Genomic DNA, 129,700 nt, shown 5'->3' on the forward strand with positions numbered 1-129,700 from the left:
TTGTAAATGTCTCAAATTTGAAAGCACTATATTTCTAAAACGATGAAACATTTCAAAGATTCCTTTTCAGGCAAACATGTCCACCGTAAGATGAACCTAAATAGGTTTGAATGGGGTTTCTAGGTGTAAGTATGTAGGACTAGTAGCATGCCAAAGTTTGTGCTATTGCCATTGGGAATGCATTGGGCGTTTAACTTAAATAACTCAGAAACTACAAAACATTTCAAAGTAAAAAGTTCCAGCATGTGTCTCCACAGTAAGCTGAATTATAAAAAGTGTGAATGGAGTTTCTAGGTGAAAGTGCTTTTTTGACGTGCCAATATCTGCCATTGAGCCCCATTGTAAATGTCTCAAATTTGAAAGCACTATATTTCTAAAACGATGAAACATTTCAAAGATTCCTTTTCAGGCAAACATGTCCACCGTAAGATGAACCTAAATAGGTTTGAATGGGGTTTCTAGGTGTAAGTATGTAGGACTAGTAGCATGCCAAAGTTTGTGCTATTGCCATTGGGAATGCATTGGGCGTTTAACTTAAATAACTCAGAAACTACAAAACATTTCAAAGTAAAAAGTTCCAGCATGTGTCTCCACAGTAAGCTGAATTATAAAAAGTGTGAATGGAGTTTCTAGGTGAAAGTGCTTTTTTGACGTGCCAATATCTGCCATTGAGCCCCATTGTAAATGTCTCAAATTTGAAAGCACTATATTTCTAAAACGATGAAACATTTCAAAGATTCCTTTTCAGGCAAACATGTCCACCGTAAGATGAACCTAAATAGGTTTGAATGGGGTTTCTAGGTGTAAGTATGTAGGACTAGTAGCATGCCAAAGTTTGTGCTATTGCCATTGGGAATGCATTGGGCATTTAACTTAAATAACTCAGAAACTACAAAACATTTCAAAGTAAAAAGTTCCAGCATGTGTCTCCACAGTAAGCTGAATTTTAAAAAGTGTGAATTGAGTTTCTAGGTGAAAGTGCTTTTTTGACGTGCCAATATCTGCCATTGAGCCCCATTGTAAATGTCTCAAATTTGAAAGCACTATATTTCTAAAACGATGAAACATTTCAAAGATTCCTTTTCAGGCAAACATGTCCACCGTAAGATGAACCTAAATAGGTTTGAATGGGATTTCTAGGTGTAAGTATGCAGGACTAGTAGCATGCCAAAGTTTGTGCTATTGCCATTGGTAATGCATTGGGCGTTTAACTTAAATAACTCAGAAACTACAAAACATTTCAAAGTAAAAAGTTCCAGCATGTGTCTCCACAGTAAGCTGAATTATAAAAAGTGTGAATTGAGTTTCTAGGTGAAAGTGCTTTTTTGACGTGCCAATATCTGCCATTGAGCCCCATTGTAAATGTCTCAAATTTGAAAGCACTATATTTCTAAAACGATGAAACATTTCAAAGATTCCTTTTCAGGCAAACATGTCCACCGTAAGATGAACCTAAATAGGTTTGAATGGGATTTCTAGGTGTAAGTATGCAGGACTAGTAGCATGCCAAAGTTTGTGCTATTGCCATTGGGAATGCATTGGGCGTTTAACTTAAATAACTCAGAAACTACAAAACATTTCAAAGTAAAAAGTTCCAGCATGTGTCTCCACAGTAAGCTGAATTATAAAAAGTGTGAATGGAGTTTCTAGGTGAAAGTGCTTTTTTGACGTGCCAATATCTGCCATTGAGCCCCATTGTAAATGTCTCAAATTTGAAAGCACTATATTTCTAAAACGATGAAACATTTCAAAGATTCCTTTTCAGGCAAACATGTCCACCGTAAGATGAACCTAAATAGGTTTGAATGGGGTTTCTAGGTGTAAGTATGTAGGACTAGTAGTATGCCAAAGTTTGTGCTATTGCCATTTGGAATGCATTGGGCGTTTAACTTAAATAACTCAGAAACTACAAAACATTTCAAAGTAAAAAGTTCAAGCATGTGTCTCCACAGAAAGCTGAATTATAAAAAGTGTGAATGGAGTTTCTAGGTGAAAGTGCTTTTTTGACGTGCCAATATCTGCCATTGAGCCCCATTGTAAATGTCTCAAATTTGAAAGCACTATATTTCTAAAACGATGAAACATTTCAAAGATTCCTTTTCAGGCAAACATGTCCACCGTAAGATGAACCTAAATAGGTTTGAATGGGGTTTCTAGGTGTAAGTATGTAGGACTAGTAGCATGCCAAAGTTTGTGCTATTGCCATTGGGAATGCATTGGGCGTTTAACTTAAATAACTCAGAAACTACAAAACATTTCAAAGTAAAACGTTCCAGCATGTGTCTCCACAGTAAGCTGAATTATAAAAAGTGTGAATGGAGTTTCTAGGTGAAAGTGCTTTTTTGACGTGCCAATATCTGCCATTGAGCCCCATTGTAAATGTCTCAAATTTGAAAGCACTATATTTCTAAAACGATGAAACATTTCAAAGATTCCTTTTCAGGCAAACATGTCCACCGTAAGATGAACCTAAATAGGTTTGAATGGGATTTCTAGGTGTAAGTATGCAGGACTAGTAGCATGCCAAAGTTTGTGCTATTGCCATTGGTAATGCATTGGGCGTTTAACTTAAATAACTCAGAAACTACAAAACATTTCAAAGTAAAAAGTTCCAGCATGTGTCTCCACAGTAAGCTGAATTATAAAAAGTGTGAATTGAGTTTCTAGGTGAAAGTGCTTTTTTGACGTGCCAATATCTGCCATTGAGCCCCATTGTAAATGTCTCAAATTTGAAAGCACTATATTTCTAAAACGATGAAACATTTCAAAGATTCCTTTTCAGGCAAACATGTCCACCGTAAGATGAACCTAAATAGGTTTGAATGGGATTTCTAGGTGTAAGTATGCAGGACTAGTAGCATGCCAAAGTTTGTGCTATTGCCATTGGGAATGCATTGGGCGTTTAACTTAAATAACTCAGAAACTACAAAACATTTCAAAGTAAAAAGTTCCAGCATGTGTCTCCACAGTAAGCTGAATTATAAAAAGTGTGAATGGAGTTTCTAGGTGAAAGTGCTTTTTTGACGTGCCAATATCTGCCATTGAGCCCCATTGTAAATGTCTCAAATTTGAAAGCACTATATTTCTAAAACGATGAAACATTTCAAAGATTCCTTTTCAGGCAAACATGTCCACCGTAAGATGAACCTAAATAGGTTTGAATGGGGTTTCTAGGTGTAAGTATGTAGGACTAGTAGCATGCCAAAGTTTGTGCTATTGCCATTGGGAATGCATTGGGCGTTTAACTTAAATAACTCAGAAACTACAAAACATTTCAAAGTAAAAAGTTCCAGCATGTGTCTCCACAGTAAGCTGAATTATAAAAAGTGTGAATGGAGTTTCTAGGTGAAAGTGCTTTTTTGACGTGCCAATATCTGCCATTGAGCCCCATTGTAAATGTCTCAAATTTGAAAGCACTATATTTCTAAAACGATGAAACATTTCAAAGATTCCTTTTCAGGCAAACATGTCCACCGTAAGATGAACCTAAATAGGTTTGAATGGGGTTTCTAGGTGTAAGTATGTAGGACTAGTAGCATGCCAAAGTTTGTGCTATTGCCATTGGGAATGCATTGGGCGTTTAACTTAAATAACTCAGAAACTACAAAACATTTCAAAGTAAAAAGTTCCAGCATGTGTCTCCACAGTAAGCTGAATTATAAAAAGTGTGAATGGAGTTTCTAGGTGAAAGTGCTTTTTTGACGTGCCAATATCTGCCATTGAGCCCCATTGTAAATGTCTCAAATTTGAAAGCACTATATTTCTAAAACGATGAAACATTTCAAAGATTCCTTTTCAGGCAAACATGTCCACCGTAAGATGAACCTAAATAGGTTTGAATGGGGTTTCTAGGTGTAAGTATGTAGGACTAGTAGCATGCCAAAGTTTGTGCCATTGCCATTGGGAATGCATTGGGCATTTAACTTAAATAACTCAGAAACTACAAAACATTTCAAAGTAAACAGTTCCAGCATGTGTCTCCACAGTAAGCTGAATTATAAAAAGTGTGAATGGAGTTTCTAGGTGAAAGTGCTTTTTTGACGTGCCAATATCTGCCATTGAGCCCCATTGTAAATGTCTCAAATTTGAAAGCACTATATTTCTAAAACGATGAAACATTTCAAAGATTCCTTTTCAGGCAAACATGTCCACCGTAAGATGAACCTAAATAGGTTTGAATGGGGTTTCTAGGTGTAAGTATGTAGGACTAGTAGCATGCCAAAGTTTGTGCTATTGCCATTGGGAATGCATTGGGCGTTTAACTTAAATAACTCAGAAACTACAAAACATTTCAAAGTAAAAAGTTCCAGCATGTGTCTCCACAGTAAGCTGAATTATAAAAAGTGTGAATGGAGTTTCTAGGTGAAAGTGCTTTTTTGACGTGCCAATATCTGCCATTGAGCCCCATTGTAAATGTCTCAAATTTGAAAGCACTATATTTCTAAAACGATGAAACATTTCAAAGATTCCTTTTCAGGCAAACATGTCCACCGTAAGATGAACCTAAATAGGTTTGAATGGGGTTTCTAGGTGTAAGTATGTAGGACTAGTAGTATGCCAAAGTTTGTGCTATTGCCATTTGGAATGCATTGGGCGTTTAACTTAAATAACTCAGAAACTACAAAACATTTCAAAGTAAAAAGTTCAAGCATGTGTCTCCACAGAAAGCTGAATTATAAAAAGTGTGAATGGAGTTTCTAGGTGAAAGTGCTTTTTTGACGTGCCAATATCTGCCATTGAGCCCCATTGTAAATGTCTCAAATTTGAAAGCACTATATTTCTAAAACGATGAAACATTTCAAAGATTCCTTTTCAGGCAAACATGTCCACCGTAAGATGAACCTAAATAGGTTTGAATGGGGTTTCTAGGTGTAAGTATGTAGGACTAGTAGCATGCCAAAGTTTGTGCTATTGCCATTGGGAATGCATTGGGCGTTTAACTTAAATAACTCAGAAACTACAAAACATTTCAAAGTAAAACGTTCCAGCATGTGTCTCCACAGTAAGCTGAATTATAAAAAGTGTGAATGGAGTTTCTAGGTGAAAGTGCTTTTTTGACGTGCCAATATCTGCCATTGAGCCCCATTGTAAATGTCTCAAATTTGAAAGCACTATATTTCTAAAACGATGAAACATTTCAAAGATTCCTTTTCAGGCAAACATGTCCACCGTAAGATGAACCTAAATAGGTTTGAATGGGGTTTCTAGGTGTAAGTATGTAGGACTAGTAGCATGCCAAAGTTTGTGCCATTGCCATTGGGAATGCATTGGGCATTTAACTTAAATAACTCAGAAACTACAAAACATTTCAAAGTAAACAGTTCCAGCATGTGTCTCCACAGTAAGCTGAATTATAAAAAGTGTGAATGGAGTTTCTAGGTGAAAGTGCTTTTTTGACGTGCCAATATCTGCCATTGAGCCCCATTGTAAATGTCTCAAATTTGAAAGCACTATATTTCTAAAACGATGAAACATTTCAAAGATTCCTTTTCAGGCAAACATGTCCACCGTAAGATGAACCTAAATAGGTTTGAATGGGGTTTCTAGGTGTAAGTATGTAGGACTAGTAGCATGCCAAAGTTTGTGCTATTGCCATTGGGAATGCATTGGGCGTTTAACTTAAATAACTCAGAAACTACAAAACATTTCAAAGTAAAAAGTTCCAGCATGTGTCTCCACAGTAAGCTGAATTATAAAAAGTGTGAATGGAGTTTCTAGGTGAAAGTGCTTTTTTGACGTGCCAATATCTGCCATTGAGCCCCATTGTAAATGTCTCAAATTTGAAAGCACTATATTTCTAAAACGATGAAACATTTCAAAGATTCCTTTTCAGGCAAACATGTCCACCGTAAGATGAACCTAAATAGGTTTGAATGGGGTTTCTAGGTGTAAGTATGTAGGACTAGTAGTATGCCAAAGTTTGTGCTATTGCCATTTGGAATGCATTGGGCGTTTAACTTAAATAACTCAGAAACTACAAAACATTTCAAAGTAAACAGTTCCAGCATGTGTCTCCACAGTAAGCTGAATTATAAAAAGTGTGAATGGAGTTTCTAGGTGAAAGTGCTTTTTCTACGTGCCAATATCTGCCATTGAGCCCCATTGTAAATGTCTCAAATTTGAAAGCACTATATTTCTAAAACGATGAAACATTTCAAAGATTCCTTTTCAGGCAAACATGTCCACCGTAAGATGAACCTAAATAGGTTTGAATGGGGTTTCTAGGTGTAAGTATGTAGGACTAGTAGCATGCCAAAGTTTGTGCTATTGCCATTGGGAATGCATTGGGCGTTTAACTTAAATAACTCAGAAACTACAAAACATTTCAAAGTAAAAAGTTCCAGCATGTGTCTCCACAGTAAGCTGAATTATAAAAAGTGTGAATGGAGTTTCTAGGTGAAAGTGCTTTTTTGACGTGCCAATATCTGCCATTGAGCCCCATTGTAAATGTCTCAAATTTGAAAGCACTATATTTCTAAAACGATGAAACATTTCAAAGATTCCTTTTCAGGCAAACATGTCCACCGTAAGATGAACCTAAATAGGTTTGAATGGGGTTTCTAGGTGTAAGTATGTAGGACTAGTAGTATGCCAAAGTTTGTGCTATTGCCATTTGGAATGCATTGGGCGTTTAACTTAAATAACTCAGAAACTACAAAACATTTCAAAGTAAAAAGTTCAAGCATGTGTCTCCACAGAAAGCTGAATTATAAAAAGTGTGAATGGAGTTTCTAGGTGAAAGTGCTTTTTTGACGTGCCAATATCTGCCATTGAGCCCCATTGTAAATGTCTCAAATTTGAAAGCACTATATTTCTAAAACGATGAAACATTTCAAAGATTCCTTTTCAGGCAAACATGTCCACCGTAAGATGAACCTAAATAGGTTTGAATGGGGTTTCTAGGTGTAAGTATGTAGGACTAGTAGCATGCCAAAGTTTGTGCTATTGCCATTGGGAATGCATTGGGCGTTTAACTTAAATAACTCAGAAACTACAAAACATTTCAAAGTAAAACGTTCCAGCATGTGTCTCCACAGTAAGCTGAATTATAAAAAGTGTGAATGGAGTTTCTAGGTGAAAGTGCTTTTTTGACGTGCCAATATCTGCCATTGAGCCCCATTGTAAATGTCTCAAATTTGAAAGCACTATATTTCTAAAACGATGAAACATTTCAAAGATTCCTTTTCAGGCAAACATGTCCACCGTAAGATGAACCTAAATAGGTTTGAATGGGGTTTCTAGGTGTAAGTATGTAGGACTAGTAGTATGCCAAAGTTTGTGCTATTGCCATTTGGAATACATTGGGCGTTTAACTTAAATAACTCAGAAACTACAAAACATTTCAAAGTAAAAAGTTCAAGCATGTGTCTCCACAGAAAGCTGAATTATAAAAAGTGTGAATGGAGTTTCTAGGTGAAAGTGCTTTTTTGACGTGCCAATATCTGCCATTGAGCCCCATTGTAAATGTCTCAAATTTGAAAGCACTATATTTCTAAAACAATGAAACATTTCAAAGATTCCTTTTCAGGCAAACATGTCCACCGTAAGATGAACCTAAATAGGTTTGAATGGGGTTTCTAGGTGTAAGTATGTAGGACTAGTAGCATGCCAAAGTTTGTGCTATTGCCATTGGGAATGCATTGGGCGTTTAACTTAAATAACTCAGAAACTACAAAACATTTCAAAGTAAAAAGTTCCAGCATGTGTCTCCACAGTAAGCTGAATTATAAAAAGTGTGAATGGAGTTTCTAGGTGAAAGTGCTTTTTTGACGTGCCAATATCTGCCATTGAGCCCCATTGTAAATGTCTCAAATTTGAAAGCACTATATTTCTAAAACGATGAAACATTTCAAAGATTCCTTTTCAGGCAAACATGTCCACCGTAAGATGAACCTAAATAGGTTTGAATGGGGTTTCTAGGTGTAAGTATGTAGGACTAGTAGTATGCCAAAGTTTGTGCTATTGCCATTTGGAATGCATTGGGCGTTTAACTTAAATAACTCATAAACTACAAAACATTTCAAAGTAAACAGTTCCAGCATGTGTCTCCACAGTAAGCTGAATTATAAAAAGTGTGAATGGAGTTTCTAGGTGAAAGTGCTTTTTCTACGTGCCAATATCTGCCATTGAGCCCCATTGTAAATGTCTCAAATTTGAAAGCACTATATTTCTAAAACGATGAAACATTTCAAAGATTCCTTTTCAGGCAAACATGTCCACCGTAAGATGAACCTAAATAGGTTTGAATGGGGTTTCTAGGTGTAAGTATGTAGGACTAGTAGCATGCCAAAGTTTGTGCTATTGCCATTGGGAATGCATTGGGCGTTTAACTTAAATAACTCAGAAACTACAAAACATTTCAAAGTAAAAAGTTCCAGCATGTGTCTCCACAGTAAGCTGAATTATAAAAAGTGTGAATGGAGTTTCTAGGTGAAAGTGCTTTTTTGACGTGCCAATATCTGCCATTGAGCCCCATTGTAAATGTCTCAAATTTGAAAGCACTATATTTCTAAAACGATGAAACATTTCAAAGATTCCTTTTCAGGCAAACATGTCCACCGTAAGATGAACCTAAATAGGTTTGAATGGGGTTTCTAGGTGTAAGTATGTAGGACTAGTAGTATGCCAAAGTTTGTGCTATTGCCATTTGGAATGCATTGGGCGTTTAACTTAAATAACTCAGAAACTACAAAACATTTCAAAGTAAAAAGTTCAAGCATGTGTCTCCACAGAAAGCTGAATTATAAAAAGTGTGAATGGAGTTTCTAGGTGAAAGTGCTTTTTTGACGTGCCAATATCTGCCATTGAGCCCCATTGTAAATGTCTCAAATTTGAAAGCACTATATTTCTAAAACGATGAAACATTTCAAAGATTCCTTTTCAGGCAAACATGTCCACCGTAAGATGAACCTAAATAGGTTTGAATGGGGTTTCTAGGTGTAAGTATGTAGGACTAGTAGCATGCCAAAGTTTGTGCTATTGCCATTGGGAATGCATTGGGCGTTTAACTTAAATAACTCAGAAACTACAAAACATTTCAAAGTAAAACGTTCCAGCATGTGTCTCCACAGTAAGCTGAATTATAAAAAGTGTGAATGGAGTTTCTAGGTGAAAGTGCTTTTTTGACGTGCCAATATCTGCCATTGAGCCCCATTGTAAATGTCTCAAATTTGAAAGCACTATATTTCTAAAACGATGAAACATTTCAAAGATTCCTTTTCAGGCAAACATGTCCACCGTAAGATGAACCTAAATAGGTTTGAATGGGGTTTCTAGGTGTAAGTATGTAGGACTAGTAGTATGCCAAAGTTTGTGCTATTGCCATTTGGAATACATTGGGCGTTTAACTTAAATAACTCAGAAACTACAAAACATTTCAAAGTAAAAAGTTCAAGCATGTGTCTCCACAGAAAGCTGAATTATAAAAAGTGTGAATGGAGTTTCTAGGTGAAAGTGCTTTTTTGACGTGCCAATATCTGCCATTGAGCCCCATTGTAAATGTCTCAAATTTGAAAGCACTATATTTCTAAAACAATGAAACATTTCAAAGATTCCTTTTCAGGCAAACATGTCCACCGTAAGATGAACCTAAATAGGTTTGAATGGGGTTTCTAGGTGTAAGTATGTAGGACTAGTAGCATGCCAAAGTTTGTGCTATTGCCATTGGGAATGCATTGGGCGTTTAACTTAAATAACTCAGAAACTACAAAACATTTCAAAGTAAAAAGTTCCAGCATGTGTCTCCACAGTAAGCTGAATTATAAAAAGTGTGAATGGAGTTTCTAGGTGAAAGTGCTTTTTTGACGTGCCAATATCTGCCATTGAGCCCCATTGTAAATGTCTCAAATTTGAAAGCACTATATTTCGAAAACGATGAAACATTTCAAAGATTCCTTTTCAGGCAAACATGTCCACCGTAAGATGAACCTAAATAGGTTTGAATGGGATTTCTAGGTGTAAGTATGCAGGACTAGTAGCATGCCAAAGTTTGTGCTATTGCCATTGGTAATGCATTGGGCGTTTAACTTAAATAACTCAGAAACTACAAAACATTTCAAAGTAAAAAGTTCCAGCATGTGTCTCCACAGTAAGCTGAATTATAAAAAGTGTGAATTGAGTTTCTAGGTGAAAGTGCTTTTTTGACGTGCCAATATCTGCCATTGAGCCCCATTGTAAATGTCTCAAATTTGAAAGCACTATATTTCTAAAACGATGAAACATTTCAAAGATTCCTTTTCAGGCAAACATGTCCACCGTAAGATGAACCTAAATAGGTTTGAATGGGATTTCTAGGTGTAAGTATGCAGGACTAGTAGCATGCCAAAGTTTGTGCTATTGCCATTGGGAATGCATTGGGCGTTTAACTTAAATAACTCAGAAACTACAAAACATTTCAAAGTAAAAAGTTCCAGCATGGGTCTCCACAGTAAGCTGAATTATAAAAAGTGTGAATGGAGTTTCTAGGTGAAAGTGCTTTTTTGACGTGCCAATATCTGCCATTGAGCCCCATTGTAAATGTCTCAAATTTGAAAGCACTATATTTCTAAAACGATGAAACATTTCAAAGATTCCTTTTCAGGCAAACATGTCCACCGTAAGATGAACCTAAATAGGTTTGAATGGGGTTTCTAGGTGTAAGTATGTAGGACTAGTAGTATGCCAAAGTTTGTGCTATTGCCATTTTGAATGCATTGGGCGTTTAACTTAAATATCTCAGAAACTACAAAACATTTCAAAGTAAAAAGTTCAAGCATGTGTCTCCACAGAAAGCTGAATTATAAAAAGTGTGAATGGAGTTTCTAGGTGAAAGTGCTTTTTTGACGTGCCAATATCTGCCATTGAGCCCCATTGTAAATGTCTCAAATTTGAAAGCACTATATTTCTAAAACGATGAAACATTTCAAAGATTCCTTTTCAGGCAAACATGTCCACCGTAAGATGAACCTAAATAGGTTTGAATGGGGTTTCTAGGTGTAAGTATGTAGGACTAGTAGCATGCCAAAGTTTGTGCTATTGCCATTGGGAATGCATTGGGCGTTTAACTTAAATAACTCAGAAACTACAAAACATTTCAAAGTAAAAAGTTCCAGCATGTGTCTCCACAGTAAGCTGAATTATAAAAAGTGTGAATGGAGTTTCTAGGTGAAAGTGCTTTTTTGACGTGCCAATATCTGCCATTGAGCCCCATTGTAAATGTCTCAAATTTGAAAGCACTATATTTCTAAAACGATGAAACATTTCAAAGATTCCTTTTCAGGCAAACATGTCCACCGTAAGATGAACCTAAATAGGTTTGAATGGGGTTTCTAGGTGTAAGTATGTAGGACTAGTAGCATGCCAAAGTTTGTGCTATTGCCATTGGGAATGCATTGGGCGTTTAACTTAAATAACTCAGAAACTACAAAACATTTCAAAGTAAAAAGTTCCAGCATGTGTCTCCACAGTAAGCTGAATTATAAAAAGTGTGAATGGAGTTTCTAGGTGAAAGTGCTTTTTTGACGTGCCAATATCTGCCATTGAGCCCCATTGTAAATGTCTCAAATTTGAAAGCACTATATTTCTAAAACGATGAAACATTTCAAAGATTCCTTTTCAGGCAAACATGTCCACCGTAAGATGAACCTAAATAGGTTTGAATGGGGTTTCTAGGTGTAAGTATGTAGGACTAGTAGCATGCCAAAGTTTGTGCCATTGCCATTGGGAATGCATTGGGCATTTAACTTAAATAACTCAGAAACGACAAAACATTTCAAAGTAAACAGTTCCAGCATGTGTCTCCACAGTAAGCTGAATTATAAAAAGTGTGAATGGAGTTTCTAGGTGAAAGTGCTTTTTTGACGTGCCAATATCTGCCATTGAGCCCCATTGTAAATGTCTCAAATTTGAAAGCACTATATTTCTAAAACGATGAAACATTTCAAAGATTCCTTTTCAGGCAAACATGTCCACCGTAAGATGAACCTAAATAGGTTTGAATGGGGTTTCTAGGTGTAAGTATGTAGGACTAGTAGCATGCCAAAGTTTGTGCTATTGCCATTGGGAATGCATTGGGCGTTTAACTTAAATAACTCAGAAACTACAAAACATTTCAAAGTAAAAAGTTCCAGCATGTGTCTCCACAGTAAGCTGAATTATAAAAAGTGTGAATGGAGTTTCTAGGTGAAAGTGCTTTTTTGACGTGCCAATATCTGCCATTGAGCCCCATTGTAAATGTCTCAAATTTGAAAGCACTATATTTCTAAAACGATGAAACATTTCAAAGATTCCTTTTCAGGCAAACATGTCCACCGTAAGATGAACCTAAATAGGTTTGAATGGGGTTTCTAGGTGTAAGTATGTAGGACTAGTAGTATGCCAAAGTTTGTGCTATTGCCATTTGGAATGCATTGGGCGTTTAACTTAAATAACTCAGAAACTACAAAACATTTCAAAGTAAAAAGTTCAAGCATGTGTCTCCACAGAAAGCTGAATTATAAAAAGTGTGAATGGAGTTTCTAGGTGAAAGTGCTTTTTTGACGTGCCAATATCTGCCATTGAGCCCCATTGTAAATGTCTCAAATTTGAAAGCACTATATTTCTAAAACGATGAAACATTTCAAAGATTCCTTTTCAGGCAAACATGTCCACCGTAAGATGAACCTAAATAGGTTTGAATGGGGTTTCTAGGTGTAAGTATGTAGGACTAGTAGCATGCCAAAGTTTGTGCTATTGCCATTGGGAATGCATTGGGCGTTTAACTTAAATAACTCAGAAACTACAAAACATTTCAAAGTAAAAAGTTCCAGCATGTGTCTCCACAGTAAGCTGAATTATAAAAAGTGTGAATGGAGTTTCTAGGTGAAAGTGCTTTTTTGACGTGCCAATATCTGCCATTGAGCCCCATTGTAAATGTCTCAAATTTGAAAGCACTATATTTCTAAAACGATGAAACATTTCAAAGATTCCTTTTCAGGCAAACATGTCCACCGTAAGATGAACCTAAATAGGTTTGAATGGGGTTTCTAGGTGTAAGTATGTAGGACTAGTAGCATGCCAAAGTTTGTGCTATTGCCATTGGGAATGCATTGGGCGTTTAACTTAAATAACTCAGAAACTACAAAACATTTCAAAGTAAAAAGTTCCAGCATGTGTCTCCACAGTAAGCTGAATTATAAAAAGTGTGAATGGAGTTTCTAGGTGAAAGTGCTTTTTTGACGTGCCAATATCTGCCATTGAGCCCCATTGTAAATGTCTCAAATTTGAAAGCACTATATTTCTAAAACGATGAAACATTTCAAAGATTCCTTTTCAGGCAAACATGTCCACCGTAAGATGAACCTAAATAGGTTTGAATGGGGTTTCTAGGTGTAAGTATGTAGGACTAGTAGTATGCCAAAGTTTGTGCTATTGCCATTTGGAATGCATTGGGCGTTTAACTTAAATAACTCAGAAACTACAAAACATTTCAAAGTAAAAAGTTCAAGCATGTGTCTCCACAGAAAGCTGAATTATAAAAAGTGTGAATGGAGTTTCTAGGTGAAAGTGCTTTTTTGACGTGCCAATATCTGCCATTGAGCCCCATTGTAAATGTCTCAAATTTGAAAGCACTATATTTCTAAAACGATGAAACATTTCAAAGATTCCTTTTCAGGCAAACATGTCCACCGTAAGATGAACCTAAATAGGTTTGAATGGGGTTTCTAGGTGTAAGTATGTAGGACTAGTAGCATGCCAAAGTTTGTGCTATTGCCATTGGGAATGCATTGGGCGTTTAACTTAAATAACTCAGAAACTACAAAACATTTCAAAGTAAAACGTTCCAGCATGTGTCTCCACAGTAAGCTGAATTATAAAAAGTGTGAATGGAGTTTCTAGGTGAAAGTGCTTTTTTGACGTGCCAATATCTGCCATTGAGCCCCATTGTAAATGTCTCAAATTTGAAAGCACTATATTTCTAAAACGATGAAACATTTCAAAGATTCCTTTTCAGGCAAACATGTCCACCGTAAGATGAACCTAAATAGGTTTGAATGGGATTTCTAGGTGTAAGTATGTAGGACTAGTAGCATGCCAAAGTTTGTGTTATTGCCATTGGGAATGCATTGGGCATTTAACTTAAATAACTCAGAAACTACAAAACATTTCAAAGTAAAAAGTTCCAGTATGTGTCTCCACAGTAAGCTGAATTTTAAAAAGTGTGAATTGAGTTTCTAGGTGAAAGTGCTTTTTTGACGTGCCAATATCTGCCATTGAGCCCCATTGTAAATGTCTCAAATTTGAAAGCACTATATTTCTAAAACGATGAAACATTTCAAAGATTCCTTTTCAGGCAAACATGTCCACCGTAAGATGAACCTAAATAGGTTTGAATGGGATTTCTAGGTGTAAGTATGCAGGACTAGTAGCATGCCAAAGTTTGTGCTATTGCCATTGGTAATGCATTGGGCGTTTAACTTAAATAACTCAGAAACTACAAAACATTTCAAAGTAAAAAGTTCCAGCATGTGTCTCCACAGTAAGCTGAATTATAAAAAGTGTGAATTGAGTTTCTAGGTGAAAGTGCTTTTTTGACGTGCCAATATCTGCCATTGAGCCCCATTGTAAATGTCTCAAATTTGAAAGCACTATATTTCTAAAACGATGAAACATTTCAAAGATTCCTTTTCAGGCAAACATGTCCACCGTAAAATGAACCTAAATAGGTTTGAATGGGATTTCTAGGTGTAAGTATGCAGGACTAGTAGCATGCCAAAGTTTGTGCTATTGCCATTGGGAATGCATTGGGCGTTTAACTTAAATAACTCAGAAACTACAAAACATTTCAAAGTAAAAAGTTCCAGCATGTGTCTCCACAGTAAGCTGAATTATAAAAAGTGTGAATGGAGTTTCTAGGTGAAAGTGCTTTTTTGACGTGCCAATATCTGCCATTGAGCCCCATTGTAAATGTCTCAAATTTGAAAGCACTATATTTCTAAAACGATGAAACATTTCAAAGATTCCTTTTCAGGCAAACATGTCCACCGTAAGATGAACCTAAATAGGTTTGAATGGGGTTTCTAGGTGTAAGTATGTAGGACTAGTAGTATGCCAAAGTTTGTGCTATTGCCATTTGGAATGCATTGGGCGTTTAACTTAAATATCTCAGAAAGTACAAAACATTTCAAAGTAAAAAGTTCAAGCATGTGTCTCCACAGAAAGCTGAATTATAAAAAGTGTGAATGGAGTTTCTAGGTGAAAGTGCTTTTTTGACGTGCCAATATCTGCCATTGAGCCCCATTGTAAATGTCTCAAATTTGAAAGCACTATATTTCTAAAACGATGAAACATTTCAAAGATTCCTTTTCAGGCAAACATGTCCACCGTAAGATGAACCTAAATAGGTTTGAATGGGGTTTCTAGGTGTAAGTATGTAGGACTAGTAGCATGCCAAAGTTTGTGCTATTGCCATTGGGAATGCATTGGGCGTTTAACTTAAATAACTCAGAAACTACAAAACATTTCAAAGTAAAAAGTTCCAGCATGTGTCTCCACAGTAAGCTGAATTATAAAAAGTGTGAATGGAGTTTCTAGGTGAAAGTGCTTTTTTGACGTGCCAATATCTGCCATTGAGCCCCATTGTAAATGTCTCAAATTTGAAAGCACTATATTTCTAAAACGATGAAACATTTCAAAGATTCCTTTTCAGGCAAACATGTCCACCGTAAGATGAACCTAAATAGGTTTGAATGGGGTTTCTAGGTGTAAGTATGTAGGACTAGTAGCATGCCAAAGTTTGTGCCATTGCCATTGGGAATGCATTGGGCATTTAACTTAAATAACTCAGAAACTACAAAACATTTCAAAGTAAACAGTTCCAGCATGTGTCTCCACAGTAAGCTGAATTATAAAAAGTGTGAATGGAGTTTCTAGGTGAAAGTGCTTTTTTGACGTGCCAATATCTGCCATTGAGCCCCATTGTAAATGTCTCAAATTTGAAAGCACTATATTTCTAAAACGATGAAACATTTCAAAGATTCCTTTTCAGGCAAACATGTCCACCGTAAGATGAACCTAAATAAGTTTGAATGGGGTTTCTAGGTGTAAGTATGTAGGACTAGTAGCATGCCAAAGTTTGTGCTATTGCCATTGGGAATGCATTGGGCGTTTAACTTAAATAACTCAGAAACTACAAAACATTTCAAAGTAAAAAGTTCCAGCATGTGTCTCCACAGTAAGCTGAATTATAAAAAGTGTGAATGGAGTTTCTAGGTGAAAGTGCTTTTTTGACGTGCCAATATCTGCCATTGAGCCCCATTGTAAATGTCTCAAATTTGAAAGCACTATATTTCTAAAACGATGAAACATTTCAAAGATTCCTTTTCAGGCAAACATGTCCACCGTAAGATGAACCTAAATAGGTTTGAATGGGGTTTCTAGGTGTAAGTATGTAGGACTAGTAGCATGCCAAAGTTTGTGCTATTGCCATTGGGAATGCATTGGGCGTTTAACTTAAATAACTCAGAAACTACAAAACATTTCAAAGTAAAAAGTTCCAGCATGTGTCTCCACAGTAAGCTGAATTATAAAAAGTGTGAATGGAGTTTCTAGGTGAAAGTGCTTTTTTGACGTGCCAATATCTGCCATTGAGCCCCATTGTAAATGTCTCAAATTTGAAAGCACTATATTTCTAAAACGATGAAACATTTCAAAGATTCCTTTTCAGGCAAACATGTCCACCGTAAGATGAACCTAAATAGGTTTGAATGGGGTTTCTAGGTGTAAGTATGTAGGACTAGTAGTATGCCAAAGTTTGTGCTATTGCCATTTGGAATGCATTGGGCGTTTAACTTAAATAACTCAGAAACTACAAAACATTTCAAAGTAAAAAGTTCAAGCATGTGTCTCCACAGAAAGCTGAATTATAAAAAGTGTGAATGGAGTTTCTAGGTGAAAGTGCTTTTTTGACGTGCCAATATCTGCCATTGAGCCCCATTGTAAATGTCTCAAATTTGAAAGCACTATATTTCTAAAACGATGAAACATTTCAAAGATTCCTTTTCAGGCAAACATGTCCACCGTAAGATGAACCTAAATAGGTTTGAATGGGGTTTCTAGGTGTAAGTATGTAGGACTAGTAGCATGCCAAAGTTTGTGCTATTGCCATTGGGAATGCATTGGGCATTTAACTTAAATAACTCAGAAACTACAAAACATTTCAAAGTAAAAAGTTCCAGCATGTGTCTCCACAGTAAGCTGAATTTTAAAAAGTGTGAATTGAGTTTCTAGGTGAAAGTGCTTTTTTGATGTGCCAATATCTGCCATTGAGCCCCATTGTAAATGTCTCAAATTTGAAAGCACTATATTTCTAAAACGATGAAACATTTCAAAGATTCCTTTTCAGGCAAACATGTCCACCGTAAGATGAACCTAAATAGGTTTGAATGGGATTTCTAGGTGTAAGTATGTAGGACTAGTAGCATGCCAAAGTTTGTGCTATTGCCATTGGGAATGCATTGGGCATTTAACTTAAATAACTCAGAAACTACAAAACATTTCAAAGTAAAAAGTTCCAGTATGTGTCTCCACAGTAAGCTGAATTTTAAAAAGTGTGAATTGAGTTTCTAGGTGAAAGTGCTTTTTTGACGTGCCAATATCTGCCATTGAGCCCCATTGTAAATGTCTCAAATTTGAAAGCACTATATTTCTAAAACGATGAAACATTTCAAAGATTCCTTTTCAGGCAAACATGTCCACCGTAAGATGAACCTAAATAGGTTTGAATGGGATTTCTAGGTGTAAGTATGCAGGACTAGTAGCATGCCAAAGTTTGTGCTATTGCCATTGGTAATGCATTGGGCGTTTAACTTAAATAACTCAGAAACTACAAAACATTTCAAAGTAAAAAGTTCCAGCATGTGTCTCCACAGTAAGCTGAATTATAAAAAGTGTGAATTGAGTTTCTAGGTGAAAGTGCTTTTTTGACGTGCCAATATCTGCCATTGAGCCCCATTGTAAATGTCTCAAATTTGAAAGCACTATATTTCTAAAACGATGAAACATTTCAAAGATTCCTTTTCAGGCAAACATGTCCACCGTAAAATGAACCTAAATAGGTTTGAATGGGATTTCTAGGTGTAAGTATGCAGGACTAGTAGCATGCCAAAGTTTGTGCTATTGCCATTGGGAATGCATTGGGCGTTTAACTTAAATAACTCAGAAACTACAAAACATTTCAAAGTAAAAAGTTCCAGCATGTGTCTCCACAGTAAGCTGAATTATAAAAAGTGTGAATGGAGTTTCTAGGTGAAAGTGCTTTTTTGACGTGCCAATATCTGCCATTGAGCCCCATTGTAAATGTCTCAAATTTGAAAGCACTATATTTCTAAAACGATGAAACATTTCAAAGATTCCTTTTCAGGCAAACATGTCCACCGTAAGATGAACCTAAATAGGTTTGAATGGGGTTTCTAGGTGTAAGTATGTAGGACTAGTAGTATGCCAAAGTTTGTGCTATTGCCATTTGGAATGCATTGGGCGTTTAACTTAAATATCTCAGAAACTACAAAACATTTCAAAGTAAAAAGTTCAAGCATGTGTCTCCACAGAAAGCTGAATTATAAAAAGTGTGAATGGAGTTTCTAGGTGAAAGTGCTTTTTTGACGTGCCAATATCTGCCATTGAGCCCCATTGTAAATGTCTCAAATTTGAAAGCACTATATTTCTAAAACGATGAAACATTTCAAAGATTCCTTTTCAGGCAAACATGTCCACCGTAAGATGAACCTAAATAGGTTTGAATGGGGTTTCTAGGTGTAAGTATGTAGGACTAGTAGCATGCCAAAGTTTGTGCTATTGCCATTGGGAATGCATTGGGCGTTTAACTTAAATAACTCAGAAACTACAAAACATTTCAAAGTAAAAAGTTCCAGCATGTGTCTCCACAGTAAGCTGAATTATAAAAAGTGTGAATGGAGTTTCTAGGTGAAAGTGCTTTTTTGACGTGCCAATATCTGCCATTGAGCCCCATTGTAAATGTCTCAAATTTGAAAGCACTATATTTCTAAAACGATGAAACATTTCAAAGATTCCTTTTCAGGCAAACATGTCCACCGTAAGATGAACCTAAATAGGTTTGAATGGGGTTTCTAGGTGTAAGTATGTAGGACTAGTAGCATGCCAAAGTTTGTGCCATTGCCATTGGGAATGCATTGGGCATTTAACTTAAATAACTCAGAAACTACAAAACATTTCAAAGTAAACAGTTCCAGCATGTGTCTCCACAGTAAGCTGAATTATAAAAAGTGTGAATGGAGTTTCTAGGTGAAAGTGCTTTTTTGACGTGCCAATATCTGCCATTGAGCCCCATTGTAAATGTCTCAAATTTGAAAGCACTATATTTCTAAAACGATGAAACATTTCAAAGATTCCTTTTCAGGCAAACATGTCCACCGTAAGATGAACCTAAATAGGTTTGAATGGGGTTTCTAGGTGTAAGTATGTAGGACTAGTAGCATGCCAAAGTTTGTGCTATTGCCATTGGGAATGCATTGGGCGTTTAACTTAAATAACTCAGAAACTACAAAACATTTCAAAGTAAAAAGTTCCAGCATGTGTCTCCACAGTAAGCTGAATTATAAAAAGTGTGAATGGAGTTTCTAGGTGAAAGTGCTTTTTTGACGTGCCAATATCTGCCATTGAGCCCCATTGTAAATGTCTCAAATTTGAAAGCACTATATTTCTAAAACGATGAAACATTTCAAAGATTCCTTTTCAGGCAAACATGTCCACCGTAAGATGAACCTAAATAGGTTTGAATGGGGTTTCTAGGTGTAAGTATGTAGGACTAGTAGCATGCCAAAGTTTGTGCTATTGCCATTGGGAATGCATTGGGCGTTTAACTTAAATAACTCAGAAACTACAAAACATTTCAAAGTAAAAAGTTCCAGCATGTGTCTCCACAGTAAGCTGAATTATAAAAAGTGTGAATGGAGTTTCTAGGTGAAAGTGCTTTTTTGACGTGCCAATATCTGCCATTGAGCCCCATTGTAAATGTCTCAAATTTGAAAGCACTATATTTCTAAAACGATGAAACATTTCAAAGATTCCTTTTCAGGCAAACATGTCCACCGTAAGATGAACCTAAATAGGTTTGAATGGGGTTTCTAGGTGTAAGTATGTAGGACTAGTAGTATGCCAAAGTTTGTGCTATTGCCATTTGGAATGCATTGGGCGTTTAACTTAAATAACTCAGAAACTACAAAACATTTCAAAGTAAAAAGTTCAAGCATGTGTCTCCACAGAAAGCTGAATTATAAAAAGTGTGAATGGAGTTTCTAGGTGAAAGTGCTTTTTTGACGTGCCAATATCTGCCATTGAGCCCCATTGTAAATGTCTCAAATTTGAAAGCACTATATTTCTAAAACGATGAAACATTTCAAAGATTCCTTTTCAGGCAAACATGTCCACCGTAAGATGAACCTAAATAGGTTTGAATGGGGTTTCTAGGTGTAAGTATGTAGGACTAGTAGCATGCCAAAGTTTGTGCTATTGCCATTGGGAATGCATTGGGCGTTTAACTTAAATAACTCAGAAACTATAAAACATTTCAAAGTAAAACGTTCCAGCATGTGTCTCCACAGTAAGCTGAATTATAAAAAGTGTGAATGGAGTTTCTAGATGAAAGTGCTTTTTTGACGTGCCAATATCTGCCATTGAGCCCCATTGTAAATGTCTCAAATTTGAAAGCACTATATTTCTAAAACGATGAAACATTTCAAAGATTCCTTTTCAGGCAAACATGTCCACCGTAAGATGAACCTAAATAGGTTTGAATGGGGTTTCTAGGTGTAAGTATGTAGGACTAGTAGTATGCCAAAGTTTGTGCTATTGCCATTTGGAATACATTGGGCGTTTAACTTAAATAACTCAGAAAGTACAAAACATTTCAAAGTAAAAAGTTCAAGCATGTGTCTCCACAGAAAGCTGAATTATAAAAAGTGTGAATGGAGTTTCTAGGTGAAAGTGCTTTTTTGACGTGCCAATATCTGCCATTGAGCCCCATTGTAAATGTCTCAAATTTGAAAGCACTATATTTCTAAAACGATGAAACATTTCAAAGATTCCTTTTCAGGCAAACATGTCCACCGTAAGATGAACCTAAATAGGTTTGAATGGGGTTTCTAGGTGTAAGTATGTAGGACTAGTAGCATGCCAAAGTTTGTGCTATTGCCATTGGGAATGCATTGGGCGTTTAACTTAAATAACTCAGAAACTACAAAACATTTCAAAGTAAAAAGTTCCAGCATGTGTCTCCACAGTAAGCTGAATTATAAAAAGTGTGAATGGAGTTTCTAGGTGAAAGTGCTTTTTTGACGTGCCAATATCTGCCATTGAGCCCCATTGTAAATGTCTCAAATTTGAAAGCACTATATTTCTAAAACGATGAAACATTTCAAAGATTCCTTTTCAGGCAAACATGTCCACCGTAAGATTAACCTAAATAGGTTTGAATGGGGTTTCTAGGTGTAAGTATGTAGGACTAGTAGCATGCCAAAGTTTGTGCTATTGCCATTGGGAATGCATTGGGCGTTTAACTTAAATAACTCAGAAACTACAAAACATTTCAAAGTAAAAAGTTCCAGCATGTGTCTCCACAGAAAGCTGAATTATAAAAAGTGTGAATGGAGTTTCTAGGTGAAAGTGCTTTTTTGACGTGCCAATATCTGCCATTGAGCCCCATTGTAAATGTCTCAAATTTGAAAGCACTATATTTCTAAAACGATGAAACATTTCAAAGATTCCTTTTCAGGCAAACATGTCCACCGTAAGATGAACCTAAATAGGTTTGAATGGGGTTTCTAGGTGTAAGTATGTAGGACTAGTAGCATGCCAAAGTTTGTGCTATTGCCATTGGGAATGCATTGGGCGTTTAACTTAAATAACTCAGAAACTACAAAACATTTCAAAGTAAAAAGTTCCAGCATGTGTCTCCACAGTAAGCTGAATTATAAAAAGTGTGAATGGAGTTTCTAGGTGAAAGTGCTTTTTTGACGTGCCAATATCTGCCATTGAGCCCCATTGTAAATGTCTCAAATTTGAAAGCACTATATTTCTAAAACGATGAAACATTTCAAAGATTCCTTTTCAGGCAAACATGTCCACCGTAAGATGAACCTAAATAGGTTTGAATGGGGTTTCTAGGTGTAAGTATGTAGGACTAGTAGTATGCCAAAGTTTGTGCTATTGCCATTTGGAATGCATTGGGCGTTTCACTTAAATAACTCAGAAACTACAAAACATTTCAAAGTAAAAAGTTCCAGCATGTGTCTCCACAGTAAGCTGAATTATAAAAAGTGTGAATGGAGTTTCTAGGTGAAAGTGATTTTGACGTGCCACTATCTGCCATTATAAATTTCTTACATTTAAAGCACTATATTTCTAAAACTATGAAACATTTCAAAGATTCCTTTTCAGGCAAACATGTCCACCGTAAGATGAACCTAAATAGGTTTGAATGGGGATTCTAGGTGTAAGTATGTAGGACTAATAGCATGCCAAAGTTATAATTCTTTTCGGACGGCATACTATAGCATGTCGTTTTTCATGATTTTGGAGGATTTGAAAAAAAGATGAAAATCATGAAAAAACTACATACTATAGTCCATGGTTTATCATATTTTCGGGACACTATGTCAGAGGCAGGACTTGAACCTGCAGCCTCCTGATTCCCAGGCAGGCTCTGTACCCAGTGATCCACTGTGCATGCGGTTCTTAAAAGGCCGAATAGATAATGACAGAAGAGCCAGAGACTTGTTTCCATTGTGGTTCATAAACATTCAAACGTCTAGAGATAAACAACAGCAAAAGAAACAATAGACAAATCTCCTGTTATTTTATTTTTTTATTTTATTTTTGTATCAATGTTGTACTCAAAGGGAACAGCAGACTGTTGTGGCAGGTAGCAAGTAGATCAGTGACTTAGCACACTGGCTGCATGACCTGGAGATTGTGGGTTCAAACCCCACTCAAATCTTTACTTGCCAAAATCTGCCATTGACCCCCATTCTGAAGTAGCATGCCAAAGTTTGTGCTATTGCCATTGGGAATGCATTGGGCGTTTAACTTAAATAACTCAGAAACTACAAAACATTTCAAAGTAAAAAGTTCCAGCATGTGTCTCCACAGAAAGCTGAATTATAAAAAGTGTGAATGGAGTTTCTAGGTGAAAGTGCTTTTTTGACGTGCCAATATCTGCCATTGAGCCCCATTGTAAATGTCTCAAATTTGAAAGCACTATATTTCTAAAACGATGAAACATTTCAAAGATTCCTTTTCAGGCAAACATGTCGACCGTAAGACGAAATGGGGTTTCTAGGTGTAAGTATGTAGGACTAGTAGCATTCCAAAGTTTGTGCTATTGCCATTGAGAAAGCATTGGGCGTTTAAGTTAAATAACTCATAAACTACAAAACATTTCAAAGTAAAAAGTTCCAGCATGTGTCTCCACAGTAAGCTGAATTATAAAAAGTGTGAATGGAGTCTGTAAGTGATTTTTTGACGTGCCAAAATCTGCTATTGACACCCATTATAAATTTCTCAAATTTGAAAGCACTATATTTCTAAAACTATGAAACATTTCAAAGGTCGATGACGATGTCGATGTTGGTCGATCAATGTCGATGTCGATCGATTTTTTTCAAAACCCGACTCTGGCTTTAATTAAAAAATATATATAAAAATAAATTCACATATCATTCATAAATTCATTGGATATAGTACTGACTATAATAACCCAGCCATTGCATCAGACCCAGTGCAGGTTGTACCACAAGCCGTCCTTACTGCTGTTAGGTACTGGAATGAAAGAAAGTGATGAGTGATTATGAGCACTGTCCACTGTGCCCCTGGGGTTCCTCTTGGTGTAGCCAGGTCAATCCCCTGGCCTCATGTAGGCAGAGTGTGGATGTCATGATTAAACATGATTAAACATTTGGGTGTAATATTTATCCAATTGCTACAAAACCTGTATATATCCAATCATTTTGGCACGCTACATTATAGAGCTGAAGTGGCTGGTTCCAATACTGTCTGCAAGAGTACAACAAACAGCTGCAAGTGTGTTTTTGAGGTACCAAAATCTTCCATTGACTTCCTTTAGTATATTTCTAAAACTAAAACATTTCAAAGGTTCATGTTCAAGCACATAATGTCCACAGTAAGCTGGATATTTAAAAGTTTGAATTGAGGTTTCTAGGTAAGTATGTGCCAAAGTGGTGCGCAATGAGCTTGTGCATCTGCTATTTTGAATCATGAATCATTGTATTAAAATGATTGTGATGCTACATTAACTAAAATGAAACGGATGCTTTCCCAGTTTTAATCTGAAAATGTAAATGAATGTCTAGACAAAGACATTGGATTGTATAGAAACTTTATTCTTGTTTGTTTCAAAAGCACTGTCTTTTACATTACATGGGTATGGGTTTCAACTTGAGCAAATTTGGTACATTTACAGTAATTCCTAATTTCATATATATATTTTTTAAGTTGATTGCTTCACGAGACAAAATGTAACAAATAAAAACAAAATAGCTTATGTACTGTACAATCAAATCCCTGTCTGTTGTTCAACATTAAGGTGACAGCTGGAAGTTTAACTTGAGAGTTAGCTGTTGATCTTGTATAGTTTTCAGGGGAAAAGAAGAGCTTATAACCATTGTAGAGCATATGGGTAACATATGTCTTTCCAGCAGGATACAAGTACAGGAATTTCATCAAACATCTCAATAATTGGTATAAAGCTTGCGGAGAAGGGGGGGGGGGGGATGACATGCTTTTCACAACGCAACAGGAATGTTGTTTGAATTGTAAGAACCAATAGGTTATGGGGCAAAAATGGACAATATTGGCAGGAAAACACAACAAATAAAAAAAAGGAGAAAAAAGAGCTCTAGCTAAAAATAAATACCACAGATAGGAAAAAAACACTTGCTTAAACTCAGGTGTAATTACAAACATAAATACTTGATTATTTTATCTAGTGACTACAGAGGCACTACAGTGAGTAACAAAAGGCGCTATGGTGTCTACTGCTGACTAGGAGATTAGAAATATACCGAAGAATGACAGAAGTCTGGAGGACACTACTTATTAGCACGCACGCACGCACGCACGCACGCACGCACGCACGCACGCACGCACGCACGCACGCACACACACACACACACACACACACACACACACACACACACACACACACACACACACACACACACACACACACACACACACACACACACACACACACACACACACACACACACACACACACACACACACACACACACACACAAATCATATGGGGTTCTGACCCACAGGCTGAGAACCATTGAGCTAGCTCACTCACTCACACACAGCCCAGACCCCACCATCTATTCTAATAAGACCACCTAGCCCCAGAGCTTCTCTTCTCTCCACTCACTCTTTCATATTCACAAATAATGTACAATTGGGACACGCGGAGGGTGCTGCAGTCCAGGGGTGTTTCTGTGGAAGACATGTGTTGAAGGAGATATGTTACAAACAGTGTAGAGATGCTGTTAACACATATTTTTGGTTGAACATACAGTCCTTATTGCCGAGTGAAAAGTTTGTGTGACTTATGTTCTATCGATTACACTCCCCATGACGCCTTGAATACATGGGAATTTTGTGGGTTTTTGTCGCATTCCTAAGCCAATAATTTGATGACCGGGAGTGTAATTGATAGAACATAAGTCATCTTATGGGTGAACTACTCCAACCCATTTAGACCTGAAACCAAATTCTACAAATGTCTTAATTTGTAGAATTCATAAATCATGACAGTTATCTGAAAGAAGAAGTGGTTCTCAAACTATTTCATGTGAAGGACCACAAAAATTATCTGTATTTGGCTGCCGACCCCCATCTGAAAATATGTTGTTCCCCCCCAGAAGCAAAGATTTGAGTTAAAATGTTCGCTCTGAAATAATATATATTCAAAGATTTGCGACACATTTTCAAGATCTTTTAAAAATAGCAGATCTACAAGCTCGTAGCACGGCACCGAGTGCCACGTTATGAGCTTGTAGATCTGCTATTTTTCAATAGCTAAAGTATAACATAATGCTTAAAACACCAATAGGGGTTCCTGTTCAGAATGTGTTAAGGCTGCAATCTAAGAATTTCCAGAATGGTACATTTTATAATATTACTAGGGATTTAAATCACTATAACCCTACAATAAAGTTGAATACTTTGTTTTCGGTTAAAAGCATGGTTGTCACATGCCGGTAATATAAACAGGTCCTGCAGTAAATCTCATCGAATGTTATGGACCATACCATCGCTCGGGGGTGTTTTTTGTGTCCAGTGTGGGTAGCTCTGCATTTGCTGGCACTGCCACTTTGAGCTCTTCCCCGTCATCCTCTACTGGAAGCTCAAAATGGTCCTCTCCCTCGGCGTCAGCAAGGAAAGGCTCAGAGTCTTGGTCATACTCGTAGGAGTAGTAGGACACCTCCGCCATGGAGCCCTGTTCCTCGTCACCTACGCAGAGAGGGACAGAGGTGTGAGGTGCGGAAATAGAAGGAAAATCGAATCATCTGAAAGGCAGGCAAAACCAGATCTGATGGCAGTTCCAGGATAGTAAGTCCAATTCATAATATGGCTGGCCTTAAAAGCCACTTTGGATGCTGTGCAAATTAATTTGTCACTTAACGTTAAATTGAAATCATATGAACTATACTGTGAGGTATTCCGAGGAAATGCTTCAAATCTTTGTATCCACATTTTCTATCATTGTGTGCACCTGCACTTTCCCAGGCTGAACTGTAAACAACCTTCAATTAGGTGAACTAGAATAATTATGCCTATCAGTGGCCAGTAGGGGTCACTCAACGCTTACATTAAAATCTCCCTCTGCCACATGAAGCATGTTCTTTCACCCTCAGTTGTTTCAGCTATTCCAGACATTCCTTAATTCTCCTTGTGCATGAACAAGTATTAAACCTCTTTCTTATAACTCTCTCACATAAAACCTGCTTTCCCTCTTACTAGTTGGATCAAGAACATATAACACATCAGTGATTCACACACACACACACACACACACACACACACACACACACACACACACACACACACACACACACACACACACACACACACACACACACACACACACACGTCAAACATTTTTGATTGAGACTGATTGGACACCAATTGACTGATGTGACAGACATGCCTGCACAGTGCAGCTAATCCCACAGCCCCAGCATGTACTGTATACTCTACTGCTGCAGCAAACAGTCAGTTCTTTGGCACGCAGTACACACACTCACCTATTACACTCCCAAATGCACTTGGCGGGCACATTGTAATGGTTTACAATGACAGTGTTTTTACAGTACTTATTCCATGTAATCACCCCGGGGTTATCATATTTAATGTAGGGGTGTGTGTGTGCGCATGTTCATGTGTGTGTGTGTGTGTGTGTGTGTGTGTTTGTGCGCTCTCGCGCGCACGCACATGCGCTGCAGCACCACTTTAATAGCATTCCTGTGGCAAGTGTGAAGCCTCAGCCTTTGTTCTGAGGAGACCTTTGACTGAGAACAGCTCTGTATGCTGAAGTTATCGGTTGCTGCAGGCTGGGAACAAGTTAGCACATGCCACCCCACATCTCACGCACGCGCACGCACGCACGCGTGAGCGCAGATGTTTGAACACAACATCTGTAGGCACATATTCATTCAGAGATGCTATGACACCTGAATTGACAACACATACATACAGTAGGCAAACGAGCAGTGTTAATTTTGACAGCAAATTCTGATTTAGTCTTAGTCTTGTGAATACCACACCATTTAGTTTTATTCCTATTCTAGTCATGTGAAATTGTTTAGTCTTAGGTGACATTCACACCAGAAAGCTTTGCTGCGATTAAAACGAATCCTGCTGCGCATTGTCAGAAAGTGCACTTCGTTTGGCAGGTGTGAAGGCTCATTCGAATCCTAATGCGTATCAAAGAACCGCATTCTACTCCGAGCAAAAACGGGGGTTTCACTTCGCTTCCAATCGCACTAGATTACGATTCGGTGCAGGTGTGAATGCAATCCGCAGTAAATAAAGGAAATGAAGCAAACAATGTGGCGGGTGAGGAGCTGAACACAGTTGGAGACGGAGAAGGCATATTTTACGCAGCGCAAATATGTCCCGTTACCGTGGTGGATAGACGTGGTGGAATGAGTCTGAAGCCCTGATCGAAATTAGGACGAGTACATTAATCAATTGCTTAAGGAAACACATAAAAACACTGCAGTGTATTATAGCCTACAGAATATTCTGTCTGTATGTCTGTCTGTGCGTGCCGTAAACATGGAGTGCTGTCACTGTGTGGGGACTGGGGAGTAGGGACTTTTATCTCGATAAACTTGTAAACATTTTGCGCTGCTGTCTGTTATATCAGTGCGCTCAGCGCTGTGCCTCCATGCCCAAAAGAACAGTGCGTGGCTGCGTGCGTATAGTGTGAGAGAGAGAGAGAGAGAGAGAGAGGGGGGGGGGGGGCGGGGGGGTCCAGTCCCAGACGGCACGACACATGCACGTTATGAGTATAATTGTATCACCATAGATTTCACTGTGTAGGCTATAGTTTATGAATGGAACACATTGATAAAGGTCCCCCTGCTGCGTTTCCAATAGCTGCGGATGACAGTGTGAAGGCAACCCGCAGCAAATTAAATATGCAAGAAGTCCCAATTCTCCTCCCATTCGCATCGAGTCTACCGAAGTATTAGGTGGGAATGTGACCTTAGTCGACTAAATATTAAAATCTTAGTCTTTTAGTCTTATCCATCCATCTTCAACCGCTTATCCGTAGTCGGGTCGCGGGGGCAACAGCTCCACCAGAGAGCTCCAGACTTACCTCTCCAGAGCAACATTAGTGACTTCCTCCCGGGGGATCCCGAGGCGATCCAAGGCCAGTGAGTCGATGTGTTTCCTCCAACTGCACCTTGGTCTGCCCCGGGGTCTCCTCCCAGTGGGTCGTGCATTGAGGAGCTCCCTATGGAGACGCTCAAGAGACATCCTAACCACCTAAGCTGGCTCCTTTCCAGGCGAAGAAGCAGCGACTTTATTCCGAGTCTCTCTGGTGTGACTGAACTTCTCACCCTATCTCTAAGGGAGATGCCAGCCACCCGTCTGAGAAAACCCATTTTGGCCACTTGTATCCGCGACCTTATTCTTTCGGTCATGACCCACACTTCATGACCATAGGTGAGAGTAGGAACGAAGATTGCTCGGTAGACGGAGAGCTTTGCCTGCTGGCTCTTTTAGTCTTTAATAGTCAACTAAAGTAACTAGTAGCTAATAGCTGCACACAGCCAAACAAATGTAACAGAGCAACATGCTACCTGCTGCACACAGACACACATCCTACCCACTGCACACATCCTAACATCCTGGCTGGAATTATTGGGCCGTGGTATCTGCACATACCATCTGATCAGAGCTCAGTCCAGAGCAGTGTAACAGAAATAGTCTGTAAAGTAAAGTCAAAGTTCAAACAAGTATTGATGATAAATGTCTTGTTTGAAAACAAACTGCTATAAGCAATAATATGTCAACATTTTAATGACCTTTTTTTGGGTATTCAGACAGCCAGCAATGTGTAAAACGCTCCCAAAAAAATGAGCCTGTGAGCTGTGACACATCTAGGGGCCACAATCTGCATTCAAAGATTTTCCTAGATGCTTTGCCATTGGTCGATTTGCCTGTCTACTTCCTGATTGGTTAGTCATTTCGACCGGGGTTTTTTCGACCAATGACAAAGCTTCTAGGAACATCTTTGAATGCAGATTGTGGCCCCTATAGATGTGTCACAGAGACTACATTTTTTGGGAGCGTTTTACTCATTGCTGGCAGTCTGAACAAATGTCATATGTCATTGTAATTTTGACATATTATTGCTTATAGATTTAAGGTTACAGTTTTAGAGACCGGGACACCTAGTCACCGACCGTACCGACCATAAGACTTATTGCAAACAAGGATCACATGTCCAAAACTGTTACTTTTCAAGCTCAAAACGCGGGGAGCTTTTGATGCTTTTGTGTAACATAAAAATCACACCCGTGTGAACTGAGTGGTGCAACTCCCCTCTCCCCCTCTCTCTCATTAGCAGGCAACAGTGCAGCACTATCTCTCGCTCTCTGTTTCTGGCACAACAGCGCCACTTTTGCCCCTACTGGTACTCATAGTCACATACATAGTCACATAGGTTAACACAGACATTGCTGTTCCTTGGAGTGGTTGCACCACTCAAAAAAAAGAAAACACACACTAGAGTTTGAATATGAAGATAGGAGGTTTCTGCCCGACAGAGACAATATAACATACTGTACAACGTTCTTCTTATACAGGCTATAACTACTGCCATGTCATTTCCTGTGCAAATTGCCGGCGATTACGGCCTGCCTGTTCCTCTCACCTTTATCTTATCGCACGCACGCGCACGCGCACGCACACGCACACGCACACACACACACACACACACACACACACACACACACACACACACTCTCTCTCTCTCTCTCTCTCTCTCAGGAGCATGTCCCAACAGCACAGGCAGTGTGATGATAGTGATGAGAGGAGAGTGAGGGGGCGGAGAGGACACTTTTCCATACGACCCCCCCGCGCGCTTACATTTATTGCCTCCTCAACATGCAAACAGTTCATTTAATGATAGTATCAGAATTGACCCCTATGGTCCAAAAGCGCTTGACCATCAGCGCATGTTTATCATTTACAGCTCTTTGCATTCGATTTACAACAAAACTACAGTCAACAATAGTGATGGAATCCTGGTATGCTCCGCTGCCCATTTTCACGCATCAATAGTCAGCTACAGTATAGCCTTAGTCGTATTAACATAATAACATCCACATTTACATGTAAAGGTATATACTGTATATAATGTACTTTATATCCATAGTAAGGTAAATCGAAGCCACAGCACCCAAACAATACATGCTCTGTTGCAACGTGCTAGGTCAATCAATTCGGGTAAAGAAATAATGGTATGTAAAGAAAAGTCCTAAGATGGGAGCTGGAGAATGGGTACTGTGTGTAGAGAACATGGGGCTGTGTGAGGAGGAGTGAGATGAATGGGGAGACAAGGGAGGACAAGGTTTAGTGGCCTAAAATGGGTCTGAGAGATGAAGGAGTCTTATGGAAGTCTGGAGATATACAGTACCTGTGTGTACGGGCTCCAGTGACTGGTCAACTATCTGGACAGCGGTTGGCTCCCTGTACCCTACCGTGGGCTCCACTAGGACACACACACACACACACACACACACACACACACACACACACACACACACACACACACACACACACACACACACACACAGACACACACACACAATTAGTGACACTTATTGACGGTGTGTTAACTATTATATCTCTGCTGTCAGGAAGAAACCACCTAAGTCCAAAATGTTAATTTTTCAGGAAATTAAAAAACAAAATATATATATTGTCAGTTGCTTGCATGTGTTACCATTACCATTATCACCACTTTACCCAAATCCAGCTCAAGTGGAGATAGTACGTTCTCTCTGTCATTTTTCATCATTGATAAGAACAGGTGACAATGGATCTCCAAGCTCACAATGCAGCACAACGCGTGTAAGAATGCCCCGATGCTTCATGACGCGGCTTACAATAATAAGCAGGAAATATTACAATGACTTCTACAGTTTTGGAGACGGGGTGGAGTTAGTGGCTGCAGCCATGCTGCCCTGCCTGCGCCAGGGGAGAGGGGGTGGAGTTAGTGGCTGCAGCCATGCTGCCCTACCTGTGCCAGGGGAGAGGGGGTGGAGTTAGTGGCTGCAGCCATGCTGCCCTGCCTGCGCCAGGGGAGAGGGGGTGGAGTTAGTGGCTGCAGCCATGCTGCCCTGCCTACGTCAGGGGAGAGGGGGTGGAGTTAGTGGCTGCAGCCATGCAGCCCTGCCTGCGCCAGGGGAGAGGGGGTGGAGTTAGTGGCTGCAGCCATGCTGCCCTGCCTGCGCCAGGGGAGAGGGGGTGGAGTTAGTGGCTACAGCCATGCTGCCCTGCCTGCGCCAGGGGAGAGGGGGTGGAGTTAGTGGCTGCAGCCATGCTGCCCTGCCTGCGCCAGGAGAGAGGGGGTGGAGTTAGTGGCTGCAGCCATGCTGCCCTGCCTGCGCCAGGGGAGAGGGGGTGGAGTTAGTGGCTGCAGCCATGCTGCTCTGCCTGCGCCAGGGGAGAGGGGGTGGAGTTAGTTGCTCTTACAGACAGTTACATTTTCATTTCGTTCACATATTTTTTTAATGGCTAGCGATTCAGGGCTGGATCCAGGCTAGACAGTTTTAGGCTCCAATAGAGTTCAGAGGTTTCTTCAGAAGCGCACTAATACGTTTTCATTGGTTCAATGTTATTATTTTTTTTTTTAAATTTGAGCAGTTTGAAAAATGCTTATACCTGATTTTCTGCCCTGATTTTTGAGCAACTTGCGTGAAACGTTCTCCACAAAATCTATGGACCATTAACTGAAATCCCGGTTGAAGAGAAGTTTGTACGTGAAAACATGATCGAACACACTGTAGAAATGGATAATGACATGCCCAAAATGAGGACACACATATTTGTTACCAAAACACTGAATTGTTTTGCTGTTTACAATGCAGTCACTGATTGTCTCCGTGTAGCTCAGTCAGTAGAGCTCTCGCCTTTGGTCCACAAGGTTGTGTTCAAATCCGGGTACTGACAACTCAGCTCGTTAGTCTTATTTGTGCATGTTGTTCTTATTGCGTATTGTCTTCTTTCTTGGTCCTGCCTTATCGCTGCTTGCAGCTATATTTATTATTATTTTTGCCTATTGATAGATTAGATAAGATATACAGTAGCCTGACAGGAAATGGGGAGAGAGATGGGGGGGAAGACACAGCATTTTCTCTGTGATTTTGGTTACGGTTTAAATGTGTCAATATACATTTTTACTTTATTCTTTTTCCTTTGTTTTCCCAATAATTGTTTTTTACTTTTCACTTGGTGCTGGTCACTTCGGGTGTTTTGTTATTTTCATATAATTAGTTTTTTGATTTATTGAACATCCTATGATGTGTAATCAACATGAAATTTATATAACGAAATAATGTAACTAAAATTAAATAATTTATATGCCAATGAAATAATAATGATGTAATGGCATTATTGGATCACACCCACCACCTGGCTGTATTTAAGGGTGACAAAATGGCAGATAGACCCTGACGAAGACCTTTTGGTCGAAACGCATAGGTCCTGTTATTTATTTGCCTTGCTCATCAAATAAACTATTACATTTTTCACCAAAGAGTGCCTTGGATTCCCTTCTTTTCTTTTCAAGTCTGCAACTTACAACTTGACAAGCAGTACAACTTGGGAGGAAGGATACCTTTTGTCTACACAGCAAAGGTTGTTGGTATCGGGACTCGAACCCACAACACGTCAAGCTGGATTACCAGTTTACGGTAGGTGCCCAGACGGCTGCGCAAGCTACCCAGATGGCTGCACCAGACGCCCGGGGGTTCAATATTTTCTTAACAACACACAGACATAAAGGGTGTTCAATAGAGTCGATATATATATTTTTTTGAATTCAAAAGGTTAAGTGGTATCCTCCATTGACGATTTATACAGTTCTCAACCCATTTCATTTCAGGGACCCCCATTTGATAAGAACTTTTTTTGTCTGTGAGAACATTTCTTTCATTAGACATGATCATCCGATATGGTCTGTCATTTTAGTCCAGAATTCCTTTACGGTCTAATAATGCATTATAGGTATAGAGATGACATGACAGTGAAACTCAGGTCAGAATAGTCATTCTTTGACATTCTCCAGTTGAATTTACTGTAATAATGCTGATGATTAACTATCAATTTAGTGCAAGGAAACCCCGTGGAAATCTCCTTAACTCATTCACTGCATTCACAGGGACTAGTTTTGACACCTTTTTTTCAATGGCCCACACTGCCAAGCATGAGTTTGGACAGTTTTTTGTGTTTTTAGGTTTTACACTAGATGGTGCTGTTGGCTAACCTATGATTCACTGTTTGAGTCCCTGTGAGATCAGGAACAAGGACATCAGTTGGTCGCAAAGAAAAGTTTCTGTATTGCTATGAGGCTTTTTGAACAACCTTTTCATACCAATAGTAAGCAACATCCCAGGGCTTACATAACAATGGTTATTATGTAAATCTGCATAGTGACCATTCAAAGTACAGCAAGGTGCCACAACCCGGACAGAAGCTGTGTGGACACAGTGTATTTCTTTTGTTTCTGTTTTTTGAAATGGGCACACAAACAACGTGCAGGGAGGTGTGAGTACATAGATATTCATTTTGATACACGAGTTTGATACGTCCATGAACCCACTTGGCACAAACCGGGGCCTTTTCCCACCAAAGTTTTGTCTGTGCCTTTTACCCCAATCTGCTTTGCAACATGAAGGCTCCTTTTGTTGTTGGGCTATGCGTCGGAAAGGAATGTAACAGGGTTTTCAAAGGGCTGGACAAAAGCACTCTGTCATTTGGAGTGCCCTGTAATATAGCAGAGTGGAGCAGGGGAAAGGGAGTGAGAAAGAGAGAGCTAGAGAGTGTGTGTGTGTGTGTGTGTGTGTGTGTGTGTGTGTGTGTGTGTGTGTGTGTGTGTGTGTGTGTGTGTGTGTGTGTGTGTGTGTGTGTGTGTGTGTGTGTGTGTGTGTGTGTGTGTGTGTGTGTGAAGGGTGGGTGTATATATTCTACCAAAACTCATCCAGTAATCAGCACAACACCTGGACAGCTGTTTTCACATCTCACATCCATGCGCAGATGCACACACACACACACACACACACACACACACACACACACACACACACACACACATACACATACACATACACATACACACACACACATACACACACACACACACACACACACACACACACACACACACACACACACACACTTACTCTGAGGACACTGGGACAGGGGGACCTGCTCGATGCGTGTCCCATTTCGACAGGCAAACACCTCCATCTGACACTGGTTCTGGTACAGCTGTCTGTCCGACCCGCAAACCGGCTCCCCGTCATAGCCACAGTCCCTGTAGCAGGTGCAGCGCTCAAACTGTTCCTCCTCCAGGCAGCCAAACACATTGTTACAATGGTTCCCCTGCACAAAACCTGGAGAAGATGTGAGAATGATAAAAAAAGATGAATGTGCGTGTAGGTTGCGTGCAGTGGTGAAAGTAGTAGCATGTTATGAGCTTGTAGATTGGCTCATTTTTAGATTCAAGTTGGAAAAGATACTCTGTAACCGGTGCAAGAGAGAAGTTCGATACAACATGGGCTCCATTCATAAGATATGTAGAGAACTGGGCTGTCATATAGTAACAATATAATCTAAACTGCCATCATGCTGATTCTCTTCTCTCTCCTTCCCTGTCCACTTATATTAGGGCGGCAGTCGGCACTGTGCTAAGGCCGCAATCATACACCGATTGCGGCGGAAGCCATGCGAGGTACCAACCAGCACATCGGAAGCAAGAATTTGGGGTTCAGTGTCTTGCCCAAGGACACTTCGACATGTAGACGGGAGGAGCCGGGATTCGAACCTCGATCCTGAGCCACAGTATTTAAAATAGTTTTTCCTAGATGTTGTGATCATGTTGTACTCAGGGGAGGCGTCCTTGAAAAAGAGAGCTTGGTCTTTCCTGAATAAAAAAGGTCAATAGAGCACCGAAGTCTGACCTAATTTACGCATCCTACCTGGGTTGTGGGTTTTTTCCCCCATTCTGAATTCCCATAAACAAATGATCCCAGCGGTTTGACTCATATGGATATGAAGAATCAACTGACGGCGAGAAAACGCTAATGTTACTGCCGCCGGATTAGTAACATTTTTGGCAGAAACAGACTGCATCAAATATGAGTGCCATCTTTGCCGCGTGTCTTCCCCCCCATCTCTCTCCCCATTTCCTGTCAAATTACTTTCAACCAATCAAAAAAGGCAGAAAAAGCCGAAAGAAAATCTGTAGAAAAAACAAGCGAGGTGTACAGTGAAGCTCACCTATCCACTGGTTGGTGGAGCTCTCCACCTCGTTGCAGGTGGGCCCGTCACACAGCTCCCTGGCCAGCGGACTGCTCTCACTGACGTTGTAGAAGCGGGTGGCCTCGAACGCTGCATCACACAGATTAGATTACAACATTATTTTCTCATTCAGTAAACGACCTGCAGTATAAATGTATTTAGGGTATCTGGCATCTGCACATTTCTAAAGTTACAATTGAATGACTTTTCAAGACCTTTTTAATACCAAATTGTCAAATATTACATGAGAAACTGGCAAATAGCCGATTGTGAGCTTGTAGATCGGCTATTTTCACTAGTTCGGGTCCCGGGGATCACATTTCTCTTTTGGGTCTCGAGCTTAACATTTTTGGAAACCATTGGATTAGTGCATGCACAAAACACGCAAGCAAAGACTCAAGCACGCACGCACACGCGCACACACACACACACACACACACACACGCGCGCGCGCGCACAATAACCGAAAAGACTTGAAAATTCCAATTTCCTCAGAAAGGGGCCAAGTTCATAAATCAGAGTGAGTTACAGGGTTTTCCTACTCTGTGACTCGTTAAAGAGCGGTGCTAAAAATATTCATCAGAGGCACACCTGGTTCATAGTAGTCATAGACCTTGACCGGAACAGGCGCTGTCTTGCCCACTATGTATTCCCTCACTGCCTGGAAGGCCACACACGTCATGCACAGGCTGGGGATCTGAGGACACACACACATGAACACACAAGCAGGAATCAATGAGCAATTCATGTGAAGATGGAACAAAAGAAAAATCAAAATTTAAGATTTCTTTATTTGTCAATTGTTTTCCCATCCGCAAGCAACACAAAAATGTTTCTCCTAGATAAAAGACAATATAGATTCCTAAACGAATAAAATAGGTACTGCAGAAAAATATTTGTAAAACTAAATGAATCTTTCTATCATATGATCAAAATGGTGAAAATATCCGATCTACAAGCTCAGAACGCATTACATTGCGACACATTGTGGGCTTGTAGATCTGCTGTTTCTACTACTGACACTCTTGAATGATGAAGAAGTGCAATAATTGACCAAATTGTCCCCAGACAGTGACGGTAACACAAATAAACTAGAAAAAGTGCACAGGTCTCCACCAGGCGAGGTTCAGGTTATTGTGGCCTCCTGGTGGCGCTATAATAGGCCAATGTGAATAGAGTGCCATTTCTTCTTTGTGTTTTGCAAAAATCCACCTGGAGGTTGATGGCGCTATAACAGGCCAGTGTGCCAGCCTAGTAAGAAAGTGCGTGAAAGATTTCACGTAAATTGCACGCTGCGTTTGAGGCTTTTTGTTAAAAACAAGCCAATCCTGCAAACTTTGGAAGCCAACGGTGACTATAGATTATAGAACGATTTGTGGGATTTTTGGACGGAATCTGGAGGAGTAATATCAAAAAATGTGTTTTACAAAAGTCGGCCTCTTGGTGGCGCTATAAAAGGCAGATGTGAAAAATGCAGGGCAAAGGTTTTTCCTTGGCCTAGTCTAGGGAGTGTGCAACTGTGCATTCAACGTTTCACGCAGATCAGTGCAGTTATAGGTAAAAATGTGAACATCTGCCTCATGGTGGTGCTATAACAGGCCGTTCTGGAAAATGTGGGGCAGAGGTTTGTTGGCATCCAGGGAGTGTGTGTGCAAAGTTTGGCAACGACCGGGTTAACCGTATCACTGCCACATGGTGGATGCAAGAGCCAACGCTTGACTGCCGACCCGGATGTACTTGCTTTTAGTGTGATGCACGTCCGTTTGTGGTGTCCATTTTAGATGCAAAATATTTAGCGTCAATGCTAGCGAGCTAAAATGAGGCCAATGTTCCAATCGGGATAACTGGATAATCAGAAAAGACCTCCGAACATTGCGCGTTTTGTCAAAACCATGGAGAGCTCCGTAGTTTTAGAGTTATTCAGCTTTTTAGTCAGCCTGTATACAACCGTTACAAGAAGTGAACGGCTGTGCGCATGCGTGAAACCGGACTAGGATCGCTGAAGAAGGAAAGGCCAAGCAAAAAAAACAAAAGAAAAAGAAATCAGCGATCCCGTTTGATATTAATAATAAAGCTTATATGACGGAGCGTTCCGCCAGGAGCAGTTGCCAGTTGGATTCTAATTGGTGGGACGTTTCGTCACGAGCAGTTTTTGTGTTAAACAGATGCCCGACTTTTAGTTGCCCAATATGGGAGATGCAGGGCAAATGTTATAAATGCTGATGACATGATGGTGGATTGCATAGTTGATTTCCAATACTTTTACTTAACCTCCACTACATCTCAAAATTGTACTTTTACTCGACTACATTTACTCTCTACTTTTGGTACTTTAAGTGCATTCTGAAGCCAATACTTATGTAATTTTACTCAAGTAAAGTTTACTACTTCTACAGTATGCAGTATTGATACTTACTATACGATACTTTTTCCACCACTGATATGGGGGTTAAACTGACCTCATCAAAGTAGAACACGACTTTCCTCCCGTCCAGCTCGTATCTCTTCAGACCCACTCTCTTGTCCATCAGCAGCTGTTGGAGGATACAGAGGACACAGAGGTCAGCAGGGTCCAGCACACATCAAAAACAAGACCCACAGGAACGCACCCAGGGTGCCGCCCCACGTCCGAAACGGTAGAGAAATGACAGAGTTACCGTGTGGGGGTCCCCGGGGAGTCCCTGAGGGGTCCCTGGAACATCCAGACCCCCAGGAACGCGCCCAGGGGGCCGGGCCGGTTCCGGCAAGCCGCCCCGCGTCCGAAACGGTTGAGAAATGACAGAGTTACCGTGTGGGGGTCCCTCTACTGTACCCTCTACTGTACTATACTGTACTGTCACTGTACTGTACTGGCACACCCGAAATCATCATATATACAGTTCATATGTTTGTGTGTGTTTGTGTGTGTGTTAGGTTGCGCACAGGTGGTGAAAAACAACCATGCTGTTTTCGTGCTCAGACCCACCCAGCCACCCACACACATAGCTCCGTAAGGGAGTGGTTGCACCACTCAAAAATGAGTTGAAATATGTTAGGTGGCATTTTGCATTTTGTTTTTGGAAAATAATGAGGAGGCAGCTGACTCTGCTGCGAGACAGAGGAGACTAAATAATAAACAAATATATATTAAAAATAAATGAAAACAGTAAATGAAAAAACACTTTCAAAAGTGTCACGGCAATCGGACGCTGAGTTCGTGATTTGAGGCATTTCTTACATGGAGTCACGGAAGGACGGACGAACATGCAAGCTCGGACTGACAGGGGCGAATTCATAGTCTCGGCCACTCCTTTCCGCCTGGCGGAGAAAATAATTAGGAACTACTAGCATGCTCACACTGCTACCCTCTCAAAGAGCCATGATTGAATTCCACCTTTAAAAGTCTACTGTAGATAGTGGTTCAACCTAACCCTAACCGCAAGCACGGGAGCAGCGCATGTTCGAGCGGTAGTCCGACCGTTGTTCCCGCATGTCGGACTAATGCTCCGTCGGAATTACGTTCGGATCCCGACACATAATTGTATGTGACTGTGTCTGTGGTTGTTTCCGTGTTATTTATCCTAGTATTATACGTGTGTGTTTGTGTGTGTGTGTGTGCGCGCGCGCGCCCGTTTATATATGGAGGGTGAGAAGTGTTAATTCTCCCCACAGGGGGAATTCTCATTTTGTAGAAGGTGGCCTTTGGACAACAGGGGTTTATGAGCTGCGCAGTTTGAGCTGGCGCCACCAAGACACACACACACACACACACACACACACACACACACACACACACACACACACACACACACATGCAAAACATATGTGCGTTATACAATTTCGTTACAAAAAGCCTAATTTGCATACGCAGCAACTGAAACATTGACAGTCAGCAACCACTTTCAACCTAGGTGTCCCAATTTCTTTGCATGTCATTATGGGCAAAACATTTCAATTAAAAAGATATAAAGATATATATATGTTGAAAGTATATTGTTATATATTGTTGAAAGTCTTTGAATAGGCCTTGACCACTTGAACCCCAGCAGTTCAAGTGCAGTTGTAACTTAAAGGGGCATTCCACTCATTTTCAACATTTTACTATGTCATTAATATACCTTAGAGCTGTTGTGTGGAAATAATAAAAAAAGTCCCCCCATTCTGTTTCCTAGAACTAGAGGTCTGATTTTTTTATTTTATTATAATTACAGTTCTAGGAAGCACAGAATGGGGGGACCTTTTTATTATTTCCACACAACAGCTCTAAGGTATATTAATGACATAGTAAAATGTTGAAAATGGGTGGTTTTCCCCTTTAAGTCATTTTCACTGGGGATTTTAAGTCAGTGGTGTCCAAAGTCCGGCCCGCGGGCAGCATTTTCATCCAACAAATAACAAATACAGTCAGCTCGGAAATCTCACGGTATCAATACCGTTGTCCCACGGTAATACCATAATACGGTATACCGTTACATGCTTAGTCCATACACAGACAAATGGCTCCATGGCAAAGATCTTGGCCTCGTCCGTGGCAAAGTTTAGATTTTATGTTTTACACACCATTATAATGTTCTTATTTTGATCATAAGGCCCAATTACAGAATGTCAAGTCTCCAGGTTTTCTTCAGGACATTGGAGAGACACTATGGCACATTATGAGTCCCCTAGTAGGGTAACAGGAGAGACACTATGGAGAGACATGGAGAGAGAGATATGGAGAGACACTATGGCACATTATGAGTCCCCTAGTAGGTAACAGTGGTTCCTATGTTTTATTTGCAAGGATCCCCATAACTCTGAGAGTTACAGACCTGTTCATTAAGGGCTATCGCTTCATGTGTTTCTGGTAATATTATTGTCTGCTCATTTTGTATGTCTGTAGCAAAACAAATATTTTGACAAAAATGTCCACCACAAGCCAACATGGCGATGACCCCTGGCCTGGCAGCATCCACGAGAACAACTAGACCCGATGACTGTGGAAGTCAGGCTTGCCGCCATAAATTGAGGAATGCGAGTGGCAGTGAGGCAGGCAACAGTAAAACAGGCAGGGAGGCTAGCAGGGGTGGCACACACACACACACACACACACACACACACACACACACACACACACACACACACACACACACACACACACACACACACACACACACACACACACACACACACACACACACACACACACAGTCAGTATATGCATTTGATTGTACCAATGTGTATGTCAAACAGTGACAATTATCATATAGAGCAGGGGTTCTCAACGTTTTTGGCTGGGGACCCCCGAAATGCTTTGGCCATGTCTGGTGACCCCTGATATAGAGAGGCAGATGGTGGTGTGGTGTTTAGACTAAAGTCCTATAACTGCAGTAATGAGCTTCTGATGACAACCCCCACTGACTGTTGGTCCATGCAGAGCCATAGAGGAAGACCGAGTTACGACAACTCTGTTCACTTCATGGGGCCAGTCCAATGGTGGCTCTTCTTACATAGACTTCTATTGGCGAATAGGGACGCCGGGAGTTTACGGAATTCATTGGAGTAAAAAAACAGCACCCTCTGCTGTTTCCATTTGAATTTTCCTCTGGTTGGCCTGTATGTTCATATGTTGGCCCTCAGCCCTCCTCTTACGGTGGGAAGTCTATGTTATCATTCCCACTAACAACAATGTATACATACACGTTCTGACTTCTGAATCCCCTTTGAGAAGCACTCCCTCACAGGGTGGAAATGGGACTTGTTGTGGGTCCCAGTCGTCTGTGACCCCCTCCAGGGTTCAGACCTGGTGCTAGTGTTATAGGAGCAGGGAGGCCCCATGGCCCCTGACCCAGAGACATCATAACCCCTCAGGGCCAGAGATGGGGCTGTGTGGCCCCCCTTCTACTAAACTTGAAGGTGCCCATAAAAATGACAACCCCCTCACATAATGAGCATCCACATGACTCTGACAGCACAAGTGCAGGTAGACATGCACACACACACACACACACACACACACACACACACACACACACACACACACACACACACACACACACACACACACACACACACACACACACACACACACACAGCAACTCTGGTGATGTGGTGCAGAACATTCAACACTGCATGCACTTATTAAAAACACATTTTAAAAGTTCATGAACACTGCATGCATGTACGTGCACGCACAAGGCCACACACGCACTCGCACACAAACGCTCGCACACACAGTCTGACTCTGACCCCATTTGAAGGGAAGTAATGCACTCAGCAGAGAGGAAATGTTTTGGACATTCAGTCCCCCAAACAATGAAGAGAATTTCAGGTAAACACTTCAATCCTTCCTGCTTGGGACAAATATTTACAGCTCAACACCTCTCTGTTGCACGCGGGGTGGGGGGGGGGGGGGGGGGGGAGTGGGGGGGGGGGGGTGGCTTGTGGGGGGGCTGAGCTGCGTGCATGTGCATATGGCAGTGGTTCCCAAAGCTTTCATCTCCAATCCAGACCCAAAAGATTTGATGGAACCCAAACTAACAAAAATACACAACGAATTAACCACTCTAGCACCTATTTTAGAAACTAGACCAGTGCCCGGCTGTAGAGCACCGAGTCAGTAACGATGGAAGTTGGAGAACCATGCCCCACCCGGCTATGCAATACCCGTTGTACCCGTGTCAGAGTACCCATTCCCTGATGAAGGCTTAACCGCCGAAACGTTGGATTCATTTTTGTCTTACCTGCTGTCCTAATAAAATATTGGCACTCTGGTTATTGGCGTGTGCGGCCACCTTCTTGTTTTTTCAAGATTTCCTCTAGAGTACCCATTCCACCCATCTGTCTGTGTCCCTTTTATGCCCATTCATGGAGATTTCTGGAACTGTCTCCCTGTGTCCCTTTATTCCTATATATGGAGTTCTGTGTCAGGCATGCCCAATTATGGAGTGTTGTGATGTCAGAACAGGCCAGCTCCATAGATGGACACACTCAAGACACTTCCCAAGCTGCCACCCTTACATCTCCATATATGGAGCTGACCTGTTCTGACATTACATTATGTTGATCTGACCTCATCAAACCCTGTACGCTCAAGACATCTATATATGGCCAGTACAGAATGAATTCCATATGATCTGATCCCCCCATGCCAAAGCGCCAGCGCTCGCCCAGTAGTCTGCTGTCACCCAGGCGTCTTACTGGTAGATAGATAGTCAAAATAGCCGGTCACAAAGTGACGCAATGGATTTTTCCCCCTTTTGAAATAATTATTTAAAGAGGAAACATAAAAAATGCATAGTTACTTGCGACCCATAAAAATGGGTCTGTGACCCAAAAATGGGTCCTGAGCCATTGCTTAGGAAACACTGCCTCCTGTGTGAGCGTGTGCACATGGAAGCAGGAGGGCTCTGATGAATTCCATGTCACACTGTCTCTCTTCAAATGCTCTCCAGATGTGGGCCCCATCTGTCTGTTTGACTACCATCAGCTCAGCCAGACTGTCATTCAGATTTTGAACTTGTGCATATACCACAGGAACTCCTAGCCTCCATGTCCTGGGCATAATAGGCAAACAATATGCGAAAGCAGGCGAACATTTGGCAAAAATAGCCCATCTACAAGCTTGTAGTGAGCTTGTATATCGTCTATTCACGGCAAAGAGATTCCCCACGGACTCGAGGGGAAAAAATAAGTTGGAAAAGTATACACCTGGGGGTCAATATAGTGTATAGGGTTTAAGTGGACATGAAAACTAGTGTCCCTTTTCTGGGGCAAAAAATCGGCAAAAATAGCTGTCCTAAAAGCACAGTGTGAGCTTTTAGAACAGCTATTTTAGCCTACCCAGCCAGCCTCATCCTTCTCTCTCTGACTTTGTCTGTGACCTGAAATAGGTCCCCGTAGACTCGTAGAGGTTCACGTTTCTGATAAGGTCAGTCCCTATGACAAAAGGAGAATAGACCCCTGTGGCATGCCGTTCAACTAAGTAAATAGGGTTTCAGTGGTTCATGGTTATGACGATAAGGCCTTGTGTCTATGGGATTTTGTGCTACACAGAGAGAGAGAGAGAGAGAGAGAGAGAGAGAGAGAGAGAGATCGTTTTGAGTTGATTTCGGTAACACCTTACCCTCTCTAGGCTTTCGATGTCGGCTCGGAAACCAGACAACATGGGGACCTCCATGACTGCCATGTTGGACGAACCCGAGTGCAGCCACCTAGAGAAAGACAAGGCGGACAGACACGTGTGGTTGTTGTGATGAGTAGAGGGAGGGGAGGGTGAGAGGGGGTGTTGTGTTTGTGTTTCTTTTTACAAAACTCTATGTAAAAGAAATACAGTAAACGTGTTTTGTTTTGAGGCCAACCAGGAGTAGACGTAGCTCTGGCCCAGAGCTTTGGCGAGTTCGCTCTAATGCCTGCCAAGAACAGCGTTCTATTCCCATAGACAGAAATGTCAAGTAACGTGCAAGGTCTAAATTGTAGTAAAAAATAAAGAGTATATGGTCAATATAGAAAATATCATTGACCTAGCATCTGTAGGTGGCGCTTGAGTAAATAAAATAATTCCCGTCTGGCAGACGGGTCCGCTAGTCCGATGTGCAGGTTGGTGCCATGCATGGTTTCCTTTGTTTGTGGGAATGGGTGAATGTAATGCACAATCTATGTAAAGTGCCATAAAGGCACAATATAAATGCATCATTTACCATTTACATGTTTTATTTTCTGGACAAAAAGTGGATTTTCCACAAAAGGTGGGGTCCTGAGACATTTCCCACCGTGGAGAATAGTCTTTCAGCATTATAAAACTATAATAGCATTATAAAGGGGAAGAGGAAACAGGGTAGGCCGAGAAACACCTGGAGACGTTCCACTCTCCAGGACCTAAAGAACATTGGAATGAGCTGGCAGGAAGCAGAAGCCCAGGCCCAGAAGAGAGTGAGATGGAGAGCTCTGGTGGACGCCCTATGCCCCTCGACGGGTAAAGAGGAGGATTAAGTCAAGTAAGTCATTATAAAACTGCCTTTGTTTCAGTGAGTAGCGAAATCATTTTCTTTATTTTTACTACAGTTTAGACCTTGCACGTTACTGGACATTTTCATCTATGGGAATAATACTGCTCCTAGCAGAGTATTACACGATAACACTGGACCAGAGAACTTTGATCCTTTTCACACTAAAGCCTAATTTATACTTACTTTATGCATACCCAGAGAAAATATAGATTTTGTCGCATTCTTAGCGAGCATCACACAAATTCACTTTTTTCTTTATTTTCTACATGCTCAACCACGTACAAAAGTGCTCAAAGTGCATAAGTGATAAGTGTTTTTTGAGACCACCGCACCACAATCTTATACTAAGAACAAAGAAAGGCACAATAGTCTACCCTAGACTTTAATACTGTAATAATTCAGGGTCTAATTGTCCACACAGCATTTCACCATGCCAGGGTGTTTGTTCCCTATCCTACCTGGCACAGGCCTCTAGTGAGATGTTCTCTATCCTACCTGGCACAGGCCTCTAGTGAGATGTTCCCTATCCTACCTGGCACAGGCCTCTAGTGAGATGTTCCCTATCCTACCTGGCACAGGCCTCTAGTGAGATGTTCCCTATCCTACCTGGCACAGGCCTCTAGTGAGATGTTCCCTATCCTACCTGGCACAGGCCTCTAGTGAGATGTTCCCTATCCTACCTGGCACAGGCCTCTAGTGAGATGTTCCCTATCCTACCTGGCACAGGCCTCTAGTGAGATGCGGTAGTCCATGCTGTCCTGGTGGGCTGCCGGGTCCTCGTCATCCGTGGGCGCCCGCCGCTTGCGGTTCAGCTCGGAGCGGTTGTCGGCGCGGCTCCGGGGCCGGGAGGCCGGGTGTCGGGCTGGGGATAGGGGAGGTTGGGGGTGTCTCTCCTGAGCAGGCTCCTTCAGGTCCACCTTCAGCTGGAAGGCCGGCTTGACCACCGGATCTGGGACATTGTAGGATACGTCGATCTGTAAAAAGGAGAGACACAACTATTTGAACCACATGAACCATAGTGTCCCTATTCCGGTGGGAAAGACATTTTCCCTGGAATAGGAGGGGGAAAAGGTGCGGGGCATAGAATAGACATGTTTAATCTACACGTTGTTATACTTTTCAAGCCAGTAGCATACCACTTTCTTTCTTTTTGTTATAAAGATGTAACATTTTCCAGAAAACAGAAATTAGGATTGAGAAGGCGTTTTCGGAATCAGCTGTTCGGATATAGCACAGTGAGCGCACTGTGCAATACAAACTAATACGCTAGTGCGTTCCCGGTGTGCATAACCGAACGCACCCAATGTGTTCAGTACATTTTATAGGGCCAGATTAGGGTTAGGTGCCATGAGTGGTTTGGGGGTATATTCACCCCCAACGTGTGTTGACGTTTCTGTCTTTATTTAGATTCCATGTATCGTTGTCCCCTTTGGAATGTAACCACAAATAAATGGAGAAATTAAAAACAATATGTGATTGGCCAGCAACTGTTCATAAAAGTGGGACTTAAAATACCTTCACACATTGGAAACTAAATTCTTAATATTATTTTCTGCAGTCACAATGGAGGGGGGGGGGGGGGGGGGGCAGCAGGGAAAGATAAGAGATGTTTTAACTGACACCAGGACCAGATTGGTTTTAATTGACACCAGAACCAGAGATGTTGTAACTGGCACCAGAAGCAAAGATCCAGAGAGATCAGACAGTAATGAGCTATGAATCATATTCACTGGACACAAGACATACATTTAGATGAATTATTTCAGTCTTGGGGCAACAGTCATAGGGCTGTCACGATTACATTTTAGTTGATGATTAACTGTCGTACAAATTATTTCAAATTTTCTCGTCATTGAATGTTGGAACATAATGAATATGTTTGCCTTTTAGGCATCGTCAGAAATCACAACCCATTACAAAGCCTATCACTGAAGTATACACATACAGTAATTGACAGTACCAATAAGCTAAATCATGTATTTTGGAGACATATTTCACCCATTTTCAACCTATCTTCATAATGGGTCTCACTCTTCCTCATTATGGTACAATTTTTGTCTACTTGGTCTACTGTCTGTGTCTCAGAGGAGCGCTGTGGACAGTTCAGAAACTCGCCTACCAGTGACATCATCAGTAGGCAGGTTTAGTCACTTTTCACAATTAATGCAAGAACAATGGCTTCTATTATGTAACATGCATGTTTAACCATGCATGCTACTGTACATTCCAGGAATAGAAAGACTGCAGTTTCTATTAGCTTGGATTGCCCATCGATGCTGTCACTGGTAGGCGGGTTTCTGAACTGTCCATAGCCCTCCCCGATGGTACGATATTATAATAAGCATTAGTGAGGACTAATTATATGAAGATACAGTAGGTTTAAAATGGGTGAAGTCGTCCTTTAATAATTGTATACTAGTAGCCAATCTACAAACTGTGGGCTTCTAGAGCTGGCCCAACATAGGGTCGCCAGGGTCAAAGTGGTTAAAAGAACACAGAAAATGGCAGAGAAATAATTATGGAAATATGACATTCTGTTCAATTCATCCAGTTGTTTTATACAGATGAATGGAAATTATTCCATTGATTAGGCAATTAAATAATTGCAATTCACTCAAATAATATAATAGGAATCCTGACCGGCAGCCTGTGATGAAACTCACCTCATACATACAACCTCAAACACACACACACACACACACACACACACACACACACACACACACACACACACACACACACACACACACACACACACACACACACACACACACACACACACACACACACACACACACACACACACACACATGCATACTCAACCACAAACATGCACACACACACACACACACACACACACACACACACACACACACACACACACACACACACACACACACACACACACACATGCATACTCAACCACAAACATGCACATTCAGAGACTACTTACAGATACACATGCACACTCGCACACACGTTTCTTTGATGGTGCCGCTCTTGTATTTCATTAGAAGCCAGGTGCTGCAAGCCTGAGGGGCTGTCAGCGCAGAGAGGGGTGTGGACGGAGAGAGGGAAAGTAGAGAGAGGAGTCTGAAGTAGAAGAGATCTATATGAGAGTGAGTGAGCTTATCCTGTTTGAAGAAGTCACGTTATAAATCCAGCCATCTACAGTATCAATGTCTCGGGGTGGCTGTGTCCTTCAGACACTGGTTCTGTTCAGATAATTATCACACAGATGGATTCCTAGACATCACATTCCCTTTTCCGATTTCCATATTTCGATATTTATAATGTCTTTCAAGAGTCACTGTGCATGCAAGACAGACAACTGCTCGAAACTACGGTTAAACTCTGAAAAGAGATGAGAGAAGAAATTACACTTTTACATTCTTGCGAAGAGAAGAGAAGTTCTTGCAGTTGTCTATGAAAGGGTATTTTGTTTATTAGTGAAGTAGGAAGGAAGTAAACAGCATGCTATCCAGGGGAACCTACAGGAATGATCATCCCCTTCCGTAACAATTGGCTAAGCTCTACCAGATCATTCCAATTTACAGGCAGGAATTTGGGCATTAGGTGCTGGAGCATGGGAACGATAACTGGCTCCCCCCTGCCGGCAGATTCGCAGTGTGAGCCAATGACGCAAGCGCAGCATTACAACTCCCCATGTTACAGTACTCTATTAGGCATGGAATGTATGTATGTACCGGTATGTGTGTGTGTGTGTGTGTGTGTGTGTGTGTGTGTGTGTGTGTGCGTGCGTGCGTGCGTGCGTGCGTGCGTGCGTGCGTGCGTGCGTGCGTGCGTGCGTGCGTGTGTGCGTATGAACACTGCTACTATACCTGCATGAGACAGCAGCCTTCTCCTTTAGCGCTGACAAAAAGGCCTGTGGGGATAGTGGGTATCTAGAGAGAAGAAAGTGAGAGGAGAGAAAAGGAGATTATAAAAGAGTAATAAAACAGAGAACAGAGACGGGTGGAGGAGGGGTGGAGAGGTGAACAAGTCATTTATCAAGTGAGTGAATGTTGTGGTCCGCTGCACTACCACCAGTGGCTCCCTGGCTACTAACCAGCAGGCCTTAATTGCCCCCAATTAAGCTGACACCACTAATCACAGTGGAGGAACAGGCCTGCCAGAGGGGGAACAGCTTATTATTACACTCTCACCTGAAGCATTGCGGACTGACTCCACACAGCATGCTTAATCTGCAGCAACATTACACTGGCCAAGGTAATTTGTGTTCACCCTGTCAAGTTTATAATGAATGGGCAAACAGACCAGCACAGTTATTAAGTCAACAGTTCTTTATTGAGTCAATGGTCCTTTTGGGAAGTCCAGCCCAGTTCAGTTTGGTTTGGGTTGGCAATGCGAACACGTCCTGGCTGTTACACGCACCGCCGGTTTCGGAGACAGAGCGATTAATGTCCAATGCCAGGACGGTGCTCTGGCGTACAGGCTTGCGAATAAGTGTTTCAGTCAAACGCAATCAAGAGGGCATGGTCTGGTGCCCAGAAAATGGTGGCGTGGTTAAGACCCCTTCCTCTGGGCCTGCGAGTAACCCTGCTGGCCTGGGATCAAAGCTTACTGGCTAGAACATTTACTCATGTGTCTCACCTACTCTGTTTACTTTCTCAGCCTTCACACGGCCTTTAATCTTGCAATGACGTTAAGGGGCAGGACAGTTCACTGTCCTCGTCAGAAAAACAGTTCATGTCACACAATGGAGAGGATTTCTCTCAAGTGAAATGTCACCTTAAGTGTCGGCAATCCTGGCATTTGTTGACATATTTGTTCTATTTTAAAGGCACTGCTATATCTATACAGTTGAAACCGTGTTGCCTCATTTGTGCAGAAAAATACAACACAAGGGTTGTCCTAGTTTAATAAGACTCATAAACGCCTTAAAAGATTATGTGAAGGAAAAAGAAAAACACTAAATAATTACTACATTTACTTGCAACCATTGTGGGAACCACTGCTGTATTCTAGCACACTGGCCTGTACCGTGGCGCTCTAGCACAGAGGTTCCCAACCGCAGAGGTGCCGGTCCGCGGGAATTGTATCACCGGTCCGATAGAAGGCAGCCAGGAATTCCAAGCAGAAGTGCGGAAGGCACGCTGCCATTAAAAGTGACTACTGGCCAATCAGAGCACGTCTTTTCCGGGACGTTTACATTCCCTGAAATGGCGCTGGAGATACAGACGCCCCAGAGCTGGAGGAGGCGTCTACCTTTCTGGGGCGATTCACACTATGGTCCCGGGTGCGCACTCGGGACCACTTGGCAGATGTTGTGGTAATGTGAATAATGCGTACCGTTCCCGGGAGCGGACCCGCCCCGGATACGGATCATTCCAATGTGAATGCATGCGTACCTAATGAAGGAAGTGGACTTTTTTTTAGAACGTGACATAATCTCTAGTCGACGACCCAAGCGTCAACAAAAAAAAACACACACAGACGCTGCACGACGCGTAACACTAGCGCATTTCTCAACGCCGCCCGTCTCCTGTTGAATCTGCGTATACGCGCAGTACGCACTGATCTTATTTTGTGGACTACATGTGGCTCTTGGGCTTTGCTTGGCATAGTCTCCAAAGTAAAACAAAATAATAGTAATGCTAAAGTAGAATCTATAGCAAACTAATCAAACACGACACTGGAGCACAGAACTGACTGACACAGTGAATAGCAGGCAGGCTGACAGTGAAGTAGTATAATGGCAAAGAGCCAAAGAGGCAATGCAATGCAGTGTGTCTGGATTTATTGGAGACAATGGCGCAGAGTTGATGGTCAGTGTCCGTGTGCGCCAGCCATCAAGCACACCGCCACCTGGAGGATCAAAGTGTGTTATGCAAGTGTACCCGGGTGTGCTGTTGAATCTCGGGCAATGTGAATAATGGCCAGCGGGGTCCAGGCAACCGTATTCGGAAACGGTTCCAATGAAACGGACTCAGTCCATCTCAGTGTGAATCCCCTATCTACAGTATGTCTATAGGCAGGCATACCACATCCATGCTCCTTCAGTGTCCCATAACAATGACATCACTGTTGAATCCTGGGTATCTTACAACAAGCTATATTTTGTCACGCTCGCCGCGGCCTCGCACTAATGAAACAGTAAACCGGATTATTATTTCATGTCAAGTACAACTATCAGAAGATGTAACCTAACCCAGGTAAAATAAAGTGTCACTCTGCAAGTTTACCGTGGTGCTCTAGATAGCCTGTACCTTGGTGCTCTAGATCAGGGGTTCTCAACGTTTTTGGCTGGGGACCCCTGGAAATGCTTTGGCTCTATAGCACACTGGCCTGTACCTTGGAGCTCTAGATAACACTGGCCTGTACCTTGGAGCTCTAGATAGCACACTGGCCTGTACCTTGGAGCTCTAGATAACACTGGCCTGTACCTTGGAGCTCTATAACACACTGGCCTGTACCTTGGAGCTCTATAACACACTGGCCTGTACCTTGGAGCTCTAGATAGCACACTGGCCTGTACCTTCGAGCTCTATAGAACAGTAGAACACTGGCCTGTACCTTGGAGCTCTATAACACACTGGCCTGTACCTTGGAGCTCTAGATAGCACACTGGCCTGTACCTTGGAGCTCTATAACACACTGGCCTGTACCTTGGAGCTCTATAACACACTGGCCTGTACCTTGGAGCTCTAGATAACACTGGCCTGTACCTTGGAGCTCTAGATAGCACACTGGCCTGTACCTTGGAGCTCTATAACACACTGGCCTGTACCTTGGAGCTCTAGATAACACTGGCCTGTACCTTGGAGCTCTAGATAGCACACTGGCCTGTACCTTGGAGCTCTATAACACACTGGCCTGTACCTTGGCGCTCTGCAGGATCTTCTGGTTGTCCTTGTTCAGGTCAAACGTCTCCTGGAAGTCCAGGTTGGTGGAGGCCAGGGAGATGGTGAGGTTCACTCCTCCCACGTAGGATAGGATGGCGTACTCTGACAGAGACTGAAGAGCCACGCACGTGTCCTGGAATGGGAGCAGGTAAAGAGTGTCTCAAGCAAAACACTCAAATCCTATATAGGGCTATATTTCAGTCTAGGGACCCCCACATGTTGTTTAAAATTGTGTTGCAAATTCAACCATTTCAGAAATTTCATAGATAGCTATATACTGTAGACTGTTTATACTGTATTCGCCCCCCCCCCCCCTTGTTTTGTTTATACCTGTGAAAGTGTTTCAGATGTTCAGACACAGAGTTCTGGGGGAGGGGGAGGGGGGGTTACCTGTGTGGAGGAGAAGCCTCCCAGGGCGTTCCTCTGCTGGGACAGCCATTTGACCACCGGTAGAGCCGAGGCCACATCTCCCAGCAGGGTGTATGTCAACAGGCCGTAGGCCGTCATCTCCACTTCGGCTGACACCACTGGAGGAGACCAGTGGGAGAAGAAGGATTCCCATTTTTAACTTAAGTAAAATACTCTGTTACAAGTAAATGTCCTCCACAATATACAGTAGGAATACTCTGTTACAAGTAAAAATCCTGTGTTCAGACAGTGGCCTTGTGGTTAGAGTGTCTGCCCTGAAACTGGGAGGTCGGGGTTCGATCCCATGGCCACGTCATACCAAAGACTGTAAAAATGGGACCCAATGCCTCCCTGCTTGGCACTCAGCATCAAAAGGGTTGGACAAATCTACTAATCATCAAATGATTCCCGAGCGCGGCACGGCTGCAGCTCACCGCTCATTGGCTGTGGCTCATCGCTCCAAGAGATGGGTCAAATGCGGAGAACAAATTTCACTGCAGTAATGTATGTGACAAATCGTACGACTTTGACTTTGTTCAACAATTTTCTTAACGAAAAAGTACAAAATGTATTGGCATGAAAATATAAATGACTCATTATGTAGAATAGTGTATTCAAATTTGTACTTGGAGGAAGGAAATGCGACGAAAACAAAATAAATCTCCATGAATTCAAGGCTTCATGGGTTTTGTAATTTTTTGGGTGAACTACGCCTAAGCACAAATGTGGAATGTACTTGGTTACTTTCCATCACTGCTGGTGACCAGATGGATGTGATTGTCCTCATCATGAGTGGCATTATGTGTTGTGTATGTGTGTGTATATAGTATACCTGACTGGGAGAGACCATCACTGAAGCCCATAAATGTGTCCTCATCCGTCACAGTGCTGCCCGTCAAACTCCAGTGGGTGAAGCCATCTATTGAGAGAAAAGGAAAGATAGAGAGAGATTGAATAGACATGAGATCATACAATTTTAGCCCGCCAATTATTTATAAAAGAATGTCAAAATTTGTCTAAAATTAAATTACCTAAGCTTTCAATTAAAATGAGAAGGAAGGAAGGAAGTTAGATGAATCCTTTTCAGTGTTTTTCTATCTACCTTAACCACATTAGTCTCACCTAGCCAGACAATTGGAGACCTCTGCCTACCAAGTAGTTGCTGGAACAAATCTACAACCAGCTGCTTTGGAAAGCAACAATGTGGCCTAAAGATGTTTCTTTGTGTCCCTCTAATTGTTTCTGGAGTCCAATACACAGTATTTATTTTTGGCTTTCTCGGCCTTTATTGATAGTGTACAGTATAGGCCATTAGGCCTACAGAGGAAATGGGGAGAGAGCGACTGGGAGTGACAAGCAGCAAAGGTCGTCGGGATCGGGACTTTAACCCACAAGTCAGGCTGCAATGGTGCCTAAGTGCCCGGAAGTTTGACCTCTGGAGGTACGTACAGTAGAACCTTACCTTGTGTTATTGCCATGTGGTTGAGACGTCTCAGCGCCAGCGGGGCGTACGGGCTCCGCAGCAGGGCCAGGGCGTAGGCGGACAGCGCCGTGGTGTACGGGTCATCAGCGGAGTAGGTGTTGCTCTCCAGAAAGTCTTTGGCTTTGGCTACTGCCACCTTCTCTTCCTGGAGGAGAGCGAGCGCACACGTGCACAGTGCATGCAGATGAACATGGGTGCAAATATCTGGGAAAGACACCCTATACATTCATTCACTTGCTGCACACGTTCAGCCGCGGAAATGTAGACACCGTTGTTGATAAGTCGAGAAGTGGAAGCCTGCCTGAAGCCCTTAAGTCCAATATTTCCCCTGTCTAAGCGTGGGAGAGATATATGAAACTGGATTGCATCGCCAATGTTAGATACGGTATGCCACCCTTGACAGCCATGCTACACACATTGACACATGCCTCTGCAATCTCAATGTTGGTTATCCACACGCATGCATGCACGCGTGCCCGCACGCATGTCGCACACACACACAGAGCACTTTCTCAACGCCTGGTCTCCCCCTCAGATGTGCTTATCAAATAAACACTGGGCTGTGCCATTAAAAAAGGTAGACGTGGTAGACTTTCAACTCTTCCAGATGTGACCTTCATCCCTCCTCCCTCAGATGATAGGCTTCAACAGCCACTCGCTGTAATTGCCACAGTCATCTTTTAATTAGGTGAAATAGGAGGTGGCGGTGATGCGCGCGTGTGTGTGTGTGTGTGTGTGTGTGTGTGTGTAGGGGGAGGTTCCACTTTGATGTCAAGGATCGTTTTTTCAGGGGTTTTTTATCAGCTGTAAGACGACACATTGTCAGACGAGCCCTTTGGGGGTAGACAGTAGGAGGAAGTTTGGTACAAACATACGAGAGGAAGGACAGGGGCCATGAGGGCAGAGTCAACAACACTACACTGTGAAATCCTCTGTGTTCATTTAACCATTTAAAGCGGTGGTTCCCAAACGTTTTAGCTTGAGACCCAGAAGACAAATTAGATGTCTCCCGGGAGCCGAGACCCAAACTTGAGAGAAAATGGCAGATCTACTATTTTCACTGCTTCTTAAAAGTTGTATTTATCATTAATTATTATTAATTTATTTATGGAATTCCTTTGAATATTTACAATTTAATAGTAATAGTCGCTTTGAAAAAAGTTTGAATTAGATTTTATTTCCTCGCGACCCATAACAATGTGTCCCCGACCCAGTGTTCGGGAAACAGATTTAAAGGTTTGATTTATACAATCTCAGAGTTACAAGTGGATAAATGAACATTGAGGATTGTAAGGTGCATGCACCGTGTCGTTGCCAACTCCTGTGTCACGTGTCTCCTGTGAGGTCAAGGCTGCTTCTTGTCACCTGACAGTGAGCAGGACGTAACGCATGCAGAGGAACACGCTATTCTTCCTAGTTCTCCACCCCGACTCAACAGGCGCCCAGATTCCATACCCTAGTTTCCATGGTGGTGGTCAGGTAATGTACCCCTAAGCCACATGAATGCCTATTTTTTCTCTTTGGAGGGGGGCTTTTATGCCTTTAAATGGAGCTCATAGCTGAAGTTCAGGAGCAGGACCACACCTCCAACCCAGCTACCTCCGAGGTGGAGGTAGCTGGGTTGGAGGTGTGGCCTCCGCCCATATATAAAAAGCCTATCTAACCTTGGTTCTCCCTCTGTTCTCATTTCTCGTCACCCCTCCCCCCACCCTATTTCTCATCCTACTCCCCCTCTCACCCTCCCTCTCCAGGTTCGTCGTGCTCCCGGAAGCATGCCGGATTCCCGAAGCCTCCCCACCTCGGCTCAAATCTCCTTCGTCATCGATAGCCCGCCGTGATCATCATCATCGTGGTTTATGTTCATGATTGAACATGACAAATTTTGTTTCTTTCGTCAATAAATCTGTTAAACGTCCTCATTTGGTGGTATGGTCCTTGATGGTGAATTGACAGTAAAAGTGACCGGAAATAGGGAGAAAGATGGGGAGTGACACACAGCAAACAGAGCAACAGAGAGCAGCAGAGAGCAAAGAACGAGCAGAATACAAGGTGGAATGTAACCGAGGTGTAGCTTTCACAGGGCATCATCTTCTGTGCTTGTCGTCCTCGTAAATCTTTGGATGTCAACGAAAGAGTTATTAAATATTAGATTAGCAGCGCTGGGGTATAACAAATATGAACGGGCTCGCTGCCAGCACATCCATCTTTGCAACTATCAGGACAGGAACGCAGTGATCCTGTTCACACATGACCCAATGCAGCCCATCTGAATTACAGTGGGCTGGACTGGTAGTCTCTGGCTACCTAGCATACCGCATACCTGCCTATCTGCGTGCGTCACGGTGCGTGCATGCGTGCGTATGTATGTCAATTCTGAAGCGCAAACCGAGAGCTGGTCGCAGCTTTATCACAGTTTTGTTACATTTGCGTAGAGGACTGTTAGAAAGCTACTGTAGCAATTACATTGCTCCTTATAACTGAAAGTCAAGTTATATTGGTGATGTGTAGAAGTCTAAGGCCATCTGTTATGTGATCCTGTTGTTAGATTGTGAATATTACTGGGATTCCGGGTCCACCCCCCCCCCCCGGGGCGATCAGGTTATATTGGTGTGTAGTGTAGAAGTCTGTAGTGATGGAGAGTGACGGGTGTTTCCAGGTTTGGGTGGACTGCTTGCTTACCTCTGTGGTTATCCCCGTCTCCAACAGGGCTGCTACTACATAGGCTGTCAGAGAAATCTTGCCATGGATCCCTCCCTGTAGCGAAAGGAGTAAGAATTGGCTTATGAAGCACCAAAGTATGACGTAATTTACCATAGACCTTTTTTTTTATCGCGGCAAATAAGAACTTTGTTCCAAAAATAAACAAATGATCCTGGTGGTTTGACTCATATGGATATGAAGCCTCAACTGAGGCCAGAAACAGACTGTATCAAATATGAGTGACTATCGGAAACTATACAGAGCCACCTCCCTGACAATATCGCCGGGACAGTTTGTTTGTTTTTGGACCACAAATGCTTATATGAGATGATTCTAAGATGACCCAATGTTATTCTCCAATAGAAAAATGTCTGCGACCCAGGGGATGAACGAGTGACGTCAGGACTTCAGTACTCATACACAATCTACATGTCGAGTTGTTTCCAGGACTCCGCCCTATGTCATCATCTTAATCCACACTTTCTGAAGTACTGTGCATAGACAGTCAACGAGAGTCTCAACTGGTCTGTCTATTTCATGGAAAGAACAGGTCTTTTTTCCCTTAAAAAAGAAGAAAAAGTATGAGCTGTCAGGCTCAGGGATTCAAACCTGCGACTTTTGAACTTGTGAAATGGAACATTCTGCACAATGAGTACTTTATGATGCGAAGCCTGCGTAGCTAGTTCAGGCAGACAACTTGTGAACGCGCCTACCTGGCCAGGTGACTAGTCTCATGCACTTTACCTGATCAGGGCAGATGTCGCGGGTTGTTTAATCAACAAAAAGCCAAAAGCAATTCAATTTCCATCGATAGGGGGCACTGCAAATGCGAAGAATGCAACAATTTTTTGCAAAAACAATTTTGGGGAGATAAATCCCCTCCCAATTACTTACACATGATCACAGGTGTGATTTGACATTGTAATTGTCTGGCAAAATTACTGGGAGGGCTTTTTTTCATCCATAGGGGGCGCCGCAAATGCGAAAAAGTTAACCATTTGTAGCCAAAACATGATTTTGGGGGGATAAATCCCCTCCGAAATACTTACGCATGATCACAGGGGTAACTTGACATTGTAATTGGCTAGCACCACACTGCAATTTTTCAAAATTGCGACCATCCATATCTTTGCTCAATAAATATATGCTAAATTAATTATAAGAGTTGTCTGACTGAACTACTTTTTTGAGGGGCACTAGCCCCTCCTATGCACAGCTTTGTGTGTTTGTACCACGGAATGTGATTTGATTGACTGAGCAGGGAATGTGATGATGTATGACGATAAGAGCGCCCAGCAATATTGATACTTTTACTTAAGTAAAAACATTTGAGTACTTTTTGCACCACTGGTACACACTACACACACATCCTAACCTGCAGGTCTTTGTTGAGGATGCGGCCCATGGCAGGGAAGGAGCCCTCGTCACGCTGGTGTCTGATGAGCCACGATTTGGCTGCTCGCAGTTCTTCAGGGTCGATGTAGATAAAGCCCCGAGACTGGGCAAAGGACTTCAGCACAAACGCTGTTAACCTGGAGAGGAGGCAAAGAGGGGAGGGAAGGAGAGGAGAGGAGGAGTGAAAAGAGCGAAGAGGGAAGGGAAAGAGGAGAGGAGAAGAGAGGAGAGTAGAGAGTGATGGAGGAAGAGTGAAACAGAAGGGGAAGGAGGAACGTGGAGAACAACAGACAGGGGAGCAGGGAGAGGTGAGATATCAAGGTTCGCTCATACGTGTGCTGACAAATCCTTGTAAAATACTTACAGCCATCAAACCTCACAAATGAGTTCACAACCTGTCATGTTGGCAGTGATGTGAAAGATTTCCCAACCGGTCGCATTCCTTCAACGTGTCAGAAGTCTGTGTGTGTGTGTGTGTGTGTGTGTGTGTGTTGCCTTTGTTGAATGACAAGGAGTGTAAGATGGATTCATAGTAGCGACTAAGTATGGAGGGATGTTCGGTAAGGGAGAGCAATATGACGGGTCTGGTGGAGCAATATGACGGGTCTGGTGGAATGGCCAAAAGTAGCAATGGAAATGTGGAGTGGAGAGGAGAAGTGTTGAGTGGGAGTTAGAGACACACTATGGAGTGGAGCAGAGAGGAAGGGTTCGTCAAAGGATGCAAGCCCCTGTGGTCTACGCGCTACACAAAGTGTAGCGCCAAAATCAAGCCGGTCTCTCTCTGACGTGGCCTGGGGGTGGGGCGGGGGTCTCAGCAGCAGGGGTGTGATCGGTCCCTCGAAAGCATTTCCGGAGCAACTCGCACAACAAACGCTCGTCCCCGAAGAGGTGGATGCCGTTACTCTGCCTAAGCTCAGGAGTGTCACTGAGTTTTTTGTGTTTTTTTCGGGTTATCCGGTGGTTCACACTGGAGAAATAATAGCGGCAAAAGGGCTAAAAGAGAAGGGCAGCCCTGGGGGGGGGGGGGGCTATAGGTTGAGCTAATAAGCCCACGCTCATCAATAAACACAGGCCTCGAGGGGGGCTGTAGCCTTTGGCCAAAGGGCTCCACAATGACAGCAAGACATTCCATTACACTCGACCTCTTGCAAACCGTAGCCAGAGGATGAGGCAAGCTGCCTACCATAAAAAACAAAGAAAAACAAGTCAAAGATGAATAAATAAACAATAAAGAGGGGTTGCGCCCCGGTTTTCTTGAGCGTGGCTCGTAAGTGGCTCGTAACAGGCCAAGGGAGAGCACACAGTAAAATCCTCCATGTTATTCAACTCAAAAGAGGTGTGCAAATGCAACCAAATGGACCCTTCACAGGTCCATTTCGTTACATTTGCACATTTCTCCGACTTACAAATGGATATATTAATACCAAGGATTTTAATGTGTATACAGAGGGAAATGAGAGAAAGAGAAAAAAGCAGCCCTCTACTCTCATAAAGTGAGGTATTAAATCTTCCTTCGCTGGGGCCTGGATATTACTCCTCCCCGGAGACAGCACTCGGGGACGGGGTCCCGAGCTTGCAGGAATTTTTATAATGTTAAGTAATATTGTGTCACTGGCTTTAACTGCCGTGCCCTTGGGAGAGGTCCTGGGAAGTGTAAAGATGATTTAGTGGGGTGAGGAGACAGGCTTCCATCCACCAGTCTCCCTCACCTCAACTCACCGCACCGAGGGGTACTTCCCTCTCCCCTGTCGCCCTGCGTGTATCCCACTCCAACTCCACACGCCAAGAGGTACAGCAAGAGAGACAAGAAGAACTCAAGGGCCACATCAGATGAATGACGGTTGAACAGGCTCCAGCCCAGCTTGATTTGAGGGTTTTCCCCCCACTGTTCCAGATTTGTTCGACGTGCTGCTGTTTTGCAGAGCGCCCAGAGTTCATTTTAGCATAACTAATGCTAAAAGTGGACCGGGTCGCCTCGGGGCGACTGGATCTCAAAATGGATGAGAGGTTGTGGTACTGCTGTTCTACATAGCAAAATCCTTCAGTGTTAAGAAGTCATTGCAGATTTTAAACCTGAATCCCATTGTTTTGATGTGAGATAAATAAACACAGTGGGAGGAAATATACCCTTATGTCTTCTGTGTAATGCAAATGATGAAATGTTTTGAGATCCCTGTTTCGTGTCCATTTTGTGTAGAAATGCATTTTTTTTCCCACACACTGACTCTCCACACACACACTGACCCCACGCATAGTTTTGATGTGAAGAGATCATATGATCTCTTCACATCAAAACTATGCGATTTTGCTTTAAACAGTTTCTGTTCATTTTAACTCTCAAGAGTATAAAAAGTTACCCGTATAAGTGTAATGTTGTAACCAGGTTGTGAATTGAACACAATTACAGGTAGCAAACCTCAATTGTTTTTGTTTTGTTCAATCAGCTAGATTTGGCAGATAAAAGGTTAAACAGCATGGTTAAGTTTGGACATGGTCCATTACTGTGGTTATGTTAATAAAACAATGTTTACCTGTTAAAACATTGCGACCAAATTATACAAATGTATCCATATTGTTTGCATGCATTGCTGATCCAGACAGAAGAAAAAGGAGGAGGGAAGAAGGCTAAAGTGCAAGATTCCTGCTGGGGTTCAAACTCGGGCCAGAAGGGGCAAGTGTGAACAACCTAACCGCTATACACAGTCTAATCATCTGTGTTAATTGAACTCTGACAGTGTAAAATGGACCATAATAGGTCAATTTTGGTTCACAACCCTTCACACTTCAAAAGTAAAATGGTTAGTGAATGTGTGTGAAAGGTATTTTTGGCATTTTATGCTTTATTTCTGATAGGTCATATCAGTGTAGAGCAGAAGTGCTCAAATGTTTTCTTAAAGTATCAATACTGCAATATAGAAATACTCTGTTACAAGTAAAAGTCACTTGAGTAAAACTACAGTCGGTATCAAAAAATGTACTTAAAGTATACCAAAAGTACTTTGGTCAGTACTCATTATGCAGAATGTCTCATTTCAAGTTTTCAAATGTATACAAATCTTTTGAAAAGCTCACATCTACAAGCTCACAATGCGTCGCATCGTGAGCGGCTATTTTCAACTGGCCGAAATGTATAGGGCTGAAATGGGTAATCTATATATGCTTTTATAATACTAATCAAAACGTAACTAGTAACTAAAGTTTCCATAAATGTAGTGGAATAAAAAGTACAATAATTGGATCCGAGATGTAGAAGTGAAGTAAAAGTATTGGAAATTGGAAATTCCTCAAAATGGTACTCACTCAAAATGGTACCTCAAAAGGTATAGTACTTTTAAAAGCAAATGTACTTGATTACTTTCCACCACTGGTGTAGAGAGAGATAAAGCTAACGTCTCCTCTATGGATGTATAACTATCTCTGACAGAAAATGCTTTTTTTTTTTTAAAGATTTGTTTTTTGGCATTTATTGATAGGGAACAGTAGTCAGACAGAAAAGGGGGATAGAGATCAGGAGTGACACACGGCAAAGGCCCGTCGGCTCGGGAGTCGAGCCTGTGGCATGCCGTCTGGCTGGCTTGGCAGCCTAGGTGCCCAGACGGTTGAGCAAACCGTCCGGGCCATGCACAATCTTTTTATAGTCTCACAAGATAGTATTACTCAAAGTGTTAATGTAACACAGATCTGTTTAAACGTTTATTTAATTGTTTTGTTCCACTTTTGCTTTGGCACTGTAAACGTATGTTTTCTCATGGCAATAAAGCTTTGAATTGAATTGAATTGAATTGAGATAGGAGAGAGGAACAGAGAGGGGAGACATGCATGACAAGACGGAGTTGGATTTAAACCCAGGCCCTCCACACTCACTATCAGTATGTGTGCACTAACTGGCTGAGCCACCACCAGGCACCCCTAGAGATCTGTGTGTTAACCCATTAAAATCTGAGGCAGATTCTACAAATGCCTTCTAAATCCTGACAGTTTTCTGAAAAACCTACGCTTCCATGTCAGTGGTTCTCAAACCCTTTCAAGTCAAGGACCCCCAAAAAGACATGTATTTGGCCGCCGAACCTCCGCATCTCAATATATTTAGATCCATTGACACCCAGGAGCAGAGATTTGAGTTTAAAACGTTCACACGCTCACAAAAACATTATATATATATATTCAAAGAAGTTCACAGATTTTCACGCTTTATCGAAAATAGCAGATACAAGCTCATAGCGCGACACAAAGTGAGGCGCTATGAGCTTGTATATCTGCTATTTTTATATCTGCTAAATTTTTATATTTTTATATCTGCTAGCCAAAGTATAAAATAAAATAAATTATATTGTGTGGTTGAAATTATTGTGACACAGATGTGTTCCCGGATTGAATGGGTTAATGTTTAGGAGTGTATCAGAGCACCTTCTACAAATAATAACCTTGCTAATGATATCACAGGCCCCGTGTCCAAGGTCTAAGAAAAACACTGAATTCCTGCTAGAATCCGACAGCGTGCCAGCTTGGCAGAGGACTGGGGGAATGGATAGTTTTATACAGCGGCACGTATCAGCTCTCTCCATCTCTGGTATTCAAACTGCCCCCCTCCTCCCACCCCCTATCCCTACTAACACTGTCAGATCAATCTCTGGCAGAGAGAAATGCCATGCCAGCCTCAACATGTCCAGCCAACAAGACTAGGAGAAGAAAATGCAGAGTTCAGTCCCACTTGCCGAAAAGAGAGAAGAAAAAAAAGCTAGTGTTCGGTTTTGTCTAGAAAACCTCAGATTTTTCTGCCGTTGCTCAGGGTGCTAAGGTAACACGAGACTAAAGCTCAGGGTGCTAAGGTAACACGAGACAACTGAAGCCTTACTTTATGGGAGTTTTGTGCTCGTCTAACTAGCCTGGTCAAGCGAGTGTAGCCCCTAGTCAGGCTGCACTAATACCCATCCCAGGCCAGTGAATTAGGAAGCATGCTGTACAAATTGGAGGTTGGGGGGGATAGATGAGATAGTTGAAAGAAGTGTGTGTGTGTGTGTGTGTGTGTGTGTGTGTGTGTGTGTGTGTGTGTGTGTGTGTGTGTGTGTGTGTGTGTGTGTGTGTGTGTGTGTGTGTGTGTGTGTGTTCCGCAGTGTACAGCAGCATATGGCTCTCATTGTATCCAGACGGAATCAAAGAGCTTTAATAATAGCGGCAGGTATGCATGCATGCCATGTCAGAACAAGGGCTCCGAGGCCCGGTGAAGATCAGTCCAAGTGCTGATGACAAACCTCTTCCTACAAACGCATCCTGTTCACAGCTCAGGGGCCGGTGGTAGAGGGCAAATGTAGCTCTGCGTGCGTGCGTGTACATGTGCTTAAAAGGGAGCCGTTTGTTGTTGAGGACACAGACCATGCTACAATCCTGTTTTTACCAGACTGACTGGGGGATGTTTATGTACACTGCTGGGAATTAACGTCAACAAATTCTCAGACTCCGTCACTGGTTTTATCAGCACGAGCATAGACGACATAGTTCCAAAAAAGACAGTTCGGATCTATCCAAATCATAAACCAGCGGAGTATGTGCACAACTGCACGAACGGGACACCGGTTTCAGTTCCGGCAACATGGCAAAGTGCAGCGCAATGCGAGCGGCCCTAAACGCCGTCATCAGGAAGGCAAAAAAGGGCCTACTCAAAATAGATGGAAGACCAATTCAACCGTGGCAACATCAGGAGCATGTGGCAGGCGGTACGTACACACCATAACAGACGGTAAAACAAAAAACAGAAGTGAAGTAAACCCGCCTGCCTCTCTCCCCAATGAGCTGAACACCTACTACGGTCGGTTGGAGACCATCTCCACACGCAGCAGCCAAGCAGGCCCATCAGCAGCAGCACCAGCAGAGCAGACCAGCCCCTTCATCATCTCAAGGGACGACGTATGCAAAACATTCACACGGGTCAACATCCAGAAGGCAGCAGGACCCGAAGGGATACCAGACTGGGTCCTCAAAGCAAACAGATCCACCGCTGACGCACATCCTCTCGCACATGGACAACAAGCAGCATAAAGACAAATATGTAAGTATGCTGTTTGTGGACTATAGCTCAGCATTCAACACCATTGTCCCAGGAAAACTTGGCACAAAGCTCAGAGACCTAGAGCTACACCCAAGCATGTGCGAATTGATAGACGTCCTGTCACCCTAGGGATGCGTGCTGATCCCTCTCCTTTACTCACTGTACACGTATGACTGTAGAGCCACACATGGCGCCAACACCATCATAAAGTACGCAGACGACACAACAGTGATCGTTGACGACGAGTCCGACTACAGAGACGAGATAACACACTGGTACTCTGGTGTCGGGAGAACAACCACTCCCTCAATGTCGACAAGATCAAGGAGCTCATCGTAGACTTCATTCAGCAGGCAGAGCAGAGATCATTTGCCCATCCTCATCGACGGTGCTGCAGTGGAAAGGGTCAGCGAGTTCAAGTTCCTCAGAGATCCAAGAGGATCTCAAATGGGACTCACACACCACACACGGGGACTGTACAACAAGCGTGCGTAGCCAAAGCCCAGCGCATCATCAAGGACAAGCACTATCCAATTCACAAACTGTTCAACCCCTCACAACGCCCGCGGAAGGGCAAGGGGGCCTACCGGAGTATCAAGAGCAGCACCACCACCAGACTAAGGAACAGTTTCCACCCGACAGCCGTCAGATTGCCGAAGCATGGCATGAGTCTGGCAACAGGATGCTGAGAAAGGCATGATTCTTGCTCAGCGGCCTGATGATGGGCAATGCCGATGACAGGCGATGTCGTTAGGCTGGCCTTAGACCTTTTTTTGCTCTTCCTGAACCTACTGTGGATTATACCAGGGACTAGTTAACTTGGATTTTAGCTCTTCTTGACCCACCTGCGGACTACAGTATACACAGTACGCACCTTGAAAAATGTTGCACCTTATGTGTTTGTGTGCGTGTGTGTGTGTATATATATATGATCTCAGGTACTATGCTTAAGTTTCTTGTGGAAAAAGAAACCCTTTGGTTGTACAGCTGTAGCCTGAAAATAAACTAAGAAAGACCCAACAAGTGTGCTGTTTCTGAAACAAGCTTCTAAATATCTGTGGTAAAAGCGCTCAAACTTTCTTCTTTCCTTCTTTTTTCTTGGAAAAATAACACAATGGGAACTATGCACAAAAACTAATTTCACACACGTTTTTACTTGTAAAACTGTGATGTGACAATAAAGATTTTGATTTTGCAGTGTTTGTCTCATAATCTTGCCCTTAACCACTTTCAATCCAGCAACCCGATTTTGGGCATATCATAAATTGTCAAAAATGGTCAGATTAACAACAGCTATTTTTTTGCCATTGTACAATTAAGTATATGGTTACATATAACTAGGAAGGAAGTGCATATTATTAAGGAGCTTAAGTGCAAGTCCCAGAACAGAGTAACACCATTGGTCCATCCTCATCTGTGTATCACTAATTGAGTTGCTGACGGGAACAGCAGTGGTGCGGTGTTAGAGGAATCCAGCTACTGTGGACCAAAACATTACTGCCTGTTAAGCTCAATCTTTTCATTAGACAATTTCCGCTCAGATACATTTTTACAAGCTGGGATACATCAACACTGCATTAAGAGTACTTTTAAGCTGGCAATAAATGTGCTGCTCCCGCAGTGAACTCTGGAACCCGAAAACAAAAGCCGCGAGCTGGGTGTAATCATAAAGTGTTTGTCCCGGGTTTACCGAAGGTTCAGACATCTGTGTTGTTGTGTTGAGTTGTGCCCACAAACTCCAAACCTGTTGCCTCAGGCTTACAGGGAAAACCCAACCTCACATCCTCATATCCTCTCATAACCATCTGTGTGTTAGAGCTCTAGACTAACGTTCCCAGTTACTCCCGGACAGGCAGTCTATTTAGATGAGATACATCCCACTTCTGCTTTCTGGGGCCATGTCGAAATAGGTAACGGGAGTTGTTTCGCTAAGGAAGTGGCTCCAGACTCTTAAAACGCAGTCTACCCTGGTAGCAGTAAGTCCCGGTTCATGGGGCCAAAGCAGCATGGGGTCCATTCAGCACCGTGACTATGAACCCCCTTTAACTGCAAATAAATCGGCGGAGCCTAGCCTACCTCGGGGATCCAATTATGCCGTTTCTTTATGATTCTCTGCGGTTTATGTAACCTGCTGTTTCACAGTATCAGCTCTATTAAATATCATAATACCCACCTCGGCTAATAAATCAACCAGAGGTATGCATGCTGCGATGGAACACTGGGGCCCCTCATTGAGAGTCTCATTTCACTTTTCTAAACATTATGAGATAGTTATGGCTGCCTGCCGGCCCCAGGGATAGTAAACATAAAATAAACACTCACAGAGGAAAAACTACCTGATTTTAAACTCAGCAACAGGAATGTATTAATTTGAGCACAACGCACAGTGATGCTGATAAAAATGTTATTGTATCGGCTAGCAATGCTTCCAAACTGAAGACTCCACTCCACCGATCACAGTGACAATGTACTCTGCTGATAAGTATTTGCCCTCGTAAGTACTGCACATTGATCAGGTACAGTGCCGCACAGGCAGAGAAAAAATCAGAGACATGTAGAGCTTGTACATCTAACATTTTAGACAAATCTTGAAAGAACTACTGCAGGTTTAAAAGGCATTTGTAGAATCGGATCTTGACCCATTGAGACCTGGAACGCATCTGTGTCACCTTAGCTTTTAACCACTTTAACCATTATTTTAAACGTAACTGTTGAAAAATAGCAAGCTTGTAGATCTGCTATTTTTGAAAAATCTTGAAAATGTGTACTGAATATATACTCTTTCACAGTGAACGTTTTTAACTCAAATATTTGCTTCTGGGGGTTCCCTGGAACAACACATTTTGAGATGGGGGTCAGTGGCCAAATATATATAACTGTGGGGCTCCACATGAAAAGGTTTGAGAACCACTGACATAGAAACATGTTTTTCAGAAAACTGTTTTTTTGGTCTTAATGGAGACATACATACTTTACCACACTTACCACATACTGCCCGAGGAATCCCTCTCTCCAAAGGCACTGTAGGACCCGTCCTGCCTTTTGTAGGTCAGCTGTCTCTGATATCCTGAGAGAAAGATTGGGAAAGAGACCAGAAAAGTAAGGTCAGGCTTCAAAACGTTTCCCCACTTCAGAATGTTGAATTTAAATTAGTTAGAAGAACCTCTTGTGACATTTTAACTGACTAAATTCTTAGCTTTTGGTTGGTAACTATTCACATTTTATTATTGTTCCACAGTTTCCTTGCCTTCCAAGACCAGTGAAGAAATCCTAACAGAATGAGTGAATACAATGAGATCCTGCTACATATATAGATTTATTCATTAGTGGAAACCTCTAGCTGCTATGACACCAGGCATCAGAGTTAAAGAAACACCAACAGTTCTGCCTGTATCCCTAAAAACTTCTGAACCTCACCAGGTTTTAACCACAAAGACAACATATCTCACCTCCAACTACAGCTGTCCTTGTGTCACAAACAACTCTCCAAGCCCGGGATCGAACTGGGAACCTTGTGGTTGTAGATTGTAGATTGCTTTAACCTTTCTTTTATGGTTTGTGAAGGCTCAGATTGCCCACTTCCTTTACTAAATTATAAGTGTGAAGCCAGACCTTGCATCAAAGAACATCCAACAGACTTTAATGTTATAGCTACCTACACTTTATATGTCAATTGACTCCCTCTCCCGACGGAGTTCAAACAGTCCCGGAGTGGAGCTTTAAAGCCACTTTATACAGGGAAAGGCTACTGAAGATTTCCAGTGAGTGTAGCTGCATGGTTGTTCAAGAAGACATGCTTGACCTGGGCATGGGAAAACCCAGGCGAAGGGGTGGGACCCAGGCTGGGTAAGTCAGAGCACAGAGAGGAGTGAGACTGGGTTGGGCGGGGATCCCAGTAGCAGTGTCCAGGGATGTGTTCCAAGTCGTGATTCAAAAAAACAGTCAAACCCAGCCAAGCCACAGGGTCCTCTGTCAAGAAATCTACAATTCTACAAACAAAATCCAAGGTAAACTTGAATCCATCATTTTCCAGTAAAGGTGTATCACTTGCCAGCAATTAGGGAATGTTCTCACTGCCCGAAATGAAAGTAAGTACGGTACCACATCCTGGATGCGGATGGTAGTTTTGAACTTTTGAAAGTCCTGACACATAACGAGTCTCCTCGTTACTTCTGCTATGCTGTAAGTTTCTCACTGATATTTGGAACAGGAAATGCTGCATATATGTTAACAGTGAGTGTAAGCAAGACCATTCGCTGAAGGTGCAGTGACACAATCTAATGATCAATCAATCCATTGTGTTCCGGCTTGGATCAGTGGAACGAACATAGCACACTTCAAGTTCCTACAATGAAAACTAATTTTTCAAGGCTTTAGAGACAAAATAGCATGATATTTTCTTTTACATATTAATGTTACATTATGATTACAATGTTTCATGTTTTTCCAATTGTTTGGGGGTCCACTTGCAATATTCTCACGGCCTACCAGTGGGGCCCCCGACCCACAGGTTGGGAATCACTGATCTAGCTGACCTGTAGACCAAAGGCTCAATTCCTGGGCGTTGCAACCACTTTAAAGCCAGTGTCACATGGAGAACATGCCCACTACAGAAAGTGTTAAAATTATGTTTTGTTATGCAAAAGCGTAATCAGAGCTCTGATCGGTGAACCAATATTTCTTCAGCGCTTGCTCCATGCGCGCCCGTCCCTCTAGACCAGAAAGCACGCTGGCTAGGCCAGGCTGGGTAAGGGGGAGGCGGGCAGAACACAGCCATCAAACAAGGTTGTCTTGAAGATTTTTTTTCCAGGTACCCCCACATCCTTGCAACACCGATAAGTATATTTGCAACCTTACATTTAGATGCCATTGGAACTATTTGTATTAAAACTTTTCAATGAAAGTCACAACACATTTTCACAACATGTATTTAAGATGCTATCTTAGAATAGATGTAGACCTATTTGACAGTGCAGAAACATAATTGCCTTCCTTGATGCATCAATTAAGCGCTAATGACCATCAGCTGGTCACATTCACAGACACTCAGCCTCTGCAGCACTCTAGCTGAAAGTGACTGCATGGAGTCTGTTTCATTTCTATCCAAAGGCCCTTTAATGATGGAATATGATTAAGGATTACTGTGCTTATGGTAAGCTCACATATCACACAGACCATAATTCACTGGCAAAAAAAATAATAATAATAAAAATCAAAATAAAATTGCGGACCCCCTGGCTATGTGTCACTTTGGGAACCACTGTGCTACACAGAGGAGACACGCGACACAGAGAAGACACGTGTCTCTTATGTGTGACTGCAGCCCAACGATGCTCCTGATTACACACCAAAGATACCTGGTTTTCACCACCCACCTGAATTTATTTCCATAGACACATACAAAACAGACAAAGTACAAAACTACGGTAAGCTTATATCATGGCAGGGCTCTAGCTACCTTGCAGCAGGTAGTCTGTGGCCTCGGTCTCCACCTCTGGGCTCAGCTGTCTGGTCTTCTGCAGGTACTTCAGGACAAAGACGTTCGGAGCAAAGTGGATCATGTTCTGCTCCCCACAGCCGAACGGCAGTCTGAGCAGCTTGTCTAGGTTGTTGAGGGTTGGCCCCATTACATCACCTGTTGTAATGTAATCGCACGCCACACACGCACACCACACACGTACACAAACACACGCACGCACAGGGACACAGGAACACAGTTAAAAACACATTTAAGACAAAAAGAAAAGAAAAAAAAGAAAAACACTGCAACTCTACAAAGGTAATATAAAGGATTGGGAGGATAGCATAACTATGACCTCTTCTGTACACTCATTCACAAACACTATTGTACCGATCATGGATGCCGTGGCCCTCTCTGATCCTGGTACCACGTTGTGAGGGACCCCCAGGGTGAATGCCTCGTTGTGGTTTTCATCAGAGTCCTCCTTCCTCCAGATCTTAAACTCCCCGACTGAACCCCAGCCAGTCGAGAAGCCTATGTGGCGAACCTGTACAAAATGAAAGAGTGATAGCATTATTGATGGATGGGTCTTCAAGGGCAAATGAAGGTCATCAGTGAACAAATAGAACAAAGAGTCCAACCTGGCCAGGAAGGGGGCCTGCCCACTGGAGAATCAGGGACTCGTTGGATGGTTGCACACCATGGCCAACCTGTAGCAAAAATAAACACATATGGTTAAACACTTTTGAAAACAGAAATTAATTTAATAAGGGGGGAAGAAGACTTCTGTGACATAATTCAGTCATTTTATGGTGCATTGTAGTATTTACTTTCTCTGCAGACACAAACATAAATTGATATGACTCTGAGGAAGATAAAACATTATTATTTATACTAGCACCTGGATAAAAAGGCTTAAACTGTCTGAGCTGCTTCAGTGTCTATTTCTGCAACTATTGTGCCTGTTCCTGTGATGCACCGGACTAGCCGTTTCAGGCTCGAGGCGCGTTGGTAGATTCCCTTTGATCATACATTTATGTCTCTTCATGCAAAGAAGAGGAATACCAAAACAAGGCAGATCCGGTGCAACCACAGACAAAAACGGGACATTACAGCAGCGAAGAAGGAGAGGACACTGGAGCGGCTTGGACATTTAAGCCTTTTTTATTTGACCCAGCTGCTCCAGTGTCCTCTCCTTGTTTGATGTCTCTTCATGCTTCAGGAGAAATGACCTGTGACTGTGAAAGTCAACAATAAAATATAAAGCACTGGGCCTGCTTAACCACTTAAAACCTCTATACGTAGTAAATGAATGCTCTATACTTGGTCTGCCCTTTTTTTCACTTCTACAACAAATCCCTTTGCTGAAAATAGCCGATCTATAACCTCATGCACAGGCAGGCTAACTAAACTAACTAACTAAGTTCATGTGGTTAAAGAGCAACTGGTGCCGTTTTTGGACTGCCCCATACTGCATGGGGCACTAATAATGTCCATCTGCCAAGTGTTGGCGATGCTACTCTGATTCACTCACACACACACGCACAGTATAGTACACAGGCCCATTCAGAGCGCATTTCCTCTCGTGTATTTAGGGTTTCATTCGGTAATCACGTTAAACCAAAGACCATGCACGACCCAGCCCTGTCCAGCCCCCGAAAAAAAGAAACAACGCAATCAGTCCCCTAAGAAAATAAATGAATCCTATTGGGCCGTAATATACGGTGCTCAAGAGCGGGCTTTTAATTAGTCCCTTTGGTGAATGGTGCGAGGCTAATGCTGGGGCCAGAGTGGCCGCCAGCGAGCGCCATGCGAACACCAGGCCACGGATCAGTAAGTGTCCTCGCTGACATCAGCCCCGTTAAGCGTGACCTCACAGGCAGGCACGCCAGTAAAAGTGGCGCCAGTCCTCTTAACACACAGACCCTGTGGCCTGCCCAGTCTCTCTCACTTTCCCCTCCTAAAGAGTGAATGAACATCCAGCCGCTAAGCCAAACACCCTCCCTAATGCCGGACCTTCCCTCCATCCATATGCTGTGCGTTCGTTTTCGACCGCATGGCGCCGCACTTCCCTTATCCACCGTGACTCCAGGTGTGGATCCCGACAGTGTCCGTTTGTGCACTCTCTGACCCGAGGCCCATTCTACAAATACCTTCTAAAATCTGGAGTTCTCAAACGTTTTCGTCATTCAAAAATGTTCAACATTTTCAAGATTTCAAGATAAAAAAAATTGAAGAGCAGATTACCAGGTACGTACCAGGGAGCTTGTAGATCTGCAACTTTTTTTAATAGCCAACGCTAAAATCTAAAATGACACAGATGCTTCCCCGTTTTAATGGGTATAATCCACTGTGTGTGTGCGTGCGTGTGTGTGTGTGTGTGTGTGTGTGTGTGTGTGTGTGTGTGTGTGTGTGTGTGTGTGTGTGTGTGTGTGTGTGTGTGTTGACTTTACACAGTAAAGTCAAGTGTTGATTGAACCCTAAAGGTGTAAAGATTTGACCTGTAACGACTAACTAACACTGAGTGGACCATGTGGACTGTGTAACTAACTAACACTGAGTGGACCATGTGGACTGTGTAACTAACTCACACTGAGTGGACCATGTGGACTGTAACTAACTAACACTGAGTGGACCATGTGGACTGTGTAACTAACTAACACTGAGTGGACTGTGTAACTAACTAACACTGAGTGGACCATGTGGACTGTGTAACTAACTAACACTGAGTGGACCATGTGGACTGTGTAACTAACTAACACTGAGTGGACCATGTGGACTGTGTAACTAACTCACACTGAGTGGACTGTGTAACTAACTAACACTGAGTGGACCATGTGGACTGTGTAACTAACTAACACTGAGTGGACCATGTGGACTGTGAAACTAACTAACACTGAGCGGACCATGTGGACTGTGTAACTAACTAACACTGAGTGGACCATGTGGACTGTGTAACTAACTAACACTGAGTGGACCATGTGGACTGTGTAACTAACTAACACTGAGTGGACCATGTGGACTGTGTAACTAACTAACACTGAGTGGACCGTGTAACTAACTAACACTGATTGGACCATGTGGACTGTGTAACTAACTAACACTGAGTGGACCGTGTAACTAACTAACACTGATTGGACCATGTGGACTGTGTAACTAACTAACACTGAGTGGACTGTGTAACTAACTAACACTGAGTGGACCATGTGGACTGTGTAACTAACTAACACTGAGTGGACCATGTGGACTGTGTAACTAACTAACACTGAGTGGACCATGTGGACTGTGTAACTAACTCACACTGAGTGGACTGTGTAACTAACTAACACTGAGTGGACCATGTGGACTGTGTAACTAACTAACACTGAGTGGACCATGTGGACTGTGAAACTAACTAACACTGAGCGGACCATGTGGACTGTGTAACTAACTAACACTGAGTGGACCATGTGGACTGTGTAACTAACTAACACTGAGTGGACCATGTGGACTGTGTAACTAACTAACACTGAGTGGACCATGTGGACTGTGTAACTAACTAACACTGAGTGGACCATGTGGACTGTGTAACTAACTAACACTGAGTGGACCGTGTAACTAACTAACACTGATTGGACCATGTGGACTGTGTAACTAACTAACACTGAGCGGACCATGTGGACTGTGTAACTAACTAACACTGAGTGGACCATGTGGACTGTGTAACTAACTAACACTGAGTGGACCATGTGGACTGTGTAACTAACTAACACTGAGTGGACCATGTGGACTGTGTAACTAACTAACACTGAGTGGACCGTGTAACTAACTAACACTGATTGGACCATGTGGACTGTGTAACTAACTAACACTGAGTGGACCATGTGGACTGTGTAACTAACTAACACTGAGTGGACCGTGTAACTAACTAACACTGATTGGACCATGTGGACTGTGTAACTAACTAACACTGAGTGGACCGTGTAACTAACTAACACTGAGTGGACCATGTGGACTGTGTAACTAACTAACACTGAGTGGACCGTGTAACTAACTAACACTGATTGGACCATGTGGACTGTGTAACTAACTAACACTGAGTGGACTGTGTAACTAACTAACACTGAGTGGACTGTGTAACTAACTAACACTGAGTGGACCATGTGGACTGTGTAACTAACTAACACTGAGTGGACCATGTGGACTGTGTAACTAACTAACACTGAGTGGACCATGTGGACTGTGTAACTAACTCACACTGAGTGGACTGTGTAACTAACTAACACTGAGTGGACCATGTGGACTGTGTAACTAACTAACACTGAGTGGACCATGTGGACTGTGAAACTAACTAACACTGAGCGGACCATGTGGACTGTGTAACTAACTAACACTGAGTGGACCATGTGGACTGTGTAACTAACTAACACTGAGTGGACCATGTGGACTGTGTAACTAACTAACACTGAGTGGACCATGTGGACTGTGTAACTAACTAACACTGAGTGGACCGTGTAACTAACTAACACTGATTGGACCATGTGGACTGTGTAACTAACTAACACTGAGTGGACCATGTGGACTGTGTAACTAACTAACACTGAGTGGACCATGTGGACTGTGTAACTAACTAACACTGATTGGACCATGTGGACCGTGTAACTAACTAACACTGATTGGACCATGTGGACTGTGTAACTAACTAACACTGAGTGGACCATGTGGACTGTGTAACTAACTAACACTGAGTGGACCGTGTAACTAACTAACACTGATTGGACCATGTGGACTGTGTAACTAACTCACACTGAGTGGACTGTGTAACTAACTCACACTGAGTGGACCATGTGGACTGTAACTAACTAACACTGAGTGGACCATGTGGACTGTGTAACTAACTAACACTGAGTGGACTGTGTAACTAACTAACACTGAGTGGACCATGTGGACTGTGTAACTAACTAACACTGAGTGGACCATGTGGACTGTGAAACTAACTAACACTGAGCGGACCATGTGGACTGTGTAACTAACTAACACTGAGTGGACCATGTGGACTGTGTAACTAACTAACACTGAGTGGACCATGTGGACCGTGTAACTAACTAACACTGAGTGGACCATGTGGACCGTGTAACTAACTAACACTGAGTGGACCATGTGGACCGTGTAACTAACTAACACTGAGTGGACCATGTGGACTGTGTAACTAACTAACACTGAGTGGACCGTGTAACTAACTAACACTGATTGGACCATGTGAACTGTGTAACTAACTAACACTGAGTGGACCATGTGGACTGTGTAACTAACTAACACTGAGTGGGCCATGTGGACCGTGTGACTAACTAACACTGAGTGGACCATGTGGACTGTGTAACTAACTAACACTGAGTGGACCATGTGGACCGTGTAACTAACTAACACTGAGTGGACCATGTGGACCATGTAACTAACTAACACTGAGTGGACCATGTGGACCGTGTAACTAACTAACACTGAGTGGACCATGTAACTAACTAACACTGAGTGGACCATGTGGACTGTGTAACTAACTAACACTGAGTGGACCATGTGGACCGTGTAACTAACTAACACTGAGTGGACCATGTAACTAACTAACACTGAGTGGACCATGTGGACTGTGTAACTAAGCCATCTCACCAGTTGAAAACATACCACGGGGTTGTCTATAGAGCATCGGATCATGACATTATCCTATTCAACCACCTTGTTTCGTCAGGCGGAATGACAGTTGATGAATTCAACTGTAAGGTTGAAATGTGAATTTGTTTGGGAACTATGGTTCAGTGTGCAGATATTTCACCTCTCGTTGATTTCTGCCTCTTTATCCAGCACCTGTCCTACACAGAGTGTATAAGACAGGGGTCACCAACATGTCCGTACACAGAGTGTATAAGACAGGGGTCACCAACATGTCCTACACAGAGTGTATAAGACAGGGGTCACCAACATGTCCTACACAGAGTGTATAAGACAGGGGTCACCAACATGTCCCTAGTACACAGAGTGTATAAGACAGGGGTCACCAACATGTCCTACACAGAGTGTATAAGACAGGGGTCACCAACATGTCCTACACAGAGTGTATAAGACAGGGGTCACCAACATGTCCGTACACAGAGTGTATAAGACAGGGGTCACCAACATGTCCTACACAGAGTGTATAAGACAGGGGTCACCAACATGTCCTACACAGAGTGTATAAGACAGGGGTCACCAACATGTCCTACACAGAGTGTATAAGACAGGGGTCACCAACATGGCCTACACAGAGTGTATAAGACAGGGGTCACCAACATGTCCTACACAGAGTGTATAAGACAGGGGTCACCAACATGTCCTACACAGAGTGTATAAGACAGGGGTCACCAACATGTCCGTACACAGAGTGTATAAGACAGGGGTCACCAACATGTCCTACACAGAGTGTATAAGACAGGGGTCACCAACATGTCCTACACAGAGTGTATAAGACAGGGGTCACCAACATGTCCTACACAGAGTGTATAAGACAGGGGTCACCAACATGTCCTACACAGAGTGTATAAGACAGGGGTCACCAACCTGTCCTACACAGAGTGTATAAGACAGGGTTCACCAACATGTCCCTACACAGAGTGTATAAGACAGGGGTCACCAACATGTCCCTACACAGAGTGTATAAGACAGGGGTCACCAACATGTCCCTACACAAAGTGTATAAGACAGGGTTCACCAACATGTCCCTACACAGAGTGTATAAGACAGGGGTCACCAACATGTCCTACACAGAGTGTATAAGACAGGGGTCACCAACATGTCCTACACAGAGTGTATAAGACAGGGGTCACCAACATGTCCCTACACAGAGTGTATAAGACAGGGGTCACCAACATGTCCCTACACAGAGTGTATAAGACAGGGGTCACCAACATGTCCGTACACAGACTAATGTGTCCGTGGCAAAGACTTGGTCTTGTCCGTGGCAAATTTTAGATTTTCTGTTTCACACACCATTATGATGTTCTCATTTTGATCATAACACCCACTTACTGACTGTCAAGTCTCCAGGTTTTCTCCAGAATAAGTATGGCAATTATTTATTATGACACTCTGGCACATTAGGAGTCCACTAGTAGTCTAGTACAGGGGTTCTCAACCCGTGGGTCGCGACCCCTCGGGGGGGTCGCCAAATTATTTTAGGGGGTCCCCAAATTATTTTAAAAAATAGCAGATCTACAAGCTCATAGCGCGCCACCGAGTGGCGCGCTACGAGCTTGTAGGTCTGCTAGGTCTGCTATTTTTCAATAGCTAAATTATAACAATGCTTAAAACACCAAAAGGGGTTCCCGCCCAAAATGGTTTAAGGTTATTGTAGCAGTCAATTTATATTGGGGGTCGGGAGGGGGCGGGGTGGGGGTCCCGAGACATTGCCAAAGCATTTCCGGGGGTCCCCGGACAAAAACGTTGAGAACCCCTGGTCTAGTACTAGTGGTTCTCAAATGTTATATTTGCAAGGACCCCTGTAACTCTGAGAGTGTTCAAATGGAACCAAATGGACCTGTAAGGGCCAAACTATGTCCACCACAAGCCAACATGACGATGACCCCCTGGTATAAGATAACAACACAATCTCCTCATTGAGCTTGGTTTTTACCTGCACCACGCCCCCCTTCCAGCTGATCCAGAAGCTGCGGAACTCGTCCCAGGACAGGATGCCCGGCGTCGGGGTGGTCACCAGGGGCTCGCCCATCTTCCCCACGGAGATCCAGGAGCGGCTGTTCTGCCTGCCGCCCAGCACGATCTCCAGCAGCTCAGCGCTGTCATGGGGACTGGCAGAGAGAGAGGCAGGGTTATTCATTCATGAAAAATAACAAAATAGCAAAGTTAGTTAACTGAAATAATAATAAAAAAATCACACCCGGTGTGAAGTGAGCAGTGCCTTGGATTACGTAATCGTTACGTGACTGAAATAGACTACCAGACACAGTGTGCTGAAATAGACTGCCAGACACAGTGTGCTGAAATAGACACCCAAACACACTCGGTCAAATGTTGGAGCGGCTGGCGCTGCTCAAAAACAAGGCTTACAAAAATAGCAAAAGATAGCAAAAAATAAGAGCTATAACTAAAACTAAGCCTTTTCACAGAATAAAATCCAAAATAAATGAACATACAAGCTTGCAAAAACGAATCAAAAGTAAACAAATAAGAAAGAAAAAAAAATGAAAATGTCCGAACCTTGCAGAGAGGGCGAAGTGGGCATCGTTGTGGGTCTTCACTGCCACCTGGAAGTGACTCATCCTGCCAGGCTTCTTTACATACTGGTATTCATACTTGTTGGGAGTAGAGATGTGGATCCGCTCTGACAATGCAAAATGAAGTGGTTCTCAAACTTTTATCAGGGACCCCCACATTTATTTGGTCGAGGACCCCCATCCAAACATATGTTGTGCCAGGGACCCCCCTAGTCTCTCGAGACAGTGTTAAATATTTCGCTAAATATTCAGAATTCTACACTGATTCTGATATTAACCCATTTGGCTGGGGACCCCCTAACCCACTAAATCGTTACTTTGGCATAGCTAGAGTTCTAGCAATAGTGCTGGATCTGAATTGTAATATACATTGTACAACAAAAGATCAAGGTGATAGCAGTACAATTATATTTAAGAGTGTGCTCAGCAATCCTAAATATGCAGGAAAAAGAAATCAAGGGAAACTGTGATTTAAGTGATACGATACGTTGTTACTGTAAGTGTCCAAATAACCCACTAATAATAAAATAATAAATTATGACATAGTCATATTTGTCAGGTGAAACAAGCGCGGTGTCGTCGTCGTCCCCCCCCCTGTGTATGTGTGTACCTGTACGTGGGGCCACGTACGGGTGAGCATGGTTGCTATGGTTAGTGTGTGACGTCGCACCACTCAGTTCACACGGGTGTGATTTTTTATGTAACGTGTATGTTCCTGTGTCACAACCTCGTGGCCGTTGTTTGCGTTCGTTTTCCGACGTTCTGTTTGTGGTTCAATCACAGCGTTTTGTTGTGGCTTTCTTGCTGTCCATGTAGTTAGCTCATAACATTAGCAGCTGTTGTCGCTTCGAGCTGCGGTCTTAGAGTGGCTGCGGTGCAGTGTTGCCAGACTTCCGCGGTGCAGGGGCAGGGCTTATGAGGCAGCCAATCATGACACGGGTCATTGGCTACACGAGTGGTGCAGACTCCCATTGACTTAGGCAGTGTTTATGACTATACCATTGGCTTATGGGGCAGTCAATCACGATTGGTCGCTAATAAAAACGGGCCTGTTGTATGTCAGGTTTCACCTGACAAAAAACAATGCTGAATAACAATAATAAGAATGAAAAGCGACTATACTGACCATTAGGACAGAAGAAGACACTATAGGTGTATTCCCTGGGTAGGCCTTCTGGCTGCAGCCATAGAGAAAGAGAGAGGAAGAGAGACAAAGTGAGAGAGAGAGAGAGAGAGAGAGAGAGAGAGAGAGAGAGAGAGAGAGAGAGCGTGTGAGAAAGTGAGAGAGAGAGAGAGAGAGCGTGTGAGAAAGTTACAGACAGACCAAAACATATAGCGACAAAGAGAGAGGATAAGAAAGAAAGAAATTGATAGATTAAAATCAACCAAAATCCATTAGAGTTGTTATGTTAATAAGTAAGATTGTTAGAAGTGAGTGTTATCTGAATGCATTCTCTTGCTTTGTTTTCTTTCTTGAATAACTATGTAGACTGCGTTTCCATGTCCTAAAGCACATGGTGTAATAATCCTTCAATGGAATATAACTTCAATAAAAACCTAAGTGAGCGTTCTCCATTCTGTGGCCTCCAGACTTTCCTCACCTCCACCAGCACACTCCTGCGGACATAGTCCAGACCGGTGGGGGTCCTTCTGTCGTCCACGTCGTTGCCTGTTTTGCCAGTCTGGAACCCGTCAGAACAGCAGCTTGGTTCACTGTAGGCAATGGCACGGGCTGTTGACGCAAACGAAGATAAAACGGATAAAATGGCTTTTCTTTTCATGTTTACCTAACACTACTCCTGCTGCTTTTCTGAACCACACAGGCACACAACCATCCAAGGGACATGGTTTGTTACTTCTTTTGTTGGGGAATTGCTGTTTTGGCCCTTTGTCTAGAATAGATTGTGCTTGTAATGCTGGCCACACAGTATGTTCCTTATTGCGTCAAAAGAAATGTTGGGACATTATGACAGCTATAAAGAATGGAGGTATTTCAAGACAACATTGTGACTGCTTGCAAAGCTGAAGCAATCATAACCACACAGCATGATTATGACGGGCACTGCGCTCTGTACATCTGTCAGCAACGTACACATTACACAACACAAACATGCTCTTAAGAGGACTCCACGTTCCCTTGCACTTTGGAGAGCGTGGCGCTGTGCCAGTGGCGTCTCTTTGTGTGTGTGTAGTGAGAGGGAAAGACCAGGGGCCAGGGGACCGCAGGGGGCCCATTGACCGCCAGTGACCCGCAAACTCATCAACATGCCACTGAGTGTCACAGCAAGGCTCTGAATGCTCCCCCACTGCTGGCCCTGTTTTGTTCTCAAACGCACTGTGGAAGGGACTGTGTGCAACTCAGACCTTAGGGTGGGAGAGCAGATCACACACAGCTCGGCTCCTTGGCCAGAGCAGCCCTCCTGAGCCAAAGGCTTGCCCTTTTCAGAAAGGCATTACACAGAGTGGACGGCACACCTGCTGAAAGGCTTCCACTGTTTAGAAACGGGACGTGCCACTTAAGAATTCAAATAATGTTGCGTTATTCTCCTGGCCCACACTTGAGAACTTTAGTGGTAAGAATTAGGCTAAAAGTATGCCAATAATATGCTAAAAGATGGAACACTGTGATCAAATTCATTAAGTAAAATCATTGACTGAACTCAATGGCCTACAACACCCATAGACAGTATAATCACTTCACACAACTAGTGTGATCTGAAAGTTCATCTTTCATTTTGGAACAAAACTAAAACAAAAAAAAGGTGTCTCGGCCTCTGTAGGTTTGCCCTGCTGGTACCTGTGATGTTGGCGGGGCCCAGTTCTGTGAAGGACAGCACTATGGATGTGGGCGTGGCTTCTCCAGGAGCCACACACTTCTTCCTGGTCAGATGGTGCTTCCCAGGGTGGCCAACAAACTTGATCCCCTTGGGAACAGTGACTTTAACATGGACCTAGAGGAGAGGAGAGGAGAGGAGAGGAGAGGAGAGGAGAGGAGAGGAGAGGAGAGGAGAGGAGAGGAGAGGAGAGGAGAGGAGAGGAGAGGAGAGGAGAGGAGAGGAGAGGAGAGGAGAGGAGACAAGTGGGCAAGAGAGGAGAGAAACTCGATCACCGCCAGCAGAAAGGATATTCTCTGACAGGCCCTGGTGCCGTCATAACTGCCCAGGCACTCCTCTGCCTCATATAGCGTGACCTCGTCAAAGATCTTACAAGCATTTGGGGGTAATTTCTAAATCACATTGTGAATTTTCCATGCCGACTGACTCATGTTTCTTGAGCTCCCTGAAGGATTAGGTTCCGCTCATCATCCCGTGTTCACAGAGCGGCTCAGTAAACGCAGTCGGATCTCTCTCCGCTGTTCTTTATACACGCGCCAAAAGTCGTAAATAACTTAGCGGAAAATATAGGAATCACATGTTGCTGGGATGGACATCAAAGGGCAGGCTACGCTGGCTCGCATAATCACCTAACATGACATTTCGGGCAGTGCACGCACAGCCCATTTAACAGCCGAGGGCTCATCTGTGAACCCCATGATGTCATGGCTGTGAAGCGTAGGACAGACCCACTTAGGGCCAGAGCACAACTTAAAGGTCTTCTTGAACTAAGCAGAGAAGCACGCTTTCTCGATGGTGCTTATCTCATGGTTTCCCCGTTCGAAAGTACGATGCACTTATACCTCCGTGCCATGTCAGTCTCCATGAGCTGTGTTTAATGTGGACTTGTGAACCTTCACAATGCATATAAGGTATTTCTTTACCTTCGTCAGGGTGGGGTGTTCCCAGTTAAATAGGATTATTTTGGGGGGCCACGGCCTGAAAAGGTTGAGAACAACTGTACTAAATCATCAACAGGGGCAACTAGCTAAGATAGCAACTAGCTAGTCCTTAGATAGAACTCAGTACCCAAGTTGTCATGCAATATATTGTTCCAAATTCATACGAAGGTAAATAAAAAAACTACTCATTATGCGGAATGTCCCATTTCACAAGTTTTCAATTGTATGAAAATCAGTTGAAAATAGCTGATCTACAAGCTCACAATGTGTCGCGATGCAGCTTGTAGATTGGTTATTTTCCAAAGAAATATATAAAAATGATATAGTACTTTTGGTACTTTAAGTATATTTTGATACCAATACTTTTGTACTTTTACTCAAGTTCATTTTGAATACTGTACTTTTACTTGTAATGGAGTGTTTCTACATTGCAGTATTGACACTTCTACTTAAGTAATAATAATAATAATAACATACAATTTATATAGCGCTTTTCAAGGTACCCAAAGTCGCTTTACAGAACAAAATAAAAACAGTTTTATTAGAGAAATAAACAAGTTAAAAAGTTAAAAGGTTAAAAACTAGAAACTACGGTAGGCAAACAATTGAGTACTTTTTTTTCCACCACTGGTTATATACAGTTAGTAATGTATAGTATAATAGGTATAATAGGCCCTGTGTCCTCACCTCAGCACAGGTGCTCATGTAGTTGTAGACGGTGAGAGGGACCTTGGTCTGCTCCCCTCGGATCACGCTGTACGGCAACGTGAAGTCCACGAAGAACGCCTTGAAGGTGCGAAGCTCCACCCTCCTGGCCAAGCCCAGCCCCGCCTCCTCCGACATAGCCACGGCCTCCGTCACCCAGGTGGTGATGGAGTCCGGCACGTCCAGTCGCAGCTCTGCTTCGCCCGTTTCAGAGCTGCCAGAGATTTACAGTGTTCATTTGGTCGACTGAAACTATATGACGAAAAATGTTCCACCGTCTACCTTGTTTCACTGAAGAAAGCTAAATTAAGCTATGATGACTAAAACAAAGACTAAATATATTGATAATTTAATCAACAGATAAAAACTAGACTAAAATGTTAGGGAGGGACTAGTGGAGAAGAGATCCAGTAGAACTAAAAGACAAGTCATTTTACGTTTGGTTGCTCTAGGGCGTTGCGCTCTGAAAATAGCAAAGCTACAAGCTCACATAGCTTGTAGATCGTTTATTTTCATCACACGACCAAGTGTAAAATCAGGCATTACGACGGCATCAAGGGCAGGCCTGCCGAAATAATTTTATGTCGACAAAATCAACCATAGATTTAGTTGACTAAAACCTTATGATATTTAATCGACTAAAACTAGACTAAAACGAAAACCTTTCAATGACTAAAATATGACTAAAACGGACAAGACAAGACAAGAAGAAAACTAAATCAAAATGTGCTGTCAAAATCAACACGCAGAGACGGAGAGACGCAAGACTCCATGCTTCTATTGCGGCACTAGTAATGGCAAGGAAGAGGCCATAGACAACTTAGAGAGCGGATTGACAAAACAGTTCCAGTTGAGTTTTTTATATAGGAAACACCTGTGTCAACACCAACACCTGTGCCAATATAACCATTATAAACACTTTATAATGGATAGGTGCGAAGAACAGGCAGGTGTTGACCCAATCTGTCTCCGTGAATGAAGCCAGGCTGAGATCATCATTGGCAACATATATGTCATGTGGGTCTTGGCAGACTTTCACAGGGCATAATAAAACGTGAAAAGTTGCATGCACACCCTCGCCTTTTTGATCAACCCCCCCCCCCCCCCCCCCCCCCCCAAAACCCACACTCAATAAGTGAAATCAAAGCTTTTCGGAAATTAGGCAGTGCAAAAGTGTTGTCCAAAGGTATCAAGCATTATGGAAATCTATGGGTATTTCATTTATATTGGCTGAAAATGAATGGAGGGAGCTGTTGGAGAAAGTGAGGCTCTTCCAAGATAGGCCAGTTTAAATGAGGCACATTCACACCCACGGGGAGGGAATGCTGGACGCCGCTGGAGCGGAATATGCCACTTTACACATAACGCTCACTCACACCTCCGTGCTTCCTGCTGTACCTCTCCTCCCAAACGCTGCTCCGCACTTTCCTTCCCACCGCTCCTCCTTTCATCTCTGTGTCTTTTACACCTCGGTCCAGCTTTGAATCTCTCCTCTTCTCTCTCTTTCTCTCCTCTCCCTTCCTTCCCCTCTCTTCTCTCTCTTTCTCTCCTCTCCCTTCCTTCCCCTCTCTTCTCTCTCTTTCTCTCCTCTCCCTTCCTTCCCCTCTCTTCTCTCTCTCTCTCTCCTCTCCCTTCCTTCCCCTCTCTTCTCTCTCCTTCTCTCCTCTCCCTTCCTTCCCCTCTCTTCTCTCTCTTTCTCTCCTCTCCCTTCCTTCCCCTCTCTTCTCTCTCTTTCTCTCCTCTCCCTTCCTTCCCCTCGCTTCTCTCTCTTTCTCTCCTCTCCCTTCCTTCCCCTCTCTTCTCTCTCTCTCTCTCCTCTCCCTTCCTTCCCCTCGCTTCTCTCTCTTTCTCTCCTCTCCCTTCCTTCCCCTCTCTTCTCTCTCTTTCTCTCCTCTCCCTTCCTTCCCCTCTCTTCTCTCTCTCTCTCTCCTCTCCCTTCCTTCCCCTCTCTTCTCTCTCTTTCTCTCCTCTCCCTTCCTTCCCCTCTCTTCTCTCTCTTTCTCTCCTCTCCCTTCCTTCCCCTCTCTTCTCTCTCTTTCTCTCCTCTCCCTTCCTTCCCCTCTCTTCTCTCTCTTTCTCTCCTCTCCCTTCCTTCCCCTCTCTTCTCTCTCTTTCTCTCCTCTCCCTTCCTTCCCCTCTCTTCTCTCTCTTTCTCTCCTCTCTCTTCCTTCCCCTCTCTTCTCTCTCTTTCTCTCCTCTCCCTTCCTTCCCCTCTCTTCTCTCTCTTTCTCTCCTCTCTCTTCCTTCCCCTCTCTTCTCTCTCTTTCTCTCCTCTCCCTTCCTTCCCCTCTCTTCTCTCTCTTTCTCTCCTCTCCCTTCCTTCCCCTCTCTTCTCTCTCTTTCTCTCCTCTCCCTTCCTTCCCCTCTCCTCTCCCTTCCTTCCCCTCTCTTCTCTCTCTTTCTCTCCTCTCCCTTCCTTCCCCTCTCTTCTCTCTTTCTCTCCTCTCCCTTCCTTCCCCTCTCCTCTCTCTCTTTCTCTCCTCTCCCTTCCTTCCCCTCTCTTCTCTCTCTTTCTCTCCTCTCCCTTCCTTCCCCTCTCTTCTCTCTCTTTCTCTCCTCTCCCTTCCTTCCCCTCTCTTCTCTCTCTTTCTCTCCTCTCCCTTCCTTCCCCTCTCTTCTCTCTCTTTCTCTCCTCTCCCTTCCTTCCCCTCTCTTCTCTCTCTTTCTCTCCTCTCTCTTCCTTCCCCTCTCTTCTCTCTCTTTCTCTCCTCTCCATTCCTTCCCCTCTCCTCCAAACTTTCCCCACCACCTCTCATATTATGGCAAGCTGTTTTAACTTTTAATCGAACCACCCTCCTATCTATAATTTGTTTAACCCATTCAGGCCTGACCTCAGAATTTAAAAAAAATATTCTAAATCCTATCCTATTTTCAAAAATAGCAGACCTACAAGCTCATAGCGCGCCACTCGGTGGCGCGCTATGAGCTTGTAGATCTGCTATTTTTCAATAGCTAAATTATAACATAATGTTTAAAACACCAAAAGGGGTTCCCGCCCAAAATGGGCTAAGACATCCAAAACCACGTTTCTCCTAGTCAAAACCGCATTCTCACTAGTCATAATTGTAATTAAAGATATTCATAGTAACATTCTTACTAGTAGAAATTGTATTTCAAGATATCTAGAATTCAGATCTTCCTAGTAAACATTAACGTTTCAGATATCTAATGGTATTCCTCCTATCAACAACATCATCATAACCTCATTCTTCCTAGGAGGAATTGCCATTCATGTGTATGGGGCATTTAATTTCAGATATCCGTAACTGCATTCTGGAAATCTAAAATCAACATTCTGGATATCCATAATTTAATAAAATACCATTTCAGATATCTACAATGCAATTCTTACTAGGACAAACTGCCATTTCAGATATCCAAAACTACATTTGTACTAGTCATAATATGAAATGTGTCCATCCATGTTAGATTTCTACTAGTCACAATGTATTTTTGTACAAAATATAATTATGGATGTCTGGAATGTTTTTTTTTAAATTTTGGATATATGAAATGGTAGTTTCTCCTAGTAAGAATGTGAATTTTAAATATCCAGAATGCAGTTATGGATATCTGAAACTAAAAGCTCAATACACATGAATGGCAAAAGTGATGTAATTTCTCCTAGGAAGACTGACGTTATGGAATGGATAGGACAAATGTGTGGATATCTTAAATGACAGTTGTGGATAAGAGGAATGTCATTGTGGATATCTGAAACATTAGTTATGACTAGGAACAACAGAATTACAGATATCTGGAATATATATCCAGTCTCGCTATTAAAACGGCTTGTCTTTTTCAGCTCTAACGAAACCCTCTCTCCTCTCCTCTCCTCTCCTGTCCTCTCCTCTCCAGGTTTCTCTAATGAAAGAGATTTGACACATTCCAGATCCAATAATTTGATGGCGGGTCATCAGTCAGTAGGAGACTCCGTAGGTCATCAAATTATTGGCTTAGGAATGCAACAAAAACAAGAAAATCTCGATGAATTCAAGGGATGGGATGTATAATTGATAGAAAATTAGTCATTTTTTGGGGGTGAACTATCCTTTAACCACTTGAAACCTAGCGTCCCAGTTCGATCCCGGGCTCCCCCAGAGTTAGTGTCGAAGTGTCCTTGAACAAGACACTGAACACCTAGTTGCCATTTTCGGTTACATGATTTGGTATTAAGGGATAAAAGGAGCGGACCTGGGATAGGGCCCTGGGGGACCCCGGTCAGCTAATATAGAGTTTAATTGGTTAAACCAGGACCATTTTAGTATCTGAAAGCCTCTGTAGCTCACATACCGTCTACCCCTTATGTGAAAGACATAAGAAAGCACACACATATGTACGACGTAGACACGAGAATGCACTGCAAGTAGAGGCGTGCGCGCATTCATGCATTTCAGAAATTCACACGCAAATACAACAAGAACGCGTGTGTGTGTGTGTGCGCACATGCACAAAGGAAACTCACATACCTGACGTTGACGCAGTGCCATATCCACGTCTCAGGGAAGAAAGTCCGCCTGCGCTTCTCTGCCCTGCAACCGAAGAAACACAAGCTGACATCAATAAAAGGCCATCAGCTGCAAACTCGGCTCACAATAAAGAGAACGCCATAATTGGAAAATGTATTATTCCGTAATCCACACCGACATCCTCTAAGTCGCACCATGTGTTTAATGTTCATCCCTAGAATGAAAGCTATTTGTGGCATGAAGGAACAAAGGGCCAAACTACTAGCAACCCCACAGCCCTAATTCTTTGTGTCTTGTTTTCCCTCTGCCTTTTTCCACTTCGTGGTTCCAGACCTGATTTAACCTCTGCAAAACAAATATTGATCAGGGTGATTTCATCATGCATATTTATTATTTGTAACTTCTTTTTTTTATTTGCTTAATTTAGGTGCTGTCGACACGCCCCCAACTTAAACTTTTGTGAAGCATAGCAAGTTTCACGGTACAGATGCAAGTTTCAAAAGGTTTGACTTGACATATGAATAACAGAGGATACAACATTTGGTAAACCAAGCTTATCAAATCTCAACATTCCATCCGGACATATCGTCACTGTCAGGCAGAAACCTTGCAGTCTCCATATTTCAACTTTTTGTGTTTTTCCATAAATTAATACTAGTAGAGGTGAACCTGGGAACAGGACAAGAGTGCATGTCAAAACACTGTACCTGGGCACAGGACAGGGGCTCTATGTAAAACACTGTACCTGGGCACAGGACGAGGGTTCTATGTAAAAACCCACGGTACCTGGTCACAGGGCGAGGGTTCTATGTAAAAACACACGGTACCTGGTCACAGGGCGAGGGTTCTATGTAAAAACACACGGTACCTGGTCACAGGGCGAGGGTTCTATGTAAAAACACACGGTACCTGGTCACAGGGCGAGGGTTCTATGTAAAAACACACGGTACCTGGTCACAGGACAGGGGCTCTATGTAAAAACACACAGTACCTGGTCACAGGACAGGGGCTCTATGTAAAAACACACAGTACCTGGTCACAGGACAGGGGCTCTATGTAAAAACACACGGTACCTGGTCACAGGGCGAGGGTTCTATGTAAAAACACATGGTACTACCTGGTCACAGGGCGAGGGTTCTATGTAAAAACACACGGTACCTGGTCACAGGGCGAGGGTTCTATGTAAAACACATGGTACTACCTGGGCGCAGGGCGAGGGAGCATGGCAGCCACCAAGGTGGAGGTGTGTGGCTGGAAGGCAGGGACGGCCTCGTCTGTGTACATTCCACCACTCTGCCGGTGGTTCAGACTCACCATGTCTGTCATCACCACCAGGCCTGTTTCCTATAGCACGCGCGCACACACCCACGCACGCACGCACGCACGCACACACGCACGCACGCACGCACGCACGCACACACACACACACACACACACACACACACACACACACACACACACACACACACACACACACACACACACACACACACACACACACACACACACACACACGTTTACTTTGTACTTACTACGACATCAACATTTAGGCAATTTCATGAATGCTATTTTATTGAAGAGAAGACACACTCGACGTACTTAACAGCAGATGTGTAGGCGATAAAGCAGTAAACGTGTAGGAGAAGGAGGGAGACCCGCACACTGCCACTTGCTGGTTCAAGAGCTTTTTATTTAATGTCAAAGTGCAACGTTTCGGTCTTTCGACAAGCCTAAGGAAGGTCGAAAGCCCTAAAGGGCGAGGTCGCGTGCATGCATCTGCCTGGGTGACAGCAGACTACTGGGCGATCGCTGGTGCTTTGGCATGGGGGGTAAGATCTTAATTTTCGGGCCTGTTGAGAACTTGAGGTTTGAGGTCAGATGTAGAGTTTCTGGCCAATATTGATGACATCAGGGATCTCCATATATGGGCTTAATATTGATGACATAAGGGATGTCCATCCCTGATGATGTCACGTGATGTCACGTGCTCGACCAACCATCCAACCAACCAACACACACACACACTGACGGAAATGCACGATTCAATAGTTAACTGCGACCTTCGGTCGCAACTAATGACATCAACTGCTCCTATATTGGAATACGTTTGGCCCCACCGCTCACTTCACAATGGGTGTGACTATTATACATTCAAACAACCATTTCTTGAGTCTCATGAGGACCAGGAACATTGTCCTCACAATGTCTATTTCTACTATACTTGTAGGGACATTTGGTCTTCACAAGCATATAGTAATACCAGAACAAGTGTTTTTGATATATTGCTGACTATCTGACACGGCCTTCAGACGTTCAGAGGACGTTTGTCTCTCACCGTGAATGCAAAGCGTGCGTCTTTAGTGATGTCCCAGTGCCAGGGGAACACGGAAGACCGCTTCCGTCGCTTGGACGACAGCCCAGGCCACCAGAAGTGTCCATCGTCTTTGGGAACGCCAAACGCGTCTGACACGTCAAAGTCTGCAAGCTCTTTGAACACCTACTCAATGACGGAAACACGCACACGCACACGCACACACACACACACACACACACACACACACACACACACACACACACACACACATTTGTATTCATAATATCCTTCGAAATCCAGACCTCTCCCTCATGGGGACCTGAAAATGTCCTCACTAGGCAATTTTAATATAGCCTAATTGCGATAATTGTGAAAAGCCTAATTGCTGGACATCTCCAGAGCTCATGGCCCAGTTTAAGAAGTATTGCAGTTAAAACTGAATTCAGCAATATCTGTTTTGTTAGTAAAAGAACCAACCTTGTCTGGACTAAGCTGGAAGTCAGGTTTTAGGAGGTAGAGACTCTTGTCCACTGTCGCCACACATACACAAGAACCCTTCGCTGCTCGGAGGCGAAGGGTCACTGGGTCTCCTGGCATGGACTCATTGGCAGACACAGTCACAGAAACCTGGGAACCAACCAATACAGTATATACACAATACATTCATTATCATAAGCTGTACTACTGTATATCGTTGCTGCCGGGCGGAAAATGTCCATATTTAAACTTTTTATGTTTTTTCGTATATGAATTCTACTTCACCATACCAGTGTATGCATACGCAAGTAGCAAAAAAGTTTTTGCTATTTCGGAATTTGAATCCTGACAAGAACCAGTTTTGGACATGTGAGGTTTCCACCCAACAGCGATGTTGATATACTAAAAGGGGAAAAACAGATGCATACTGTGACAAAGATTACTGATAAACATGTCGTCTATCTATGACATATAAAAACAGATGCATACTGTGACAAAGATTACTGATAAACATGTCGTCTATCTATATGACATAAAGACATATGACTCCAAATGTGATCACAACACCTTTGACTTCGATCCATTATATTGACGAAAGAATTGTGGAGGTACTTCTGGGCCTACTGTGCATAAAAAGGTTCAGCACGGATTGGTCCAGTTTGAGAGATGAACTCCGGAGATATGGACGGACGGACGGACGGACGGACAGACAGACAGACAGACAGACAGACAGACAGACAGACAGACAGACAGACATGGCACGCACGCGCACACGCACACAGTCACAGACAGCTCGCCTTTTGCAAAGGCACACTGCAGAAACAGCCAAGGTGTATAAAGATGCAGCTTGATGATCAATCCATTCAAATCATGCACTACATGGCCGTGTGAGGCCAACAGAAAACAGGGTAGAAAACTACAGGTCTTTGAAAGAGAACCTAGAGAGAAGGAAGAGGGTGGGTGAGAGTCGGCCATAAACTTTCTCACTTCAAAAACAGTTTTCAACAGCGTGCAGGGCCACAAATTAGCCCCATTATTGGGTTCCGCTGGCCTCCTTTCACCACTACTGTCATGACCCCGCTTATCTCCCCGCACGACCTCTGCCTCATCATGTCTTCACTCAAGGGTCCACTTGGTTACATTTGTACACTCAGTGAGTTACAAGTGGATAAAATAACTCACTCTTTACGATGCATTGTGCGTGCGCGCAATGCACCGTACACACACACACACACACACACACACACACACACACACACACACACACACACACACACACACACACACACACACACACACTGTCATAATAGCATACTAGGGAGCCGTAAATACTTCAGGGAGTTAACTCTGCCTAATGCAGACAGGAACTGGGAAGCTCTCCCAGGCCAACACAGCTGTTTGTTTACAGTTACTACAGCAAGCTCTATGGATGGACATGTGTCTCCAAAATGAATGCATTGTAAGGCATATGTTATATTGATTTCCTGTATGCTGCTGGGGGTTGTTCATGATATCCCTTACACATTCCTGTAAAGTTAAAGAGTATTAGAGTGGAACCGTTTCCGCACTGATTCCGTGAATCAGATTCTGAAGAATGTCCAAAATACTACTTTATGTGGTTCTGAAACAGGCTTAGCCGTCTGTAAGAGGGTCTGTCTGTCCATCTGTGTGTTCTCGCACACCGCTGGAAAGAAACGTTACCACATTTCTTGTACACACTGTCACCAGGCTCACATAGAATCCCACAAATTGGTGTTACACATAATGTTCTCTACACGTTTTCAAATATTGAGGCCTTAGATACACATGAAGCTATGGCGTCAATTAGACCCAGTCTTCTTGCCAGTGTTTTACCATTGCATACCTTGTTCTCGAAGCTGGGTTGGACGGGGAGCTGCAGACTGTCCGTGACGCCCTCACCGCTCTCCCTCACGTAGTAGACGAGCAGGCGGCTGAGGGGCGCCATGACGTGACGGACAGGGAAGCGGAGGTACGACACACAGGTGTCCATCTCAGCTTGAGGGGAGGAGCCTCCGGCACCTAGCGGACAGAAGGTGAAGGCGATATGGTGTGACATTGGTTCTCAATGTGGGGTCTGAGGAGCCTTTTGACTTTTCTCACTGTACCTAAGGAGCAATGCACCAACAAGGAGCCAGACCACACCTCATATGAAGACCAACACTCCAGTGGGCCCACGCATAGATTAGTCCAAGTACATTTGGAAATGACACAATGTGGGCATTGGGCGTGAAAATTACAAGTGTGTCGGTTGGAAACTAGCAGTTGCGGTACGCTTTGCTCCATTTTGTACTGGGTGTAAGATACGTAGGTGACCCTAAGTGTAACTGAATGGATCCCTAAAGAGTCTACGAACTAGGCTGAGCTCAGTCTTCTGAGGCCAGGGCACTGTCATGCTATGATCATCTTTATTCTACTCTCATAAAGACCATACGGGAACCGCTAAGACACTGAGCCTTGAACCTTCTTATACTGACCCGAGGCAGGAGGGGGCTGGGTCGTGGTGTGGACGTTCTTGTCAAAGGTGACCGCTGCCCTCTTTCCTCGCTGTGAAGCTGCGGAGACGTTGGCGTGTTGCTGGCCCGACAGGACGATGTTTCCCCTGGACGCCACCTCGTAGTGCAGGGTGAAGTTGCAGGGGCAGGTGGACTTCAGGGCAACCTCTGCTTCCTGGCCCACCTAACACATCATTTGTAACACACGTGGACAAATGGCAAATCAAAGTCATTAAAGTCGTCAAATTAAGATGATTGGTTCCTTTACTGCGATGATGTGTATTATGTAGCATGATAAATCAAGACCCCCTTTTTGATTTGTTGTATTTGTGCGGTGTCTTTAGATGATGTGTCTGAGAGGTCACATTTGAAGCAGAAGCATCATAATCCTAATAAACACTGAGTAAAACTAGCGTTATTACCGATCATGGCATTTTAGTTGATGATTGTTGTAAAAATAATTGGGATTTTAACGATTAAATTGCATTTTTGCCATAAAAATGTGCATGTACATGAATCAAAATGACCTTTAGTTTCTGTTTGCCTTTTATGCTTTTGAAACACAAATTGCAGATGGCAGATGTAACAAATACCTTAAACATACATATACATAAATTTGTTTCTGTAACAAATAATTGCAAATGATACATACCACATGGTACCACAGAAGAAGAAGGGGGTGGTGGAGCTTACCTTGAGCGGTGAGCTGAGGCTCTGGATCTGGATGTGACATTTGCTGGGAGAATACCAGCTGCTGATGGACAGATAGCTGGGCAGGTATTGGTCTCCAGCTGGCTGGCCGTCAATGGAAATCACCTTGGTCTGCAGCAGCGCCGGGCACAGACACAACAGAGCATTGATATAAAGTCAACGTGACATTCAGTCAGTCATGTCGGATGGAAAGCAGAACCTGAAATGCATTCCTTAGTTGAATCCCATCTTTAATTGCTTTTTCCATTGTGTTGGTGACCCCTTGACACTCCTTCTTTCCAGCCGCCTTTCTTTCCCACACTCTCTAGAGATGCGAGCGAAGCACCAGGTTGAGGCGAGCAACACTGCATGCAAGGCTTACATAAGGATGGGAGAGATTTGAGTGATTCGAACAAGGCTTGGGGCAAGTACAGCATGTACAAGTACTTCCAATTTATATAGCAGTTTCCTTGGTACTTTACAAAACAAACAACTTTATTAAGAGAAATAACTAGTTAAAAGGCTAAAAACTTGGCAAACAAAATCATTCAAATTAAAAGGCAAAAAAGGGGATTAGAATTAGGTGGGGACTGGGGAATGCAAGTCTGAAGAGGGCGGGGGGGTTCTTTGATGTCAGCTGGGAGTGAGTTCCAAAGGGAGGGGGCAGCAACTATGAGAACGCCCTGTCTCCATTAATGGTACAACACATATGCTGACCACAAGTAAAACAGGTATTACTTAATGCATTTATCACCAGGATGGCCGAGTGGTTAAGGCGTTGGACTTAAGATCCAATGGACGATTGTCCTCGTGGGTTCAAACCCCACTCCTGGTAAATACTATTCTTTACACAAGATATATTTGTGGTTAAGACAGGGAAGGGCACTTTCATTATGGCAGTTTTAAACTAAATTAGCATAAACTTAGTTCAAGTCCACCATTTATCGGCTGTAACTGAGTGGCTATAGACTACAGAGGTGAGAGTATCAGCTGGACCCTCAGCAAGACCAGTCTGCGTTAGTCCAGATGCGTCAGTCTAGAATGAGTGACATAATTAAAAGTAATCATATAGGTTACCTAATAGAGGTTACAAAACCTGATTTGTAACAAAGTATTTTCTTCAAATATGTATTTGTGTAGATAGTTAAAATAATTAGGAATAGAAAAATATCTGGCTGCAACCTTGAGTAAATGCATTGAACAAAAATTCCATGTACTGTATGTGCAAATGTACTTTTCAAATACCCCAACAATAACGAAAGGGGAAAAACTATTATTACAACACATGACTTCATTAGGAACGTATGTCAGCCCCTCCCAGGCCGCAGAGCCACCACTGACCTCCAGCCAGACGTACTGGGCAGCGGTCGGGATGGAGGGGATCTCGAAGGTCGCCTGACCGTCCTTGGAGATCAGCTCGCTCGTGTAGACGTTGTCCTTCGGGGTCAGCTCTGCCTTGACGCGCACGTGCACTCCGTCGGCTGGGCTCCCGTCTGGGTAGGTCACCTCGATCTCCGCCCGGGGGTAAAGAGTGTGTTAACCATATGAAGCCTAGCATCCCTAATTCTGTGCATGTCATATAACGCAGTTAAATTATCATATTTGAACACCCTGCCAAGCACTTTTGGGCTTGGCAAGGTGGGGCAGGACTTAGATAAGCAGGGAAATGAAAAATACGTTTTTCACACTTTTAGGGCATATCCGTGGTCATCATATGGCCATACCTAACAATCTAGGCGAAGGCGAAGTCTTCGAGGCGAAGTCCGACAGCCAAATGAGCCAATAGTCCGACAACCAATAGTCCGACAGCCAATAGTCCGACAGCCAATAGTCCGACAGCCAATAATCCCACTACTCCAATAGTCCGACAGCCAATAGTCCGACAGCCAATAGTCCGACAACCAACAGTCCCACTACTCCAATAGTCCGACAGCCAATAGTCCGACAGCCAATAGTCTGACAACCAATAGTCCGACAGCCAATAGTATGACAACCAATAGTCCGACCGCCAATAGTCCTACCCCCAACAGCACCACTCAGTTCAGACGGGTCTGATTTTAATCTCATTCAAGATGTTATCCAGACAGTGTATTACTCGTTTTAAACTTAATCAGCACGCTAAAATATGTATCTGAAAACATTATAGCTTAGAAATAAGCCATGTAGTAGCAGAACTTGCTTTGCTGGTCGTATGTCTGTCTTGTAAACAAACAGACTCTGCGCGTGGCAGATGTAGCGGAGCTACGTCCCATAGCGTGAAGGGATGCAACGCTCTGATTGGTTCAGAAACACACTCCGTTTCAGAGTAAAAAAAGCCATTGCAACCTGTCGGCATTACATTTTGTTCAATCTGAGAACCCATCGGCAAATAAAGAGAACCACTGTCATAATGGATGAACATTTGGTAAACATACGAGAACATTCTGCGAATTTTATTTATCTGGTATTGGTTTCATATTTATTTGTACTTTATTACACCATTATCAACTGAATCGTAATGTTTCCTTAGGTGACAAGTCTATTTCCCTGCATTCCGATGTGTTGCCAGTTACCACAACAATGTAAATTCCTCTCTGTTCATTTTTATCCATTTGTACAAACCACTAACCAAATGGACTCTGGACGGTATCTGGTATTTTGTACACTCTCAGGGTGAAATGAACAGAAGATTGTTACTGTGTAATCTTGTCTCCAGTGGTGTAAAGTAACTAAGTACATTTACTTGAGTACTACTGGAGTATTTTCAATATTTTTACTTCTACTCCACTACGCACTACCCCTCAGAGGCAAATATTGTACTTGCATATTGAGTACTTTTGAATACAGAACTTTCACTTGTTGTGACAGAGTATTTCTCATTGTGGTATATTTATACGTTTACCCTAGTTTTAAAAAAAAGTGAGTACTTCTTCCATGACTGCTCGTCTCACCTTCCCCTTGTACGGCAGGCCAGGCTTGAACTGCTTGCGTGTGTCCTTGGAGTACTTGATGTCAATGAGCTGCTGGTGGACCGGTGTTGAGTCGTCGAACATGGTCTGCCTGCTTCCGTCGGCGCCGGTCACCGACACCCACATGCTCACCGTTCCTCTGAAGTGGTCGGCCACGTCCGGCGGCAGCATGTCCTTCACACACAGGCTGAAGGTCGCAGAGCCCTTGATCTGCCATCAAATGAGTTGGTCAAAACTCGTCGGGAGTATCCTTGATGGGGTTCAAGGGGGTCCCCCAACTAAATGACTCATAGTTAGGAACCAAATGGACCCTATAAAGAAAGGCCTATTCATGCTCCAGTTTACGGTGATGAGGTGACCACCGAAACGGTGACCTCATCACCTAGAACAGAGTATGAATAGGCCTTTTAAGGGACGCTGTTAAATCAACACTAAGGATTTGAGTGCGGATCCCTATCTACACACAGATATTAAATTGGGGTCCTTGAAATTAAAAAGTTAGAGAATTGTATGCCAAACGTGTATGCAAATATGCTAGAGTAAGGTGTTTCTGTAGACAAAAAACACACACCAAACGACATATTTATGTTAGGGGGAGGGGGAGCTTAATGTGCTGATCTAGGATCATCAATCACATCTGTCCCTCTTATCTTGGTTGTTCTGACTCGAAACCAAAATAGAGATCAGATCAGCACTTTAGAAGATCAACACTAGCCAAGTTGTTTTGACACACACCAGTACATTACACCATGTTAGGATAATGGAGCTGGGTATGGATTAGGACAGGGTGATATGGACAAAATCAAACTGTATTTTGACGATAATATATTTTTCAAAACCACGAAAATAGCAGGTCTACAATCTCACAATGCATCACGATGGGGTGTGTTGTGAGGTTTTAGACTCGTAATTTGTCTAGTAAAAAAAAGGCTTCAGTGATTAAAAATAAAAAAACACGTCATATCACGATATTAGATTATCGAAAATCCCGATTTTGGTATAATATCGATATATCACCCAGCCCAAGTATGCATAAACTTACGTCCATAGATTTGACCACAGGATGGCCCATCTCATGGCGGTAGTAGCCCACTCCATTCACTGTCATGTTGACTGTAAGTTTCCCAGTCACCGGCTTCCCAAAGGTATACCTGAACAGCAGCAAAGATGTCAAAATCATGTACAGATTCATGTTTTGTCACCAACAATGTTCATATCATACAATTTTTGGCCCTGGACTCCCACATATCTACTGTGCTAGGCAGCCAGGTTCATGCCATGTGCATGAATCAGGATTAAATACATCCGATGATTGGAATACGGAAAATACGATGCTAAAAATCAACTGCTATAGAAGCTACCGCTACCGGTATCCAAAGAGCGAAACTCGCTTTACAAAGAGACAATAAAAGAACACATGACCATTACCTGTGAAGCACCTAAGGCTATAAGAGTTCTAGAGACATGCTTGCCTAATATCATTTTGTGTTGCTCATGAGGTCAGAGCATACTTATTGGTGCAGGGCCAATAAGGCAATTATGGAAGGCGGTGTGCGGGCCCTACCTCCTTCCATAATTGCTCATGAGGTCATCATCATGACACTATTGTTGCTGTCGGGTGGAAACCTAGTATGTCCCAAACTCTTACTTTTCAGGATTCAAATACAAACATAGCCGATCTACAAGCTCAAAACCAGCTCAGTGGCCTTGTGGTTAGAGTGTCCGCCCTGAGACTGGGAGGTCAGGGTTCGATCCCTGGCCGGGTCATACCAAAGACTGTGAAAAATGGGACTCAGTGCCTCCCTGCTTGGCACTCTGCATTAAGGGTTGGATTGGGGGTAAGTCCCTGTGACATACTAGCATCATGTCCAGGGGGTGTACTTCTACATCATGTCCAGGGGGTGTAGGCTCCTGCCCTATGGGCCTCAGGCTCGGCAAGGTTTACTTACAAGCTCAAAACGCATTGCAATGCAACGTGGATTGAGCTATTTTTGCTACTTTTGTGTGACACTGTAGAATGACAATGTAGAGCATTCATTAACAAAAAACCCTAAAATGAAAACAGTTGAAATATGGTGATACAAGGTTTCTGCCCGACCCGAAACAATATGAACATATTCCTCTGTTTCATAAAAACTCTTATAAGCCACTTTCGGCTCCCAACCCACTGGCTGAGAAACATTTATTTGATAGACTGAAGTTCAACAGGTAAATCTCACGCCTCAGGCCTGTCTGTCTACCTGTCATTCGGTCACATACTGTAAATGGTAAATGGTAAATGGTGCATTTATATAGCGCCTTTATCCAAGGCGCTTTACAGAGATTGTGCATTACATTCACCCATTCACACACACATTCATACACCGATAGCAGCGGAAACCATGCAAGGCACCAACTAGCACATCGGGAGCAATTAGGGGTTCAGTGTCTTGCTCAAGGACACTTCGACAGTAACTCTGGGGGAGCCCGGGTTCGAACTGGCAACCTTACGGTTACCATCCAGGCACTCTACCCCTGAGCCACCACCGCCCCGGAACTGTACTGTTCCTGTATGACATCACTGCCAGCTGAAGTGCCTTACCTGGCCCTGACGCTGGCCTGTTCACAGCCGTTGAGATCACGGATGTAACGTGGTGGCTCAATGATCAACTCGAACTTGGGCATCACTGTGGGGAGGAGAATAGGCCGAGAATAAGCATTGTCCCATATTGGAGGGGGAAATCATGTAAATCACTTTCTTCAAAACAACATTTGAACCCATTAAGACATGAGGCCGAGTTTACAAATGCCTTCTAAATCAGTAGTTCTCAAACTTTTTCGTAATTCAAAGCTATTCAAAATGTGTCACTTGTGTGACTTGTCATGAGCGAAGAACACGAATGAAAGACATCACTGCCGAGTAGGTAAATAATAGAAATAAAGTAATTTCTTTGGTGAACTAAGTACATTTGCCAAACCTTTTAGATATAAAATAAAATATAGCTCATGAAAGCCCTTCATTCTCATGGGTATTTTGTATACAGTTGCTCACCATACTTCAGTACTTCAAAGGACTTGTTGTAGGTGTGACCCTGCATCTCCACAAAGATAAGCCACTCTCCAAATATGGGCTGGTCGGACAGAGGGAAACTCATGTTGACAATCCCTGGAGAGAAATGTATCGCACAATTACATACAATATACAGTATGATAGAAGACAACGTTATAGTCAGAGGGTGAGGAAGAGAATGGAGGGTGGCAACATCACACTCACAGTACAAGCACTGTATTCAGTGGGTAGGGTCAAACATTAAGCACTCAAAGCGGAGCGGCATCGAGTATAAAACAATTTTGTCCGGAGAGAACTTGTTCGGTTTCTGCGAGCCAAAATAAATGTGACTTCTTCTGACGTATGCAGTTGCCATATTAGCCTACTAATTGTTATTATGTACAATTTACAATTTACAATTTAGGCATTTAGCAGACGCTCTTAATCCAGAGCGAATTACATTAGGCAGGAACAAAAGTATGTAATTGAGATTGTAATTGTAATTGAGATTGTAATTGAGATTGTTTCAGCGTCATATAACATGGATGGAAGAAGCATGGACATTGTTCTGGAAGCAACACTACACTGTCATATGAAACCACTGCACTGGGGCCATGATAATTACACTTTGCAAAAGAAGTGGACTTACCGCAACACACAGATTTGAGTCCTTTCCACTGGACCATCCTGGATCCTCTTGGATCCTGAAGGGTCAGAACATCAGATAAAAAACAAAACAAATGACAACGACCTTTCACATCTCAAATTGTAAGGGTCAAACCTGGTTTGTAATTTAAAACATTAGTGTTGAACTGAGACTCATTCTTGCATTTTCCCTCCCTCTGAACTTGACCTTAAGACCTGGCTCCTGACCCGGACTGACGTTGAAATACCTTAGCAACTTTTCCTCAGGTGATTGTGCAGTTTACAGATCAAAGAGTAGTCCAACCGGCTTATTACTTAATGACACCCATAAGTCATGCATGGACCTCCGCACATAACTTATGACTGCAAGCATCATATGAGCTGCCAAATATGCCAAATATATGCCAAATATGCCAGCTTGATATTTGCCCTTAAAACTCAAGATGTGAGAAAAAGAATAAGAAAGAAAGAAAGAAAGAAAGAAAGAAAGAAAGAAAGAAAGAAAGAAAGAAAGAAAGAAAGAAAGAAAGAAAGAAAGAAGAGAAGAGAAGAGAAGAGAAGAGAAGAGAAGAGAAGAGAAGAGAAGAGAAGAGAAGAGAAGAGAAGAGAAGAGAAGAGAAGAGAAGAGAAGAGAAGAGAAGAGAAGAGAAGAGATAAACAACATGAAAGATGAAAGTCTTCTTTCATGTTGTTTATCCCTGGGCTGTTCCAGGGAGCACCCTGTTATCAAGGTGAGACTGGCCCGCCTCATGCCCTGTAATCTCCAGTGTGGCTGGAAACAACCAGTCACTGTCCCATCCTGGACATGACCCTCCCAACCATGGGTGGTCCCAGTGCTCCACTCACCACAACATATGCCTCCATCTGCAAAAGCAACACAAACAGAAACAAGGAGCAAAAAGTCAAAGGATGACACACAGACAGAACATCATCCTTCTCCTCCCTCCCCACTCCTCCCCACTCCCCCCCCCCCCACACACAAACCACCCCCGCCTCCACCACACCCCACCACTCATCTGCGCAACAATCTTTCATCTGTGAAAGCGAGAGCTGGCCTTGGCCAGCGGTGGACCTTTATAGCCGTGGACATCAATAAACAGTCTGTCTGCACAGTGGCACGGTATACTGGGAGGCCATTGCTAACATTCCAGCCGAAATGTCTTGAGCTTCCCGGCTTCTGTAAATACGTAAACTGTACATCTCTGTGTGCTCGGGGTGAGCTAGGGCTGCCTCCTTCATTCCACAAAGCGATGAAGTTGGAAAAGCATATTTGCAGGAAATATCATGGATGACGTTCTAATACGTCATCGCTTGAAAAATAACAATGTTGTAATGCATATGATTATTCGGCATCACATATACATAAGACTTGCAGGGTTTTATTTAATCTTGTTATTTTTCTCTGTGAAAGTGTGTGTGTGCGGTCCTGTATAAGTGTATCCTTCTATCTATGCCAGTACGTAGTGGAAATATTTTCGCAAAAACAATGACACAAGAAATATTGTTGAGAAATCCCCTGATTTCTAATGCTGCTTTAGTAACCAACTTATAAACAAAACAAACAAAATGATGCAAAACAAAGAGAGCTTTCTGATGTGATTCTGTAATTGGATATGTGCATGTTAGACAAGCAAGCATCAGTTAATTCCTGTTTGATATTCTTCAAGGCAGAAAAGTGACATCACCTTGTCGCTGACCGGCCTCAGATCAGGGGTCACTGTGTAAACATTGATGAGCACTGAAAACGAGCAGAAGATAACACATTTAAAAACACAACAGGGTCTTCTATAAAAGAAAACATGTTATTGTATTTGAACACTGCATAGTAATGCCATTACCTTCTGTTCAATGGGAACCGAAGAGCACAACAAATCTTCGCACCTGGTTTGAATCCATGGGAACCAATTGTAGAATACCGTCCTATGTCCAAATTGCTTTATTTAATTGGCCGCAGTTCAGTCGGAAGTTAAAATAGAGTATACTGATTGGGCATGATTTCTATCATGAGTTCAATTGTGGTCATTAATACATTTGCTTGGGCCCAGCCTCAGCTCACACATGACAGAGTTTAACCTTTGTACTTTCTGTTTTTCCCTCATTTTCTCCCAATTTAGTTGTTGCCCATTCTCTATGTCTGTACTGCGTTGCTTCTCGCTGCCAACTCCCCCATCTGTTGGCTTAGGGAGGGTGTAGACAACCATGTGACAACACATGGGAGACGCCAGACGTTTCTTTTCACCTGACAAAGGTTTCACTTGGAAAGCTTTAGTTGTATTATCTTGTATGCCTGATTATTTTTGTTTATGTTGTTTTTTTAGTATTTTCGTTTTGGTATTCATTTTATTGTGAGTGTGTAAACACTGGGGCGGAAAGCCAAAAAATCTATCGGATACACAAAAAGGGGTAGGACTGGATACGTTTTTCATTAAACTTCTTCCTACGAACAACATAAGTTAAGGATTATGTAAGAATTCTTTTGCCGCTATTTCATTCTTTTTATTTTTAAATAATCAAATGTTTGATTCAAATTTGAATATGTTCGAAATAAATAAATAAATGAAAATGAAATGGGGGGGGGGGGGGGGGGGGGACTATCTACAATGGTGGCTCGATCCGTGGTAGCGTGGCTCGAGTTCACCCGTGTACACATACAGATGCACTGCAGGTCATCTACTGTGATATCTGACGAAGTAGCAATGAGGATAGACCTTTATGTTTGGGTTTGTAGACTGGCTTGTCCGTCTGGATGAAGACGGCAGTGCCCTTGCTCTCCACGGTGACCGTGGTGTAGTTGTAGAAGATGTAGCCTCCCTCTGTGAGGTGCCGATTCCCCCACACCTTCAGATGGGCCTGGCCTCTCAGCCCTGGAGGAACCTGGTTACCACACACACACACACACACACACACACAATCAATGGATAATAAGCACACAAGCACACAACGCGTTGCGAGCTTGTAGATCGGCTATTTTCACTACTTCTGAACCATTTGTTTTCTAATTTATGGAATTTCTTAGATTTTTATTTGATTTCTTCATGAAATCACTGAAAAAATCATTGCATTTTGTTTTTAAATTATGAAAATATTAGCTTTTTTGGAAATCTTTTTTGAAAATGTAGGAATCAAAAAAATTAATGGACCCATAAAAATCTGTCTGCGACCCACAAATGGGCCCCGACCCAGTGTTTGGCAACCAGTGGGATAAAAGAACTCTCAGGGCTAAAACACACTGGCTGTGAACAGCACAACACACGCACACCTAAACAAAAAGCTCCCACCCACATTGTCTGAAAAAATTAGATGCACACCTGCTCTCGGACACAAAAATGTCAATCAAAAAGGGTTCCAATAATAAATTAATCAGTCTATGTTTTTCAAATTGATTTCAATATTTGGCACATTTTTACAAATCAGTCAAAACATCAGTAATCGGTGGTTGAGGCCTCTCCAAAATCAGGATCAGCGTCGGACCCCCAAAATCTGGCATGGATCAGGCTCTAAGTAGCATACGTTACAGAGGCATGACCATGGCACACAGACGAACACACAACTACACAGACGAACACACAACTACAAAGACCAGGCTAATGGCTCAGCATGCTTCATAAGACTGTAGCTCATGTGAACATGGGCGGAAGGAAGGAGTAATGGACGGGGAGAATGAAGAACAAGCAGGGGAGAGGGCGAGGGAAGGAATGAAGTCGTGCATGCTAGATTGATCCATTCCAGCCATTGGGGGCGGTGCACCATACATGCACGTCAACAGCTGTTGCATATTACATTGAGGCTGTTACCTTATTCCCAATGAATGTGCAAAGACAGATGTTGCATTACAAATAGTGTTTTGCATGTTGCCTGAGGAATGCGCACAAACAGACAGGCAGGCTCTCACTACTGTGCAGCTGTCGCCACTAAACAATCGCCGTCCATTTGAAACATGGCTGGAAAAGGAAGCATGTAGAATGACAGTAAGCAAAGACCTGGTTGATCTCACCTTTAACTTGATGGTGCCTTTGTCTGCAATAGAAAACAATAATCAGAAAAGCCAGAAAAGTCCAACATATTTTACAAAACTATTTTGTGGTGATTGTTTATAAATGGAGATTGACTGTGATTACTGTGATAGTTAAAAAACATTATATTTACCCTATTTAATATTTATGTGGGACAGTTAAAATGGTGCTTTCTTTCACCCATACCTAACAACACATCCTGCTAACCAACTGTTATTACTCAACTGCTCAAAATTCATCTATTACTGAAATAGTGTGCTAACTACAGTAGGCTTTGGCCCAGTTGGAACCACTTGAACCCCAGCATGCCTATTCTGGGAGGGGGGGGACATTTGCTCGTGAGCTGTGAACTTGTAGATTGGCATTGTTTTGTGTGTGTGTGTGTGTGTGTGTGTGTGTGTGTGTGTGTGTGTGTGTGTGTGTGTGTGTGTGTGTGTGTGTGTGTGTGTGTGTGTGTGTGTGTGTGTGTGTGTGTTTTGTTTTGTTTTGTTTTGTTTGTTTGTTTGTTTGTTGTGAAGTGATTTGGTGTAAGAATAGAGGGTTTAAGTGGTCCGGGCCGGTTAGCAGGGAGTCCAGCTGTAGGCTGTCTCCATGCCACTCTGAGGCACAGCCAGCCTCATCCATTAGCGCTACTGTCAAACAAATCACACAGGCGTGTATACAACCATGGCCTGGTGGGACAGCCTTGGCTGATGAAGCCTCAACGGCCATGGAGGAAGGACCCTGATAGCAGTCATGGCGTGTTGTTAGGGGTGATATGGACAACATAAATTATCACAGTATTTTTGACCAAATACCTCAATATCAATATTGTGGGTTAGGGTTAGTTTTTTGTATTGCTTCTCAAAAATAGCTAAATTAACTCATGAGTTAGACTATTAAAGTCTAACTCATGTTGATTAGGTGATGTAATGGTGATGTAAAACAAACGGTGAAAAACGGTTTATTGTTAACGACATGTTAACAACAATAAAGAGACAATATGACGTAAATGACACATGTACATTTTCCCTTCATTGTCAATGCGTTTACAAAACAAACATTGAACTAAAAAAAATAAAAAAAAAAATTAAACCTGAGTATAGGAGGGGCTAGCGCCCAAAACATTATGCTGAGGCATAGTAGATTTTATCCTCACCGAACATGGTGACATGGCCGTGGGCCACTGTGTCTCCCTTCACAGCAAGCTGTGCCTGGACGCGTGTCTCTGCCTTAGCATTGAAGATAGTCACACTGACACTTTCCTCCACGCCTGCTCGGAACACTGAGGGGGCAACGACCAGGTAACCCCTGGGTGGGAGAATGATCATGGTAGGGTCAGAGAGGTGGGATGAAGAGTGGAGAGACAGACGGTTAGAGTCATGTAGAAGAGGGAAAGAAAGATTGCATAAGGATGGAAAGGTTGATGAGGGGAAAAAACGAACGGTTGGGTAGAGATGAAGAATGGTAGCACAGATGGATGGAGGAGGGCGAGGAGAGTAGGGGATGGAGATAGGGAAGAGAGGGAGGACAGCTGGAGATTGAAAGGAGATAGAGACAGGACAGAAACCCCACAGCTTGGAGAAGTTTCCCTGAAAGCCAACTTACCATTGGCTAAAAGGCCATGGGCTATATCTTGCTCCACCCCTTACCCCATATCCGTATCTTGTAGATCCGCTAGTTGAACTATTTTACAATGTTTTTCAAAGTTGTGAAAAATGGCAAATAAGTTTAAGGATAAGGGTTGGCGCAAGATAGGGCCCTATGCATACAAGACCACTGTTTTAAGTGTCTTCTCTGTGAATGGGTTCAAAATAACATTGCTTTCGAGGAGGCAATAGAGGTGAAACTCACATCATAAATTATGAAGTACATAAAACTTTTATGTAAGAGTCATCACTCTTTTCTGTGAATGACTTCAAAATAGCATTGCTTTTGAGGAAGCAATAGAGGTGAAGCTACCATCATACATTATGAAGTATATAATAAACATTTGAAAGCATGTATTTCCTCTCACACGCCCTTTTCACCTACCTTACTGATTCACACACATACATACACACACACACACATACACACACACACGCACACACACATTCCACATGGATTTGTGCAGCCAGATCGAGTTTAATTGCAAGGATACCAGGGACATGGTACCTGTTGGCCAATGAGCTGTGTGCTCTCTTTGGGTGGTCTGGCACCTCTGTCAAACCTTGGGAGTCTGTTTGGGAAAATAACGACCGAGATTCCACAGCCGAGCCACTCTGACATTTAAATCCGAGGGGAGGCGGCTGTCACTGGGGTCATGGCGGAGCAAAGGTCATTCTTTGATGTGTATAAACATTTTGGAAAAAGGCCAAATTTAAGGATGGCAGGGTAGCCTATTGTCCTTCCCGTAATGGAAAGGTCCCAAGTTCAATCCTCACTGCAGCTATGACTGCTATCAAAGTATCCTTAAGTAAGTCCGGTTAGATAAATGCTCATTCAACATATTAATGTTCATTATTGTTTGCTTCACTAAATAGATAGGCCTATGCGATGGTCAAAATTAAATACAGTAACATGAATGACAATGATAAAATAGTGGGTGCAAATACTGACAGGATGTATCACTAAGTTATTCTCAATTATGTTTCAGGCCATATTTAATGTACAACCCATAGCAAAGGTTTTGTCTGAGTGACAACCAAAACCTGATTGGCTATTGTATTACCTGTGACTGAGTCAAGTACTGTATGGGAGACTTCCCGTGCAGGAGCACCCCACTGGTCAAGACCTATGCTGTAGTGTAGACAGTATCATTTGTTTTGGGCGGAAGTTGCAGGATTTCGGCGGAAGTACCGCTCAAGGAAATGACATTGACGCTTCACAAATCAGTTTACAAACTTTACATTCTCTGTGTATGAAACGAGTGTTGTGATTGGTCGGAATAATATCGTATCCGGGGGAAATGCATCTGGCGGATGTTCCGGACGACACTTCCGCCTATACCGTCTCTGCCTTAGGTTGTGACCAGGCTTTTCTCTTCGCAGATGAGTAAGCCTGGGAACAAAGGCTAGTGCAGGACTACTAATGCTGGACTTGGACAGCACAATCAGTTTACAAATTAGCAGTGGGCAAAACATCCAGGCTCCAGCACAGCTCCAGCTGCATGCTTGAAAGTGGATCAGGTGCTTGGTATTACTGTGCTGGGGAGCCAGGGGCAATATCACTACAACATTGCTCCTTGGTTTCTCTGTGCAGAGGGATATGCTGAATAAACTGGACCATATGGACTACTGTATGTTAATGGCTTGTCTGTGCAGAGGGATACAATGGAACATATCTCCCCGCCAGGTCTCCTTCCACAGCTTAAAGGGCCACTTCACCCATTTTGTAACCAGAGCTTATTTTAATGATGTTTAGATCGCAAGAAACACTTTCCTGGGGTTTTTATGTGTGTAATATATATATATTTTTTAGATATTTTAGTCAAGACGCCATGTTCATGACCAAAAACCTGTCATGAAAATGTGGTCTCACTTCCTTCCTGGACTACAAAGTCACACCTCCCCCCTCTCCACAAGGAGGGGAAGTGCACTAAAGCATTATGGGCATTGGAGGAATTCAGCAATCTAGTCAAACCCTAGTCAAACACACAGACATCATTATTTTTCTGGCCATATAGGGTGCAAACTATAAATACTATTAACATTGACTGCAGTTTCTTCCAGCGGTGAAATGAAATGTCCCTTTAAGGATATGGATATCATGTATGTGACTAGCAGAACACCCATAGTTCATAGAGTTGTAGTTACATGAGTAGCCTTCCTTCCTCCCTGACATTGAAAGTCATGAGAAAATCACTTGAAAAAGAAGACGTGGAGAAGATAACATGAGGAAATGTGATGCGTTTGATCTACAACCAGCTCTTTGATCGGGTGCTGGTGGCTGTTTCCAAACTTGATGCGCTCAACATTTTACTGTTTCTGCCTGACTTTGCTACTCATCTGAGGGTTGCTCGGTACTTGAAAAGGAAGGATTTGTGTTCTCTTAAATTAAGGCTGTATGTATTTAGTCAGTAGGTGCTCCACTCCACCCCTCCCGAGTCCCTCTGGTCAATTAGGCAACACGGCAACTCTTCACAATTAACATGATTCTCCATGACTAAGGATTAAGCTTTCCATCATTCAGCACCGTGCTGACAGCAGCAACACTGATAGCAGACCATGTCCCTGCTCTCTCTGTGTGCACTGCAGTGCAGAGGGGCACCGTACAATTGAACATGTCTCTGGACCAGGGATACAATGGAACATATCTCCTTACAAAGTCTAATGATTGATTGAAAATTGTATTCACAATTTGTAGAATGGGTACAATTCAAACAAAGGTACAGGTCATTAGTCAATACCAAAACTGCTACGAATAAAACCAGAAAAAGCACTAAGACTTGTTTACATCATCTATCTGTGCCGTTTAATCAACTGGAACATGTAGGCTAGTGTTTCTCAAACTTTCATTTCAGTTTATTATGCCAAGGACACCCGCCATTTGACATCATTAATAATTTAATATTATAATATTAATATTTCTGTGACCCCAATCTACACTGTAACATCCTCTGTGTTCACACTAGAGACTACAGATGGAACCAAATGGACCTGTATGGGTCCTTTTGGTTACTAATACTATCAATCATTTTCCCAGCCCACACCCCACTTTGAGAACCACTGATGTAGGCCATCTCCTATCCTATGAGTCCTATCTCCCTAGCCTGACTCTGTGCCGAGGTGTACAACAGTGGGCAGAGGGATATACAGGTATGTGGAATCTGCAGAGGGACAGTCTATGTTGGATAAACTGGGGGCCGCTCCTGTCCTATGCAAGCATTAGCCCATCTCAATTGGCACGAGGTATATTAACCAAATAGTTTCCAAATAGTCCCCCCCCGTCCCGTCCCCCCCCACATGCATCAGTGTTACCTGACAACCATCATCAAAGAGCTTCAAAGGCCATTTATGACATGATACTTTTGAGTATCGTGTGGCGAAACCTCAGTAACGATCCAATAAACGTGAAACGTGTGATCTATGCCAGTCAAACACGCGCATGAGCATGCATGGGTAACATTTTGGACGAATCAAGTCAAAATATTTGGACATGTGTCATTATTATCCATTTATAGTACTGCTTTACCAAATGCCAAATCTTGTTGTAAATTTGCCATAACGCTGTCCGAAACGCAGACCACTGCTTTTGCTCAAAAAGCTTCGCAAGTTCGCATCAAAACATTTCATTGCACAACTACACAGTTTACTTACTGCCTCTCTTGTCCACAACTTCTGTTCACGTTGCAGATGAACGAAAACCACCAAAGACCCAGAGCAGCTGTCAAACCCAATCTCAGCATTTTGGCCCAAAGTAGCCGAGATATTGGGGAATATCTCGCTCTCCTTTGCAAAAATGAGGATAAATTAACTCACTACACTGTTACTTTCACCCGTCTCGTCTCCCTACAGCGGTCTATCCATTGAGACTGGTTGGTACGGCAGCCTAGACTAGAGTAGGTGTGCAAAAGTTTCGCCTGGAAACGGCTAAGGATCGAGGTTTCTTTTTTTCATCATCCCACTTCGCGTATAATGTCGATTGTTTTTTTTTGTTTTTCTTCTTTTTTCCTTTCACACGGCGGACAGTCCTCTTTCACGTGCCTTCATGATCATCCGCCCTGTAGGACTGTTGTTATCTCACATTTCAACATTACAACTTCTTCAAAGAAAAGCGTCCTTATCCTGCTGCTGAAAGTTGTAGAAGTAGATTACAATTTGTAATCTCTCCACCGATCCGGATCCGTCTCTCTCTCTCTCTCTACTGGCTCTCTCTGGCTGCTCGCCTCCACCTCTATTTCTCTTGAAGTCGTTCCCCTTACATCTGCCAGTCAGAGCTACTTCTCCGTGGCGTGCGCATACTGCGCACACACATGCGCGCGCGCGTACACACACACACACACACACACACACACACACACACGCCTCCGCTGGCCCCACGTAAAAGAGATCTATACAAGCTCGCGATGCGACACGTTGTGAGCTTGTTGTTGTAGATTAGCTCTGGGCTGCTATGGACCAGACCAGAGCTAGTTGTAGATCAGCTATTTTACGCGCGCGATACCGTCGTGCAACGAAATATGAATCGGGCTTTCAATGGTTCATTCACACAATCTCCACCAGATCCCCACCACCTCTCGATCACGTTTACGATACGCACGCCAAAAGCAAAAAAAGTCATGCGTGTTACAGCTGCAGTCCAGAACTTGTTTAGTTGTTTATGATGATGATTATAATAGGATTTGTGTCTGAGACGAGTGACAACCAAAACCTGATTGTGTCCACTCCAGACCCAGCTAAATGATGGACGGAGTAACCAAACGGATGTTTTTCTTTTGATCAACATTTGTTATATAAAAGTTGTTGGACCGCCTGAAACGCCCTCAAGGACCACTGGTTGAAAACCAGTGTCTGCAATATCACTACAGTCACGGTGTAGGATGTAGTCTCCCTAGTATACTCCTCCAAAAATGTTAACCCTGGGGGTGTCGGTCAAGGACACGTAGTAGTACTGCCTGAAGCACACAAGTGTCCTCTCCACTAGCTTGAGTCCATCGATCGTGCGGTTAACTATGGCTGCGAATCTCAGGACATAAAAGTTACAAATGGCAGAGCTGCTTTAATTGAAAACCATTACAAATAATGGATACACTGAGGATTTTATTGTGTAATAAGGAATGGATTCTCCCCATTTAGGTAACAATCTATCGTACATGAAAATGTAAAATCTCATTTTTTTGCTGGTTGACAAAGTCCATTACTCACCAAGCCTTGGGCGCCCTCAAGTGGCAACTTAGCTCAAGTGCAATTGTCTTCGTAGCTGAAGAAAAATAGGTACACGAGAAGGAAATACTTTGCACAACATGGCATTTAATGAAGAATTGTGAACACAAGAACATATAAATACTGCAACTTTGGCATATTGGTCTGGCAATAAACTGTAGGCCTAGCCAACAATAAACAAAACACCTGCGGTCCCAGAGGCTAAACAATACTCCAATGAGGAAAATATAGTTTTATGAATGAAATGTAAATGTCCAATGATGTTTATCAAACATTTATTTTTGAGTTAGACATGGTTGCTAATGTTTTGCTAACTATGGAGAAAATGCAAACATCTCAAAATAAAGTAAAATAAAACTATATCTATATTTGTGTACACTACATGACCGAAGCCGTTTAATAGTCAATGACTGAAATGTATTGACGGCAGTGTGGTCCTTTTAACAGCAACAGTAAACAAACAAAAACAGTTCACATTGTAAAGAATAATGAGCATGTCTGAAAAAGTGTCAATCACGTTTCATCATAAAGGCCACAACCAGCACTTAATAAAGCCTAATTTATTCCTCACATGGCAGAGTCGCTCATCGAAAGCTCACAATGTGTCGCGGAAGCGTGTAGTTAAATCTTCGACACGCGTCACCTCTCTAGCACAGCCGTGGATGATGCTGCCGACAGTGAGGTCTCTCTGCTTCTCGGCCACTATGTCATGATGCAATGTGCACGGCAGCTTCCCTGCGTCAGGCTCGGTGAAGGACGACTTGGAGAAGACTACCTGGTGGCCCTGCGTGACCTTCACCCCATGGAGCTGACACAGCTGGGCTGTGAGGGGCCCCTCCAGGGCCAGGAGGCCAGCCAGTCTGTCCAGGGGGAACAGACAGCTGCGGCTGCTGTGTCCGTGGCTGTAGATCAGCAGCAGGTCCCTGCGACACGTCCCCAGGTGGCGATGGAGGGCACAGCACTGCAGGAAGTTCAGCCTCTGGGCCAACCGGAGCAGGCGTACAGGGTTTCGCTCCAGGAAGGCCCGGTTGATAGACAGGGCAAGGCGGATGGCAGGAGACACACGTAGGTCCTCTGACAGTTCCATGGTGTGGTGGAGGACTCGAGGAGAACCTGATGAATAATGGGAGGATGAATTGTCATGCCACTAGACAGCCTTAGTAGAGATAGAGATCTTATTCGACATATTCAATGTACATGTTACAACAACTTGTGTGTAGTGTAGTGTACAAAAATGTGGATCTGGAGGTCATGTGGCCCGCCTGTGTCAATCGTCTATGACATATTTATCTATCTAAATTTGGGCAAGGTTTCAGCGCTATGACAGCTCAAATCACTTCCATACTAAAATTTAAGTTAAATGTTTCAAAAAGTACAAAACATCTTGGAACACATTTTTGTGAAGGTACTTATGTAGCTTATTAGAAGCATGCATAACTAGTGTGCTGCTGATCAGTTAAGCAGTTTGTGCAATTAGCTTGGGACAAACAGACAGACATGGACCCAAACAAATGCAACACCCCACTTTCGCAAAACAAATTAATAATAATAATAATAATAATAAAGCATAAGACATTGCCTCAAATTCAAACTCAAATTCTAGTTGCTCACCCAGGTTATACAGTAGACTGAGAGCCTGGAATTCTTCCTGGTTGGGATGTGGTCCTGTCCCATTGGCGTAACAGTCCAGCAGCCAGCTCAGGCTCTCCTGCAGGTGAGTGTCATTGATGCATGGGTCATACAGCTTCAGGGGCTCGCCGCACTGCCGGTAGGAGGCGTAAATGTGGAAGCGAACCGTCTGCTCCAGAATGAGCTCGCAGTCTGGCCCGGACACCCTCTGGATGATCATATCCTGTCTCACACTACGCAGCCGGTCAAAGACAAAGTCATACACCTGGAGAACGAATGACAAAAGCACACTGAATTTATGTAAGCAAATGCTTTCCCTGGAAGAGGGAAATGCTTGCTTTGTGAACTTTAAAGAAAGCAATCATTTTCACCATTTCATACATTTTTCATAATGAGAATGCACTTAAAGCTGCAATCCAGAACTTAACTAATTAAAGTTATTTAGGCCTATCTGTTGGGTAGAGTAGTCTTCCATTGAGAAATATAGACCCCAGTAGGACACATACTGACTCCCTTTCACTCCCTTGGTGAAAAGGTGGTCTATTTTGTAGGTTACCAGGGTTTGAATCGCAGGTAGGAAATTGCATGTATTGGCTGCAGCTTTCAACTTATAAGTGAATTGTTTGCAAAAGGAAAGAGAATCAAAAACTCAACTGGTGGCTGTCTGATGTTTCCTTTCAACTCTGGGCTGGCCGAATTCACGATCCACCATGCGGAATTGCCCATAAACGTATGGGCAATAAGAGGCAGGGCTGGGAAATGTATGGATATTATATACATATTGTGATGACTAGACTGACTAGAATACTGTCTGGGATTATGGATATCATAATAGTTTAATATGGCATAAGTGTTGTGTTTTCCTAGTTTTAAAGGCTGTAGAAAAGTGATGTCATTTTTTGAACTTCCGGGCTGTTCTTGCTCTCTTCTATTATTTGCCTCCCTTCACCCACTTAGTTATTATACTGTATAGGTATTACTGATGATGATTATCAAAAATCTGAGCTAACCTCAGTCCAGGGCTGCAGTTTAGGAGAGGCAGCGATGTCATCGATAAGGAAACACACAGTCTTCAGCAGCACGGCGGTTGGGCGAAGGTCATCAGGGCAGGTGCTGTCTTTTCCAGCGGCGGGTCGGGAGTATTCCTTCACAGTACGCAGGGGGTCCGCCCTGGGTGGTCTGTCTCTCTCTGTACCCGCCAGTATCTCATAGCGATGCAGACAGTTCTGTGACTCTCGGAGCTGCAGCTCCCGAATGGGGCACATGAACTTGCAAATGCCGATGGGGACACTTCCCATGTCCTGACCTCTAGTTTTCTCCTCTCCATCTTTCCTCACTTGCTCTCGACAGTCACCGCCTCCTCGCCAATTCCCCTCCTGGCTTTGTCTCCCTGCATGTGGACCTCTCCTTTGAGAGTGGGCACTGTTTGTGGGAGGGATGCCAGTTAGAAATACCCATAGACCCTCATTTGATAAACAGGTTTTATCTCTGGGATGCCAATCTACACTGTAGTGTCGAATCAGGTGATGTAACTCTTGAGTGTATCAATGTAATATTTGTACAGAGTTACAAACACGTTATCAGTTTGCAGAATGGGTATAGTTCAAGAAAAAGCACTAAGACTTGTTTACATAAGGGTCCTCCATTTTCAATTCATTCAGAACATTTGAAGACATAGTAAAGGCTACAAATATACACTTCTATGCAAAAAAAAAGAAATAATTATATACACGGTTAGAAAAAAGGGGAAATGTGTACAGTATAGAAATATAGGGGGGGGGACTTTTACATCTTTACAGGGGGTTTGAAGGAGTCAGTCTGGCTAGGGACTCACATTTCTTTTTTTTAAAGATATTTTTTTTGCGGCTTGCGCCTTTTATTGGTTTTTTGAAGGGACAGACAGTAGGCTGACAGGAAACGGGAGAGAGATGGGGGAAGACATGCAGTAAAGACCGTGTCGGGCTCGGGAGTCGAACCCGCGGCACACTGCGACTGGATTACCAGTCGGGTGCCCAGACGGTTACGCCACCGCCTGGGCCGGGACTCACATTTCTTAACGGCTGTTGGTGGGTCTTTCCACATTTTAGTGGCACGGGAGCGAAATGAATTTAACGCCTTGCCTTCGATAACATGATTGAGTTAGGAACCAAATGAACCAGAGTCCGAACACACAGATTGGGGACGGGTCCCCTCCCAGTCGAGAGATAAACTAGCCCCAAAACGTTCCCTCAGTCCCTACGCTCATTCTGTAGATCATCGTGGCCGAATGCATATCAAACTGAGAGTGAGGGTCCTTGAAATGAAAAGGTATGAGACTTGAGAATCACTCACTGCTATAAGATTCATATGTGTTTTTAGCAGACTGTTTGCTGTTAGCAACCAAAGCTACCCCGAATCAAGAAAATGAATGCACTTTCTCCTGCCTGTGCTTGTGTGGGATCACGAAACGGGACATTAGCTATTTAAGATGCTCGCTATAAACATTACAATGGCACAATCATATTTCATACCAAATACATTTGTACATTTAAATGTATATTTAATTTAAACTCACATGCGGCGAGGGGCTCTCCTCCTGCTGCTCATTGGTTACCGTTGTCAGAGTGTGTGCCTTCACTTTCCGGCACGAGCCAATGAAAACGAGTCTTCATTGTTTTGGTGTGACATCACATCCGGAACACAAATGTGTAGCGCCAGTGGTGCCCATAGGTGGCGCCCCAGCTCTATGGTGGCGCCACGGGTGAGTTACTGAAAAGTTGTCCCATGAATAATTTAATATTTAAAATAAATGTATGAAATACAATTCAATGTACTTAAACGGTAAAAGGTTGGTCTCCAGACGGATACTGTATATAATATAGCCCCTTTTTATTTTAACAGAACAAATCAAGTGCCAGTTAATTTGTACCATTTGGGAAATACTGGAAGTGCAGAGATATAGGCTTGATTACTTAGTGTTGCACTGCATTCTGAATCTGAAGAATAGTCTCAAACTTTCATTTAAAGGACCCCCAGTTTTATATATATAGGCTGTAACTGGTTCAATTATGTACACACAGATCCGTAACGCTATACTGTGCAACGTTTTCAATAAAACGAAGTTCAATTTGATATAATTGACTGGCAAAAGTTGTCAGTCATAGGGGCCGTTTGCACCAAGAACTATTAAATAAAGCTTAGGGTTAATCAAGGATTTGTTGATCAAGGATTCATTTTAATTCGAGTTGTGTTGCACCACTTGATAAACCTTAGATAAACCTTGATTTAAACCAGATTAAGGCTTAATCTTTCTTGGTGAAAACAGCCCTAGACGCCAACTCCAAACACCCAAGGGTGTTGGACTTCAACCATCACCCAAAACCATCTGCAGCAAATTTGTCAATTAAAAAAAAAAATATATATATATATATATATATATATATGGGATCTCTCCAGCTGCTGCAGGCACTGAAATTTGAGACATGTATGCCATAATTGCCATTACAAATAAATCTGTTCATGTGCATCAGCTATTGGGCTAATCATGAAGTTAATTCAGATGCTCATCCATCTAAAAAACTTCAGACAGAGTTCAGAGTTGGTTCAAGAGACTGCTAGGACATGAACCCACAACAGGAATTTTACTGGACAACCGACTTTATTACAAAATTACAATAAAAGTTACGTTTAATACACAAATATATACAATAGAGACCTACACGCGGTTTCAGGTGACAAAAAAAAACCCTCATCCGCAGGTCTCTAATATACAACAGTGGGTGACGTGGGTCCTTCACTTGGAGCCGTGCAGCTCCTGGATCCTGTCTGAGCCCAGGTGTTCTTCCTCCAAGGCCTGCTGGCTGTGGATGGCATGACGACTGACCAAACCCGACAACTCCAGCAGCCCTGAAAAGCCTCTGAATAAAAAGATGCACAATACATTGTGATCAGAAATAGTCACATTTGAATCATTTTCAACTGGTATTCGATTCTATGTTATGGCTTCTCCTAGTTGCTGGACTAACAGTGAAATTGTCAGTGGTAATTTATGAGTGTATACTATAAATATAACCAAATGGGCCTGTAACACTGAGGATTTTACGCAGTATTATTTGACAACATGGGCATGCTTACTTAGACAGCTCGTGACCGATATCTTTTGAAGCCTTTTTCATTTCTTTCAGGCATGTCACACAATTGGTGTTGTCTTGATCTCCATGCGTGCAGTCCATCAGGATCCTCTCACCGTCCTTCAGGCAAGCTTCTGCTTTATCTGGTATCATGTTCCAATGGATTCAATGTGGTAATTTAGTCACTTGGCATCATTTTGTGCAGGTCATATTTGAAAAGATTTTCTAAAATAGCAAATCTACAAGCTCACATTGTGAGCTTATAGATCAGCTAGTTTCAGTAAACTTTGCAAAACTGGAATGCAACAAGTCTAAAATAGGCAATAGGGCATTAGGTTATGAAAATATATATATATATATATATATATATATATATATGGAGCTACAAGGTTTCTGCCCAATAACACTACTTTACGGTAACATGTCATTGTTCTGACCTCCTGTTAGTCCGACAGATAGTAATACTATCACAAAACCTAACCTCAGACATAAACGGCCACGTAGTTCGCCAACCCTAACTTCAGTCTTAACCGGCCACGTAGGTCAGACTTATGGGCAGTCCCCACTTTGAGACATGCATATCCTCCTGGGGATCAATATAATAAAACATGATTGATGGATGCCCCCCCCCCCCCCCCAAAACCACGATCATCATAGTCAAATGAAAATCCATCAAAATTACATTTTTAAGAAGACTTAAAACTTTGATTATACTCGTCAAACCAACCCAAAAATTCCATTCTGTCCCCTTCGATGTGGATGTTCTTTATAGGAAGCTCATGTCGGGTGGTGTCAATGGCAGAGGCGAAAGACTTGTAATCTTCTGCGAAAAGCTTGGCAGCATCAACCACTGGCTCCAATGCTGCAATCTGGAATATTAGTGGAATGAAAAGTTTAACAGGTTACAATTTTGGTTAAAGGAGTAGTTAACCTGACTAAACAGTTTACAAGAAAGCACCCACACACAGCTAAAACCAAGGTGCTGGACAGAAGAACACATTAAAATAGAGTCTGTACACTAGATCATACACCCATAATTATTTTTAATGGATTGATCCATTACTGCAAGTGTGAACACAGGTCACTAGAGCCAAATTCCAATACCGCAACTTTCACACTCGCTCACTCCCCTCGCGTCCTCCACTCGCTCCTCGGCTCCGCCCCCAGCGAGGAGGAGAGGAGGAGGAGAGGATTCGATGCGAGGACAGAGTGGTGGAGTGGATTTGCCTCTAGAATCGGAATGTACTACGCTGTCATTTCAAAGCGACGGCACATTCCGCGATCACTTATGACGTGAATCAATTCAATTCAATGGGCTTTATTGGCATGGGAAAACATACGTTTACATTGCCAAAGCAAAAGTGGTGGAACAATACAGTGTCACACAGCTGGATCACTGGAACTCTGAACCCAGAGCCGTACAGTCTACAGAATAGACAATTAATTTTTGTGCATGTAACCGAGGCCAATGTGTATGTATTGGTAACATGTGCAACAAGGCTATTTATTCCTGAAATAGTGAATAAGCGGCAGGATGCGCACACTTTTATATTATGATTGTGAAGGGAATTCCTGACCTGCCCGCAGCCCGCGTTCCCCCCCCCCCCCCCTCGGACAGTCCCTTCTCCGACGGTCTTTGCAAATAACGGACACTATAACAGAAATTATAGGTAGTCTCTCTGACTTACATATTCAGTTCAGTCCACATAAATAAATACATTTTTGTCACCGTCATTCATAGCAGTCTGTGCATTCAGGCATGCACAGAGAGAAATTGAGGTGCGCACAATATAGCCTACTTTTATTATGCTTATATCACACAACGCAATAAAGCCAGTGGCTTGTTGTGGTCCTTTCACTTTCACATAGGCTATAGGCTACTGTATCATTCTGAAGCTCTATTAATTCAGCGAAAATGTGTCTCTTCAACAAACAGCAAAGCTTTTTAGTTTAATGTGTGTGCGTGTGTGCGTGCATGTGTGTGTTGGGTCAGCGACAGCGTCTCATCAGCCGCAGTGGCCGGCAGCTAGTGGATGGGGGGGTGCATAGTATCGAGTTTCAAGCAGTGTTATCTGTGCCACATGTGGAGGAGGCGGACTTATGTCACTGGAGAAGGAAAAAAACATGTACACGTGATGCGGAAATCCGCAGTGAGGAGACAACATACCCCACCGAGCCTGCACCTGATGTACACTCGCTCTATGCGGTCTCGGAGAGCCCACTCGGCTCCTCCACTCGCCTCCTCGATGGAGCACTTTAACAATCGGAACGCTAACCATTTCCGGGTCAAGCTGGAATGACCCCGAGTGATCGAGTGGGAGTGAGCGAGTAGCCGAGATTTTGGATATTGGAATTTGGCTTAGGGCAATGCACCAGGACGTCAGAGGAGAGTGGAATAAACATTGGAATAAATTCATTATTTATTTACACAATCCTGTAGTTTGTTGTACATGAGTGCCAATGTACCATCTATAAAGAATGCTTTATACAGAGACTAACATGCAAGGCAACGACACAAGTGAAGGATGATGGAACTTTTGAGTATTGGAGTTCGGAGCTTTATGGGAGCATGACCCCAGCAGTGTGTGGACTTTTTCTATCCTATATGAATGCAGAGCATTCTAAACCTTTAATTGATTAGAGTAACCTGTAAATCCAGCAGCTCATTCAGCATTCTCTCCTTCTCCGTCTGGAGGTACTGCCTCTTCATCTCCTGGACCTCCTGACGTAGACGGTCATCTTCTTCCATCTCCTCCCGGAGCCGTGCATCCATCTCTGCCCTCAGCTTTGCATTATTGTGCCCCATCTGGAGCCCAAAGAGCACAGAAATAGACATTAACCATGAAGGTAATGCCATGTAATCTTCATTGACTTGAATCCATTGACAAAGCAATGGAGGAAAAAAAAAGAAAAACACATTAAAATTACTTTTTGGTATCACTTAAAAATGTACATTACTACAAGGTCTAGTTTAACAACCAACATGCATTCAAAATGTGTCAGTAGCATTTTATTATGAGTCACCAGTACTAATTATAGTTACAGTATATCACCTTTGCTGTGAGGTAAGCCAACAGGAACGTGTTCTGCTCGATGTCGTCCTTATCGTTCTCTGGGTTTTTCTCAGCTTCCAGAACATTCTGTATTACAGTGTTCTCTGAAGCACACACAAAGTATTTTACATGCAATTATTACTAGTACAAACAATTTTGAACACATGCATAATTACAGACAAAGGACAGGATAAGTAGCAACTAGACTAGAGAACACAGGCACATAGTTTGTAGACAATACACATTGATGTTTTGATCAGATGTTTTGAATGAGTTACCATTAATCACAGACAAGTCGTAATCAGGGCGGTGGTGTCCTCCTTCAGTGAATGTGGACTGCAGCATACTACTCACAAAAGAAGATTCTAGATTTGACATCGCTGAGGGAAAACAGTACAGTGGACAGTGGTCAATTATAGCTCAACTCAAACTACATGTCTTGCAAAACAATGTGTAGATTAGGGGGATGCAAGAAATCAACTTTTTTCGAATCAAATGGACACTCCAGGGAGTCCCTCTGAGAGTGCTCATGCAGTCATTTTAGGATCTGCATTTCCATTGAAAATGAAGGAAAATGAAGGCCAAAATGCCAGTCCTAATTATAGTTACAATCACCTTTGCTGTGAGGTAAGCAAACAGGAAAATTCCCTTTTTATCATTACAGCATTCTACTGTAGGAGAAATACTGAAGATGAAGGTAAACATGTAAATGTCTCTTTAACCGTCTTTATCACATAAAAGTAGCCACAGCTTTTTAGACAATAGACTGCCAGAGTAAAGAAGAAATACAATATAGATACAATACGTCAGCCAGATGTAATAAATGGATTTTTCCATTTAATACATCACTGCAAAACATGTGAAAATGCATTAAAGCCATAAGGTAAAAATGTCATAACCATTTATACAATATAAAATTATACATGTCTACAAAGAAATGTTTGTGTGCATGTTCCACCCCAGAATATTCTGGAAAGCTCTACATTTCCAGCACAGGAAATACTTACGGGTTGGAAAAGCCTGGGGGGCCATGGACCGTCTTGGCGGTGTACCCACCTTCGGGTTGGAACACCCAGGTTTAGGCGAGGAGGGTCTTGGTTTGGCAAAGCCAGGTTTAGGTGAGGAAGGTCTTGGTTTGGCAAAGACAGGTTTAGGTGAGGAGGGTCTTGGTGGTACAACGACAGACTCATTGGACGAGTTACTCTGTAAACAGTTAAAGGACTCACAGTCAACAGGTCTTGAAACCTAGCCGCAATTTGCAACTCTTGTTTTATAATGGGTTGAATCTAGAATTGCAATACCCTCCATTGACAGCCCATTGATCAAATTGAAATTTCTGATCTGCTTGTATTAGACGTTAAACTCACCAACATTGCAGCTGTAGGGCAAGCTTGAATTATCTTCTTTCAATCTGCAAAGCGTTTGTTCACCCGTTTTGTATTTACACATAATGCAGGAGGCAGAAGACGTAATTTTAATGAAAACGAGCGCTTCCAAACACCAACACAAACATATCACCTGCATGGAATTTCTTGACAGAAAGTAACTCATAACATCACTATGGTGGAATTTGTATGAAACAAACGCTTTGCAGATTGAAAGAGGATCATTCAAGCTTGCCCTACAGCTGCAATGTTGGCGAGTTGTTTAATACAAGCAGATCGGAAATTTCAATTTGATCAATGGGCTGTCAATGGAGAGTATTGCAACTCTAGATTCAACAAAAAAATATATATTGTTGCAAATTGCAGCTACTTGAAACCTATTTTACATGTTCATTGTTTAATGCTTCTTTAATTGTTTGTATCAGTAGGGTGGTTCTTTTTACATTTTCTTTAATTCATAATAATAAAGTTTCATGTATTACCTTTGACAGACTTCCCGTCTTCTCAACAGGTTGTAAATACCGAGACTTCACAATTGTTCCACTGGCTGAAGAGATAGCAAGTTACATTATTAGAGATATGCCCAAAACAGTCCACATTTCCAAATTATAATCCACTACAAGAACTCTGGGTGCCGATATACAATGACGAAATAAACGCCATCCAAATCCTAGATTAAGATTAAGATAGCATGTCTAGTATTGTGTTCCTACTTCCTAGCCTAAGATTTAGACTCTCGTAGAGTCTAAATCTTAGGCTATTGTGTTCCCCATATTTATAGCTTCGTGAAAGTGAATGAAGGGATACTGAGTGCTGAAACAGAAAGTTTGATGTAAGTAGGTAAATCGATATGGAAATGGAAAATGCTAATTTCATATTTAGCCAAAGAATCATGTATCAATTTCTGCATTTTACTTTGTTAACAGTGTGGCGTGTGGGCTCATTTTACTGGCCTTTGTTTTTCTTCTTTACAACAGCACCGTCATCTTTGGAGGTCGCACTTTTGGAACTGAAATTAAAAGCAATTCGTGGCCAGTTAGTTCATCAACAACCGGAAAGCTAAAACTAACTTATGCTAATGCTATGTCAGTATGCCCTATTTGGACACGCGCAGCCGCGCGCTCCTAAACATTACCCAAAACAGCTGACCGATAATGCATTTTACATTCCCGGCCAGAAAACGATCAGATGTTACCTTTTATTTTCTGTGGACGTTTTAGTACTCGGACCCATAGTTGTTCTCCTGGACGCCATGATTCGAAGATAGCCGCCTGTGCGTCACCGAATAAAGCACCGGTGGAAACTTTCTACAGTCTATGATTCCGATCATGCAACCGATGCTGCCAACTGTTGCTGTTAAAATACGCTTTTGAAATTGATTGATTGAAAATTTTATTAACAGTTTGCAGAATTACAGTACATTTCAAGCACAAACTCAATACAAAGGCTGTTAACTGTGAGTGGACGACCCAATTAAGCATTACACTTGTTTACAACAGGGTCCACCATGTTCAAATCATCAAAACATTTAGAGACGTACAAATAGACACTTCTATATAGACAAATAACAGTACAGGAATTCATCATAATGGAGGTAAAAAGGGAAAAGAAACATATACAGTGAGGGGAAAAAGGGGGAGGGCGGGGAAGTATACTTGCTTCTCTGCTGGCTATATCCAATGCGTTAATTTATAATCGATTCGATGGAGACGGCCGTCTTGTGAAAATACTCTTGCCGTACACAGCACAAAATCTTTCAAGACTGTATGCCTAATGCAGTTCATAGAGAGTGACCACTAGAGGCCGCCTCTCTCAGGCTGTACCATGCAGCTTTGTAAAGACTGGTCAGTGTAACCACTAACCAACGTCTATGACAATGACATTATTGTCATATACTTAGACAACTTAAAACATTGTACAAAGACTATGAAAACCAGAACAATCTGATTATGTGAAGAATGTACTATTTCTCCCCCCATCTCTCTGGCTCTCTCATGCACACGCACACACACACACACACACACACACACACACACACACACACACACACACACACACACGCACTTTTTATGAGTTGACTAATAATATGTACAACATTTATTAGACATCCCTTATTTAGAACATTGCATAGAACTATTGAGCTGAGATAAGGGGGCCCCAGAGCTTCACTTACATCCATTTTGTGTCTTCATGCTTAAGTGTGGCCGTGTGGGGATGGCTTGGCGTCAGCTTAATGAATGCTCTTTCTTGTGCTTGCTGCCTTTAGTCCTGGCATGTGTGCCTAGTCTTCAGGGACATAATGGATGCTGATTCCACCTGTCTGAGGAGCTGAGCTTGGACTACAGGAAGGACAATAGATAGAAGAGACAGGGTGGGGGAAGACACTGCACTGACCGGCAACATCTGTCCCCAGCATTGGTGGAAGTACTCACGTGTTTTACTTAAGTGAAAGTATCAATGTCCTATATTGTAGAATAGTCTGTTAAAGTTCTGTATTCAAAATGTACTTGAGTAAAAGTACAAAAGTATTGCATCACAATGTAAGGTACCAAAAGTAAAAGTACTCATTATGCAGAAGGTCCCAATAAAAAAGTAACTAGTAACTAATATTTTCAAATAATTGTAGTGGAGTAAAAAGGACAATATGCCTGAAAAAATTTATTTTGCTTTTAATGAAAACTTATTTAGCAACACACAAAGGAAATTCTCCAAATCACTGATATAAATCAAACAACAACTAGCCTACTTTACAAAAATGCTTCATGCAAGACACTTCAAAACATGTTTATTATTTCAACCTATAGGCATACTTAGTTGAGGGATTCCCAAAGGCTCTATTCTATCCTGCTGCTATTTTTGCTAAATATCTTTGCAGAAAATGCTGAAAACGTCAATGTTGTGGGCATTTATATTTGCTATAGTCAGCAAATGCCCCTGCTGCTCCATCATTTCCTGCCAGCTCTATACTTTGAAGAAATCATCAGGTATCTCTGTGGAATTCAATTTATTTCAAACTTAGTTCAAAACCAGACACTGGAAAATATCAAAGAAAATTAAAAGAAGCACATTGAAGACTAATATAAAGGTAGAATGGTTTATTGTCAGGAGCACCAACTGAGTTAGAAGCAAATAAATGGTCAGTGTGATGACTCGCTTTGAATCGTAATTTGCTGTTGCCCTTTTGGATTTAATGAATTTTCATGATAAAGGTTGAACATTTGGTCTTGGCTCTCAGACAAACCAATGTATGTGGGCTAGTGTGTATTTCATGCTTGTGAGCATGTGTATGTCTGTTTATGGGAGTGTGTAACACTGTGTAGTGCACACGCATGTTTGTGTGTTACATGTATTTACATGCGTTTGTGTGTCTGTATGATTTGTATGCACATGTCTGTGTGTCTATGACTGTATGTGTACCTGCTAGTGACAAGCATATGTGTGTGCATGAAAATCTGTCTGTGCATGAATATGAATATATACGTGTGTGTGTGTGTGTGTGTGTGTGTGTGTGTGTGTGTGTGTGTGTGTGTGTGTGTGTGTGTGTGTGTGTGTGTGTGTGTGTGTGTGTGTGTGTGTGTGTGTGTGTGTGTGTGTGTGTGTGTGTGTGTGTGTGTGTGTGTGTGTGTGTGTGTGTGTGTGTGTGTGTGTGTGTGTGTGTGCTTCCTCTGTTATCTGCCTGTGTAAAGGCCGGGTCTTATCCTTGCTCTCTTGTAATAAAGCCACGGGCTGACTGCAGTGTCGGTATGCTGGCTGTCCATCTCTCACCACCAGGCAATGCCCAGGCCAATAGGTGCTTTGAGGTGCTGTTGATGAAGGCGATAACAGCACCACCATGGACTGGCTCGGATTCAATCAATAATATTTCTAATATCATGGAGACTTCTATGTTAGATCAAGTCCCGTCAGAAGTAGAATAGAGCTCTCGTTGTGATATTATGTGTAATATGTCTTTACACTGTAAAATCTAAAATGTTATTTGGGATGGCTGTATAGCTGAGTGGATAGAGGTTGTCGGGAATCGCAAAGTCGATGAGAAAATGTGAAATTGAGAAACGCACAGACCTGCAAGTGTGGCATTTTTCATTTCATGGTCTCAATGTAGTAAAGTTCCTAATTTATTTTTCCTATAAGGACGAGGGTCGCTCTGAACCTGAGGAGCTGAAGAGAAGTGCATGTTGAAAGACAACGCTACAAGGGGACATGAGCTGGAGTGGCTGAATGGAAGTCCTTGTCTCTCTCTTTGACTGCGTCTCTCATCTCCGAAACTCTGACGTCTAGCAGTGGGCCTGTCCGTGTCACCATGACCTCACTGATACTGTTCATTGCAGTTTTCTGAAGTTGATAAACATGGTAGGCTACAAAGCCAAATTGTCGTATGGCTTAAATGAGTGATTCATGGAACTAGTTGGAATAAGTTATTCTGCAATGCAATGAATGTACCTGCACACACTTAAATACTTCTGGTAACCGGAATGCTCGCCTTAGAACACGATCGCACTCACGCCGACCACTCGGTGGGGCGGTTCTTGTATTCTTGTATTTGTTTTACTGAGTATAAGGTTAGAAATAAATGTAGGGTTAGGCATAGTTTTACTGGGGTTAAGTTTAGGTATAGGGTTAGATTTTGACACCGTTTTACTGAGGTTAAGTTTAGGAATATTGTTTGATTTAACCATTTAAGCATAGTTTACTTATGGTTACGTTTAGGAATACCAGGCTGAGCAGTGAGCAGTTACGCCGGCTGTACGCCTGGGGTGACTGTGTTTTGAGGCGAACGTTCTAGTATCCCTTCTACACGCACGCACGCATGCACGCACACACACACACACACACACACACACACAAACACACACACATGCTCTCTTGCCTTGCGGTAAGCAGTTGGTCATCACCACCCACTCGGCTAGTCTGTCCCACTCAGTCCCCCAGGAATGCCTCAGACAGACAATACCATATAAAGTCAACAGACATTATTCAACCAGTGTTTGATAGGTTAGGAGACTCATCTATACTTGACTCTTGACAAATACATTGAAATGGTCGGTGTATATGATTACCTTCAGTTGTTGTCTATGTAGGCATTAATTCTTCTTACGATTTTGTACAACATAATAAAGTCAGGAGCTTTACCAGTTTACCTCGAATTTCATACCATGCACAACGTCTGAACATATATACATGAGATGATACTTTGGGGTTGAACCGGTGGGGTGGGAACGAGCGGCTAGCTTTGGGAGAGTCTGTCTGCATGGATGTAGGCTATTTGTATTGTTTGTGTATTGTATGCCTTTCACGTGTTAACCCATTGAGACCTGGAACGCATCCATGTCACGTTAGCGTTTAACCACATTAACCATTAACCCATTTTGGGCGGGAACCCCTTTTGGTGTTTTAAACATTATGTTATAATTTAGCTATTGAAAAATAGCAGATCTACAAGCTCATAGCGCGCCACCGAGTGGCGCGCTATGAACTTGTAGGTCTGCTATTTTTGAAAAATCGTTAAAATGTGCCTCAAATCTTTCCGAAAATTGTCATGATTTAGAAAACATTTTTCTTTTAATTTCGACGTCAGGCCTGAATGGGTTAAGGACCCCCTCGATTATGAGATGATGCATTTCTAATAAGGTACTACATAACCCAATTATTGTGTCAATAATATAATATATATATATATATATATATATATATATATATATATATATATATATATTGTGGCGACTGAACTCAGGAGCGGGAATCAGGGTTGCCGCTATTCACAGAGGCATTTATTGAATATTAATGTAGAACAGAAATTAACTTTTCTCTCTTTTCCTTTTGCAGGGGAATGCAGTCAGGGGTAAGCGGTCAACACAAAGTTCATTTCCCAGGTAAGGAAGAGGATCATCGCCGCGTGACCTCGTCGCTGGACGTCATCGGTATAGGTATGGATTACATTCACAGGATCTGGGTAGGTACTACTGCAATGGATTTCCATAGGTGAGTATATACGGTAGGTACAGGTTTAGATTAGGCCCTTAGCTTAGCTTAGGTTCTTCTTCCCACAGGTGAGATAACAACGAGTACGCTCAGGCTACTGAACCAATGTCAATAAATGCGCTGAGAGTGGCTTTTAGAACAGTAAGTATTTCTACTCAGCCTGTACTCGAGTAGCCTACAGCAGGGGTGCCCAAAAGGTAGATTGTGATCTACCAGTAGATCACTGGTAGATGGTAGGCTCTGCAGGTAGACCACATGAGTGACAAGACATGCTCCTAAAAATATATATCATTTAAAATAAAAAATAAAATCACACCCGTGTGAAGTGAAGGGGCGCTCTTATCATCGTACATCATCATGAATCATCTCATACTGGCCAATCAGAATGCATGTTGCCTGTTGCCACAACTTTACGTCATATTTGTCATATTCTCCTTTCATTGTCAATGGCAAATATTGAGACGCGTGTGGGGTCAAAAGCTGTGCTGTATAGGAGGGGCTCAAAAAAGAGAAAAAAGGTCCATATATGGGCGGGCAAGGTCAGGCTTCTCGACCTCAGGGCTTCTTACTGGTACTATTATATTTACCATGAGTTTAGCATCTGTCTTTTTGTTATTATTATTTTTTAATTTGTTCTGTAATTATGGACATTTCCTGATGTTTCTTCGAAGATTTTGTTTGTATTTGTGCTGCCATGGGGATGTGGGGGGGAAATTGTTTTGAAATTACTATTGTTGTAAAGAAAAATCAATAAACATAAATATGTTTAAAAAAAAAGTTTAGCATCTGTCGCTAAGCAACAATGGCTTCCATGGTGTGATGTCATAAAAAATCACACCTGTGTGAAATGAGGGGTGCTCTTGTCATCGTACATCAATTTATGTTAGCAGACATTTGACATTGCTACATAAGGTACATAAGGTGGTCCCTTATTGGCCAAGTGCTCCCACCAACATCTGATTGGTTAGCCGATTTGCTCGTTTAGATATGACGTAAGTTTTCCCTTCAATGTCAATGGCGTTTAATGTTTTGATATTTAATTTACGTCATATTTAGCGGAATTATCAGCTCTTATCATCATACATCATCATCTCATACTGGCCATTGGCCAATCAGAATGCCTGCTGCCTGTGATTGGTTCGCTGATTTGCTCGTTTACATATGACGTAAATAAGATTTCTGACATCATTTCTCCGTTCATCGTCAATGGCAAAACTTGAGACGGGCGGGGACAACATTTAACGGACATTTGACCGGAATTCTCTTACCGTGATCAATGGCAAATCTTGAGACGTGTGGGAACAAAAGCTGTTTATAGAAGGGGCTAGCATGCCATAAGGGGGAGGCGTCATAAGGCGTCCTGTGGCACTGAGTGAGTTAATAAAATGTCCTATTCCAGGACATTTGTGAAGCCAGAGCCGCTATTCCAAAGCCCCCTCAGGTATATCATTATGTATAAACTACTTTCAGCAATGAGAATACTTTTTTTGGTGGGTAGATCTTGTTGAGCTGGTCATTTTGAAAGTAGCTCTCAATTCAAAAACATGTGGGTAACCCTGCCTTACAGGATTGTCAAATGTTATATTATTTCTCTGTATACATTGAAGGAATTTCTGGTGGCAGGGTTTTGCCACCAGGTTTTTGTTATTCAGTGGTTTTACATAGACCATCATTCCTAGTGGGTCTTCATAATAACACATGCTGGATGAGTGTCCACACCGCTGGCGCAGCATGCTCGCTAACCCGTTTCTCATTTAAAAGGTGCCCACAAATTCCTTCACAGGACTTCACAGAGAGGCAATACCTCTCTAAAACATGCAACATAATATTTTAGGAAAGGTTCTGACAGCTTCCCTGTGTTAGCTGATCTGAGTGAGCGGGAGGGGTTGGAGGGTTATTGGATCAGGCTTTGAAGATTTGGTGCCATACTTAAGTGCACATGCTGGGAGGCCAGTAAGAAGTGAGTTACAGTAGTCAAGTTTTGATATGATTGAGGTCTGGATAAGGAGCTGGGTTGACTCCTGGGTGAAGAAGGGTCTGATCCTTCAAATGTTATAGACTCAGGGCCCTAGCGTATGCCAGAGACCTAAATCCCTAAAACATCACCTCCGCGATACCGTTACATTATGCATGGTGTGGGTTGGGCGTTACAATAATGAAACCAATCACCGTGCCACATGCCTTTAAGAAGACTGCGCAATCCATTATCTCCAGTGCAATGTTGCCTTACACTAGGGTCGCAGTCCTGCCCCCTTTCCAGACCCGGAAAATAATTCCTAGTTCATTTTCCTCATAGACTTTTCAAAAAATATTTATTTAAAGACGTTTACGCTGCGGACAAAGCTCACTGGAGTTGTGACAAATCATGACAATAAACACAATGTTTTGGGCCGATCAAATAATTAGAAAGAAGAAGAAAGGGGAAGGTTTTTGTTTTTGTTTTTCTTCTTACAAATTATTTGATAAACATTGTGTTTATTGTCATGATTTGTCACAACTCGAGTTGGCTTTGCGTAAACGTCTTTAAATAAATAATTTTAGAAAAGTCTATGAGGAAAATGAACGGGGAATTATTTTCCGGGTCTGGAAAGGGGGCGGGACTGCGACGCACTATGGCCCATCGCCCATTGAAGAGACACGCGCGTGTCCAGTAGCTCCTCTATCTATCATCCACTCCGTGACCACATTTGGTTGACAGTATTCTTTAGTTCCTAAAGTATCATCTACGTGTTACTGATTATGGGGAATTTTATTGCGACCAGTGCCAGCGCTCGCCCAGCAGTCTGCCGTCAACGAGGCGGATGCGTGACTACTGGTATTATTGGCACAAACCAGATAACTTCTTTGAATAGACAATTCTATAAACACAATGGACACAAGGAGTTGACACGCTGATTGTAGTAAAATTACAATCAAAGAGATTTGTGGAGAATTAAGACTGAGCCGAGCTGTGAATGTTCTGCAACATTGTGCATCGAGGCAGCTCCAACTCAGGAGCGCCTACTTCAATCAAACGGAATTCACATTGCGGGTGGTTTGAGGAGGCGCTTTCCGCTGTCCTAAACCTGTGTGGGCAAGATAGCAATTTCAAGGAAAGCGCATCAACACGCCTAAGGACACAACTCCACCCGCAACCGCAAATATAGGAGTCGGCAAAATGTATAGTGGGTTGTGTGGCTGCAAGATATACCGTTTACGGATAGTGGAAGGTTCTAAACCTGCTATGCGGGTAAGGCATGGAATATGTTAGGCCCCTCAGAGTGTAAACCTACAGGATCGAGTGACCACTGCAATGTGTGCCTTGAATGAGAGCTGACTGTCCAGGACAACACCAAGGTTCTAAGCCACTGGAACTGAAGTCACCATGGCGTTGTCTATGAAAATATAATTAGATTAGATCCTGCATGGAACAGGATTTACCTGGGAAGAAAAGAAGCTCAGGCT

At 42.7% G+C, this 129,700-nt stretch overlaps 2 protein-coding genes across 2 annotated transcripts; both read right to left on the reverse strand.

Moving 5' to 3' along the window:
- Positions 1–24,371: 24,371 nt before the first annotated feature.
- On the reverse strand, positions 24,372–109,105 carry cpamd8 (C3 and PZP like alpha-2-macroglobulin domain containing 8). Its single transcript, XM_079505284.1, has 45 exons — positions 108,536–109,105; positions 104,395–104,546; positions 103,238–103,260; positions 101,952–102,117; positions 100,929–100,981; positions 100,090–100,107; positions 99,248–99,302; positions 98,602–98,715; positions 98,152–98,236; positions 96,613–96,721; positions 95,553–95,780; positions 93,964–94,134; positions 92,626–92,754; positions 91,915–92,116; positions 91,284–91,459; positions 89,420–89,569; positions 88,964–89,125; positions 87,830–87,972; positions 86,629–86,691; positions 82,142–82,373; positions 80,477–80,630; positions 79,281–79,411; positions 78,806–78,857; positions 77,663–77,786; positions 77,079–77,253; positions 70,081–70,149; positions 69,830–69,986; positions 69,437–69,613; positions 66,964–67,045; positions 57,913–58,069; positions 56,517–56,591; positions 53,817–53,982; positions 53,187–53,273; positions 52,337–52,473; positions 51,924–52,079; positions 48,923–48,985; positions 45,798–46,054; positions 44,198–44,285; positions 38,574–38,648; positions 36,706–36,811; positions 36,094–36,204; positions 34,995–35,207; positions 31,226–31,300; positions 26,322–26,523; positions 24,372–25,503 (listed from the first exon to the last, which is right to left on the reverse strand). Coding segments are annotated over exons 1-45 (5,610 nt in total). The 5' UTR covers positions 108,625–109,105; the 3' UTR covers positions 24,372–25,502.
- A 1,063-nt stretch (positions 109,106–110,168) lies between these two features.
- sac3d1 (SAC3 domain containing 1) lies at positions 110,169–121,624 on the reverse strand. The gene is made up of 13 exons (XM_079505488.1): positions 121,473–121,624; positions 121,231–121,286; positions 120,760–120,824; positions 119,900–120,095; positions 119,171–119,272; positions 118,893–118,996; positions 118,487–118,645; positions 116,567–116,708; positions 115,844–115,982; positions 115,507–115,626; positions 112,741–113,152; positions 111,713–111,995; positions 110,169–111,214 (listed from the first exon to the last, which is right to left on the reverse strand). The coding sequence occupies exons 1-13, from the start codon at positions 121,529–121,531 to the stop codon at positions 110,697–110,699; spliced, it is 2,355 nt and encodes a 784-aa protein (XP_079361614.1). The 5' UTR covers positions 121,532–121,624; the 3' UTR covers positions 110,169–110,696.
- Positions 121,625–129,700: the final 8,076 nt, after the last annotated feature.

This window comes from Electrona antarctica, assembly GCF_951216825.1.
Source record: "Electrona antarctica genome assembly, chromosome: 7".
Classification (NCBI taxonomy): Eukaryota; Metazoa; Chordata; class Actinopteri; order Myctophiformes; family Myctophidae; genus Electrona; species Electrona antarctica.

What these genes read in the sequence shown, in the direction of transcription:
- cpamd8 (XM_079505284.1), bottom strand. Translation starts at nt 108,624, where the DNA reads ATGCTGAGATTGGGTTTGACAGCTGCTCTGGGTCTTTGGTGGTTTTCG. An exon ending in AAGGCACCATCAAGTTAAAG is followed by an intron (nt 102,118 to 103,237) that starts GTGAGATCAACC and finishes TGTGGTAACCAG; the next exon opens with GTTCCTCCAGGGCTGAGAGG. An exon ending in TGGCACTGCGTCAACGTCAG is followed by an intron (nt 82,374 to 86,628) that starts GTATGTGAGTTT and finishes AATCTCTGGCAG; the next exon opens with CTCTGAAACGGGCGAAGCAG.
- sac3d1 (XM_079505488.1), bottom strand. Translation starts at nt 121,531, where the DNA reads ATGGCGTCCAGGAGAACAACTATGGGTCCGAGTACTAAAACGTCCACA. An exon ending in CAGGAGCTGCACGGCTCCAA is followed by an intron (nt 113,153 to 115,506) that starts GTGAAGGACCCA and finishes TCCCACAAACAG; the next exon opens with TGCCCACTCTCAAAGGAGAG. An exon ending in CAGTCTACTGTATAACCTGG is followed by an intron (nt 111,215 to 111,712) that starts GTGAGCAACTAG and finishes ATTATTCATCAG; the next exon opens with GTTCTCCTCGAGTCCTCCAC.